This window comes from Phocoena sinus, chromosome 9 (genome assembly GCF_008692025.1).
Source record: "Phocoena sinus isolate mPhoSin1 chromosome 9, mPhoSin1.pri, whole genome shotgun sequence".
Classification (NCBI taxonomy): Eukaryota; Metazoa; Chordata; class Mammalia; order Artiodactyla; family Phocoenidae; genus Phocoena; species Phocoena sinus.
Genome location: NC_045771.1, coordinates 66,008,974 through 66,153,152, shown reverse-complemented (window position 1 = coordinate 66,153,152; position 144,179 = coordinate 66,008,974). Strand labels below are relative to the sequence as shown.

The following is a 144,179-nucleotide window of genomic DNA, read 5'->3' as shown; positions in this document are numbered from 1 at the left end:
GGATTACTATTTCCTAAGCAATGCAAAAAATATAAATTAAATCATAAAATATGTTAATTTCATATTTCTACATTATACGGTAAACAATAGGAATGTCTGCATAGAAATTGAAAGGGTTTATAAATAAAAGATTTTTACAAAAAAAGGGTGAGAGTTTGAAGGTTGGCTGTACCCTTCCAAGATTCATCCAGAGGGGAGAGCATGCTGGTCCATATTTGATATTTTTATTTTCAGTATCATATCTATCTAAACTTAGAAGACTGATGCATGACTTTTCATAACCTGGGCCATTTAACATATAAACCATTAATTCTTACTCTCATCTAACTTTCATCAAATCACCCTAAGATGATCATTTGGCTTTGCATGTACAGTAGTCTACTGGAAGACAATGAGCTAGAAAAAAAAAGTGAGTTAGTTTGGTTTATTTTTCTCATAAACTAATAAATCTGCATGTTCTGTTTTTCGTGTTGGACTCTTCTGAACCTCGCTAATGTGACATCAGCCCTGACCTACGTACTGACCTGGAGCTGATGAAAATCAAGCCCTTGACAGTCAGTTGTTAATTTGCTCCCAGTATATGCCTTATTTTATAACTCTCTTGCCTCATTTCTGACCCTTCACATTTCTGTAGAAATATATTTTAAACTTCTGAGAAGCACTGAAGGCTCAGCCTTGACTAAAATTGTAAATATACCTGTCTCCTGCAGGGCTCTGAAATCTGGTTACATGAGCAAAGAAAGCACATGAGTAGACTGATTCATGGTCAGGGTTTTGTAATCTCCTGCCATGAAAAGCCATGAAGATTGATGGTGTTGGTGAGACAGTGAAGTGTCCCACCAGGACATACAGCTATGAAGAAACTGACGAGGAGGGTTATAAACTGGAAGAATAAGAATAGATCAAGACCTCAGAAGTCTCATTGATATAAAAAACAAGTATCATGGCAGTTAGAGAGCTAGACAGCCATCAGACTAAGAAGCTGTGATTGCAGAATGCAGTGCTGGTCTGGCCCTCTTTTTGACTAGGTAGCTGGGAATGAACACGCTCATCTATCACCTTGCTGCCACTAAAGCTCCCATCTGTCTCTCTCTGTATATGCCTGGGTCTTCCTGACTACCAAAAATTGCTACTATGTGATATTTAAACTAGTGAGAAATTATCTTTAATTTTGCATGATACTTCATTTTGTCCTTATATTATGAATTTATTGTTACATATTATTCCTTGAATAATATGTGTGTAAAATTAAGCTTCTATAGTATAATATATGAATCATGCATTAGCATATGTCATTGTACTCCCAAGACACCCCAGCAGAAAGAAATCAACTGGAGATCTAGTTGAAAGATTGAAGCCTGTGATGGCAATATCACATTATAATCCTCACTTTACATGGAAAAAGCTAAGGCACAAAGAAATACCAAGTCATAAGATGTGTAGCTGAGAAAGTCAGAAAAAGTAAACTAGCAATATTCTCATTCAGTCAAAGATTTAGTGGTAAATGTTGATATTACAAAAGCTATATTTTGGCCAAGATGGCTCACTGGAAATAAAAGAATGGCTTAATCTGCATTCAGTAAGCACAGTTATTCTCCATCTATGAAATTACACTGGTCTCAAGGATCAGTTTAAATGCCACCTCCAATAAAAGCATTCCCAGATCTATCAGGATTCATACTTCCTTCTGAATACAGCAATGGAACTTGAAGCTACATTTTGGCTTGTACCTTGTATTAAAGTTAGTTGTTTACAACATCTGCCCCCAAATTAGAATATAAAATTGAAACAAAGATTTCTATCTTTACAAACACTATGTAGGGTTCTGCATATTTTAGGTTGAGCCATGTGAAATTCCTTTTATTCAAACCTTACAAAATGCAAACTTTAAATGGTTCAACGGTTTGAACCATTTGGCAAGCAATTGGTTGCCAAATTCTGGAAATTACAGATGCTCCTTTTTTGAAACTGTATCTAAAAGCTCAAATATCTAATTATATTTTTTTCTAAATTTGCTTACGTATCTGAGTTTAATTTTGTAAACTTAAGTATTTGGGGAGATAGACAGAGAGATAGATTGATATAGATATATACCTGATACCTAAATGATGCCAACATAAGAAAAGAGCATTGTAAAATATTCTGCTATTAAGATTACAGTGAACTCCTTAGACCACGAATTCATGCACGTTTGTAGGTTTATAAAGAAACTCAACACTTTCTTCCAGCTGGGCTTTCTCCTTCTTAACATATTTCATGATCTCCTATTTATAATATTATATATAAAGAGATTGTTTCTCTCTTAAATGAATTCATCTCATATATCTTAACATAAAACACACAGATTCCAAAGACTTAGACAAATTGACAAACTGGAATAATTCCAAATAAACACAAAAATCAGAAGCATTCATTAGAAAATCAGTAACTTCACTCACCATTTAAAACTTTGAGTTTTAATAAAAATGTTTATGGCAGTATGTCTCAGAAGATCTTTTCTGCAAAACCAAATGAGACTAAGCAAACAGATAGTTTATAAGGGAAACATTTAGCCTTTGCTTTACAAAAGAACTTGAAGTATATTTAAGTGTTACCCACCCGGGTTGCTAAGAAACAGAATTAATTTTCTAAAGGAGTGAAGTCAGAGTAGGAAAAAAGAGTGAAAGCAGGACCTCTAATGTTGTCTAAAACCTAGCAACAAAGCAATAACTCCCGAGCTCTTTTTTGAAAGGTTAGAAAATCAACATACTACAAAACTCAATACTCAGTAAATGTCAAGAGGAAAAAAGAGAGAAAATAATTCCACTCCAGTGCAGTTTTCCTGAATGTCTTGACAATTTATTTTTCATATTTGTTTAGTAATCTCTTTTGTAAGTCAATGTGAGTTGACATTTAATATAAACACAATTTGAAAAACAGTTTCAACTCTTTTATTACCTTGGGTTGAAGAAGGTTTGAGTTAATTTCCTTAATGTTCACTTTATAAGGCAAATGAAGATTACAAGTTCGTCTTCCTAACTTATGGCTTAACCTACTGATTTCTGCAAAATAATTTATGGAGAAAGCTTTCTATTTTTATTGATCAAATTCTACACTCACTGATAATATATATATCTTGGTGAGATTTAAAAAAAATAAACTTGTCATAGAAAATTTCAAATATGTACCAAAGTAGACAGAATTGTATAATGAAACTTCATGTAACCATCACCCGGCTAAAAAACTGATCAACTTATAGCTCAAATTGCTTTAAATATACCTCCAACTTAACTCCCTCCATTCCTCATATTATTTTGATGCATCATATCAACTTATCAGTAATTATTTTAGGATGTTTCCACTAAAAGATAAAAACACTTTTATTTTAAAAGTGTATGCATAGCACCACTATGACATGTAAAACAAGGAACATCAATTCATTGATATTGAATAGCCAGGCAAAATTCAAGTTTCTAATTATCTCACAAAAGTCAAATATTTTTGGTTTTGCTTTTTTCTTTACAGTTTGTTTGTGATTTGGGCTAGTTATTCACTCTCATTTGGTCCAAAAAATTCCCGTGACCTGAGCATTAACTTCTCTCTTCCTCATATTTTTCTAATGAGGCGTAAAATTTCCTGAACAAAGATCTCTAAGTCTGGAGTCTTTTGACTAGCTTAACTATTGTTTCGTCTGAAGTGAAAGTTCGCCACTGGGTGGCAGTGCATTACTTATAATTTTATCCCAGTTTGTAAACTGAGACTCGAAGATAAATTTGCCTGTACTGTTTTCCCCAATATTCAATTTCACTGTGTTTTTTCCTTGAGGAAATGACACTAGAGTTGGGTTTACTCAATTTCTTACAGTTTTGATATAAAATTAATCTATCTTTATGCTGATTGTATTTCTCTTTCTCTCTCTTTGCATAGAGATGCATATGATTCTTTCTCAAAAGTATATGTTCAAAGTGCCTTTTATATTTGGTTCACTACTATTGTTTGCGATGTCAAAATACATATGATGTGGCCACAGATTTAAAGAAAATTATAAATAATTGGCTAGAAAAAATACAAACCTATAGGAATACATCTCAAGACAGGTACTAAATGTCAAATGATCCATCCTGACAGTTACTCTCCTGGGAAGTTAATAAGGGGTAGGTCCTTGAAGTTTAAGAACCTCTCTGAAAATTTCTTAGAGCAACTAAGATCTAGTCTACTTCTTGACAACAACAAAGTTCTTAATAAAAAGGAGAGGAAGGGAAGATGATTTAGATGGGTGGACAGCATAAAAGCTACTTTAATTCTCTTTAATGCTTTCATGAATGCTTTTCAAGAAGTTTCTGTTAGGGAAATACTATTTCATGGTTAAGTGACTCAAGTTATATATAGAACCATCCAAAAATCTCCTCTTAAGTAGATACTTTGAGTGTATAATAAATTTTTACTGCACATGAATATGTGTGGGATGTGCAAGGATCTGTTGCTCAGCTTCCGCAAATTTAGGAAGGTACCCTGTTGTGGAAAATAAAAACCTCCACACTCTGACTTTTTTTTTTTTTTGCAGTATGCGGGCCTCTCACTGTCGCAGCCTCTCTCGCTGTGGAGCACAGGCTCAGCGGCCATGGCTCATGGGCCCAGCCGCTCCGCGGCACATGGGATCCTCCCAGACCAGGGCACGAACCCATGTCCCCTGCACCGGCAGGCAGACTCTTAACCACTGCGCCACCAGGGAAGCCCCACTCTGACTTTTACGTCTCCTGGTATTAAGGAATACGCACATTTTTTCTTTACTTTAATATAATTTTATTATCATCTCCAATATCTAGGTTTTTTTCTTTTAAAAATAACACATTAGATATTTGCCCTCTGGTCTTTGGAATTTTGGGTATCATAAAAAGTAACAAAGCATCATCTTATCTCTGCAAATTAGTATCCCTTATTTTTCTGTGCAGAGATGAGGGGAAGAAAATTAAAGCATGAGAGTGATCACCATTTAAAAGTGAAAAAGAAAATGTCCTATAGTGTTTTCCCTTCCTTTCCAGCTAATCTCTTAAGCTGAATTCCTTGGCTCCAGTTTGGGGAAACTTTTTATTATTGTCTCCTAAGGGTCAGTCACATAAGCTATCCCACACCACCTCTCACATCTTTGTTTACCTGAATTATGAGCCACACTTAATTTAAAGTAAGATTCTAGAAATTAGAAGAGAAGAGTTTTTATTTTTTATTACCCACCACTAAGAATTTAATAGCTTCTAGTTGGAAGGCATTGAATGTGCACATTTTTGGAAAAGCCACTTGAATAACGTATGTTTATACAAATGAATTAACTTAAAGTGTACTGTAGTAATAATCTTATCACGTAAATGTAGTTTGAAATACTCCATAAATTAACAAGAAAAATAGGTTTTCAATTATGTTCAGAATAAGAAAATAAGAATGAGGGAGTTTCTTGGGCAGAAGGAATAATATTAATGAATGCCATTATGTAGCTGAACAGTTTTGCTTCTGTTTTATCTCCTCCCTTATGAAAGGGAACAATTTCTACACTGAAAATAGCAAACATGAAGAGGAACAAATTGAAGCTTGAGTTAGATGAGGAGACAAGATACTATACTTATTTACACGAATTCAGGTCCATAAAACCATAGGAGTTACACTTCAGAACAATGAGAGAACTGGCAGTGGGAAATGAGGTGGTACCCTGTGAAACCTTGTCGAGAGGACAGAGTTATATGAGTGGATATTGGAGATTAGACACACTTGAGTTTCCCCTTGACACAAGGTGGGCCTCTTTGTGAGTGCCACCTAACATGCCACACAGTGTGGGTTAAGGAATGGATTTTACCGGGGTAACAGTTTTACAACCAAAGATCAGAAAAAAGGGGACTTGAGTTCTCAGATCTCCTAATATCCTCTAGGTGGGGAATGAGGAGTGGGGCACACAGTTGAACACACGGTAGATGAACATTCTGGGTGACAGGAACTCCTCCTGTTGCTCTCCTGTTTACAGTGCAAGTCTGAGAGCACCTTTATCAGTGGGGATGTGGGGAACAGAGTACACTGACTAACGAGTTAACTGCACACCAGCCTTACTGAGTTTGGATGCCAGCTGTTCACAGGAGTGTCTGGGAAAGCCAGCTGCTCAGCGTTTGGTGACTTTGGGGACCTGTGCAAAGTTCAATTCCTATATTTTGAGGAAAAAAGCTAACAATGCAGGGGGAAGCTGAGATTAGAAGCAACCCCTCTCATCAGAAGAGGGAAGACCTCCCTATTCTAGCTGTCTCATTGTCCAGGCAGATCAAGGTGAGCTGCCTGGAGCATCTTAGGAGAGTCATGCTTATTGCACTAGAGAACGTCAATAAATTCTACAATAGGTTTTCTAGCAGACAACTGGTGAGTACTCTAGGGAAGAGGGGCTTTCTTTTCACTATTAGAAATGGAGATCAATTCACCGTAGATTTATCTACAAAGCAGGGCTGTGTATGAATAAAATAGGCCTAATCATATGTGATGCTTTCACACTGTACATAAATTTGGCTGCTCTGCACTGAGCCAGAGACTGCCTGGGTCATTGTTATTGATGTTCATAGCTTGTCTGTTGATTTGTGCTGTTTTCTTTCCTTCCTCCCATGAGACTGCTCAGATTTACCATGGTTAGAGAACCGCTCCTTCAGTTATCCATGCTCAAGTCACACCAATTAAAACATGCCCCCTTGACAAGAGTGTGAGTGATGTTTCAAAGAAGACTTATCCATTCCACATTTACTCACCAGGTCAAGCACTACAGTGCACAACACTGTCCCACATCTAAAACCAGCGTTATCAGTGACCTCTCCTAAGGACCTAGGCAAAATGGCAAACATTGCCTTCTCACCTCTTTCTACCACACCCTTCAGCCTCTTGGTGCCTTCCTTCACTCCCATGTCACATACTGCTGTCCTTTTGTCATCCTCTGGTGGTTGTGAATTCTTGTTTTACCACTTCATTTAGTCTGTTGCCTTTTATAGCATTCTAAAATACATGTTTACTCTCTTTTGTGCCTAATAAAAATACTAACCCTGTTCATCATTTTTAAACTTAGTATACTTTACCTCTTTTCTCAAAGTACTCATAAAAAATTTTAGTTCTATTTGTCCAACTTCAAAACAGTAGAGAAATGGATTTAAGAATAATAAATAATCTACACGTCTTCCACAGAGTGGCAACTGAAAATTTTTCTTGACTTAATAAAATACTGACTAACTGATCTTTGCTGTGTGCCACTGTTCTAGGTGCTTTACACTTGTTAATACACTCAATCTCACAGCAACCTTTGGAAGTCAGTCCTTTTATTATCTCACTTGACAGATGAGGAAACAGAAGGAAAGAGTTTAGTGACTTGTTCAAGGTTATAGAGCTAATAAGCAATGGGGCCAGAATGAAAATCCACCCCATCTGGCCTCAGAGGCCTGGTTTTCAGCCTCTGCAGTACAATAACTCTAAATCAGTGGTTCACAAGGTGGGGTCCCGAGACCACTAGCATGAGTATCATTTGAGAATGTGTTAGAAATACTAATTCTCAGGCCCTACCCAAAAACCTATTGAGTCGGAAACTCTGGAGATGGGGTGCAGCAATCTGTGTTCTAACACACCCTCCAGGCGATTCTGACGTTCAAATTCAAATTTGAGAACCTCTGCTTTAGAGGTTACTGAGGGAACTGCTAGTACAGATTCTAAAACTTTTTTTATCTGCTTTTTCTTTATGTGATTTTAATGACTGAAATCAGAGAAACTTTAACACACTGCAGTGCATATGTTAGAACACTTGTCAACACTGATAGAGGTATAGAAAATTTTTAGAAAACTTAGCGTACATTTAAAAAGCAAAACCAGGAATTCCCTGACGGTCCAGTGGTTTGGACATCATGCTTTCACTGCCGAGTGTGGTTCAATCCCTGGTTGGGGAACTAAGATCCCGCAAGCCACACAGTGCGGCCAAAATAATAATAATAATAATAGTAAAAATAAATAAAAAGCAAAGCCAGAATCTATTAATGATTTTAAGATGATTTAAAGGAAAAAATTTTTACTTCTGTGAAACTAGGTATTGAAAAAACTATAGTGGACCATAATGGGGAAGTAAGATTTTTTTAAAGAGAGACATAAGCATAGACTTAGCAACTTTTAAAATTATGTATTAAAACATATTGCAAAAACTAAGGGTCTCTGAAAATGCAAACTTACATTTGAAAGAATCATAGCATAGAAAACTGGGTCCCATAAAGCTCCATCCTCTCCAATTCTCATAATTTTCCAGAGTACCATTTCCATTGTCTTTATCGTCTCTGTGAAAATATATACCCCTAGAGAAACTGGAAAACAATATTTGGCATAATAGTGAAAGAGCAGTTATTGATATAACCCGAGTTATGTACTTTAAGCATGAAATACTTTGTGCTCAGTGGATGTTGTATGGCAACTCTTGTTAAAATTTCCCAGAGTTATAACATTTAAATATTTTCTTTCATTCGTCTTTTATATATAGAAAGGGCTCTTAGACAGTGTCACAAGAAGGATTCCATTAATGACTCATTCCCCTCAATCAGAAGTATATAATTTGGGTATCATTTTTCATGTGTCAGGGATCCTCTGTTCTGAGGAATCTGTGACACAGAGAAGAGCCCTAGAAAAAAACTGCAACGTTGATATGATACACCTTTATTTCCCATTGGCCTTTTTCTCATTCCACCCTTTACTGGCTCTCATACTGAGATTCATCCCATCCAAGTCAAACATGCAGAGTTTATTTTTCAGAAGGCACCCCCTTATTGAAAATGACCTCCTCTCTTTACTCCATGGATCAGGGGTCAAGTAACTAATACATATTTAATCCCTGCTACAATCAGAATACCTCCTTTTGATAACAAATCAACATTTGGTGTCACTAGTAGTGTGCGTGGCACATTCATAACCCCAATCATAGAAAAACTACATTATGTCTCTTCATCCTGAGATTACTTATGTGAAACTTATTGGTAATTTCCCTATCTATCCCCTCAGTAAAATCCAGGAAGCTTGCCTTACAAAAGGGATGGAGTTCTTAATAAAAATTTGTAATTCTCATTCTTTTAGAAGTTTGGATGGATATGTGTGTGTATGTGGGAAGGAAGTTTTTAATTTTCAGAAGATTTACTATTTAAGCAGTGTCACACAGAAGAGGCACAAGATTTGGGGGCTTAACTAGTAAAAGTTTTCTCTGTAGTAACTTAACTCCAATGGCTAAAACTAAAACTTTTTACTAATGAATTAAATATAAATTCTGTAGTGTTGATAAGAGGAAGAGAAAGCTGTGTCTACTGAGGGAGAAGCCAGAAGAGACAGAATAAATACAGACGTCCTCAAATTCATTTTTAGGTTTGAATCAGCTGTGACGTGCCCAAGAACTGGAAACATGAACATTCTTACCTCTCAGTATTTACTTATTTACTGAATAAGTGTATATGTGGTCCTCTACAGTAAAAGATCTCATCCACCCATAACAAAGTCTTCCAGGATACAAAATTATCAAGAACACATTGGGAAAATAAGCCAAACTCCTATTTGCAGATTTCAAACTCCCAGTGACATGAAAAGTCTTTGTGGAATCTATGGGAATTCCTTGTCTTACCTGAGTCCTGAAAATGTCGAGTCCTGTATTTCTGCCGTAAACCTCTTTACCTCAGGCAGTTTCACCACACGACTAATTGGTCACAGGACTATTTCGCCATAAAAGATAAATAACTGGTTGACGGTTACATTACACTAGAAAAGGTAACCTATCAGTCTTTGCAAATTCTTAGGTGAGCTAATCCAAGCCTGGTTCTGTTAGGGTGAGTTATAACTTGTATGTTTTGTAATGGAAAATAATATTATTTAAATGCCATTAAAATTTCTCCTAAGAAAGACTTTATTTCGAAATGAATATATTTCTTAGGCTCCAATTAATATACTGTGATGCAGTGAGTCACAAACCTTGGTCCATAAAAAGTTGTATCAGAATTTTACAGGGTGGCTTATTATCCAGAATCTTGGGCTCCATCTCCAGAGACTATATTCAGCATGTCTAGGATAAGCCTGGGAATCTACAATTATAAAATGTTTCCCAGGTGACTTTGATGCACAATTAAGTTTAGGAAAAGAAATATGGAATTTAGATTTAGAAGGTGAGACTCAGGTCTAGATAATTCTAGACCAATTCTATTGTCTATTCTAGACCAATTCTATTGTCTCTTCAAGTGTAGATTTCTTCATCTTTAACACAGATGATAATATCCTCTATCAGGGTTGTGAGGATCCCTGAAATAATATACACAAAAAAAGGCAATTCTGGAATAGAAAATTACCTAACTACTGAAATACATTTTAAAGGCACTGATGCCTTTTTATACAGACTTTATGAAATCTTAGAATGCTTGCTATGCCACAGCCCCATTCCAAGGAATTCCTAGCCTGAAACCCATTCCAAGGAATTCCCAGCCCATAGCATCATTACAAAAGGTTCCCATGCCAACAGGCCTCATTCAGATTCCCATGCCAGAATTTTTCAAGGCATTAGTACCAATTTGCTTACTTATGTATAAATACTATTAATAATAAAAGATTTTCCTTTTTAAATTGTAAAGTTTTATTTCACCTTTTATGAGTTTCGTTTTGTTTGGGTGAGCTCCTTCCTTTTTTTCTTCAATAATGTAAACATTATTTTCAACTCTATAGTTCTTTTTGTTAATGAAGATACTGGTTAATTATAGAAAAGTGGTTAAAAACAAAGTTACAACCATAAAATAAAACATTATTAAGCTGTTAAAAAATGCAAATTTCTCACATGTAATTTAAATGCAAATGTAGTATAAAGTATATATACAGCAGGATCCTGATAATGTAATAAATTATACCCATCCCATACATATATATAGTTATATATGTCTATATGATGTATATTTCAAATCCTGAAAGAATGTATATGAAAATTTTACCTGTGATTGTAGCAGGTTCACTTCTAATATGTCTCTATTATCCCAATTTTTTTTTTTTTTTTTTCGCTGCACTGCATGGCTTGTGGAACCCGAGCCCTCAGCAGTGAAAGAAAGGAGTCCTAACCACTGAACCATCAGGGAATTCCCCTGTATTTTCCCAATTTTTTACATTGACTGTGTATTATTTTACAATTTTCAAAAAATTACTAAAATTATTTCTTGAATTTAAAAAAAATAGATGAGCATAGTAGAGGATATAAATGGCCAAATGATATCAGATCTCGCCATGTAAATATCTGCCACGATTCCCTGCGTAATTCAGGCACTAGCATAAATAAGACTTTCAGCTTGGCCTAGGAGACCAGGGGGTGTGGGCTCCCCCAGGATGATGCAAAAGCTTGTAAATCGGTTCTATAATCTGAGGAGTAGTTTCCAGTTACACAATTAGCCAAAACTCAAGATGTAAACATAGTAAATACCCATTTTCCCAGCAGAGAGGTTAGTCCCACCTGACCTATAACAAGTGAGACTGGTATAGCAATTTCCCTACCATATAAGAGTCAAGGGATACTAAAATGTAAATTGAGCACCTATGTGTACCTCATTTCAGACTGTTAGTAAACCAAGTATGAGATGAAATAGATAATAAATAATTTCACCCAATAATAGAATAATTCAGACATTTGTGAAATATTTTTTAATTGACTTTGTAGGGACATAACAGAGAAATGTCATAGGATGTCATAGGTAATAGGTTGAAGTCATTTCTTGTCATGACTTTCAGAATCTAAAATTGCCTGTAAAGAATACCGGAAAGGGACTTCTCTGGTGGCGCAGTGGTTAAGAATCTGCCTGCCAATGCAGGGAACACGGGTTCGAGCCCCGGTCCGGGAAAATCTCACATGCCCCGGAGCAACTAAGCCAGTGCGCCAAAACTACTGAGCCTGTGCTCTAGAGCCTGCGAGCCACAACTACTGAGCCTACATGCCACAACTACTGAAGCCCGCATGCCTAGAGCCCATGCTCCACGGCAAGAGAAGCCACCGCAGTGACAAGCCGCATACCGAAATGAAGAGCAGACCCTGGGCTTCCCTGGTGGCACAGTGGTTGGGAGTCCGCCTGCCGATGCGGGGGACAGGGGTTCGTGCCCCGGTCCGGGAGGATCCCACGTGCTGCAGAGCGGCTGGGCCCGTGGGCCATGGACGCTGGGCCTGCGTGTCCGGAGCCTGTGCTCTGCAACGGGAGAGGCCACAGCAATGAGAGGCCCGCGTACCGCAAAAAAAAAAGAAGAGTAGACCCTGCTCACTGCAACTAGAGAAAGCCCGCGCGCAGCAACGAAGACCCAACGCGGCCAAAAATAAATAAATAAATAAATTTATTAAAAAAATAAAGAATAATGGAAAGAAAACCAAACAGAGAGGGTACTGGCTTTAATGAGAGAAGAACCAGGTTTGAATTCCAATTATACCACTTGACTGTAGTTGAGTGGACTTAGGCATGTATAATGACCTCTCCAAACCTTAATTTCTCAACTGTAAACCTGAGATAATTCTACTGCCTACTTTACAAAGTGTTCTGAGAATGAAATAAAGAATTGTGTGTGGAAATATTTTGTAAAGTAAAAAAATTCACACATACATGTGCACATATTCACACACATATCTAGTTTTTTTTTCCCCACCCTGGCAACTTTTAATCCATTTAAACTACAATTTATTTACAATTAAAATGACTACCTAGCTTTTTATTTGTTTAAGAGCCAGTGAGGATTTCACAGATTCAAACAGATATCCTGAGATGTAAGATACTACAAAAAATATTTTCTTCCCCAAAGCAACAGAATTGAAGATTTTAAAAGAGCAGAATCAATTCAAATCTAGCAACAGATTTCAAAGCTTTTACTTTAGATCTTCAAGTCATTTGCTGCAGCCATACCTCAGACAATATTCCTAGTAGGAGGGAAGTTAAAACACCAGTTGAATGATTTCCTGCTGGGACTCCATTGTCAGCAACCTCCCTCACATCCTATTTTGGTATGACTTTCACACTTCAGGGGGTTGAAAAATGTTTCTTCAACTCGTAAAAAAATGGAGACCCTACATTGTGTATTTATATGCCAGCTCTATTTGCACCTTATCATTTACCAACCTGAACTAGTAACTAAAATCAAAAGCAAAATAAGACTTTAATCTGTGTATCTAGCAAAATAAAACTTTAATCGGTATATCTGAGTACATTGCCCTGACATACACACACTTTCAACATATAATTTGCATTTTCAAATAATTACACTAATGACTCTCCTTGGAAAATAGTTATGTGCAATCAAATAGCCAAATTATTATACTGTTTCAAGTCTTAGACTAAATCAATGTGATGTTGCTCATCTAAACCAGAAGATTCTCAATGACCTGGGAAGACAGATAACAGAATTACTTTGGTCAGCCAAGTGAAGTCTTAGTATTTTTTTCCGATTTCTAACACAACTGGCACTCCAATGCAAGTACTAGTTATCTATATGTGTTACTGTCATAATATTTTTAAGTACACAAGTCCTGGAAAAAGAGATATCTTATCCATCCAACATCAAAATTAGTGCTTCCAGGGGAGAGAGAGAGCACACAAAACACATAAATAAACAAAAACAAAACACAAGTCCATTGAAACCATGACAAGGCAGTACAAAATGTTTTACATTGATCCTCCTCTTCATTGATTCTTTCTGAGGCAGAGAAGTCTCCTGATTGGTTGTTGGAACTTAGAATTACTCAAGATAATTATAACCGAATGGCCAGAGGGATATATGCTGCCATTATGTCCTTCACCACAAAGAAGCACTGACTCCCATAAGGAATACTGAATGTCATATTTGCCATGAAGGCAGCAAAATAAGAAATAAAGAAGCAAAAGAATGTTATCACTGATCTTAATGTATTAATATGGGCTTCAGTGCTGGCGTTTCTAAAACCAAGAGGTTCATTTTGCATCTGCTAAGCGTGCTTATAGAGAGAAATGAATAACATAACAGTTCACCTCACAGATATGGCCAGAGGAAATATTAATGCCAAGTTGACAAGAAGCACTTCATTAATCTGCTTTGTCTTGAGTTTAGTCCTCTTTAGCATGGCATCCCTGAGGACATCAATATCCACATTTTTAGGGTAATCCACCTTGACACACAGAGTTGCAATGCTCACGGAGGTCAGCAGGCTTCCCAGAAGCAGTCAAGGCATTAACTTTGAGATCCTGAATTTCAGCCAAAGAAAACAGTACTGGGTGAAGTGTGTTATCTTGAGGCAGTAAAATACAGAGAGACAGGTGGCAAACCAGAGACTGACAGAGCTGAAAAACATCCCAAAAAAATCGTCGCTGTACCATAAATTTTTACTCTATAAAAGAGTGGAAAGAACGTGAGAAAAACTTTACCATTAACACTATCTGCAAACCAAATCTAGACATCCCTATGCATATGAAAAGGAGATGCATTGCTGTTAGCTTTCTGCTTTTGACCAATTCATTGCAGTTGATGATTATAAGAAATCCATTTACTGTAATCCCTGTGATAAATTCTGCTGACATGAGGATAACATGAAGACGAGCTGACAAAGAGGAGGCCATGTTTCCTACCATAAATCTTACCTTTTCCTTGTGGATGGTGTCAAATACCTCCTCCATCTGATGTTGCAGATAGAAACATACAGCACTGAGAAATCTGACCTTCTGCCAACTTCTGGATCGTAAGTAGAGTCTAGCACTAGACTTTTTCTTTAAGGAAGAAAAACTGAGGGAGTACTTTTTTAATCTGGTGCCCTGAATTTGAAACTGAGGGAATGCAAATCCAAAGATCTGAATAATGGTTAAGTCTTCCAATTACATCCCAGTAAAAACTGCCATATTGGCATTATTCAGTTCTCACGCTTACTCAATTATGCCAAACATCTGATTATAAATATTTTTTATTTAGGTTAACACTATTTCCTTTGTCTCTTGTTTTTTCCTAAGGACAAATGCCACATTCTTGGGACAGACAGCTATTTCTTATTATTGGCACAAGTATCCAGTCTCAGATGTGACTGTTTCTTTTTTTCCCTCATAATAATCACTCCAAGACACTTTGAATGAATCCTTCCTGATCCTCTACCCCCACCCCAGCCCCACAAAAGACAATTTTTTTCTTCAGACTTGAAAATCATTTCCTGGGACCTAACTTTTTTTTAAAATTTATTTATTTTTGGCTGCGTTGGGTCTTCATTGCTGTGTGAGGGCTTTTCTCTAATTGTGGCAGCAGGGGCTACTCTTCGTTGCGGTGCGCAGACTTCTCACTGCGGAGGATTCTCTTGTTGCGGAGCACAGGCTCTAGGCACACGGGCTTCAGGAGTTGTAGCACACAGGCTCAGTAGTTGTGGCTCACGGGCTCTAGAGCACAGGCTCAGTAGTTCTGGCACACGGGCTTAGTTGCTCCGCGGCATGTGGGATCTTCTCGGACCAGGGCTCGAACCCGTGTCCCCTGCATTGGCAGGCGGATTCTTAACCACTGCGCCACGAGGTAAGCCCCTGCAACCTAACTTGGTATAATAATCCTTCATTACCCTAAATGATCTCTCATATTTTCAGTCTTCTTGGTAAAATTCTGACCTAAGGGTCAGCAAACCCCAGTGATAAAAGTAGTACATATTCAATCCACATGCTTACATCAAGTCTGCTCATGCTGAAGAATAACCCTTCAAAAGGTAGATGGTACAGAAACTTCAAACCACAAACAGAGGGTGTAATTACATAGGCGTTAAAATGATTTTCCTCCCTTTATTGCAAAGAGATGTTCATATAACCTTGCCGAAAATTAGTTACATCACATGTAAGGTGTAAATAAATCATTACTACTTCATAACTAATATATGGTGCTCAAACTGTTTAGTTCAGTGGCTAGGTCATACTAGGCACTCAACACATGGTAACTACTAATTAATACTATTAAATGTCTTATTTTATTTACCTCAGCAAGAAAATATTGATTCTGTTAATATTTTCGATAAGACAGTTGAAATGTTTTCAATAAGAAATAAGATTATAAAAGTATAGAAAATAGAAAAGCAAAGAACTGGACTTGCCACCCACTGTCCACACCATTCATGGTTTTTAAAGCCTACTAGCCCATGAAAGCACATGTCAGCGCCACCTGTGTAGCGTTCCCCTGCTACCATCAGGTGACCTTCCCACCCATTTTCTATACATCACAGATATCCAAGATTTATCCCATCTCTATCTCTCCTAAAATGCTTGTTTTGTGACCTCTACATCAGTTTGCCTTTGGTGCCTGGACTTGCCATCTTCCTTGTCTACAAACCATGACTTTGTCCAGTGAATGGTATTTGCCTTGCCCCATCGCCTCTAGGGTCTATTCCCAATTCTAGGTACAGGTGAAGAAGCTTCATCTCAATTCCAGACTCTAGACAAGTGTCATGTTCCTGGGGTGAAGGAGAAGAAATGGGATTTGTACAGTATACAGCTTAGTGTCCTAAATTACCTCTCTGAGACTGGGTTATATTTATTGAGTGATGGCATTTAAAAGGATATGATAACTGGATTGTTATTATATCTGACTGCATCTGGATGTCATGGGACTAAGGCAGCAGGCAGCAAATAAAACTTAATAGTAAGAATTCAGTAAATATTGTTACTGAATTTTTATGGAAAATGAGACACAACTCAGTTCTGGAAAGATACAGAATTTCTTAGGATTCATAAAAACCTTATTGGTAGAAGAAGTGTATCAGATTCCATCACAAAAATCCCCATTTTATAGAGAAGGATATTTTGGAATCCTAAAGACTAAGTGACTTATTCAAGGTTTACATGAGTAAAAACTGGCAGAACTTGTATAGATCATTTCAATTTTCTGATCTTACATTTCCTCATAAGCAAAACAAGTGAAGAGGAAAAAATGAATTATCTACAATTTTGAGTTTGTCAACATTTTCACTCATCTTCTGCCAAAATCTTGAAAGTTTCTTCCAAAACCTTGAATTAGTTGAGCTGCCTTTGCATGAGCTTTGTCCCATGTAGGACACAGGATAAGATTTCTTGATCCACTGATTAATATATTGGATTAATATCCTGTTTTTGAGACAATTGTTCTCAACTTCTCCCACCCCAGCTGAGTCATAATGTTTATTATAATTCTACTTTGAAGGTCTTTCCATGTGCAAATTATAATTTGTGTCTCAATCAGTGAATGAGGAGGTAGAGGGGAGCTCAGTTTCTCAAAGAGACTGCGTAATTGAGGACTTCACTATCTCCTTACCACATCACTAAAATTCAGCTTTCATTGTACCATGGAGCAGTTTAAACCAACAGGAAATTAAGGATGCAACACTTCTGAAAATTGTATAAAGCTGCAAAATGTAAATAACTGCTCTGAACTGGCTGAATATGACATATATGTATCCAAGAAAATAGAAGAGAGGCAAATTTGGGAAAGGGACATTTTAATTTTTTCATTGCAATTGAGTAAATGTTAAATTACATAACAGAAGCAGACCAAAGAAGAAAGGCTTATAGTCCAAGAGTCAGAGAGAAGTAATTAGAATGGTGTACTAATAAAAGTAAGACACATGCCTTCTATCTCCATCCTGAAATGGACTGTAGCCCACCTTCAGATGTATAACATTCCTTGTAACATGCACGTAATCAGGAAAAGTAGCTCACAGCAGAAAATGTGGAAATAAAAACAAATGTATTCCCCCAAACTGAGATATTATAAAATAATTTATAAGTAAGTGGGGTGTAATTAAATAATACACTTTTACCAAAATACCGAGTTCAAAAAGCTCATTTAATTTCTTAAAATTTTCTAATATTTTTAGAAGATAGAATTATCTCTATTGTAGAGATAGGAAAATATGTCTTGAGGTGTTAGATAACTTACCTAAATTTAACCAGACAATGCATGACAAAGGTAGAAATATGTTTTGATCTCCATATACACAAACTGATACACTTCAGACACACTTAGTCACACTTTCTACATAGCTGAGCAATTTCTTATTCTGAAATATAAAAAGAATACAACTCTAAATCATAGTTCAGAACACACATAATAACAATTAAAAAAATCATGAAAGCCTGATACTATTTAGCCAATTTTGAAGACCAAATTGTTTCAATACATTTAAGTAAACATTTACAGTGTTTAGACATTTTGACAGTGATCTGTGCCTTCTTCAGTGTTTTTTTTTCCAATATCCATTTTTTTCAATATCTATTTCACACACAAAGTGATCCTATTCCAACACAAGACCCCTCTATACCTTTATATTTCTGGAGGCACTGTGGACTCAAAATGAAAATAGGTAGCAATTTGTTGGAGAATGATATATTTGTTACTATTTTCCTGATCTTTCCAAGGATAAATTCTTAAAAGGAAAGATTTATAGCAGCTAGAAACCAATCAGCAATGAGTTAAAACTCCAACACCATCATTTATCTTCTTTAGCTTTACTATGACAGCTCAGGCTGTCCATGATACAAGATCAATTTCTGTCCTTTGGGTTTTTTTTTTTTTCATGTCCTTTGTTTATGAGAGATATCAAAAGCTTAATCAAACAATATTTTTCCTTGTCTGAGATCTAGCTGATGCTACCTTGAGACAACATTTGTAGAAAATAAAAAGCTCTGTGCTCAATTTTAGTGATACTGACATTTCAGAAGAACTCCTAATGAATTGAACTGGCGATATACGAACCTTTCAGAAGATCATATGAAGCAATCCATCCACAGTGAACAAAAGAGTAGCACAAACTTTCCTTGATTTACATATGGATGTGATCATGTGGGCCGTCTGTGCTAACTCAGAGAAAAAACAGAAAAACAGATTATGTTCAAAGCAGCATGTGTAAATTGAGCTTTACCCTAAAAGGTATCCACATATAAAAATGTCAACACTACTAAGAGACATTATTTCTTCTGAACCCAAAATATCAACCTAGTGTATGTATGACTGTGACATCCAAAAACTAGTGAAAATAATAGAAATGTTTCCTCTTCTAAGATTACATGCATAGTACATTTGTGTGTGTGTGTGTACAGTAACATGTGTACTTACATTCTGCTGATTCTGCCCTTTGGAAATGTAACATAGATTCTAGGAAACAGGTTAACCAGCTGATTCTAAAGTTTGAATACTGGATTTTTGGAATTGAATTTTTCATTTGGACTAGATATGTGTTACTTCTTTTAAGTGCATATATTCTGATTCTCTAACATTTGGCTATCACTGGTAACAGGTAGAGGAAAATGAGGGGGAAATTCTTGACAGAGTTTATGTATTAATGCTAGAGCAGTTCTGTCTCTAAGTGAAGAGGAGTATATGTCCATTCACTGTAAATCTTGCAAATTAACATGCAATGACCAGTCAATGGTTAGCAGTAGCCAATAAATATGACAAATTATAAAGTGAGCCTATTTTTCCTAGGAAGTTTAAGAATATCTGTTAAAAAGGTAACTCAATATGACCATGGATTCTATAAAAGTGAAAGCAGAGTCTATGGTGAGTGTCTCGTTCTCTATCATTTGTATTAATTATATGGTCGTTGGCATCTTAAATATTATCCCTGTTGTCACATCTGTATCTTTGCAAAGGTCTGCATCAAATCATCACATTTTGGATTAAGGTTAACATCACATTTAGCTTGAGAAATAAGAATCTAAACCTATGATATCCTTTATGCAGTTCAGCAGGTATCAGCATGTGAACTCACCAGATTTCCAGTGTACTCTGGGCTCCATCTGTAGATGATGTATTAAAAGGCATCAAGACAGATGAAAACGTAAATCGCGGGCTTCCCTGGTGGCGCAGTGGTTGAGAATACGCCTGCCGATGCAGGGGACACGGGTTCATGCCACGGTCCAGGAAGATCCCACATGCCGCAGAGCGGCTAGGTCCGTGAGCCATGGCCGCTGGGCCTGCGCATCCAGAGCCTGTGCTCTGCGACGGGAGAGGCCACAACAGTGAGAGGCCCACGTACCGCAAAAAGGTGTTAATTATGAATACAAGACTGGCTTCTAGGGAATACCTTTTCAAATCAGTTTTTTCCATAGCAAATCATCTAGACACAATGATGTCCACTATTTGATTATAAAAAAACAAACAAAACAGCTTTTTGGTGTCATATAATGTAGATTCAGAACATTTATCATGTTCAACAGTGTGACACAGTGGACTTACTGCTCCCCCAGTTAATGGGGTATCTTGATTGTTTTTTTCTGGTTAACTAACATATTATTGATCTATTGTGAACTTCACTTAAAAATCAGAATACTTATTGTATGTTTTTGTTTATAAGAAATCTCATTTTCATATTTCTTGTATATTTTTAAAAGAAAACTTTCTAGTTTTTTTTACAGAAAACATATTTTCTTACCATTTAGATTTTTGCGGTCATAATCCATCGTCAAAATACAGATATTTTTATAATTAATTATTGTATTGTTCTTCTTTCATAACTAATACAATAACATTATTTTAACTTTTATCATTAGTAACTAGGTCATAAAATATCTAAATCTGTGAAGTAATAAAAGAGATTACTAATTAAGTAATACTTGAAATTGCTTAAATGGCATATTTCTAAAGATAAAATCATGTACTATGGTTTTTAATCCCATTTATCTAGTCTTCATTTTGTTATCAAGATATTTTGTATATACAGAATGACACATATTTACATGGGGGAGGGGTTGTAGTTCCTGCTGTGTCTGCTTAGACATTAAATCACCGCAGTGTAGGTAAATGCAGATTTTGTTTTATGTAAATAAGTGAGATGGTGAGTCTTTTTACTAATACATATTTACATGTATTATCCAGATTTTCACTGGTGACAGTAAAACTTAATAGCCATGGTGCTTTACGGAAATGTACTTTGAAAAGTTAAAAATACCATATAAACATAGGGAAGCATTATTATAGATGAGTTAACTATTATTATTATTGTTTGCCCTCATAATATAAATCTGTAATCATAATTTAAATCCATTATTAAATTTACTAGTCCAATAAGCTGAAATACTGAAATAATCTTTGGTATGGAAAGAGATCTCCTTAGCTGAGCAAATATTCATGAAGATATATGGATGCTTTGTGCCACACACCTCTACGTCTATGAAGAGTTAACAACTTTGGGTGAGGGAGGAATTTCAGGACACCAGCTTTTGGTAAAATAAAACACAACTTTCCAAGCAGAGGTGGATTTATCAAGAAGCTAATGAAGCAGAAGCTTCAGAGCCTCTTATTACCACTGGCCAAGGCCTTGTAAGGGACCATAGCCAAATATTTTTTTGTAATATTTGCAAAAGTAAAATATTTTATCTGAAATTTGCTAAGACTGCTCTCTCTTCACTTTGTTTTCTTTGTACTTTCCTCACGTTAAGTGGGACTGGAATGACTGCAGCAATTTGTGAGATTTGTCTAAAAGGAAGTTGAGTTGGTGATACATTGAGATTAAGTTTCATATGATACACTTATGTGGTTCACAGTCTCTTACTTGGATGGTTACATAATATTATTATATAATAGTTAGAGACATAGCTGTCTCTGTGCAGGAATGGCTTTCGACCAGCCATCCTACCAATTCGGCTGGGTGTCATTGTTACGGGTCCAAGCTCCTACTGCTTCCTACATGACAGGCCAGTAAATAGAGTTGCTGGGGCAAGGAATAGTAACTTTATTTGGAAAGCTTGCAGACCAAGAAGATGGTAGACAGGTGTCCCAAAGAACCATCTTACCCAGTTAGAATTAAGGCTTCTCTTATGCTAAAAAAGGAGGAGGTGTGGCTGGTTGTTGCAAAGTTCTTGTTGCCAGAATCCTTTGCTCCTGCAGCTGTCCATGTAGGTTTGGTCACAATGTTCCTGTGAAACACCAATAAGACAATTGGTATTTTCTGTTCTGCAACTTTTTATCTCTATGAATGGACAAGCGTTATACCTTTAAAGGTCAGAGCCTTGAGAATAGGCTATCATGCATACTTCAGGTTATAGGCAACATTGTTTTACAGAGGTGCAGAGCCAGCATGACTAAGCACAGGCAACAGAGCACAAGGGTTAGACCTAAAATAATAGATCCAATACGGAGTCTGGTTTGCTCTTCTCTGTTACATCATGTCACAAAGATGTTAGCACCTGAGTCAGAAGCATATTATTTTATAAACATGTCCAACAACATCTTACACTAGAAGTATAGAAATGGAGAAAGACTTGGTCTAAAAATAAACATATTCAAAAGCTAGTCTGTAAAAATTTGTCCTAGCCTTATAGCCTATAAACAAAGGAAACAACAACCCTAAAACTTTACATGATAGCACTAGTTGTAAACAGTGAATCTGAAAGAAATTTTTCTAAATTATTATTAATAATAAAACATTTCAAGCAACTGTGCTAAAAGACTGAATTATCTTCCTAGTTTCTTTTTAAAGTGGTATAGTATTGCTTTATGTGAGGAGGCACTCAAAGACTATGCAGCCAAAAAATGTAGGAAAATGTATTTTAGAAGTGAGGCAATTATTAATAAAAGTATGCATTTTGTTTGCATTTTGTGATGCTTATGGTATTTGCCAGCTTTTTAAAATTTGTAATATGTTGTAATTTCTCTTTCTAAATAATTCTCACTTTTGTATCTGATTTTGTGTGCCTAATTTTGTATTTTTTTAAATAAAAAGGGCCCAGATTATATAAACTGTAGGCCTCATAAAACCTGTTTCTGCCCCTTGAGAATTTTACAAGGAAAGACTCCAAAAGGGGAATCTTTAGGAAATAGTGGTCCAACAACCTTTTTTTTTGTGGCTTTCTAACTTCATTCCTGATGCTATCACCATAATCAGCCTCTGGGGAGATAGGTTTCTTTCTCTTTGTTTAAATCCCTTTAAATTTCCCTTCCCAACCCTCAAAAAGAAAGTTTGCATCAAAAATGTTACAGTTAGTCATCTTTGTATGGCAGGATTATGGGTAGTTTTTAAAATATATATTCTTTTGGCATTGCTTACATTCATTTTCTACATTGAAAAGTACTGCTTTTATTTAAGAAACTGAAGTTGCAATTTTCAAGAATTTGGCTCAAGCACAGATAAAATAAAAACTATCTTTGTTCTCATAAGCACGGTTCGACTGATATTAATTTACACGATCGAATATTTACTACATGCCAGGCCCTAGAATTAACTAACTAATTCATTAAAATTTTAATTTCAAATGCATGAAAAAATAAAAAGAAGCGACCTCCCATGGGGACCCAGCCTGAGGAGCAGGGGCAGGAGATCTGAGACTAGGGCGGCGTGAAAGCCGTGTGGATAAAAGCTCTTGGTATTGCAGCCAGGAGTCAGTGCTGTGCCTCTGACGTGGGAGAGCCAACTTTAGGACACTGGTCCAAAAGAGACCTCCCAGCTCCACGTAATATCAAACAGCAAAAATCTCCCAGAGATCTCCATCTCAACACCAACACCCAGCTTCACTCAACGACCAGAAAGCTTCAGGGTTGGACACCTTATGCCAAACAACTAGCAAGACAGGAACACAACCCCACCCATTAGCAGAGAGGCTGCCTAAAATCATAATAAGGCCAACAGACACCCCAAAACACACCACCAGATGTGGACCTGCCCACCAGAAAGACATGATCCAGCCTCATCTACCAGAACACAGGCACTTGTCCCCTCCACCAGGAAGCCTACACAACCCACTGAACCAACCTTAGCCACTGGGGACAGACACCAAAAACAGCAGGAACTATGAACCTGCAGCCTGAGAAAAGGAGACTCCAAACACAGTAAGATAAGCAAAATGAGAAGACAGAAAAACACACAGCAGATGAAGGAGCAAGATAAAAACCCACCAGACCTAATAAATGAAGAGGAAATAGGCAGTCTACCTGAAAAAGAATTCAGAATAATGATAGTAAAGATGATCCAAAATCTTGCAAATAGAATAGAGAAAATGCAAGAAACATTTAACAAGGACCTAGAAGAACTAAAGACCAAACAGTGATGAACAACACAATAAATGAAATTAAAAATACTCTAGAAGGGATCAATAGCAGAATAACTGAGGCAGAAGAATGGATAAGTGACCTGGAAGATAAAATAGTGGAAATAACTACTGCAGAGCAGAATAAAGAAAAAAGAATGAAAAGAACTGAGGACAGTCTCAGAGACCTCTGGGACAACATTAAACACACCAACATTCAAATTATAGGAGTTCCAGAAGAAGAAGAGAAAAAGGAAGGGACTGAAAAAATATTTGAAGAGATTATAGCTGAAAACTTCCCTAATATGGCAAAGAAAATAGTTAATCAAGTCCAGAAAGCACAGAGAGTCTCATACAGGATAAATCCAAGGAGAAACACGCCAAGACACATATTAATCAAATTATCAAAAATTAAATACAAAGAAAACATATTAAAAGCAGCAAGGGAAAAACAACAAGTAACACACAAGGGAAAACCCATAAGGTTAACCCCTGATCTTTCAGCAGAAACTCTGCAAGCCAGAAGGGAGTGGCAGGACATATTTAAAGTGATGAAGGAGAAAAACCTACAACCAAGATTACTCTACCCAGCAAGGATCTCATTCACATTGGAGGGAGAAATTAAAAGCTTTACAGACAAGGAAAAGCTAAGAGAATTCAGCACCACCAAACCAGGTTTACAACAAATGCTAAGGGAACTTCTCTAGGCAAGAAACACAAGAGAAGGGAAACACATACAATAACAAACCCAAAACAATTAAGAAAATGGGAATAGGAGCATACATATTGATAACTACCTTAAATGTAAATGGATTAAATGCTCCAATCAAAAGACACAAACTGGCTGAATGGATACAAAAACAAGACCTATATATATGCTGTCTACAAGAGACCCACTTCAGACCTAGGGACACATACAGACTGAAAGTGAGGGGATGGAAAAAGATATTCCATGCAAATGGAAATTAAAAGAAAGCTGGAGTAGCAATTCTCATATAAGACAAAATAGACTTTAAAATAGACTATTACAAGAGACAAAGAAGGACACTACATAATGATCAAGGGATCAATCCAAGAAGAAGATATAACAATTATAAATATTTATGCACCCAACATAGTAGCATCTCAATATATAAGGCAAATGCTAACAGCCATAAAAGGGGAAATCGACAGTAACACACTCATAGTAGCGGAATTTAACACCCCACTTTCACCAAAGGACAGATCATCCAAAATGAAAATAAATAAGGAAGTTCAAGCTTTAAATGATACATTAAACAAGATGGACTTAATTGATATTTATAGGACATTCCATCGAAAAACAACAGAATACACATTCTTCTCAAGTGCTCATGAAACATTCTCCAGGATAGATCATATCTTGGGTCACAAATCAAGCCTTGGTAAATTTAAGAAAATTGAAATTGTATCAAGTATCTTTTCCGACCACAACGCTAGGAGACTAGATATCAATCACAGGAAGAGATCTATAAAAAATACAAACACATGGAGGGTAAACAATAGAATACTTAATAACAAAGTGATCACTGAAGAAATCAAAGAGGAAATAAAAAAAATACCTAGAAACAAATGACAATGGAGACACGATGACCCAAAACCTATGGAATGCAGCAAAAGCAGTTCTAAGAGGGAAGTTTATAGCAATACAATCCTACCTTAAGAAACAGGAAACATCTCAAATAAACACCCAATCTTGCACCTAAAGCAATTAGAGAAAGAAGAAGAAAAAACCCCGAAGTTAGCAGAAGGAAAGAAATCATATAGGTCAGATCAGAAATAAATGAAAAAGAAATGAAGGAAATGACAGCAAAGATCAATAAAACTAAAAGCTGGTTCTTTGAGAAGATAAACAAAATTGATAAACCATTAGCCAGACTCATCAAGAAAAAAAGGGAGAAGACGCAAATCAACAGAATTAGAAATGTAAAAGAAGTAACAACTGACACTACAGAAATAAAAAAGATCATGAGAGATTACTACAAGCAACTCTGTGCCAATAAAATGCACAACCTGGAATAAATGGACAAATTCTTAGAAATGCATAACCTTCCAAGACTGAATCAGGAAAAAATAGAAAATATGAACAGACCAATCAAAAGCACTGAAATGGAAACTGTGATTAAAAATCTTCCAACAAACAAAAGCCCAGGACCAGATGGCTTCACAGGCTAATTCTATCAAACATTTAGAGAAGAGGTAACACCTATCCTTCTCAAACTCTTCCAAAATATAGCAGAGGGAGGAACACTCCCAAACTCATTCTACGAGGCCACAATCACCCTGATACCAAAACCAGACAAAGATGTCACAAAGAAAGAAAAGTACAGGCCAATATCACTGATGAACATAGATGCAAAAATCCTCAACAAAATACCAGCAAACAGAATCCAACAGCACATTAAAAGGATCATACACCATGATCAAGTGGGGTTTATTCCAGGAATGCAAGGATTCTTGAATATATGCAAATCAATCAACATGATACACCATAGTAACAAACTGAAGGAGAAAAACCATATGATCATCTCAATAGATGCAGAGAAAGCTTTTGACAAAATTCAACACCCATTTATGATAAAAACCCTGCAAAAGTAGGCATAGAAGGAACTTTCCTCAACATAATAAAGGCCATATATGACAAACCCACAGCGAACATTGTCCTCAATGGTGAAAAACTGAAACCATTTCCACTAAGATCAGGAACAAGACAAGGTTGTCCACTCTCACCACCCTTATTCAATATAGTTTTGGAAGTTTTAGCCACAGCAATCAGAGAAGAAAAGGAAATAAAAGGAATCCAAATCGGAAAAGAAGAAGTAAAGCTGTCACTTTGCAGATGATGTGATACTATACATAGAGAATCTTAAAGATGCTACCAGAAAACTACTAGAGCTAATCAATGAATTTGGTAAAGTAGCAGGATATAAAATTAATGCACAGAAATCTCTGGCATTCCTATACACTAATGATGAAAAAACTGAACGTGAAATCAAGAAAACACTCCCATTTACCACTGCAACAAAAAGAATAAAATATCTAGGAGAAAACCTACATAAGGAGACAAAAGACCTGTATGCAGAAAATTATAAGACACTGATGAAAGAAATTAAAGATGTTACAAATAGATGGAGAGATATACCATGTTCTTGGATTGGAAGAATCAACATTGTGAAAATGACTCTACTACCCAAAGCAATCTACAGATTCAATGCAATCCCTATCAAACTACCACTGGCATTTTTCACAGAACTAGAACAAAAAATTTCACAATTTGTATGGAAACACAAAGGACCCCAAATAGCCAAAGCAATCTTGAGAACGAAAAACAGAGCTGGAGCAATCAGCTCCCTGACTTTAGACTATGCTACAAAGCCACAGTAATCCAGACAGTATGGTACTGGCACAAAAACAGAAATATAGATCAATGGAAAAGGATAGAAAGCCCAGAGATAAACACACACACATATGGTCACCTTATCTTTGATAAAGGAGGCAGGAATGTACAGTGGAGAAAGGACAGCCTCTTCAATAAGTGGTGCTGGGAAAACTGGACAGCTACATGTAAAAGTATGAGATTGTAACAATCCCTAACACCATACACAGATATAAGATCAAAATAGATTAAAGACCTAAATGTAAGGCCAGAAACTCTCAAAGTCTTAGAGGAAAACATAGGCAGAACACTCTATGACATATATCACAGCAAGATCCTTTTTGACCTACCTCCTAGAGAAATGGAAGTAAAAACAAAAATAAACAAATGGGACCTGATGAAACTTCAAAGCTTTTGCACAGCAAAGGAAACCATAAACAAGACCAAAAGACAACCCTCAGAATGGGAGAAAATATTTGCAAATGAAGCAACTGACAATGGATTAATTTCCAAAATTTATAAGCAGCTCGTGCAGCTCAATAACAAAAAAACAAACAACCCAATCCAAAAATGAAGACCTAAATAGACATTTCTCCAAAGAAGACCTAAATAGACATTTCTCCAAAGAAGATATACAGACTGCCAACAAACACATGAAAGAATGCTCAACATCATTAATCATTAGAGAAATGCAAATCAAAACTACAATGACATATCATCTCACACCAGTCAGAATGGCCATCAACAAAAAATCTAGAAACAATAAATGCTGGAGAGGGTGTGGAGAAAAGGGAACACTCTTGCACTGCTGGTGGGAATGTGAATTGGTTCAGCCACTATGGAGAACAGTATGGAGGTTCCTTAAAAAACTACAAATAGAACTACCATATGACCCAGCAATCCCACTACTGGGCATATACCCTGAGAAAACCAACATTCAAAAAGAGTCATGTACCAAAATGTTCATTGTAGCTCAATTTACAATAGCCTGGAGTAGGAAACAACCTAAGTGCCCATCGTTGGATGAATGGATAAAGAAGATGTGGCACATATATACAATGGAATATTACTCAGCCATGAAAAGAAACGAAATTGAGCTATTTGTAATGAGGTTGATGGACCTAGAGTCTGACATACAGAGTGAAGTAAGTCAGAAAGAGAGACACAAATACCGTATGCTAACACATACATGGAATTTAAGAAAAAAATATGTCATGAAGAACCTAGGGGTAGGACAGGAATAAAGACACAGACCTACTGGAGAACGGACTTGAGGATATGGGGAGGGGGAAGGGTGAGCTGTGACAGGGCGGGAGAGAGGCATGGACATATATACACTAACAAACGTGGGGTAGATAGCTGGTGGGAAGCGGCCGCATGGCACAGGGAGATCAGCTCGGTGCTTTGTGACCGCCTGGAGGGGTGGGATAGGGAGGGTGGGAGGGAGGGAGGCGCAAGAGGGAAGAGATATGGGAACATGTGTGTATGTATGACTGATTCACTTTGTTATAGAGCAGAAACTGACACACCATTGTAAAGCAATTATACCCCAATAAAGATGTTAAAAAAAAAAAAAGTGTCAGGTACCAAAATGTTCATTGCAGCTCTATTTACAATAGCCTGGAGATGGAAGCAACCTAAGTGTCCATCATCAGATGAATGGATAAAGAAGATGTGGCACATATATACAATGGAATATTACTCAGCCATAAAAAGAAACAAAATTGAGTTATTTGTAGTGAGGTGGATGGACCTAGAGTCTGTCATACACAGTGAAGTAAGTCAGAAAGAGAAAGACAAATTCTGTATGCTAACACATATATATGGAATTTAAGAAAAAAAAATGTCATGAAGAACCTAGGGGTAAGACAGAAATAAAGACACAGACCTACTGGAGAACGGACTTGAGGATATGGGAAGGGGGAAGGGTGAGCTGTGACAAAGTGAGATAGGCATGGACATATATACACTACCAAATGTAAGTAAGGTAGATAGCTAGTGGGAAGCAGCCGCATAGCACAGGGAGATAAGGGTTTGTGACCACCTAGAGGGGTGGGATAGGGAGGGTGGGAGGGAGGGAGACGCAAGAGGGAAGAGATATGGGGATATATGTGTATGTATAACTGATTCACTTTGCTATAAAGCAGAAACTAACACACCATTGTAAAGCAATTATACTCCAATAAAGATGTTAAAAAATAAAAAGAAGCTGAGCAAAAATCATGTGATATGCGCTAAATATTTAATCTTACAGAGCATTGTTTTCTGAGGGAAACAGCTTATTCCTTGTAAATTGTCTTGCATGTCTTATCCTGTTTCAGCAATCTGTGGAGAGACATTTGAGCAATTACCTCAGGATTCCTCCTTCCCCTCTTCCTTCTTTGGTCTCTTCTTGTCCACACAGACCTCCTGTGGAGAGATGTAAGGGGTAATTGGGGTTAAAGGCTATTGCGTACTAAATGTTTGTGCCTCCATTTCTTATGTTGAAATCCTACCCCCAATGTGGTGGTTTAGAAGGTGGGGCCTTTGGGAGGTAGTCAGGTCTAGATTAGGCCATGAAGCTGGGGTCCTCATTAGGAGATTAATGCCCTTAAAGGAAGAGACAGCAGAGTTTGCTTTCTCTTTCTTTGCCACGTTAGGACACATCAAGAAGTCCCTCTACAAACCAGGATGAAAGCCCTCACCAGACACTGAATCTGCTGGTACCTTGATCATGGACTTCTCAGGCTCTAGAACTGTCAGAAACACATGTTTGTTGTTGAAGCCACCAAGTCTATGGTATTTTGTTAGAACATCTTGAGCAAACGAAGACACAAAGCCCCATCTCCAGGGGAGCGCTGCAGAGCTCATACTCCTCCAAGTTTCCACAAGTTTCCAGACACAAAAGAACCATCTCCTCACACCACCTCTTTCTCTTATTTTCTCCCTTCATCTTGAACAATGGTTATCTTCCCACAGGGAGATAATTCCCATTCACATGTAGGAAGCACTTCACTCTCTGTTGGTGAGAAGACCCCTTGAAGAGAGAGCTTCTCTTTGTTCTTTGTGAAGGACATGAGTTGGTAAAGCTACTAGGTTTCAAACTGAGCCTTTGTAAGGCTGCCCTGCCCGGCTTTCAAGCTTTTAGGAAAGGAGATTTTTGCTACCGAGAGAGGAACTTGCCTTCCAAAAGGAAACTAGAAAGAGGAAGAGTGTGCCAGGCTGAGTCATTGATAGGAAACTGAAAAGGGCTGGAGCATTCAAAAGGATGAATAAGAACTTCTGAGTTATTTATTATGAAACGTGCAATACAGGGCCCCTCTTTTGACTCCTGGGTGAGACTATTAAGAAAAAATCTTTGGCTTGATGTACAGGCTTGAAGCCTCTGCATTCTTTAGGAAAGGAGGTTTGAACAAGAGCTGAGACCTGCATTCCACGGATAAAGGAGCTAGAGGACAGCAGGAGAGCTGACATCTAGGTCACAATAAATTCCGGTGAAAAAATGAATGATAAAAATCAAGAAATATATGGAGTAGTTCAATAAAACTGCAAGGAAGTATACAGAGATGTAGGTAGAATATGAAGATGACTGATTTATTGTAGAATGGATATGGAATTTATGGCCCAAAATTCATGGATTTGAGAGCTCTTTACGTTGTTTGCTTGTGGTATATCCTTGACAAGTAACTTCAATTTTCCAAGTCTCTGTTTTCTTATCTGTAAAATGGGGGTACCAATTTGAACAACTTCTCTGAATAGTTTCTTGGTAAGAATTTTTAATAAATGGTGTGAAAGTGCATTATTAGAATACTTGGAACCCTTATGTACATGGCCACTCTAGTCTACGATTACAAAATACGGTGGTATTTATTTATATTATACTATAGCACTAAACCCCACTAGTCCAACTAGTAAAGTTAGCTCTAAGCTTCTTCCTAGCTTTTTAAGTTTTCCAGGCTATTGCCTCATGTGTATCCAAGATTCACAGCTATCCTTCTATGGGGACACCACTGATGCTTTCTCAGGCCTTGGTACAGGGAAGACACTGTGCGCTCTTATTTCACACAGTACAACTGAGAATAGGCTGTGACTTTTAACACTTAGGATTTGTTGAAGTGTCGAGTTAAAATAAAAGCATAACTTCTAGGGCAACTTGCAGTTTGCATTAGAGTCTGTTAAACTCATTAAACAAAGAGGTGATTAGACTGAGGCGGCTCAAATGCCATGGCAGCCGATGTAAGCAAACCAAAAATAGAAGCCTGTTAATGCCTCAAGATTACAAAATGAAAACCCAAGGACAACCAAGCACACACAGCTTAGGCTTTAAGCGATTGCCAATCAATAATTTCCTTGCTTTGCTTCCCCCTTTTCTCCATAAGAATTTCTCCCAGAGCTCTTATCCATAGAGCACTCCTAACCACTGCCGGTTTGGCACTGCCTAAATCCAATCAATTTTTGCTCAAACTCGTAAAATTTTTAATATACCTCAGTAAGTCTTTTAACAAGTCATTCCGAAGCAGGCCTAGCTCTTGGCCATTCTCTACAAGAGAGAAGCCAGTTCATCCATTACTGAATGCTTCAGGCATTTTCTTACCTTACAGTCTGGGCCCAACTACCTATGCTCTAAGGAGACAGCAGCTTCTCACCTCCCAATGCTAAGGCCTTTCTCATTTCCTGTCCTACTCTTAAATCCTTCCTGGGTTTCTTGACAGTGAAAACATATCCTTTCCCTTTAGGTGGGTGCTTTCACCACAAGGAAGAGTCCAGTCCTGTGCACTGGTGAAGACTGTCCAAGTATTTGATGATACATTTATCTAAGTTTGGCTTATTGTGTACACATACACACACACACACACACACACACACAAAACTAATGCAGTACAAACAGTCCAGCCCACATTGTGTGCTGTTCTATTCGAAGTTCAGTCCTTTCCTGGTTACAATTTTTCCTCTAGTCTGCTGAGCTGGAGGGAAAATGATCCCTGATAGGCTGTGAGCAAAATACACAGCTAAGATTATCTCCCAGGAGAAAAATGATTGTTTTCAGGATATGGCCTGTCATTGCACTGATTTAACATGTGTTTCTTGGTGTGAAACATCTGCTTTGGGCTATTTCACTGCATTATGATTCACTAGGAACAATGAGAAAGTAATAACTCCTAATTAAAGGCCCTACCAAAGGAATCCACTGCAGAATAAAAGAGCATTTGCCTGAAAGACAAAGCACTGTCTCTATCCAAGGAGGCAGGATCTGTCTGTAAAATTTCCCCAAAGGAACTTTTTCCAGCTACAGAAAAATATTTAGGTGCCATTCTCTGCTCACCTTGTGACATATTGTATAACAATTGGCTACTATAATTTAAGAAGATAAAGAGATAAAATGACAGAAAATGCATTTAATACATATAACAAATATATGATTCAACATAAAGTGTATCTTAGAATTTAACTAATCATGCGTTTTTATAATTTATAGAATAAACAATAGAATAAATAAGTTGTTTACACTACCAACACCAAAATGTCAAACATGTTGGAATTTTGTGTGCATATTTAGTAAGCAATGTATAATAACTTTTTTTACTATTAGATTAATTAGTGTGCATTATTCTTGAACATGTCTAGATTAAAATCTGAGTAAAAAATTTTAGCCCAAAATAATTTTAATGCTTAATATCCTTATTTGCAAATAGTTAGAAATTTCATTTCCATATATACTGGCCAATGACTTAGTAGGGTTTTCTGCTTGTAATAACATCTTATGTCATTTCAAACACAGTACAGTATAATCCTTTTAAATTTCTTCATGCTAAGGACTAAGCACAACCATTAAATTATAAAAACTTGAAGTAGTTCTTAACCGAAATAATGATAGAGCATTTTTAAATCAAACACTACATCCATATGACTCATACGATGATACAGGAGTATGTAACCATTAAAATGAGGATATACAGTTTCTTCTATTAAAACTAAAATAATAATATATCATAAAAATAAAAAAGTTGCTACAGGAATAGTAGCTTTGCTGAGCTAAATGTAAGTAATTAGTCACACAGAAAAAAATTTGGAAGGATGTACAATAAATTTTTTCTTCATACATTCAGTTTTCTACTTTAAATATCTGTTACTTCAACCTTAAAATATAGCTTTCTAGAAGAGCTATATTTTCTTAAAGGAAAAATAAAAAAGCAAAAATGAATAAAATGTAAAATCAAACTGGAGAATCAGAAAAACGTTTTTAGGTGTTCATTATAAACATGTAAGTCTAATGAATATGGTTTTAAATTACAGATTGCTTAATTATTGATTGAGTCTTTAATTCTCAGAGAGCGTTACTTTGTTTAAAGGATATTGAGGCCACATTATCTTCCTCATATTTTATTCTTGGATCCAAAAAATTTGCCTTCTGATACCTCTATCTAAAACTAGCAGCAGTTTTACTTCCTTTATAGTTAAATAAAATAAAATTATTGATTTTATTCGTTAATTATCTGTTTCCTCTAATAGAATGTAAGTTTCATGAGGTCTAGAACCTGGTCTTGTTCACCCCAACACTTCAGTTTCATGCATGGTTTACAGCAGGCATCAATGAGAAAACTGATAAACTCTGACTCAAAAATTTTGCATTCAGATTAGCTTGCTTTGGGCCCTCAAATATTTCCTGTTGGTGTTTTGCACTGAGCTATTGATGTTTTCATCTCACTGTTACTATGAATCCTGTTGCTAATTTTAAAGGTAAATACATGTTCATAGCTTAGATACACGAAACCTTATATTAGTCACTGTGTGTGTTCACATTATTCTTGGTTTTGTTTTATTTTCTATCTTTATGGTATTTTGAACTCAATATATTTATCTTTTCATGTTGTCTTATATTTATTTACAAGGATGCTTCAAATTCTTTTGAAAATGAGAAAGGTGGAGAAGGAAGAGTGGAAGAACACAAAGAAGAGCATACATTTGATATGCATTGATGATAATTAGAGTGACTCTATAATTTATCACCCAAACCATGGCATTTTTTGAGAGCGAAATAGAAAGTCTATAATAATCACATCAAACAAGACAGCCATCTCCTGCAAAACAGGAAGTCTCTCTAATTGCAATAATTTTGTGATTTGGCAAGACAAAGGAAATTGTTAATACAAAAATAATAATGAGTCAAGAAATATTTGCTTCTCTGGTCCAGCCTCGCCTTTGGGACAATGACAGAGAGCATGGCCCTCCATTCTCTAACTCATGGTCTCTGTGCACAAAGCATCACCCTTTTTCTACTCCCTGCTCACGTGCAGTATTTTTTGCATGGAATACAGAAGTTCAAGGGTATCACGGTACCCACAAGTGATATTTATCCACTAAATTCTCCTGTGAACTTGTGCAATTAAAGCAAAAGCTGGAAGTTTCTCAATATATTCCAGCTTTCTGTCTCAGAATTCTCCTGGAGGCAATGAACACAGAGCAGACTATGTACTAAAAATCTAAGCAGATAAAAGACAAAATATTGGAAGAAAGAGAAAGAAGATGGAATAATATTTCAAAATATTATTCCACCAAGCATCTCACAACGTTTGGTTGTTGTGAGACGTCTCACAATAGGTCCATTCCAGCCTATTTTCCTCCTTCATATCTTTGCACGAGTAGTCTCCCCTGTGTGTGGGCTTCGTCACCACGCTCTGTCCAGAGAACCCCTTCTTAGAGTGCAGAGTAACCTTTCCCAGCCTCACAAGCAGCTCCAACATCCATCCCTTAGGTTCCCACAGCACTTTTTTCTCTGGTTTGAATGTCTTGCACGTCTCCCAGTTTAGACTCCTGGCTTCATTTTACATTTCTTACTTTCAGTTTTCCTTTGTCCCAATTCTTTCTCTCAAAAAAAAAATTATGACATGAATTTGTTTACCACTAAAGGGGCAATATACATGTATTTTAACAGTTTGAGGTCTATAAAAAAAATTGAAGTGCCCTTCCCTACTCCAATCCCAACCCCTTAAGATTCCAAGTATAACAATTTGGTAAGTATCCTTACAGACATTTTACCAAGCTAATACCAACATTTCAAAATACAGACACATTTTTATTTACAATATTTGCATACATATACTGCAAATGTATAAACACATATATATATATATATACATATACATATACCTATGTATACAGGCATACCTCATTTTATTGTATTTTTTACAAATTGAAGGCTTGTGGCAACTCTGTACCCAGCAACTATTTTTCTAACAGAATCTGCTGAATTCGTGTCTCTGTGTCACATTTTGGTAATTCTCACAATATTTCAAACTCTTTCATTATTGCTATATTTGTTATGGTGATCTGTGATGTTATTTTTTTCAATAAATTTATTTATTTTATTATTTTTTATTTTTTGGCTGCGTTGGGTCTTCATTGCTGCACACAATCTTTCTCTAGTTGTGGTGAACGGGGGCTACCCTTCGCTGCGGTGCGCAGGCTTCTCACTGTGGTGCCTTCTCTTGTTGCGGAGCATGGGCTCTAGGTGCGCGGGCTTCAGTAGTTGTGGCACGTGGGCTCAGCAGTTGTGGCTCATGGGCTCAGTAGAACGCAGGCTCAGTAGTTGTGGTGCACGGGCTTAGTTGCTCCGCGGCATGTGGGATCTTCCCGGACAAGGGCTCGAACCCGTGTCCCCTGCATTGGCAGGTGGATTCTTAACCACTACGCCACCAGGGAAGTCGCTGTGGTCAGTGATCTTTGATGTTATTGTTGTAATTGTTTTAGGGCCCCATGAATAGTGCCTGTATAAGATGGCAAACATCATACATAAATGCTGTATATGTTCTGATGGCTCACTGATCAGCTGTTCCACCATCTCTCTCCCTCTCCTCTGGCCTCCCTATTCCCGGAGACACAACAATATTGAAATTAGGCCAATTATTAACCCAACAGTGGCCTCTAAGTGTTCAAGTGAAAGGAATAGTCACATGTCTCTCATTTTAAGTCAAAAGCTAGAAATGATTGAGCTTAGTGAGAAAGGCATGTCAAAAGCCAAAAGCGAGGTCTCTTGTGCCAAACAGTTAGCCAAGTTGTGAGTGCAAGGAAAAGTTTTTAAAGGAAATTAAAAGTACTACTTCAGTGAGCACACAAATAAGAAAGTGAGATAGCCTTGTTGCTGATATGGAGAAAGTTTCAGTGGTCTGAATAGAAGATTAAACCAGCCACAACACTCCCTTAAGCAAAAGCCTAATCCAGAGTAAGGCCCTAACTCCCCAATTTTATGAAGACTGAGAGAGGTGAGGAAGCCACAGAAGAAAAGTTAGAAGCTCATAGAGGTTGGTTCATGAAGTTTAAGAAAAGCCATCTCTAAAGCAAGTTATCAGGAAGATCTAGCTAAGATAATTAATGAAGGGGGCTATACTCATCAACAGATTTTCAACGTAGACAAAACAACCTTCTGTTGGAAGAAGATACCATCTAGGACTTTCATAGTTAGAGAGGAGGTCAATGCATGGCTTCAAAGCTTCAAAGGACAGGCTAACTCTCTTATTAGGGACTAATACAGCTGGTGACTTTGAGTTGAAGCCAGTGCTCATTTACCATTCTGAAAATCTTTGGGCTCTTAAGAATTATGCTGAATATACTCTGTGCTCTCTAAATGGAACAACAACAGGTGACAGGACATCTAATTACAACATGGCTTACTGAATATTTTAAGCCTACTGTTGAGAACTATTGCTCAGGAAAAAAAAGATTCCTTTCAAAATATTACTGCTCATTGACAGTGCACCCGACCACCCAAGAGCTCTGACGGAGATGTACAATGAGATGAATGTTGTTTTCACACCTGCTAAGACGTGCAGTTCATGCATCTCTGCAGTCCATGGATCAAGGAGTCATTTGGACTTTTAAGCCCTACTATCTAAGAAATACATTTTGTAAGGCTATAGCTGCTGTAGATTGTAATTCCTCTGATGGATCTGGGCAAAGTTGAAAACCTTCTAGAAAGGATTCACCATTCTAAATGCCATTAAGAACATTCATGATACATAGGAATTCTAAGTCTCTCTTGCTATTTCTACCACATTTGCAGTCAATTTCCTCCACTGAAATCTTGAACCCCTCAAAGTCATCCATGAGCGTTGGAATCAACTTCTTCCAAATTCCTGTTAATGTAGATATTCCAAATTTTCACCGTAAGGTGTTTCTAAAATCTGCTTCCTTTTAAGCATTCCTACTGTGACCATAAATTTTATTGGGGAAATTTATAAAGATCTTCACATACTAAATGTGAGAGAGAACATATGAGCTCTTTTAGTGGAATGGGATGAGAAACAACTTGGACTTGTCCATTGTAGAAATTTTGATTATTTCTTTTATTGAAGTAATGCCAATTATGACTTTGATTTATATTTATGGTCTTTTTATTGTGGTGATTTTAAAACATAAACCAAAATTCTTCGACTCTCTTCCCATGACAGTGCAGGGGGTTAGTGCCCCCTCTCTTGAATCTGGGTAGGATTTTGGTTGATTCCACCAATAGAATACAGTAAAAGTAAGGCTATATGACTTCTGAACTAGGTCAAAAAGTCCATTCGAGTTCTACCTGGTTCTCTTGGGATGCTTTCTCTGGGAAAAGCCAGCCAATATGTAAGAAGGTTGCCTACTCTATTCTACCATGTTGAAACAAAAGAACATTACAGGAAATCGTTATATGCTGAGGAATCAAGTATAATGTAAAAAGGGGGATATGAAAAAGTAAGTGAATAAAAACAGAATATGTTAATAGTGGTTGCCTCTGGCTGTTGGGATTATTAGCCATATTTTCTAGCTTTTAATATTATATTGGACTTTGCAAAATATTTATTAAAAGTATGTATTTCCATTATTATCAAAACAAATAAGCCAATAAAGGAAGGGGAAAATGAATCATACTGTTCTAGGTAAACTTAAACTTTAATATCATTTGTTACTTAAAAATGCTTTCATTCATTGTTCTCAAAATAAATAGATATTGACTAAAAATAAAGCAAAATTTAAAAGACTGGGGATAGATGAACTAATTATATTTATTATTTCTATCTAAAGAATAGACAGAGATTAAAATTATTTATTGAAAAAATAGCCTCTCTATGGGGGTTACTGGCTAAATGAAATATTTTTAAATGAATGAGGGATTGACGATATCTAAGTAATATAATAATCAAAGGTGTTTTAGAGCGTGTCAGAATTAAAAGTATGACGAAATAAGCCATATGGCATAAAATAAGTCATAGTAGATTATATAAGAAGCAGATACAAGGTCTATAAGTAAACATGTTCCATCTTTTAAAAAATATATATTTACAGGTGTGAACTGACACCTGCACACATACAAATACACAAACATAAACCTATTTTCTTCTTACTGTGTTCCACCTAATTGAAATTTTCTCAAACTCCATTGTATGCTTTTTCTTCAGGAATAATTCATTTTAGTTTTATGATATAAGCAATACTAATACATAATTTCATTAAATGATGAAATTAAATTACTGCTGTTCAAATTTTATATGCAAACCAGTGAGAGAGGATATTATTGCATTAGGTATTTCTTAGTAAAATAATTGGCAGTGTCAAGTCATGTATCAGAAACAAGAGTCTAATGTTGATTTAATCAAATAAAATAATGTTAATAGTTTGTTCTTCCAAACAGTGTTAAGAAAGGGGAAGGACCTTGGTGGAATTATTTTGTTGTTACTGCTGTTGCTTATAATGTTGGACCCTGTTATTACAGAGCCTCATTACTGCTTCTAGTGTGAAAGGAATTGGAAGAAATTTAGGAAATAATTTTAATAGATAATCAAATTTCCCAAAGTCCTTTAGTATGTTGATGATGAAGGGGGAGTAGAATCCTAGGATCCCATAATCTCAGTAAGTGAATATTGACTGAATAAATGATTAAAATGGATAATTTGACCAATATAAACATCGAGTATGTGCCCACTATTAGCAAAGACACTATAGCAGATATAAACAGTTTCTATTTGAACCAGATATGAAATTTTAATAGCATAAAATGCTTTGTCCCTCTCTCTTCCTTTAGAAGAAAACAATGTTCATCACCATGTATTACTGGTTTCCTTAAACGTCGTCATTATCCTTGATCTTCATCTTTAGTAAACTATTCTTTCTTCTACCTGGCTGCTTCACTCTCTAGTTTGTGTGGATTATTTATTATGGGAAGATTTTTATGTTTGTAATTTCTTTGGGGGATTAGGAAAAAAGGATAAGCATCAAGTTTCATTATAGACTGCATCTATAATTGAAATAAATCAGTAGTAACAATAGGGCCACTTGAGACCTAGATATACAAAAATTTAATTCCATAAATTACTAACAAGCAGTTTTGCCAATAATGTTGCTTTTTTTAAGTTTTTTTTAAAATTTATTTTTGGCTGTGTTGGGTCTTCTTTGCTGTGCGTGGGTTTTCTCTAGCTGCGGTGAGCAGGGGCTACTCTTCGTTGCAGTGCGCAGGCTTCTCATTGCGGTGGCTTCTCTTGTTGCAGAGCATGGGCTCTAGGCACACGGGCTTCAGTAGTTGTGGCTCGCAGGCTCTAGAGCGCAGGCTCAGTAGTTGTGGCTCACAGGCTTAGTTGCTCCGCAGCACGTGGGATCTTCCCAGACCAGGGCTCAAACCTGTGTCCCCTGCATTGGCAGGCTGATTCTTAATCACTGCGCCACCAGGGAAGCCCGCCAGTAATATTGTTACTGAATTAAACGGAAACAGCTCCTGACTTTTGGTGTAACAATTCTGTGGAGTATGCCTTGATGAAGAGTAGCTTCCTGCTTTTATGGTGGAACAGACCTTGGGAACATGAAAAGAAAACTGATCCTCAGGGACTGAGTGGCACAGTTGCACTGAACATGACATTTATTTGGATTACGCATAAAGACCCAACTCAAAATTTGGACCTTCCACTTGAACTATATAGTAAAGCACTGAAGTAGTTATAACAATGGTCAAGGAGGGATCAATAACTGCTTTTTCACCAGTCAAGTTCAAAAAGAAAGCCTGGACCACACAAGTGCATTGACTTCAGTGAAAGAAGTGTAAAATTAGGGAAATGGGCTGCTGATACCACAAGCTCCTTCTTTCTTAACTGCACCCAAAATATACCTACACCTGTACCTATACCTGTATCTACACCCATATATATAACAGCTATATCTATACCAAATATCTGTCTACCATCTGTCTACCTATCTTTTTTTTTCTTTTTGTGAGCCTAATATTAAAAATACTCCTTGGGACTTCCCTCGTGGCACAGTGGTTAAGAATCCATCTGCCAATGCAGGGAACACGGTTTCAACTCCTGGTCCAGGAAGATCCCACATGCAGCGAAGCACTAAGCCCGTGGGCCACAACTACTGAGCCTGCGATCTAGAACCCATGCACAACAACTACTGAGCCCGCGTGCCTAGAGCCTGTGCTCCACAACAAGAGAGGCCACTATAATGAGAAGCCTGCATACTGCAACGAAGAGTAGCCCCCGCTCGCCACAACTAGGGAAAGCCCGTGCACAGCAACGAAGACCTAACACAGCCAAAAATAAGTCAAATAAATAAGGTTTTTTTTAAAAAAAAAGAATACTCCTAACTTCTGTCCATGGCCCTATAGACAGAAGATGTAACTAATATTTTATTAGAAATTAGTGAGTATTTCAGGAAGATTGATATGGAATAAGTGATAAAAACTTGTGTCAAGGAAAAAAGATGTTGCCAAAACCAAATGGAAACAACTTCACAGTTTTGCTCAGTGACCACCAAACAGCACGACAGCCTCTACAAAGAATAAGCTGGAAAGAGTTAGACAAGGCTTTGTAGGTGACTCTGGAGATACTGAGTAATTAAGACAGAAAAAATACTCACTTCAAGGAGTTCCTAGTTTAATAGATTGTATTCTATTCACCTTAGTATTTCTGTAAAATGAGAATTTACACAGTTATTCATGTAAAGGCCAAAATACACGTTAGAATAAGTCGTTTTAACTTCTCTGATCAATTCTATCTGTGCACAGACCATTTTCTTCCTTATTTTAGGGGATTGCTGACACCTATGGATAAGAATAGAGTATTACAGCTTGCATCGAGACAGCCCAATATCCACCGGTAACACAGTAGTGAATGTCAGATGTAGCTTGAGTTTCATACATTTTAATTCAGGTTAATTCAGTTCAAACAACATTTATCATCAATATTAAACACTTAATTAAGCACTGGACATTCAGAGATATATAAACAAGGCTTTGATCCTCAAGGAGCTTATAGTCTAGTAGGTGATGTAAACCTAGAAACAGATATAATTTCAAGACTATGAGGTAAAAGAAAATGTACTACAGGGCAAGAGCAGAGTTCAGCTTTAATAATGTATAAATGTGGAGCAGGAAGTGTGAGACTGGAGGCTGAGGTAAGTTTGCTAGAGGTGATGTATTAGCTAACTCATAGGGAAGACGAAGAGTTAACCAGAAAAACAGAAGAGAGGATGGGTATATGAAGGCCATAGGTAATCTCTAAACTCCCTGACAATTTTGCAGGTAAGATGTCTTTTTCTGGCTGCACTGGGTAGATTTGCTCAGTTAATGAGATTTCATCGATAGGCAGTACGAGAAATAATAATACTAAAAATAACAAAAGTTTCCCCACTTGAGCACATTCTACACACCAGTTATGCTAAAGCTTCACATGCATTGTTTGTTTCATCCACACAAAAACTTCATGAGGCAAATATTATTATCCCCATTTTACAGATGTCAAAACAGGTAAGACAAGTTAAATAAATTGCCCAGAGTTACCTAGCTGGTTAGTGACAGGACTAGTTTGCAGAACAAGTCATTCTGATTCCAGGTCTCTTAACCACTGTGCTGAACTGCCTTACATTGTTCCTCCTTTAGTATAATGCAGTAGCTCTCAAAACAATGGGAACCTGGCAGCAACTCACCCCCTACCCAGCTGACTTTCCATGTCTTGAATTCAAACTCTCCAAAGGTAAGGACATGATGGGTTTAGAGAATGAGCTCTATCTTGGAGCCTCCTGCTATGGATTGATTTGACCGGCCCCCACCCACCCTCAGGGCCCCTGCCCCCAATTCATATGCTGAAGACCTAAGTCCCATTGTGACTATATCTGGAGACAGGGTCTTTAGGAAGTAATTCAGGTTAAAAGAGGTCAGAAGGAGACTTACAGATGACTACTGTCCTCACACGGTGGAATGAGAGCGATCTCTCCTCCTCTTGTTAGAAGGCCACAGTCCAATCAGATTAGGGCCCCACCCTTATGACCTGCAAGATAGTTACAGTACCAGGACACAGTTAGAGAGCACTAATTTGTAAAATCTGTCCCCCATCCCTGCACCAGCCCCACTCATAGTCTGTCCTGGTTGCCAGGCACTTGTTTGAAGTAAAACACTTGCAGGGTTCCAGGCAAGCACTTGTAACCTGCAAGCTAACTTCCACAGTAGAGCTGTAATGCCCTTTGGAATCAGAGAGGGCCTCCTGGAGGCCAAATAAATGAACTTCCAGCCAGTCCTGTAGCAGCTGTGCAGTGCTCTGATGGTGTTGTCTGAATTATGGGCACAACAAGGCTCAAGTCTGTTTGGATTTCCCTATGAAATTCTAGTATGAACTGCTTTGATTGTGTTTAACATAAAAAGCCAATTTACTTCAAGGAGGGAAAAGGCTAGGAAAAGATTTTCTGTTTGAGTTAAAGAATATCAGGGCATCAGTGAGAAGATTAGACTGATTGCAAAAGACTCTAAAGTCCTCGAATCACCTGCAGTGGAGCCCAGCCCTCTGAAGTTACAAACTCTGTGTTTGGTAGCACTTAGTAGAGCTGTGAACAGGTCCCTGAGGGATACAATAAGTCTTGGCAGAGAACAGAAAAGAGAGCTACAAAAAATTTCATTTAATGGCATGAGGATCGTCTATCTCTAAAGGCAGTCACAATCACTTAAAGAGGCATCAAAATCCCTACAATTCAAAGTGACTGAGTCCAAAAATAACTTAAAGTCGTCTCAGAAGCATAAAGAACTATGTCACAGGGGAATAATGGTTTTGATGCAAATGCTCAACGCGAGAAAGCTTAAAGAAGATGCTGAACGGCAGAAAGAATGTGGAAACTAAAGGAACAACAACAAAATGCTTGACAACTTCGACACACAATGGGAACTCATTGTAAATGATAGAGAGAGCAGTTAAAATCTCTGACTGAAACTTTCCTGAATATAAGTGTTCCGCATCTCATTAGAGATGATTACAATGATGATGGCAATTTGGAAACAGAGGGAAAAAAAGTGATTCAGAAGAATGAGACCAAGATAATCAGTCAGAAATGGATTTGAAGAAGCTTAAATACTTCTTTAAACAGACTTAAAAGAGAAAAAAAAGTGATATTTTAAAAGTTATGTGAAGCCAATCAAATGAGTAAAACAATTCAAATTAAAAGTCTCAAACTGAGAGAGCATCTTTACAGTGTGAAAATGCATATTTTGAACATGATATTCAAAAGCCTCAGCTGAGACTTCAAAAACTGTCTAAACTACATCATGAATATGAAACACAGCATCAATTAACGAGGGAATTTATAACTTAAAATGGAATAGAATACACAGAGGGGAAGGCAATGTGAAGAGGAAGGCAGAGATAGGAATGATGTGGCCACAAGCCAAAGAATGCTGGCAGCCTTCAGAAGCTGGAAGACACAAGGAAGGAATCCTCCCCTGGAGCCTCCAGAGGGTGTGAGTCCCTGCCAACTCTTTGATTTTAACCCAGAGAATTGATTTCTGACTTCTGACTTCCAGAACTGTGATGGAATAAATTTGTTGGTTAAAAAAAAAGGAGACGAAGAGAGTACAAACTTCCCAAAGTTTATGAAAACATCAGCATTACACATTGACACCTACAGTAAGATAGCCAAAATGTGGAGAAAGAATTGGAAAGCACCACTTCTTTCTATCACATAGGATTTTCTCCTATGACAAAAAACCTGAAGTTGCTTGGCAGCTCTGTTAACTGAAAGTTCAATGAGCTAAGGAAAGAAAATGATCAAAACAGGGAAAAGTGGGCAGAATCAGAGTTTAGAATCCAGCCTTTGCCAAAAGACCCTTTTGCACCTGCTATTCCACTTGCAGCTCAGGGCAGCTGCAGAGAGGGTCAGGGCATTCCCTGCATCCTCAGGTCCCCAGGGGAGGAGAGGGATATGAGGGCACAGGGATCCAGGGTGATGTGCAGGTTTGATTCAGCTGTAGAGGAGCCAACTCCCGCATGTCCATACGCACAGCAGAAGATCTGATGTGTTTTCCTCTCTTTAAAGAAATTTTGATTGATATTTTTCTAGTGTAACTGCTGCCCTTTAACTGATGATGCATTTTCCCTTATTAAAGTTTTATAGCTCCTAAGAGAGTAGTTCCAGAATACAGATGGCTGAAATATAACTCTTACTAATACATTATTTTCATTTCTTTGGACCTCCCAGAATTCAATTGTGTAAGTACTGTATTTTAAATGAATAAATTAGTCCATGACTACTTCAGCCATAATTGAAGCTTGATATGATCAGTTGGAGATATTTGAAACATTAAAGTCTACTTCTATACACTATCAAGTATACTAAGAAATCTGTACAAATAACCTAATATTTACTTTAGTAATTGATGATTGGTTTTGAAAATAACAGAAAACATGCATGAAAATACCAAAACAACAACAAACCCCTGGCAAAACTTATTAGTGTTTTTATTCTTCATTCTCTTTAGGAATTTTTCTCATTTTTTGGATATACTTAATCTTTTGTAGATGAGTCCAATATAATTTAGTTGAGTTCCTTCCATAGCCCCAGTTAAACCTACTATTAAGATTTTTATTGGTTTAATAATAATTTTATAGATTATCATAGGGAAAGTTGACTTTTTTTAACGATGCCTCATATCCACAGAAAAACATACATGAATATTTAATTAAACTCTCTTTTAAATATTCAGTAGAGTTTCCTTCTTTCACATGCTGCACATTTATTTGGTTTTTAGGCTATTTAACCTGCCAATAATTATGCAAATATAATATATTAAGGTGTTATTCTTTGTTTCCTTCATTTTTTCCCTCCTTTCTTTCCTACAATTAGCCTCTTTGTATAACCTCTGAGAGAATGGTAAAACAGGAAGATAACAGAAATTTGTTCCATATGTTCTAGCTTTTTATTTTGAAAAGCTTAAACCTTGGAGGAGAGAGAGAATTTGCAGACTGAATGAAATACCTTTGGGAGAAAGATGACAAGAACAGTATGTTCCCCTTCCCCTGTCACCACGTCAAACACAAAGACACATGGCCATGCCCCAACCAGACTACTCTAGATTTGGAAAAGGGAGAAGAGAGAGGTAGGGACAGAGTCTTTAAAGGAGTGGCTATAGGGCAGATCTAGGCAGAAAGACCAGGATCAGCCTTGAAGAAAGTTTTCAGTGCTCTAAATATGGCTGTGAAGCAGCAGCAAGCTGAGAGGACTTGAGGATGCATGACAAGCAAGGCAATGTCCGTTGCAGAGGATAAGCAGAAGGGCAGGGCCCCCATCCTGACAAAGCCTTGCCACGCTGCAGGGCCCCCAGTACCTTGACAGTACCAGGGTTATAACACAAGAAGCAAGCACTCTTCTGTCTTCCAAAAAACCCTTGTGTCAAATACACACAAACACACACACACACACACACACACATGAACATTAATAACCATTTTGTTATATTGATGATATGTTTCCTCATTATGCCCCACATCATTTTGTGGACTTATTAAAAATTAGGGCACACCACATCCCTCACTTTGTCATTTCAGGTGAGAAATAATACATTGACACTTCAGTTGCTGCTCTTTATTTCTACTGAATTCTGTGAGCTACTCAAAATGTATAGAGCTATGCATATTATCTCAGAATTTGCCATTTATTTGTTCCATATTTTACTAAATTTGGCATGTATTTTTCAAAGGCTGATATTTAGGAACAAGGTTATTTGTGGCTTAGATTTTTTAAATTTTTGTGAACTTTTTAATGTCACATATAACACACATACATAAACATGAATAAACCAGAGTTACACAGTGATCTGTGATATGAGTACAAAGTGATCTTCCAGTTACAGCGCCTTAGTCAAGAGAAGGAGTATTAACAGCAAGTTCTCCTCAACCTCCTCACTCCTCGAACAGCTGGAAAGCTTAACCACAAATAAGGTTTGGGTTTATGGGTATAAAAACAACAATATGGCTGTTTCCAATTCTTTCTTCTTACTCCTTTCAAAATAACATTATTTCCACACACTAAACGTACCCTCTTTGTGCACAGTTCTGAGAGTTTTCATAAACATAATCAGTGTGCACCTACCTCTATAAGGAAAATATAGAGCAGATGTCTCACCCCAAAATGAACTTATTTATCCATTTGAAATCAACAAATATAACATTGCCAACCCCTGGCAGCTACTTATTTGTTCTCTGGGCAGATAGTATTGCCTTGTAATAATTCATATAAATGGAATCAAAGAGTATATAGTCATTTAAGTCCGTCTACTTTCATGTATTATAATGCAACTGAGACTAACCCTTAGAAAAATGCCATATTTGCTTTACAGCTCTAGTGCTGCCTGTTCAGCAACATTTTTTTCCAAACACAGCCTGCCAGTGCTGCTTATTTACAAGAAATAAATCATTTTTAATGTTGGGAAGAAACATATAAAGTTTATTAAAATACAGCTTGCCAATCACTACGTGAGTATAAATGAAGATTAATGGTTGCAACAATAAGGGGGCATAGAGAGCTATGCATGTGACACCCTGGAGATGACTTACTTTTCTTGGCATGGAATTTATAACTTCTGTATCACTGGATATATTTCAGCTGAATCATTAAGATGCTCTTTGCAGTAAGAAATAAGGGGAAAGACAGTTTAGGCAAAAGAAACTGAGAATAAAGGTATGGCCATGTGGAAACATGTGGTACATTTTGATGTCACAGTGCAATACAGTGTAATTACAGAAAACGATGTGCATCAATCTCAATTTCCTAATCCAAATACAAGACCCCCCCATCATCTGATATTCTGCAGTCTAGATATAATAACACTGAGTTATGTCATGCTAAGCAAGTGTAACTGGAATAGATTATACTGTCTTCAAAAAAAATGCTAGACATATTTTTGAGAATATGATTAATTAGTGAGTATTTCATTGACCAGATAGACAATTAGAGCCAAATGGCTACAACTGTATATCAACTTAGGTTGTATCTTTTGTTTTTTAAATATTTGAGGGGAAAAATGAAAGGACAAAGCAGTTTTTAAAAGTAGGTTATTTTGGCACCTTCATGTATCAAAGCCACGTCTACCAGCTGGGGGTGCAGAAGCTACTCTGTCTTCTGAGACCAATAATGAGCCTAACTCGCTCATGAACCTAGTGAATAACTATATCCATTCAGACCCTTGACCTAGCTTTCCTCGTCAGCATAACTCATACTTTTACTGGATTCAGTTTAATCAAGCAAGTACTTTTTGAGTGTCAACAGTGTCTGTTACTGAGCCATCTTCTGCAAACATGTTGATCCAGACAATCTTTACCTTCAAGGACCTCACAATTTGGTGAGGTAGGCAGTTAGGGAAGTGGGGAACTTCCATATGATGGGTAAATGTCCATCAACAGTTGAAAGGATAAAGAAGATGTGGTGTATATATATATATACACAATGGAATATTACTCAGACATAAAAAAGAATGAAATAATGTCATTTGCAGCAACATGGATGGACCGAGATTACCATATTAAGTCAGACAGAGAAAGACTAATACCATATGATATCACTTATATGTGGAATCTAAAAAAGTGATACAAATGAACTTATTTACAAAACAGAAATAGACTCGCAAACATAGAAAACAAACTTACGGTTACCAAAGGGGATAGCGGGGAGTGGGGAGATAAATTAGGAGTTTGGGATTAACATGTACATACTACTACATGTAAAGTAGATAAAGGACCTACTGTACGGCACAGGGAACTATATTCAATATCTTCTAACAACCTAGAATGTAAAAGAATCTGAAAAAGAAAACATACATATATATGTGTGTGTGTGTGTGTATATATATATATATATATATATATGAATCACTTTGTTGTACACCTGAAACTAACACATTATAAATTAACTATACACCAATTTAAAAAAATACAAAAAAAAAAAAGAGCTGTGAGAATGTTAAGTACATGGAGCTATAGGAATCCTCGGTCTGTCAAGAAAACATTGGAAAAAGTGATGTCTCAGCTGAAAGCCAAGCCTGAGTAGGTGATAGTCAGGTAAAAGATAAGGAACAGAAAGCCTTCAGGCCAGGGATCTATCATATGAAAGAAATGAATCAGAGCCTGGTCACATCAGAGAATTGTGAGCTGTTGTGTGAGAGTGGAGGTGTGCATTCTTGTGGAAGAAGAGGCTAAGTGAGGATGGAGGGGGGCCACTCCGAAGACTCTTGTAGCTTATCTTTTGAACATGGGGCCTCATGCAAAGGATGGGGATGAATTGATAGATTTACATAGACATGTGGGCAAAAATGAAAACAAAATAGTTATTGTCCATAAACTAGGTGAGAAGTGATGGCTATCTGCCCATGTAGCATCAGGAGGGAAGGAAGAAAATGAATGGAATTGAGGGAAGTTAAAGGAGCAGACAGGTCTGGGGGACTGCCTAGCTGTGGGAGGTGCAGTGGAGGGAAGTGAGGATGACCTGCAGGCTTTCAGCTGAGAGGAAATGAGGGAATTATTCCTGAGACAGAAAATCATGGAAAAGAATTTTGAAAAGTAAGGGTGTGGATGGTGCAGATACGCAGAGTTGGCATCCTGGGATGTGGAGACCACAGGCTAGCTATTCAATCGGCATTTGGTTTTACGGGCATGGAGTCAGGAGAGAGATTCTGTTGAGGGAACTCTGGAAACATCATCATACAGTGGTTACTGGTGCCACGTGTTTGAAAAGTGTCTCAGGCTGCTCTTTTCATTTCCGAAATGTTGTGAAAGCTGCAGGGAAAGAGGAATGTTGCTGCTACACTAACCGTCTACTCCCTCCTCCTACCTTTCCTCACTGAGACGTAAGGCGGCAGGAGCATCTTCTGAGAAGCACCCTCTTCGTGGACAATCCAACAGGAACCAATAGAGGTTGAAGAATCCGTCTGCAGGGATAATCAGGGACGGTGCTCCTGCCAACTGAACCATACCTGGCTTCCTCTACTGAAAGTACATCTCTGAAGTTTCTAAAACTACCAAGTCTTCCCGCAAAACAATTACACTAAGAGAAGGGCGCGGAGCCACTCTACCGGTGAGCGCTGGCGCTAGGTGCAAGCGGCCGGCGGGATGCGGGAACTGGAAACGCCGCGAGAGGGAGCGGGCGCGACGGCGCAGCTTTCGGACCCGCCGGTCGGGGTCGCAGACAGGAGGGGCAGCGCACAGGCTGACATCGCTGTTCAAGAAGAGGGCTGGCTGAGACATGAGCGAAGACCCGTGACCAAACTTAACTTGTAGCAGGAACAGACAGGGAAGCCCGGGACGGCCCCATCCTTCCCGTCCCCGCGGCTTGGACTCCCTGAGGTCTTTGGGGCCAGGACACCGGCTGGTGCTCCTAGCCACGAGGAAGGTCAGAGAGGTAGGGGGATGCCGCTGGGTGTGGAGGTGGGAGGCTCTATCTGTCAGAAGGTAAGCGGAGTGTAGCTGAGCATCTTAATGTACGGCTGGAGCTTGTGACTGACCCTGACCGACGGCCACCCTGTCTCGCTCCGGCCTTTGCAGTGGTCACTTTTCTTCCAGTGGTTTTAGTTTTCCTTCGCGTACTGGCAGTTGTCTTCTCCCCGAGGAGAGGGAGGTCTTGTATTTTTGCTGCTGATGTCCTGCTCCTTAAAATTCCCTCACTAATCTGTATGTAACTTCTAGAGCCTGCCAGGCATTCTAGCGGCAAGGAAATTCTAATTAGCAAAAAGGATAATCAGACACTGATTCTGTTCCAATTCCTTTTGCTACTGTAAATTAGATCTCTTTTGAGGGAAGACCCTCCCGCCCCCAACTCCTTTAATCTAGGCAAAGAAAACATAGCTAATACACAGTGCAATTAAAACAAGGACAGTGTTCATTAGTCGTTCCTAGTTATTGCTCATTATTCGTATAGACAGGAATATCAAAGTAAAAGAGTCGACAGATTCAAAACATTAGTAAGTCACAGGGATGAATGTGGCCATCAGTTAGAGATTCTTGGACCCCTCTCTATTTAGATAGTCATTGAGTTATTGAGCCTCACTTTATACATCAAGAAATTAATTATCTGAACTATTAAATAACTTGCCCAAAGACATACAGCTTTTAAAATCAGATTCCAATTTTGAATCAAAGTTGGTCTAATCCAGTAATGTTTATTCTTTTTTTCATATCACAAAATTCACATGTGTGCACAAAATTTAATTTCCTGAAACCTAAAGTATCAGGAAATCCAGGAGTTTAAGTACACTAAAGCCTTTGGTTTTTCTTTTAATGTTCTAAGCATTATTTGAGGTCTGAAAGGGCTGCTAACAGATGAATCATTCATGAAGAAAAGCTGCTGAAAATTTCAAAAATGTTGACAGTAATTTTCATGTGCAGTATTCATAAAAGTTTGAGAATCTTCTACAGATTGACTTCAAAATTTGTCATCCCAATTTTATACAAACAAATCTTCAAGAGGTTTTACTTTACTTCACCTAATATCAAATGAAATGCATTGACATTTTTGAGGCAATTCATTTTTAAAAAATCATGGCTTAAAGTATTATAACAATTTTGCCAATAAAATTTCAAAATTGAGTCATGGAAAAAACAAGAGACCTAATTTTTGATCAAAATATTTCTGAGAGATTTTTATTTCAGAGAAAAATAAACACAAGCCAAGAACACACATGATATACAAATTTACTTTCCCTCCTAAAGCAAGTTTGTTTAGAAAACAATATGGAAATTTCTTTAAAAATGAAACACAGGCTTATAATATGACCCAGCAACTCCATTCCTAGAACTCTATCCAAAATAACGAGCATACGTGTACACCCAAAGACTTACACTCAAATGTTAATGGCAGCATTATTCACAACGACCAAAAAGTGGAAACAACCCAAAATGTCCATCAACTGAAGAATGTATAAACAAAATATAGTATATCCATACAACAGAATATTGCCAATAAAAAGGAATAAGGATTGGAGCAGCTAAAGCCCAAGGGGTGCAAAGACTTAGCCGAGGTCACACAGAGGGTTAGCAATGGGACAAGATTTGAAGTATCTTGCTTTGCAGTCAAGGGTCTGTTTATGACATCATGCTGCCCTCTAGGAGAATGTGACTTATAAGCAAATAGGAAATGTTTTAGGATGTCAGAAACCTGGATATGGGTGAAAGGCCAAGGATAGTTTCAAGGAGGGCATGGAATGATGTGAAATGGGATTTAAATGGGTGGAGAGCAGAGGGCAATGTAGCTCGAGGGGGATGCCCTATACCTGCCCAGAATGTGCCAAACCTGGCATTTCAGTATCAGGAAAAGAAGTAAGCAGATTCTTGTGGTGAAAAATTGCTACAGCAGTAAAATTAAATCCCCTTTCCGGAAGAAATGGAAACCTTTGTAAGAGATGAGAAATCTAAACCTTTGTGCCCTAGCTTAACTGATTTAAGAAACCAACAGCTCCTTGCAAGGTTGAAGAGAAGAGGAAAATACTTGGCTTGCCTCCCCACTTAAAGAAAGAGTATTTCCTGCTGGCAGCTACAAACATTTATAAAGCACCCTGAGGGGTTCATCCCCAGTAGGGCAGCAAGGGCAGATACAGTCCCCCAAAGCCGGGAGGGGCCAGGTTCAGCTTCCCCCAGAGCCTTACCTATTCACCAATGGCTGACAGGACCACAACAGACCTGAGTCACCCTTGCTAATCATGTTCAGTTCATTGGCCCATAACAAATCTCCCTCAGCCGGAATGGGATGCAGCCTCTAAAACAATTGCACAGGGAACTCCACTCAGTACTCTGTAATGGCCTGTATGGGAAAAGAACCTAAAAAAGATTGGATATATGTGTATGTATAACTGATTCACTTTGCTGTACACCTAAAACTAACACAACATTGTAAATCAACTATACTCCAATAAAAATTAAAAACAACAACAACAACAATGCAGGCAAAGACAGCAGCTAATATGGAGAAGCATTTATACAATGAGTTTGGATGAAAAGTATAGAACCCAACAGCAAAGTAAAATATACATAAGGAGGAATTAAGATTGGAAAGAAAAACGAACACCATTGTGTCCAGTTGGTAAGATTATGAGTGCTTTTATAAATCTTTTAAAATAATCTTCATTATAATTACATGTGATTTAAATAACAAATGCATTTTATAATACTTTAAAAAATAAATAAATAAGGGTAAGAAAAAGGAATAAGGTACTAATAAAGCTACAATACAGATAAACTCAAAAAGTGAAAGAAACCAGTCACAAAAGAACATATATGATCCATTTATGTGGAATATCCAAAAAAAACAAATATGTAGAGACAGAAAGATTAGTTGTTGCTTGAGATTGAAGATGGAGAAAGACTATAAATTGGCATGAGGTTTATCTTTAGAGTGACAGAAATGTTCTAAAATTAGATTGTTGTAATGTTTGTACAGACCTGTAAATATGTTAGTATTCACTGAATTATACACAGGTCAGTTCTTTGTTATGTAAATTACATCTCAATAAAGCTATTTTTTAAAATGACTTTACAACTTGTAAAAATATGGCTTATTTCAAATTGGACTAGAGTGGGTGTTTGGGACAGTTGGACAAAAATGAAATATCTGACATCTATTAGATTGTTTTGTAAATCTAACCATTTCATAAATAATGGAATTACTGCTCCAATATTACCAAGCATTCCTTCTAGAGTTAAAGAATTTAACTAATTATATATTACAAGTTAGAATTTTGAGGATCAAAATGCTTTGAGATTTAGAAAAGGATGACAACATAAATCATATAAACAAAAACAGAAATGTCACATAGCTCTACCACCAGCTACAACGTTTTATTTAAGGCTTCCAGAAGAACCTAAATAACATTTAAGTATAATCATGACACTAGCCAGACATTTCAATTATAAAGGTATTGTATAATATATACTTCAGATGCAAACATTATTGCTTACGTATATGGATGGCTGTTGAAAGGGAAAATATACACCTTTTCCAACTCCATTCAAAGGAATTTTAGTATTCCAATCTTATTTTTAAACCACATTGTGAAAGATAGTAAGTTGAAACAAGTTCATTTTTGTATGAAAATTATGATTTTTAAAAGTTGCTTTTATCTTCGTGCACCAGAAACTAGCATAGTATTGTAGGTCAATTATACTTCAAACAAACAAACAAACACACAGACTCTTAGAAAAAGAGATTAGATTTGTGGTTACTGGAGGTGGGGGTGGGGGGATTAGGAATTGGATGAACGTAGTCAAAAATACAAACTTCCAGGAACTTTCCTGGCGGTCCAGTGGTTAAGACTCCATGCTCCCAATACAGGGGGCACGGGTTCGATCCCTGGTCGGGGAATGAAGATCCCACATGCTGCATGGCCAAAACTAATAAAATAAAATAAAACAAAAAAACCCCCAAATTTTCAGTTATAGAATACGTAAGTACTAAGTACTAGGGATGTAATGTACACCATGATAAATATAATTAACACTGCTATATGTTATGTATGGAAGTTACTAAGAGAGTAAATCCTAAGAGTTCTCAAAACAAGGAAAAAAAATTTTTTTCTTTTATTTTGTATCTATGTGAGATGAGGCACGTTCACTAAACTTATTATGATAATCATATCATGATGTATGTAAATCACATAACTATGCCATATACCTTAAACTTATTCAGTGCTGTATGTCAACTATATTTCAATAAAACTGGAAGAAAAATAATTTTAAAAGTTGTTTTTATTGTACAAAAATAACAAAATCTTTGAAAAGTAGTAATTCCTCAGTCTTCTGTAAAATATACTGATCTACAAGATAGAAAAACTGCTTAGGCAGTAAAACATGGTCACCGTGTTACAATCTATGTGATTTTGCATGGTTGATTGATATGTAATCAGGTTGTCACCTCTATATGGATTTATGTCAAAAGTAAGCTCAGTCAGGGGTTGAACCATTTCTACTCTGCTGAACATTTTCAAGAAACCTCCTTAAGGCCAATGACATTGAGATATGTTGAAATAAAGGGCTTTCTTTCTAGCCGATGAGTGAAAGATACATTCTTTTTATTTTATCTGATTTTATTTTACTTTTTAAATGTAAGAATAGTTGATTTACAATATTAGTTTCAGCTATGCACCAAGTGATTCAGTATTTGTATAGACTATACTCCATTTAAAGTTATTATAAAATAATGGCTATATTTCCCTGTGCTGAACAATATATCTTTGTTGCTTATTTATTTTATACATAGTAGTTTGTATCTCTTAATCCCCTGTTCCTGTTTTGTCCCTCTCCCCTTCCTTCTCCCCACTGGTAACCACTAGTTTGTTCTCTTTATCTGAGTCTGTTTCTGTTCTGCTATATTCATTTATTTTTTTTGATTCCACATATATTTAACAGTGATAACACAGTATGTTTTATTTTTTAAATTCCACATACATTTAAAAGTGATAACATACAGTATTTGTCTTTCTCATGACTTATTTCATGAGACTTATTTCACTTATGACATTTCACTAAGCATATTACCCTCTAGGTCACCCATGTTGTTGCAAATGGCAGAATTTCATTCTATTTTTTGGCTGAGTAATATTCAATTATATATATAATTATATATATATACATGCACCACATCTTCTTTATCCATTTATCTGTTGATGGACACTTAGGTCGCTTCCATATCTTGGCAATTGTAAATAATGCTGCTGTGAACATTGCGGTGAATGTACCTTTTCAAAGTAGTGTTTTTGTTTTCTTCAGATGTATACCCAGGAGTGGAATTGCTGGCTCATATTGTTGCTCTATTTTTAGTTTTTTGAGGAACCTCCATACTGTTTTCCATAGTGACTGCACCAATTTACATTCCCACCAACAGGATTCCCTTTTCTTCATATCCTTAGCAACACTTGTTATTTGCAGACTTTTTGATGATAGACATTCTGACAGGCGTGAGGTGATATCTCATTATGGGTTTGATTTGCATTTCTCTGATGATTAGTGATGTTGAGCATCTTTTCATGTGTCTTTTGCCCACCTGTATATTGTCTCTGGAAAAATTTTAATCGGATTATTTGGTCTTTTGATATTGAGTTATACGAGCTGTTTATATATTTTGCATATTAACCCCTTATCCATCATATCATTTGCAGATATTTTCTCCCATTCAGTAGGTTGTCTTTTCATTTTGCCAATGGTTTCCTTTGCTGTGCAAAAGCTTTTAAGTAGGTCCCATTTGTTTATTTTGCCTTTGTTTATTTTGCCTTAGGAGACAGATCCAAAAAAATATTACCATGATTTATGTTAAAGAGTGTTCTGCCTATGTTCTCTTCTAGGAGTTTTATGGTTTCAGGTCTTACATTTAGGTCTCTAATCCACTTTGAATTTATTTTTGTATATGGTGTGAGAAAATGTACTAATTTCATTCTTTTACATGTACCCTCTATTCTGTTTCATTGATCTTTGTGTCTGTTTTTGTGCCAGTACCATGGTGTTTTGATGACTGTAGCTTTGTAGTATAGTCTAAGGTCAAAGAGGCATGATACCTCCAGCTTTGTTCTTTTTTCTCAAGATTGCTTTGGCTCATTCTTTTTATTTTTTTCTATTTTGACTAAGTATACATAACATAAATTTACCATTTTAACCATTTTAAGTGTACAGTTCAGTCGCAATAAGTATATTCACATTGGTCTGCAACCATCACCACCATCCACCTCCAGAACTTTTTCATCTTCCCAAACTGAAACTCTGTTCTCATTCAACAATAACTCCCCATTGTCCTCTTCCCCCAGTCCCTGGCATCCACCATTCTACTTTCTGTCTCTGTGAACTTGACTACTATAGGTACCTCATATAAGTGGAATCATACAGTATCTGTCCTTTTCTGATTGGTTTCTTTCACATATCTTCAAGCTTCATCCATGTTTGTATCAGAATTTCCTTTTTAAAGCTGAATAATATTGCATTGTATCTATATACCACACTTTGCTTACCATTCATCCATAGTGGACAGTTGTGTTTCATCCATGTTTTAGCTGCTGTGAATAATGCTTCTATGAACATGGATGTAGAAAGATTCTTTTTTTTTTTAAGATTTAATTTTATTTATTTTTGGCTGTGTTGGGTCTTCTTTGCTGTGCACGGGCTTTCTCTAGTTGTGGCAAGCAGGGGCTACTCTTTGCTGCATTGTGTGGGCCTCTCCTTGCAGTGGCTTCTCTTGTTGCAGAGCACAGGGTCTAGGCATGTGGGCTTCAGTAGTTGCAGCACATGGGCTCAGTAGTTGTGGCTCGTGGGCTCTAGAGCGCAGGCTCAGTAGTTGTGGCGCACAGGCTTAGTTGCTCTGTGGCATGTGGGATCTTCCCGGACTAGGGATCAAACCCGTGTCCCCTTCATTGGCAGGCAGATTCCCATCCACTGCACCACCAGGGAAGTCCCAAAAGATTGATTCTTAAAACAAGCATTCATGCCAAGCATGCAGCTCCCCTCTCTCAGCTTATTTACATTATTTCATAGAGACATGCCACAATAAACATTATAAAATTCACAGTTAATGGATGCTTTCAGTGAATTTTCTTTAATATATCAAGTGTCTAGCTGACTCCTCATTAAGAAAAAGGAATTTACTACTGTTGGGGGCAAAATGTCTGTCCCATTTAGTGTCTCTGTCTGGGAGCAATGGCCTCCTGAATGTAAACTCACTGCCAAAGTCAAAACATTAATTTGTGAAGCTCAAGAACTGATTTGATGACACTGTTCTCTTCCCCAATGCCATTTCTATCAAACCTCCTCTCCCCCTGCCTAAAAAAAAAAAAAAAAAAGATATATCCAGGTGAGACCCAGACTCTCTCATTTAGTAAAATATATACGGGCCAAGGAATTCATATATTATATAAACGTGTGTTTCTCAGTAAGGTTACTCCAAATTATCCTGAGCACTGTAAGAGGATAACACTGAGAAATGATGAACCGTTCTATAATAACAAAAGGACAAGTACAGTTATGTGGTATTGCACCTTGGTTTTATTATCTGTAAACTATTATGTATACTCATGGTAGCTACCCTATGCCAGACACTACCTAAATGCTCTCTCTCCAGACCCCTCCTCCTCCACACCACCCCCACCCCACACATACATATACTATTGTTTCCTTTTCTTAAAACAGCCAGTCTTATGAATCCATTTCTTTTTTTTAAAATTTTACTTATTATTTATTTATTTATTTAATCTATTTTTTGCTGCATCGGGTCCTGCTGTGGCACGCAGGATCTTTGTTGAGGCGTGCGGGATCTTTCGTTGCGGCAGGTGGGCTTCTCTCTAGTTGTGGCACCTGGGCTCCAGGGCACATGGGCTCTGTAATTTGCAGCACACAGGCTCTGTAATTTGCAGCACACAGGCTCTGTAGTTGAGGCGCTCAAGCTCAGTAGTTGTGGCGAGCAGGCTTAGTTGCCCCGCAGCATGTGGGATATTAGTTCCCTGACCAGGGATCGAACCGTGTCCCCTTCATTGTAAGGTGGATTCTTTACCACTGGACCACCAGGGAAATGCCATACACTATTGTTTCTTAAACTCTACGGGGTAGGTATTATTACCATCATTCCCATGGCACAAAAAAAAGAAGTTCAGAATGCCATCCAAGGTGACACAGTCAGTAAATAGGTAGCAAATCTAGGATTAGAACCCAGGTGCCCTAACCTCAGGATTTGTGCACTTAATCACTGTGTCTTTCTATCCCCTGAATTTGGGGGATTTACTCATATAAGTTCAGCATAATTTTGCAAATGAACCTGAGAAGAGCTGAGTTATTTCCTTTTTCAAGGAAATTATCCTTTGAAATTTTCTCCTGATTAGTGTTTCCTTTCACTCAAGTTATACTGTACTTGGCTTCATTTTATATTCCACACAGACATTCTGTATTATTTCTCTCTCAGTGGTATTTACTGCATTTTACACGTACCACTGGTATTTATAATTAGAGTACCATGCCTCCATTCTTTATCCTGCTTTTCAAAAATTAAAGTTTTAAAAATTTGAACATTATACCAAATTTTGATGAATCTCACTACATAATGTACGTTAAAACATTATTTTTATTACTTTTTGTTTTTCCCACAGTCCTGTAACTAATTTTTATTCAGTATATTCTTGCAGACTCAAGCCAGTTTAGATGAATTTACTACTGAGATCTGAAAAACAATTAAGTTGTTTTCAGGTTTTTTTTCCATCTTAACTCACTTACATGGAGGAAAATCTGTTCTCTGTTACAAGTCTATTGTAAACTCATAAACTGGTATTCATCAACCAAAACTGAAGGGGAAAATGAGACATATTATACTTTACATTGTATGCTCAGTGTTTGCTGGAAGTTAGGCAAGTGATGTTGTCCTCCAGGAAAGTATAAAAGTTGATTGCATTTCTACAGATATTGCTGGACAATAAATTTACAAAAAAGCCTGATGTTATTTAATCCTGATTATAACCATTACTTTATTTCTGGTGATTTCACAAATAGACTGAGAAAATTTGATGTTTATTTTTCTGTCCCAGTTTTATTAGGGCTTTGATAAGCTGAAACAAAAGATGGAGGCTAAAAAATCTCTGGGTTTTCAACCTGCTCACATTAAATTGTTCTTCCACGATTAGGCTTTAAGATGAAACTCATCTTCCACACCCACCAAAAACTTATGTTTCAGTTTTTTCCTGGAAGATTGGACACCTTTTCTGCATCTAAAAGGGGGCTAAACACAAGTTTTGCACAGCACAAAGAAATTTTTTCCAAGATGGACTAATACTCATACGTTTGGAAACAGTTTTTAAACTTTTAAATGGTAATTTATTTCAAACAAACTATAAACAATTTTTAAAAGAACTTTTTTTATACATTTGGGCACCTGCTGCCTTTATCACCATACATAGTCCATGCTTTAATTGTCCAAATCTATAAATGGAACTGTGGCCTGAACCCTGATGCTCACCAGGACTCCAGGACTACCATCTGTTGAACAGTGTCTTCTTTCCCCTCAGGTACAGGCTCTAAGGGTGAAGTCTCAGGTGATGGATAAAAGGACTCAAGAACTGAGAATACCAGAGAAAAACTAGAAGAGTGAGGTTTCGTTTAACGATGTAAAAAGATGAAGAATCGGTTAAGAAGAAGAAGAAGAAAAGGCCCCTTCCCTCTGCAGAGGCAACCACACATCTGAAGACAACTGTGGATTGGAAACCATCCCCAGGGCAACCCTGGGAGTCATGTAACCATGTGTTGAAAACTCCTGAGTCACTGGGTCACCACTGGACAACGAGAGAGCTCTGGGAACCTTCAGCAAATACATGATGACTGTGTCCACGTATTTGGAAAATGTCTAAACGCCCTCCAGTTCACTTCTGAAAAACCTGCCATATAGATAGAGGAAAAGAGCTACTACTGTTGCAGCAGTAATCTCTACTTCCTCCTTCCATCGTTCACACTGAGGCCGAAAGTGGCAGGTGCAACTTCTGAGAAGCACCTGTGGAGGCAAATGAGCAACCCTGATTACCAGGTGAAGAGTCCATCTGCAGGTATGATCAGGGGCCCTCTCCCTGCCAATAGAACCTTGCAAGCCTCCTTTTATTGGAGGTCCATCAGAACAGTTTCTAGGAATACCAAGTTTTCCTAAAGCATTTGTTAGAACAGCGAGACGCGGGATGCCCTTACATCCTGGGAGGCTTCCCCGAGAATGTGCGACTGCTGTTGACAACCAGGGTGGTGAAGCCACAGCCAGAACACGCAGGGCGCACGGCGGTCTCAGGGACAGTTGGGCGTGGCTTTCCGGCGGGTGGGCGGGGTTTGGGAGGGAGGAGCCACCAGGCTCGCTGGGTTATCCCTGGAAAAGACCAGCGCGCCCCACAGCAAGGACGCGCGGCAACCCTGAAAGGCGAGCAGGAACGGACTGAGTTCTGTGATAGGAGGACAGAGAGGCTGCTGTGGCATCCTCCTGCCCGCACCCTTGGCCAGGGATCAGCGACGCCTTCGTCCCACCTGCGGCAGTAGCGATGCTTGACGGAGTCCGGGTGCTGACGCTGGCATTGATGCTCCTGGCCGCCGGGAAAGGTCGGCCAGGTAGGGCGCTGGCGTTAAGGCAGCGCAGGGGCGCCACCTGGGCCTTTGGAGGAAGGAGGCTAACTTCCCGGATGACACGTGGAGCGTGCCTGTGCATCTTTATGGCCGCATCTAATACTTGTCCCATACCAACCTCCTCCCTGTCCTACCGCCTTCTTTGAAATGGTCACTTTACAGCCTTGGCACTCTTCAGTTTTCCTTTGTGCACAGGCGACTGCTGCCTCCTATTTTTCTGCTATTAAGACCCTCAGTCACTTTTTTGTTCCATTGTTTCCTGCTGATATCCGCTCCTTAAGGTCCCTTTATTACCATAAGAAACTTTTGCTGGATCTTCCAGGCATCCTAGCGACAACTGGATCTGAAATATCCGAAAGGAGTTCAGTTCCAAACTGCACGATTTCTGCACCACTCCCTCCCGACCCCCGGAAATAATAAATTGATTAGCATTTTACCCCTACAATAATTCATTAAGTTTTGTGTATGATATCTTAAGTTTTGTGTATATCTCTTAGAATCAGTTTTGCTACTGTAAAAGAGATCTCTGAGGAGCGAGTAGCTCCCCTCCCACTTCAATCCACGACGAAGAACACATGGTTGAAAACGCTGTAAAGTTAAAACAATATTCCTTAGCCCTTCCTGATTGTTTTGTGTTCACACGCATAGGAACATTAAATGAAAGGTGACTTGCTCTTATAAGTTTCCTTATGTTTTTCAGAAATAAATCTGATCTGTGTAAAACTACCCACAGCTTTAAAAAAGAGATTGTGTGCAACATTTATAAGTGTTCAGGATATAATTTTATCATCTTGTTGATCTTAATCTAGTTTGCTAAGGTAAGTTTGCTCTGTAAAAGAGGAAGGGAGAGCATCACTCACCCTTAAAACTGTACAAAGAATATTAGAACACAATTATTTCCTAAAATGATAGACCTCAACAAGCTAGCATTGATCTGTGCCATCTTTGGTTGCTTACACATTAACTAGATCTTCATGAAGAACTTTTCAAAACATACATGTAATAATATATCATATGTACTTACAACACTTAGACGATATGTTTCCAGAAAAATGACCAATATTTATAAAGGAATTTACTTCAGTGTTTACTACAGATCACATAACGACTTCTTGCCCTATATAATCTCTCTACTAAAGCCTTGTAATCTCTCTAATAAAGGTGAATATTAACCAGTGCCATGTTCTAAGCTCCTATTGTGGTAAAGTTGATAATAAAGTTTATGCTAAACTTCTTTATGTTAACGTAGTAGAGATAAAAGTGGAGACAAATGGAGCATACTAGATTTTTTCAAATAGCTTTATTAAGATATAGTTCATATATCATACAAATCATTCATTTACAGTGTACAGTGGTTTCTTACAGGCCACAGTGATCTATGGGTTTATGTATATTCAAAAATATGTGCAACCATTACTATAGTCAATATTAGAACATTTTTATCACCTTGAAAAGAAACACCATACTCTAGCTATCCTCCCCTTATACCCTCCTTCAACTATAAGCAATCACTAATCTACTTTCTGGTCTACAGATTTACCTATTCAGGATATTTTATCTAAATGGAATCACATGACAAATTGTCTTTTGTGACTGACTTCTTTCATTTAGCATAATGTTTTCCAGGTTCCTCATGTTCTAACACGTATCAGTACTTCCTCTCTTTTTGTGATGGAATAATATTCCATTATAAGTACATACCACGTTTTGTATATAAATCGATCAGTTGGTGAACATTTGGATTGTTTTTACCTTATGGCTATTGTAAATAATGCTGCTGTAAACATCTGGGTATAAGTTTTTGTATGGACACATTTTCATTTCTTTTAGAAATACACCTAGGAGTGGAGTTATTGAATCATAGGGTAACTCTGTGTTTAACCATTTCAGGAATAGCCAGACTGTTTTCCAAAGTGGCTGCACTCCTGCAGCAGTGTACGAGGGTTTTAATTTATCCACAGCCTCGTCAGTGCTTGTTATTATCTGGAAAAAAGTTTTTTTATCTGAAATTTTGATTCTAGCCATTCTAGTGGGTGTGAAGTGACATCTCATTGTGGTTTGATTTGCATTTCTCTGGCGGTCAATGATGTCAGCAATTTTTCATGTGTTTATTGAACATTTACATATCTTCTTTGGAGAAATACCTATGCAAATACCTTGCCAATTTTTTAATCGGGTCATTGGCCTTTTTGTTATTGAGTTGTATGTGTTATTTGTATAGTCTAAATACAATTATCTTAGCAGACATGTGGATTTGCAGTTATTTTCTCCCATTCTGTGGGTTGTCTTTTCACTTCCTTGGTAATGTCCTTTGAAGCATGGAAGTTGCTAATTTTGATGAAGTCCAGTTTGCCTATCTTTTGTTGCTTGTGCTTTGCTGTCATATCTTGAACTCCATTGCCAAATCTACAGTCATGAAGATTTACCCCAATATTTTTCCTAAGTCTTTTAGTTTTAGTTCTTGTATTTTGGTCTCCGATCCATTTTGAATTAACTTTGTATATGGTATAACCAAAGGGTCCAATTTCATTATTTTGCACGTGGATATCCAGTTTTGTTGAAAAGACTGTCATTTCCCCATTGACTGATCTGGGCACCCGTCTCAAAAATCAGTTAAAAACCATAAGTACATGGGTTTATTTCTGGAGCGTCAATTTTATTCACCAATCTATGTCTCTCCTCATGCCACCACTAAACTTTCTTGATTACTGTAGCTCTATAGTAAATTTTGAAATGAGAAAATGTGAGTCCTCCTGTTTTGTTCTTCTTTTTCAAGATTAGTTTAGCTATTCTGGTCCCCTGAAATTCCATATGAATTTTACAATTAGTTTGTCATTCTTTACAAAAGAGTCAGCTAGTATTCTGTTAGGAGCTGTGATGAATCTGCATGTAAATCTGGGGAGTATTGCCAACTTAACAACATTAAATTTTCAGATCCACAAACATGGATGAATTTCCATTTAAATACTTAGGTCTTTAATTTCTTTCAACAATGTTTGTTATATTCAGAATATAAGTTTTGTGCTTTTGTAAATTTATCCCTAAGTATTTGTTCTTTTGAAACTATCATAAATGGAATTGTTTTCTTAATTTCCTACCTAGTCTATTTACTGCACATGTTTAAGAATATAATTAAACACCCTAAGGCCCATAAAACTTTGGGCAACTCCCAGTTTCTTCATTTGTGAAATAGAAAAGGTAATAACCTTGCCGGCTTATTTTAACACAGCAAATGTAGAAAGCATCTACTATGTGTAGGCATTATTCTAAGCACTTTAAAATACATTACTCACATTAAATTTAATTCTCACAATACCCACAGGATAAGTATTATTATTACCCTATTTTACAAGTAAGAAAACTGAGTCACATATATGCTAGGCCATTTACCCAAAGTCACATACTATTAAGTAGCAGAGCCAGACTTTGAACACATGCAAGGTGGCTTCAGATTCTAACATCCTTAACTATTGGGCTATCTCTACTGCCCCTAGTGAATGAAATAGCATATGTTCACACAAAAATTTGTTCATTAAGGTCCACTTCAGCATTATTCATAATAAGCAAAAAGTGGAAACAACCCAAATGCCCATCAAATGATGAATGGGTAAACAAAATGTGTTATATCCAGTGGAATACTATTTGGCCGTAAGTAGGAATGAAGTACTGTAACATGGATGAAACTTGAAAACATAGTAAAGCCAGAGACAAAATGCCACATATTATATAATTGCTTTTATATAAAATGTCTAGAGTAGGTAAATCCATAGAGACAAAAAAATTAGTGGTTGCCAGTGGCTGGAGGTAGAGGGGAATGGGCAGGAGTGACTGCTAATGATACAGGTGTCTTTTTGGGGTGATGAAAATGTTCTAAAATTGATTGTGGTATACAACTTTGTGAATATACAAAAAGAAAAAAAAAAACACCCCATACTGAATTCTACATTTAGAAATGGTAAATTTTATGGTATGTGAATTTTAAAAAAAGAATAAAATCACATTTTGCATCTTGATTTTATATCCTAAAGCCTTGCTGAACTTGTTCACTAGTGTTAATATTTTGTGTTTTTAGTGGATTTCTTAGGATTTTTACATAAAAAATTAGGTCATCTGTGAATAAAGATAGTTTTACTTCTTTCTTTCCAATCTGGATATCTTTATTTATTTATATTGCCTAGTTGTCCTGGTTACAACCTCAAGTACAGTGTTGATAGAAGTGGTGAGAGTGGATATCCTTGTCTTGTTCCTGATCTTATGAGAAAGCATCTAGTCTTTCTCCATCAGGTATGTTGTGGCTACGGGGTTTTTTGTAGATTTCCTTTATTGGGGTGAGCAAATGCCCTTCTTCTGTTCCTAGTTTTTTATCATAATGTGTTAATTTTTTTCAAGTGATTTTTCTGTGTCTATTGAGAAGCACATATGGATTTTGTTTTTTATTCTGTTAATATGGTATATTACCTTAATTCATTTTTGGATGTTGAATCAACCTTGCATGCCTAGGATAAATCCTACTTGGTCATGGTTTATAAATCTTTGTCTGTATTTCTGGATTTGATTTGCTAGTATTTTGCTGAGGACTTTTGTGTCTATATTCAAAAGATACATTGGTTCATAGGCTTTTTTTCCCTGCAATATCATTTTCTGGCTTTGGTATCAGGGTAATACTGGGCTGATAGAATGAGTCTGGAAGTATTCCATCTTTTTCTATTTTTTGGAAATGTTTGTGAAGAATTGGTATTATTCTTTAAATGTTAGGTAGAATTGAACATTGATGCCATCTAGACCTGGCCTTTTCTTTTTGGATGTTTCTTTCTTTTTTTTTTTTTTTACTGATTCAGTCTTTTCACATGATATAAATCTATTTGGATTGCTTACTTTTTCTTGAATCAGTTTTGTACTTTGTCTTTTTAGGAATTTCTCAATTTTATATAAGTTATCTAATGTACTGACATGCAACTGTAATAGTATTCCTTAATAAGATCTGTAGTAGTGTGCCCTGTTTCATTTTGATTCTAGTAAATGAGTCTTCTCTCTTTTTTTCTCAGCAAACCTAGAAGTATGTCACCTTTGTTGATTTTTTTCAAAGAAGCAGCTTTTGGTTTCATTGATTTTTCTCTACTGTTTTTCTATTCTCAATTTCATTAATGTCTTCTTTAGTCTTTAAAATTTCTTACCTTCTTCCTTTAGATTTAGTATGTTCTTCTTTTTCCAGCCTTCAGGCGAAAGATTAGTTCATTATATTGGGATCTTTTTCTTTTTTAATATAGGCATATATATCTATAATTTTCCTCCAAACACTACTTTAGCAGCATCCTATAAATTTTGGTGTGTTGCATCTTTCTTTTAATCCTTTTCAATGTATTTTCTCATTTCTATTTTCATTTCTTTGACCTCTTGCTTTTCTAGGTTGTTTAATTTCCACGTATTTGTAAGTTTCTTAAATTTCTTTCTGCTACTGATTTATATATTCATTCTATTGCAGTCAGAGAACATACTTTGTATAATTTTTATCTTTTCAAATTTATTGAGGTTTGTCTTATGGTCTAATGTATTGTCCATCCTGGAAAATGTTCCATGTGCACTCCAGAAGAATTTATATTCTGCTGTTGTTGGGTAGAGTGTTCTATAGATGTCCATTAAGTCAAGTTGGTTTACAGTGTGTTGTTCTGGCTCTGTTTCCTTGATGATTTTCTGCCCATTTTTCTATTCATGTTGAAAGTGGAGTATTGAAGTCCCCAACTATTACTCTTGAAGTATGTATTTTTTTTCCCTTTGTTTCTCTCAGATTTTGCTTCATGTATTTTTGTGCTGTGTTATTAGGTGTATATCTTCCTCATGGATTGAAACTTTTATTGTTATAAAATGTCTCTCTTTGCCTCTAGTAACATTTTTTTTATTTTAAGATATTTTTGTCTGATATTAGTACAGCCAGTGCAGTTTTCTTGTGGTTACTGTTTGCATAATGTTATTGTCCATCCTTTTACTTTCAGTCTATTTGTATTCTTTTCAAGAGCATTCATCCTTTAATATATAAAGGATGACAAAGTAAAGAGACTTAGCAAGTCCATCACTCTCTATTTGACCTTGCTTTTCAGCCTTTTGTGTTGTTGCAGAATCCATAATACAATTTTGAATATTAGAAGCTTAATGATTAACTTTTTATTTCTCACTGAATTTGGAGCTAAAAGGTATTTTTTCTCTTTTCCACAACTTTGGGGAAGTTATACAATTTTTTAAAATTCACAGATATTTGAAATTCCCATAGAGCAATATACCAAAGGTTTTATAATTATAAACTCAGATATTATGAAGTGCCTGTCTTTAGGCATTAAGCATATTCATCTCTTAAAAATACAATAATTTATTTAGTTTCTTAACATATTTGTCTGTCACCCAATTATGAATCTTAAAGCATACTAGTCTTAGCCAGTGTATTAACCAATGTATTAATCTAATACAGGTTACTTATACCTACAAACAAAACTAGAAAACTATTTGCATATTGTATCATTATGTATCTATTATTTATAACTTGACACTTTTTCCCAAAGTATCTGAAATGCAAATATTGCAGATTCTATTATATACTACCTAGCTTCTTTAAATCCTATTGAGAAAAAGACAGAATAAATAGAAATGTAAATGTTAATGTATATGTACTTTTGTTTTGAGGGAAAAAATTTTTATTGGACATCTGCTAGAAAGCTTTGCACATCATTCATGTCATGAAATTGACTGATGAGTGAAATGGGCTTGTAGAGTTATTCTTTTAGTACTTCAGGAGCTAGGCCCCCAGATTCCCAAATGGGAGCCCAAACCTGCCATAGTTAACTATATCCTCCCTTCTAGAGTTAAGGTTGTAATGAGATTTTTAAGAGTGTGGCTTATTCATTGCTAGTAAGATTTAAATTTTTCTACAGAGACCTTGAACATTTAATGAGTGACAAGTCGAGTTGGAGGGAAAAATTGTGAAATAAATGATACAAAATATGAGCTATTATTAATTATACAAATTAAGAATTTTCCTCTAAAATTAATATTAAATAAAAAAATTTAATTTCTGTTTAAATATTACACAGTTCTTAGTATTGTTGATGTCACACTGTGATTGCTTCTACATTTATGACATCTTTAGCTTTGGATTAGAAAACAGTTATTCAAAGCAGCAAAATCAGAGGAAATGTGAGAACTTCAGAAGTGCTTAGCAAGGAGAAATACTGCACAGAATAAAGATGGAGTTATTGACTTTTTTCCCAAGACAAAATTCTGTTGTAGGATAAGATCAGAGAAAATATCTCAATAATTTATACAAACCTCACTAGTAATCTCTTTTAAAACATTTTCCTTAGTTTCTAACAATGTGCAATCTTCTGATATTGACAGGGGGTTAGAATTATTTCAAAATTAAATGAAATGATAGCACATCCTCTGACTTCTACCCACATACATTTTATAAAATGTTCATCTAGTGTTGACAAATTGAGATTGTCAAAGTCACTAGAGCCTTTTGGGACATTTATAACTGGTGAAACTAGAGATAAAAGGAAGAAGAACCTTTTGTGGTCATTCCTAAAATCTTTTACTAAAAAAAATTCTTTAGGGAGATCTTTTATCTTGCAAAACAGTACCTTTTTTACAGTTTAATTGCTGTAACTACAAACAAAATAAAAAGCAAAAACCTATAAAGACAATTTTATAAGCTACATTTGTGAGACTGACATGCAAATTATTATCTCTAGTTTATTGTACTCCTTATTAATTTGTTTGGAAACTGATTTTTGTTCGTAAACTGTGTAACTTAAAATTATGTAATAAACATTTGAGAGTTTTGTTCAGTTAGATAGATTTTTTTCCATAGTGAGGTACTTTAGTAATGATTAAATTTTTCTTTCCCATTTCTATTTCAAAGATATTATCTTTACTATAGTGTTTTCCTTGAACAAATACAATATCTAATATTGGGAGATTTTCTGCCTATTGTGTCAATAAGACACTCCAAATAAGGACAGTTCCATGTGTTTCTTAATATTAGAGAGACAACAGCCTCAAACAGGAGCTATATTTCCAGGATAACTTTTTATTGCCTCCTCTTCTCTTCTCTCTTCTTGCTGGGAAGAGGTACTTTATGTTCTCTCTCTGCGGATTTGACAGAAAAAAGGTATCTTCCAGGCCAACTACTGCTCAGAAAATGACTTTCCTAAAAAGTCTACAGAACTAGCTCTTTCTCCATGTTTTTTTTCTTGTTTTTCCTTCAAAACTGTTCCCCTCTACCCCATTCATTTTCCTATGCTTAGAAATGAAAATGAACTTCACTACTTTTATATTTTAAAATAAGAAAAAATGTGAAAACTTTATATTTTTTCCTGCAGTAAAAAAATGCAGGAAACTTCACTAGGAGGGCATTTTACAAAAATTATATTAGCATTAAAAGTTTGGTTTAGTTTGTTGCATTCCAGGACCTGGCAGAGATGGGATTTGGGGGGGCACATGGCTACTGTGGCAGAAAGCAGGTCATGGAGGGTCAGTAATTGCATTCAAATCTGGAGCATCACTCTCAAGAGGAGTCCTTGTAAGGCCTATGCCTTCTGATGGTAGGAATAAACAAATCCTGACTCAACAGCAATCAGCAATTTTGCCTGTCCAAATTAAACGAAAATAAAGTCCTTGAAGCTCAAATACCTCAAAAATACATTCTAAAGAGTCTGTTGATTGGCTTATTTTATTTATGGAAAGTGCATATTGTCATCTTTGTTTTACTAAGAGATCATGACATTTCAGATGGCCTTTACGTGCACTTGTAGGTTTATTTGCTCTGTTTTTGTTTCAGTAGTCAGTTTTAATCGAGGGCTGAACTATGTCAATGAAGAAAATACATAATATCATCTGTCTTTCCATTCTAGCTCAGGAGTGCTCTCCTGGGGGACACCAGTTTCTTCAGAGCCCTTATAGAAGTGTCCATTTTGACTCCCTGCGCCTCCAGCAATTAGCCATTCAAGACCTGATATGTCACCGCTCCCTTTCTCCCTGATGGTATCGATTTCTCCTCTTTGACAGACCTGCTAAGATGCCAACCAAATGTGTTGAGGTATCAACTCACTAATGTGAACTACACGTGCTTTTTCTTAAGTATTTTTTCATATAAGGACTGAATCTTGTTAAAACCAATTTATTTCTCACGCTGCAATATTATTTTAATTTTGCATCAAGATTAAGTTAATCAAAGGGAGTATTCCAAGGTTCTCTATTCTGACAATAATAGTAATAGTTAATGTAATGTTCAACAGTCCACCAAGTGTTTTAACTTACAATATCTTATAGAAGACAGTCTATCATCGTGATTTCCACCATATAATACAGAAAACATATTTTTAGGCATAACACACCTAGAGTCACCTGGATAGCAGGTCAGACAGCCAAGTTTTGATCACAGGCTGTCACTCTCCAGGGCTCAGGTACTTAACCTCAGTAACTTTCAAACAGTAAAATACTGCATATTTTAAGTGCTTCAGTTCTTGTCTGCTTAATAGAAGGATTATGTCTTAATAGAAGGCTCATTTTCCTTATCGATACCCACATTTTAAAAATTATGCAGAAGGGCTTCCCTGGTGGCACAGTGGTTGAGAGTCCGCCTGCCGATGCAGGGGACACAGGTTTGTGCCCCGGTCCGGGAAGATGCCTGCGCGTCTGGAGCCTGTGCTCCGCAATGGGAGAGGCCACAACAGTGAAAGGCCCGCGTACCGCAAAAAAAAAAAAAAACCTAAAAAACAACTCCCTTCAAAACATGTTCGAAACAAGTTTTACATTAAACAAAGTTTATGCCATGTCTTAAGAAAAATATGCTTATAATTTGACAAAATGGGGTGAAAACACTGTCAAAAATCTCACTCCAGGGGCGAAAGGGGTAAGACACATCTACAAATATTTTTTTTAATGTTACAAAAGAACTTATTTACAAAACAGAAATAGACCCACAGACATAGAAAACAAACTTATGGTTACCAATGGGGAAAGGAGGGAGATAAATTAGGAGTTTGGGACTGACATATACACAGTACTATATATAAAATAGATAACTAACAAGGACCTACTGTACAGCACAGGGATCTATACTCAATATTTTATAATAACCTATAAGGGAAAAGAATCTGGAAAAGAATATATTTATAGATGTATAACTGAATCACTTTGCTGTATGCCTGAAACTAACACAACATTGTGAATCAACTATACTTCCATTTAAAAAATAAATAAAAAATAAAATACCACATATCAATGATTGAAATTGTTCTCAATTGATAGAAGGATTTGGAAAGAGTTGTCAACTTTAGGATACTGAGTCTTCCAATCCATTAATACAGTATGCTCCTCTACTTATTCAGATTTTCTTTAACATTGTTCATGAAGTTTCATAATTTTCACCTTAAAGGTGTTTTATACCTTTTAATTTATTCCTATTTGTATTTTTATTGGCACTATTGTAAATACTATTTTTTTAAAAATTTGCTTCCTAACTGGTACTACTGTATAGAATTATAGTTGATTTTACATTGATTTTTGTACCTAGCAAACTTGCTAAATTCCCTATAATTCTCTATATATTCTTTTGCATTTTCAACAGAGCCAATCTTATCATCAGAGAATAATAAAAGTTTATTTCTTCCTTTCAATCCTTATAAATTAAAAATTATTCTCACCTTACTATATTGGTTAGGGTTTCCAGGAAAACGTTGAATAGAAGTGATTATAGCTATACACATGGCAGTTTTTGTTTAGCACTACAAAAGACTGCTGTCTTTTTCAAATCCCAGTGTCCGTAAGAAACTGTGGAAAGTTTTTTGTGTACTTACTACAACCCACTCAGGGATATATGGGATATTGTGCAGAAGGCAAGAAAACATGTGTAATACACATGAACTGCTAGTGATGGAACTCTGTGTGTTGGTGTGTTTGTGCCATCCTCTGGATGGGATGTATGGAGCTAATGCAAATCTCAGTAAGAGATTTGGTTTGCTATTATTGCTAAAACGAGGCTAAATTTCTGGTTTAAATTGGCCAGATTTGTTCAGGGTTTTTTGCCAAGATGTTCAAATCCTCAAAAATATTTGTTAATGTGAAAGTATCAACAGTTAATATCAGCAGTGATAATGTATAGTGATACCATTTATCTACTAATAACACTCAATAAGAAGGACACTTCTCCTTTGTTGTATTCTTCCTCAAAGTCATAATCCCAGTCTAATCATGATCAAATTCATATAAACCCAAATTGAGAAACATTCTACAAAATATGTGAATAGTACTATTCAAAAGTGTCAAAATCATGGAAAACCATGAAAGAGTAAGAAATTGTCAAATATTGGAGAGGACTAAGGAAACATGAGTAATACATTATGAAGATATCCTGGATTGGATAACTGAAACAGAAAAGAACATTCATGGAAAACTGATAAAAACTGAACAGAGTCTTCAGTTTATTTAAGAGTAGAGTCCTAAAGTCAATTTCTTAGTTTTTTTTTTTTTTTTTTTTTTTTTTTGCTGTACACAGGCCCCCCACTGTCGTGGCCCCTCCCGTTGTGGAGCACAGGCTCCAAGCGCGCAGGCTCAGCGGCCATGGCTCACAGGCCCAGCTGCTCCACGGCATGTGGGATCCTCCCGGACTGGGGCACGAACCCGTGTCCCCTGCATCGGCAGGCGGATTCTCAACCATTGCGCCACCAGGGAAGCCCCAGAATTGATCAAACTTTTAATAACTGTGTTGCTTTTATTAATGAATGGAGGTAAGAAAGTAACATTTTCGTTTGTTATTGTATTAATATTTGACTTAACATGAGTGGTGGGTGACTCAACGCTCTGCTTTTTTTGCAACACGTTACTGAGAAAAAATTGTTCTTGTCCAAATTACTATTCTTTTCTGTTTTCCATCTGGAAGGATTTTACCAGGAAAAAGCATGTCTGACACAATGCCAGTTTCTCTGCCATCACCTAGAAAACAATCCTATTGTAGCTGCTCAATGGACACTACTTCATTGTATCCATCTTCTAATCATCTGGAAAGTGTTTCTCAATCAGAGATTGTTTCAGCTTGCAGAGACCCCAAACATGTCAAATTCACTTCCTTGATAAGAGCTAGATGTCACCTCTGAATATATTAATTCAGAAGCTCCTGTCAGAGGAATAAACAAGCATACATCTCGAGAAAAAAATAATTTGGATTTCTTTCCTCAAGAAAAAAAGCATGTGAATCGAACCAATCTGGACTTAAATTTACAAAAACATCCTGGGAATGAAAAACAAGATGCATCAAAAACTTTGGACAAGGGGAGACATACACAGGACCAGGGTAATCACAGCCAAGAAACAAGGTGGGATCGACAAAACAGATGGAAACAGCAAAACTTCAGTGAGTTTCTTCCTTTGTTTGCTTTTCAAAGTCTCAGCCAAAATGACCTAGAAGAGATTACTTAACTTTTTCCCCGAGGACCATACTGAGGATGTCCACCAAGAGTTTGTCCCCATGTGGCCCACACCATCTGGCCACACCGAATACAGCACATCAGCACTATGTCAGCACACTCTTGCCAACTCCAGCATAGGAATGCACTGTCTTGCCTTTCTTGGGTGCGATAGAGATGTGTTTTAAGGATGTTCTCCTAAAAGATGATCTTAGCTGGGCAGAAAGTGTGGCCCTTTTAGAAAATGAATGTGAAAAGAGGATTCTGGAAGAGGGGAAATATAACAGAGAAGAATACAGCCAGTCAATTAAGGACATTTTCTTGTCATTAAAATTCCCCAATTTATGCAGTGGCCATGGGCAGTGTATGGAATGGGGGTGTGCATGCTCCCCAGGCTTTAGTTCCTATGATTGCAGTGATTCACACGGTAAGTAAATACACTCCAACTTTGATCTTGTGTATGTTATTTAATTATGAAACCTTTGTTCTTTTTTACCTTCAGTATCCTAACAGGCTTTATTCAGATTATATATGGAAAAGAACTCAAATTATATTAATCAATATGTTAATAATATTCCAAAACAGTCTCATCTTAGAATAAAAGCTGAAGTACTTATAATGGCCTATAAGACACAACGTGATCAGGCACACAATATCTCTTGAGACTCACCCCCTACTACTATCACCCTCACTCATTCCACTCCACCCACTTTGGTTTCTGTGCTGTTCCTTACAATGCCAGTTCTCTTGACCTCAGGGCCTTTGCACATAGCTGATCCCTCTACTTGCAGAGGATAATCATTCTTCTAGAACTCAAACTTAATATTTTTAAAGCACTGTTTATATTTTGCTAATTTTACTAATATGCTTAACTTTTTTCTCTAACCTATCTAAATGGTACAAATTATTTTGTCCCAATATATTAGAGAAAGACATTTCAAAAAGTCAATTTGATTCTCTTAACTATTAAACCAGTAACTCCTGATTTTGCTCCTACCACCACCAATCTGCCCTTTTCCATCTCAGTAAATGCAAACTTCATTCCTCTAATTGTTCACATTAAAAACGTGTGGTCACTTTGACTTTTGTTTTTATATCAAGCCTCATGTTTGATCCATTAGCAGCAAATCCAACTCTAGCTTCAAAGAATTTCATATCTTTCCCTGCTATCAACTTAGTCCAAGCCACTATTCTCTCTCCCTGGATTATTATAGATTCTCTCAAAGTTTATTCTTCATGCAGCAGCTAAAGTGATTCCTTTGAAATGTAAGTCAGATCGTATTACTCCCCTGCTTAAATCCCTCTGTTAGCTCTTCATCTCCTTCAGCATAAAATTGGCAGGCCCTACTATGGCCTAGAAGATTCTATGTAGTCTGAGACTCCTCTCTCACTGAATTCATCTACCACTGTCTCCATAGGTCATTACTTTCCAGAGTTCTCTAGTGGTTGCTTTGCTGTTCCTCAAAAAAGGCCAAGCCTGCTTCTACCTTGGGACATTTGCACTTGCTGCTCCCTCTCACTGGCACATTCTACCACATATCCTCATGACTGACTTCCTTCTCTTCTCTATTCAAATATCATATTATCATAGAATCCTTCCATCGTCATTCTAAATAGTTTTTCTCACACAACCCCATGGCCTTTATCTCCCTTAATATAGTTAATATACTTTTTCTCCATTACCTAAAAAACACTTATGTGATATACTTTATATTTATTTTTTCATTGGTTTATTTTTTTGTCCTCCCATATTAGAATGTAAGTTACATGAAGGCAGGGACTATTTTGTTCATTATATATCTCCAATATTTGGAATAACACCAGAAAAACAGAAGTTGCTCAGTAAACATTTGTTGAATATATGAAAGAATAATAAGTGTTTTTTAAATTTTTCATAAATATTTTAGGGTTCTGAATACATGTAACAGGATTTTTATATCCTATTGCTATTAAAGTTATATTCACTTGGATTTTGCCACTACTTAGACAAAGGACTCAATTGTTTTTATACTGCATTCATCTATTTTGACCACCAGATCTTGCTCATAGAGATAATGAATGATCTTACCAAGACCAGAACCACAGAAACAACCATATGAAGGTCAGTTAACTCTGACTGATAAAAGAAATTTTTTCTCCTATGACTGAGAAGTACACCTAAGATTATGGTAGCATGTAGGATAGCAATAATACACAAAAATATAAACAATACTGGGACAACAGCATGCACAAATTTTGATAATTCTTTTCTAAAACAAATTAAAAAAAGAATTTTAATACATCACATTGCTAAGTACACTATATTATTACAAAAGCACTTTTTCTATAACCTATCTCTATGACATAAAGCAAAATGGTAAAACCAAAACATAGGCCACGGTAGGAGTAATTTGGTAGTACTCGTACTTATTTGGTATCAAATATTATTAAAAAATTAATTAAACCTGTATAGTTAGGCACTGGTAGTATCTGTAATGCTATTTCTATTGAGTTGAATAGTAGGTAACACTTCTTTTAATACCAGATCACTCTTAACATGTAATAGTTTAATTAATGTACTAAATATTATTGGGGGTAGAATTTAAAATATTAGTTTATATACACATTTAATTTTGGCCTTGAAAAATAATTAGTTTTTTTTCTGGAATTAAAGCAAATATGTCCTATTTTAAAATCATTTTATCCAAAGACAAGGTTCCTGAAATTATAGAACTTGAGAATGCTGGATTGTGTAATATTCAAAAATATAACTGTATGATGGTGAGAGTTTTTGGTCAAGGCTTCAAAGAATCACCTTCAATTAAATGTGAAGTTACTAAACTGAAGGTATGTTAATTATAATGTTGAAAACAATTAAGTTTATGAGTTATTCAGATTAATTTTCTTAGATTAATTTGGAGTATCAATTAGCAACATAATCCCAAAGGATGTCATATCCTCAGAGAGCTGAACAGGAAAATTATTAAGTTGCTTAACCTTAAATCTTCCCTATTTGCCAACTCTATTAAACTGTTTTATATAATTTTTATTGAGGTATTGACTCACTATTTAAGCCATAATCAGAAATTAAAATAATATGAAACTTGATATATAAGCTTCTGTATTTACTGAAATGTAAAAACACAAAGAATGGAGGTCATTTTTATCTAAGACTCTGCATGAATTATAGGATTTAGAGATAGGAACAATTCCCTTTTACAAACCAAAAAGTTCGGACAAATTGTGCTCATCCTTTATATTTCCTTTACTGTGGATTTCATATGGGAGAATTACCAAAAAAAAAAAAAAAACTGTTTTTCTTTCTTGAGACCACCAAAGACAGACATGATCACTCAGTATGAACATTGGTGTATCAAATTACACTTTTTTTTTAACATCTTTATTGGAGTATAATTGCTTTACAATGGTGTGTTAGTTTCTGCTTTATAACAAAGTGAATCAGCTATACATATACATATATCCCCATATCTCTTCCCTCTTGCGTCTCCCTCCCACCCTCCCTACCCCACGCCTCTAGGTGGTCACAAAGCACAGAGCTGATCTCCCTGTGCTATGCGGCTGCTTCCCATTAGCTATCAGTTTTACATTTGATAGTGTATATAAGTCCATGCCACTCTCCCACTTTGTCACAGCTTACCCTTCCCCCTCCCCGTGTCCTCAAGTCCATTCTCTAGTAGGTCTGTGTCTTTATTCCCGTCCTGCTCCTAGGTTCTTCATGAACATTTAAAAAAATTTTTAGATTCCATACGGTATTTTTCTCTTTCTGACTTACTTCATTCTGTATGACAGACTCTAGGTCCATCCACCTCACTACAAATAACTCAATTTCGTTTCTTTTTATGGCTGAGTAATGTTCCATTGTATATATGTGCCACATCTTCTTTATCCATTCATCTGTCTTGGACACTTAGGTTGCTTCCATGTCCTGGCTATTGTAAATACAGCCGCAATGAACATTTTGTACACCTTATTTTTGATGATTATTTATATGGTCTTCCTTTTCTTTATTTAAGTGGAATTTTATTTTAAGGAAAGCACTTTGAATTTACAAAGTACTTATTACATGGACAAGATAAAAACTTAAAACAGAAAATCATATTTTGGCATTGTTTTTACCTTTTCTCTAAATTGATTCTGAGATTGAGAATTTAAGGAGGAAATAACTTTTGTTTGTGTCTTTATCAAATAGTTATACACAAGAATTATGTTTATTTCCTGATTTTATGAGCAGAGCCTTTCTAAATGAGCCATGAAATATTCTAACCCCAATGAAATAAGACACATAATAGAAAGTGTAATATATATGTATTATTTCATTCACTTCAAAGTCGCTCAAGAGAGTTGTCATTACATTGTTCTTGGCAGAATAAACCATATGACATCACACTATAATTAAGCGATTTGACAAGAGAGAATTTTATAGGTTTATATTTTCTTGGAAAGTACATTTTATTCTTACTTTCAGATATATATTTTCCTGTGATATTTTTTCTCATACTACTTCCCTCCTCCAAATAGCTTATCAATAAAGAGTACACTCTGGAATTCATTAACACTATACAGAACTATAGAAAGGAAGAAAATATATTCACTAGCCAAAACAATCTTACATATTTTCTTTCTCACCCTGTTTAGAATGTTTGTGTATTTTATTTGTAATACAATTAGGTTTTTTTTAATATTTATATTCCATTTTGAATTTCCTTCACACTCTGGTTGATTTTAGTTTTATACTTATTTGGAAGGTATGTGAAATATTATCATGGTTCTAACACTTGATGCCATACAACAGGTATACAACACAGAGAAATGTCACTATCTTCTCATCCCTACCTCCCTCTTCCCATTACCCCTTCTTTCCATCCTGTTCCCATCCATCCCCTGAAGGTATCCACTCTCATTACTTTCTAGTTTTTCCTTACTGTGTGTCTTTTGCACAAAGGAGACGGTAAATTCCTTCTTTTTTTATATGAATACTAGCACATTACATATGTTCTTTTCTACTTTTGCAGTAATAACTTTAGACAAGTTTTTAGCCAGAGAGCCAACCACCCAACCATTTCCTTCACTCTCCCCCAAAGCTGCTAGGACTTTACAGAATCCAATTTTTAAACAACTTACTTATAGGATTAAATCCAAGTTGTTATCCTAGAAACAAATGGCCCTTCATGATCCAGCTCTTGTCTGTTTTTGGAGGCTTGAACTTCAAGCATGTGCTCTAGGAAAATCCCATGCTATTTCATGCATCGCTGTCTTTTCACATGGCGTTCACTCCAACCTTGCTAACTCGCACTCACTCTGTTTCTGCTCCCAGTGTCCAAATGGCAGTCTCCTTTTTTACTTTCAAGAGAAGTGCTGTCTTCTTTTTCAAAGCCTTCGTGACTGTGCTGGTTAGACTTAGTGGCTTCTTTCTCTCTCATTATTATTTGAATCTTGGTTATAGCAATAAGAAAATGTTTTATTGTTTGTCTTTTCCTCTGTGATCTCTTTTCATCAGAATATCCTCAGTACCTATAGATATTCCCAAAATATTGATGAATGGAAAAGAAATAGAACCTTGTTTAGTCCTCATTTGGGGTAGGCTCTCCACACAGAGGGGTGGAAATAACCCCTAAATTCCCAGTCATTGCCTGAAGTCTTGTTCCTACACACAAAACCAAGAGACCCTGTATCCATCTAAGTGTCGACATCATGACTACCCTGAGACATTGTTGTCATTCCCCTCTGCTAGAAGGGAACCACTGATATATCTGCTAGACCAGACTGTATACACTCCCTTAAATATGGAGATTTGTTCTGGGGCTCACTCTTTCAGCCACATAGTTTCTACTAGCCACAAACTAGTGTGTTCTTGCCTTCCATTCTTTTTCCTGCTGACCTACAATATTGAAGCATCAGCACACTTACTATTTCCGAGCCACAGAAAGAATTACACAGTCATAAATTTTTTAAAAATCTGAATCTAAATTTTGGTAATAAGATACATCTTTTTAGTTTTCTGTGTAGTTATCAGTACCCAGAACATTATCCTTGCTTTTCTTCTTTAGACAACAATGCATTTCAATACTGAAAAATAGTACTCAAAGTTTAAATATGATATGCCATTGAGTTATTAAATAGGGTGAACTGGTTAGAATTTATTTAGTTTAAGTTACATAGATTCAATTGAACTAGCTTGAGCAAAAATGATATTTATTATGAGGATAATGCATTTTTCACAGAATCAGGATAGAGTATGACTGCTGAATTCTCAGGAAAAAAAAGCTTAAACTTGGGACTTGAACACCACGAAGACTCAGTTTGTCTGCATATGTGTGTGTGTGTGTGTATGTGTGTGTATCTGTCACGGTTCTGCTTTTCTCTGTTTGTGGGCTTCATTTTTCCCTTTCACTAGATATTAGCTTTCTCCACATAGTGAAAAATGTGGGCATCAACAGCTCCATAACTTTTTATTAAATAAATTGACTTATTTTATTTATTTTTGTCTGTGTTGGGTCTTCGTTGCCGTGCATGGGCTTTCTCTAGTTGCCGCGAGTGGGGACTACTCTTCATTGCGGTACGTGGGTTTCTTGTTGCGGTGGCTTCTCTTGCTGCAGAGTATGGGCTCTAGGCGCGCGGGCTTCAGTAGTTGTGGCACGCAGACTCAGTAGTGGTGGCTCGCGGGCTCTAGGGCGCAGGCTCAGTAGTTGTGGCGCATGGACTTCGTTGCTTCGTGGCATGAGGGATCTTCCCGGACCAGGGCTCGAACCTGTGTCCCCTGCACTGGCAGGCGGATTCTTAACCACTGCGCCACCAGGGAAGCCCAGTGCTTTAGTTTTATAACAGTTTAATTCTGATCTGTTTTTCATGTATACATTTACAGTTGAAACACAGTTTTTAAATGAATTTACTACACATACTGTGGTTCTCACAAGGTCTGACAACAGTGTAACTAAGGAAGAAGATGGTAAAAATGCCAATCAGGGGCTTCCCTGGTGGCGCAGTGGTTGAGAGTCCATCTGCCGATGCAGGGGACAGGGTTCGTGCCCCGGTCCGGGAAGATCCCACATGCTGCGGAGCGGCTAGGCCCGTGAGCCATGGCCGCTGAGCCTGCGCATCCGGAGCCTGTGCTCCGCAACGGGAAAGGCCACAACAGTGAGAGGCCCACGTACCGCAAAAAAAAATATATGCCGATCAGAGGGAGAGGAATGTTAGGCCAACAAATGGAAATGCCTCTAGTAAGTAATGGTCTTAGTTAAACTCTAATGACAAGTAATACCTCTCATTTGTTTTCCAGAAGATTACCGTATTTACTCGTCAGGAATTTTTACTTTCAAATAGTTCACCTAAGATTATATAATGCAGTTTACAAATTATTCTTTTTCTTGCTAATCTTTTGAATCCTCTGGCTTATATTCTAGAAAAGTGATTCACGTTGTGTAATGAGCAAATTATATCATTATTTAAGGTGATTTCAGAGAAGCTTATGGTTGGAAGTGACCATTTCAAACTTACATTCTATAAATCCCTGGTCATTCATCATCTACTCAAACTCTAAACGTATGAGAAGCTCATTATTTCATAAGGCCTTTCCTTCTTCATAGTGTTTTCTTTATAACTCTTTGTTTTATTCAATAATACTCTATTACTGTCTTCATAACAATCTTCCACATTTCTCATTACCTTTCTTTATGCCTTTGCATATTGTAATATCAGCTGTTTATCTTGCAAGATATCATTGCATTTGTTCATTCTGCAAGGTGTTGTTGATTATTGCAATATAGGAAAGCTATCTTGATTGTAATGTTATTCATGCATCTGGTTGCCTTACTAAATACTCTTATTTACACTATTTTTTTATAGTTGATTCTCTTCTTGATTTTATACGTAAAACATAATATTTTTTGCAAATACTGAGTTTGTCTCTCATTTACTTTCTTATAGTAACTAAGATTTAGTCTGTATTTATGATGTGCCAGCATTAGGAAAATATTTTTAATATATTATTTCATTCGATCCTCATAATAGATAGCTATATATAGTAACTCTTCTTATTTCCATTTTACAGATGAGTAAACAGAGGCACCTATGGGTTAAGCAATCTGTTCAGATTTACAGAGTTTGTAAATTACAGAGGCAAGACTTGAACCTGAGCAATCTAATGGACCTGTTCCAGCTCTCAAACTTAGGCTGTGATTATAGTGGCTGAGACCTCCAGTTCAAAGTGTGTAGGGATTGTAATAGCTTTGTTTCTTAATGGTTTCAATGGGAATTCTTCTCATGTTTCACCAGTGAATATGATATCACTGTAGGTTTCTGCTAGAATTTTCCTTTCACTGATTGCTTTCTCAGAATTCTCTCTAGTTTTAAGTCATGAGTGGGTTTTACATTTTATCAAATGCTCTTTCAGATCAATTATTACTTGCTACAATTTCTGTTAATGTTTCCATGGATTAACTTTCTCAGAATGTTTTTAACAAAAAAAATTGATGTATCAAATTACTTTTTAACATTATTTTATATTATTTTCTTCACTAATATCTTGATATAATTATGTTAGTTGAGATATAAGTCTATTTCATCCTGATGTGATTATATATTACACTGCTGCACTTGATCTGATTTAAATGAAATACTAGTATTTCATTTTAAATTTTTATGTATTTTCATAAATAATATTGGCTATAAGATTATGCCACTCTGACAAAATGTTTATGTTTCATCTCTTTGTGTGTGTTGCAATAGTTTTGTAAAATATTCTTTCCTTGAAATTTGGTTAATATTTTTCCATTAGATAAGCTGTCCTGGCATTATTTTAGGAAGTTATTTTAGATTATTTTTCTATTTCTTTCAAAGTAATTTTTCTATCACCTACTCTATCTCTTCTTCAGTCAACTTAATCATTTATATTTTGCAAAAAAATCATTTGTCTCATTGAGATTTCAAATTCTTAGTTTAAAATTATATGTAGTATTCTTATATAAGTTAAAATTCTTTTCATATATATAGCTTTTTCTGTTTTCTCATCTTCAAAGTAGTTTAGTTATATCTTTCCATTGTTTTTTTTCTGGATAGAACTTGCCAAGGGTTATCTATTTAATTGTTTTTTTCAAATAATCATTGAAATTTGCTTTTCTGTTAAGTATCTGTTTGTAACTTTTCTTTGACTTTTTGTTGATTTGTAAGGGTACTTTACATATTCTGGCCACTGATCCTTTACATAATGTGTACTTGAAATTATCTTTTTTATCTCTATGGCTTGCCTTATCTATGTTGTCTTTTTATGCAGAAATATTAAAATTTTATGTAGTCAATATACTGCTTAATATTCTGTGTTATCTTGTATATCCAAATAGATTATATAAGTTCCTAGAAGGCAGGAAGTATGTGATAACTTCTTATTGCTGCACGAATCTTAGTATAGTGTTTATACAAGTAACAGACATTAAATGAGGGAATGAATTACCTAATGTTAAATACTGTGGGTAGAGCAGAGCATTAACAGATGTTATTGACTAACATTTCTTTTTCTTTTTTGGTTGTTTAGACATAAATTTGCAACAACTATCAACAGAACATTCACTAATTGATGCAAGCTCTATCCACAGTTCTGCAACTATGAAAAAGTTCTTGGATACAATTGACATCTCACACTTCTCATTAAAATGAGTCACAACTCGAATGAATCATTCAAAGAAGGCTATTTCCCATCAGATATCAGATTTTGAACATGTGGATCATACCCCCAGTACAAACCTCAGTCTGGAGGAGTTGGAAGTTCCTACAAACAACCATAGTTCTTTAAGCATTAACCTGAATAGTTCCCATGGCGAAGTAAAGGATGTTATCCAGGGCAGGATCCATCCAAACAGAGGCAGGAGGATATAATTCTCAAACTATGGTCTCCCCAAGGTTACACACAGCATAAGGATGGGTGTGCATCATCACTTACTAGAGCCATCGCTATTTTGCCAGAAAAGCCTGGATTGACCAAAATATTAAGTTGTGCTGAATCCCCTTGCTTTCTTGGTGTTTCCTGTGTGCCAATCAAAGATGGGCACTTCCAATGTGGATGCTGCCCCTTTGGATATTACGGAGATGGTATCAAATGCAGAGGTAGTATGAAAACTCTTCAAAACTTACAAAGAAAAGAAAACTATCCAGTTCACGTTTAAGTACTTAAGAAGATTTGCTCTTCTATTGATTAATTTTTGTTTACTCTATTTAGTTCACTAACTTCTATTCATTTTATTTGTGCATATTCTCTTCACATTTCAAAAAAATAATATTGATGTTTCTTAATTTTTTTCATAGTTAATATTAAATAGCATTACAACTATATAATACATTATAAATATATGTATTAAGTATCTACTGTGTTTTAGGGCCTTTGGAAAAGATTTTGTATCAATTATGTCATATAATCCACAAGGACCCCACATACTGGGCATTATTTTTCCCATTATACAGAAGAGAAAGCAGAGCCTCCCAGGGCTAACTGACTTTCCTGGCAATAAGCAGCTAGATATAAAATAATGGTGTGAATAACACTGTGGTTTGGGTTCTTTTCAGCTCACAGAGGGTATTTAGCACTTTAAATTACTAATTCTGGCATATTTGCTTATTTGTATAAACTAGGTTTCTCTGTAATTCCTCCAGCACTTGAGAATAAAACAAGTTAGGCATCACTTTAATTTTGAAAGGAGTGTTTACTTCTTTTCATAATCATCAGCATTGTTTTCTTTGATACAAATCAAATTTCTGGCTTAGAAGCTACTTTTTGTTGTTGATATTGTTCTGTTGTTATTGTTTTGTTTGTGTTTTGATTTGTTTGAGACCAACTTAAGCAACAAAGCTGTTGGAGTATTCCTTTGTTCTCAGTTACCTAGAGGAACTTCATTTTTTCTTTCTTCTGTAGGAATAATGATAATAACCTTCAATTCTTACATGTTTATAGTATAAAACTCCTTATTATTAGCAAATAAAACAGAAAAAAACCTCATGCATTTCAGTTACCTCAGGAAGTGTTAAATGACTAATAGTTAGAATATGTCAGGTTGTTAGAGAAGCTTAAGAAATACAAACCTATAAGCTTATGATGTGGTCCTGGCATCTTGCTGTTTTACGTTCTGATTATCCCTGCCATTCACCAACATTTACCTAATTGGTATCTGAAACTTCATTGCTCTCTGAAAGACTAATTCCATTTATGGTTAGCAGCCATCTCCAACATCAGGTTTTGCTATGGGAGTAATTTCCTCATATGGTATGTTTTTCTTACCCTATTAATCATTTATCTCAGTCATTCTAGTAGTAAAACAAATATGAGGGGAAAAAATAATTTTATGGATGTATGCAGTCGTTACTGTTTAATAGCAATGTCCAAAATTTTCAATTTCAGAGAATTTTACTTTTATTATACAATTAAGCTTACGGGCAATGTGTACATACTGTATCTATAATTCAGCCTTTTCCCTTGATTTCTGCAGCCATTTGTAGGCATCCATGTGGAAAAAACAGGGAGTGTGTTGCCCCAAACATATGTGAATGTAAACCTGGTTATGCTGGTTCTAACTGCCAAACCGGTAGGTACAGCACTCATTAGTTTGCATGGATAATTGATATTTCTAAACCATGAGCTTTATTCTATACAGCTATATGTCATCCTGATTGCAGAAACCATGGAGAATGTATTAAGCCTAACATTTGTGAATGCCCCCAGACATGGTGGAGCTACCTGTGATGAAGGTGATAATTCAAATTAAAAATCAAATAATAAAGCCAAAATAATTCAATCTTTTCTTTAAAAACTTTTTAAAGATAATTCACATTTACTGTGTACATATTAATATACACTTATTAATGCTGGTGAGGGAATCCAGGTTTGTTAATATTTATTAAAAATAATTTATTGAAGATTTTAAAAACTTAAATTTACAAAATCAGAGGGCCAAAGAGCAGTAGCTCACTCATCCTGGGTAAAAGTATCTTCAGAAATATTTTTTTGTTATATTTTTAGTTATATGGTACCATATCCCTAACAAATATTTTAGCTTCAAACAAAGGACACATGCTTATTGAATAACTTGTCAAGCATGGTTCCAAGAAACTCTTAAATACCAAATAATTAGAAGATATCAGGTAGTAGGAAGAAACCTAAAAAATGATTTTTAAACACATGTCTATAGCCATATAATTTTATTGCCTTGGTTGAAATCTTAAGTGGAGAGTTTAGGAAATGGCATTCCTAAAATAGATAATATTTTAAGGAAACAAATTTGTTATTTTTTAAATAATATTTTAAAAGAATATATTTTAGTAGATTGTAGATGTATAATTATTATAAACTGAGAGCGATGTTAAATGTCTTCGTGACAAGGCAAGGCACAAATTAACAAATTACAGTAAACGGAGTGAACTAACAGAAACATTCAATATTAATTGCATATGAAAATAATTATAGGAATATAACTATCTGTAGGGCAGGAATGCCTAAGTCCAAGTCTCAATTTTCAGAAGAAACCTAAGATTGTATATTTCCATCCAGTTAACCAAAAGTTTTATAAACCAAAACATGCTGATGATTTATAGGTGTTTTTAGAGTGTGAACTCACAGTCAATCCCACAGAACTAAATTTCATGCTAAAATAGAACTGAGTGTACTATAAATTGCTCTTACCAGTAGGTTTTATGGTGGCTGTGCTTCATAAATATAAACTGACTTTTTCTTAATTAAGAGCTGACTTAACATAATCTGTGTCTGCAGAACACTGCAGACCACCTTGTCAACATGGTGGGACCTGCTTGGCTGGAAATCTCTGCACTTGTCCTTATGGTTTTGTAGGACCAAGGTGTGAAACAAGTAAGCAAAGCTCTCTTGCACTCTAATATAACTGCTCCTTTGAATAGCTGATTGCTTTAATGCTAACTGAGATAAACCCAAACGCTAAGCAAAAAATATACCTTCTTCCTGATCTACTATGACGATTACCATTCTGCCTACCAGTGGGAGCACTGGGTGTTAGTACTAAGATAAAGAAGCTTGTTCTTAGAAACAACTGTTTTCTTGACCCTATCCATAACCACTTCTTTGAGATAACAAGAATTCTAATTTGTTCACTTGTATATAAATTTATCTCATTTAATTTATGTCTATGATTACTTTCATCAGTAACTAATAATTTTCCCAAATAGCTAAATCTTGTTTACCATTCATCTGAGTGGGTTTCTACTTTCCCCATGTCTATTAACAACAACAAAAATAACTGAACGTGAAAATTGGAAACCATTTAAAGCCAAAATATAAATTGTTTTTATCTCTCTCTGATCTTATTCATTAGATGATGTGATTGGCAGTTATGAGCAACTAGGTCATAGCCAATAATATGACCAATTCCAAGCCTAATTTACCCTTCTTTTATTTCTTTCCTGTGATCTTAGTAGTTTGTAACAGGCACTGTGAAAATGAAGGCAAATGCCTTACACCAGATGTTTGCCAGTGCAAGCCTGGCTGGTATGGACCCACCTGTAACACAGGTAAAATCAGAAATATTTTCAATAAACATGTCGTTTAAAAGAAATTTTAAATTCATCAGTGTCCTAAGGACTTGCACCCAAAAACATAAAACTAGACTGACAAAGTTTTTATTTCAGACAGATTTTTAAAACCCGATGTCTCATCTTCATTCTTTTTCTTCTTGTATTAGCCCATAGAGTGTATTCCAGCTTTACTGCTATCCAACCCAATCAATACTTTGTTTTTTGGCCTTTATTTTTTTTCCCTCATCCGCTTGCCTTATAGCGGAGAGAATCATATCTGTGTTGCATATTCAGGTCTCTTTCAAGTTTTTTATCACAACATACACATTCTATTTCATTAAACATTCAAGCAATTCTGAGTTAAGTGGACACCATAACATTATTCTATTTATTTCTCACAGTATCAGGCTTAATTCTTTGGCAGTGGTGTTTGCAATTATCTATGTTTAATTTAATCCATTATGATCTAATGACTTTTCTCAACATATATTTAATTAAATGTTCATAGCTTGACAACTGTGTATGAAGCATGATGCAAGGGGGAACAATTTCATGTTTGTCCCAATTTCAAGTAGCATATCAGTGAAGGAGACATGGGATACAATTATAAAAAAGACTATGATACAAGTTGTGTTATAAGTGATGTAATAAATGCACAGCTCCTTGGAAGCAGAGAAAAGAGAAATTAATTCTGGCAAGTGCAGTTAGGAAGAAAATTGTGTAGACTTTGGAGAATTGGCAAAATCTGCATTGAAAAATGGAATTGGGGGTGACTTTCAAAGTGAAACAAATGTAAAGAAGCAAAAACAAAGCATGTTTTCGAAGTGTGCTAGGACTTAAATGCAGTGTTCCTATTTGAATTGGGAAGGTGACTTGAAGAGCTACACAGGGCTGCATGAAGTTGAGCAGATTACAGACTATCCTGTTTGTGCTGTTGAATTGCCTTCTCCTAACTTCCAATCATTTTTCCAGCTTACCGAGGGCATTCTGAATTCTAATCAAAGCCTCCACATTCTTAGCTTGGTAATATCTGTAAACTTAATGAACAAACTTTCAAAGCTATTATCCAGTTATTTCTCTTCTCTTACGTTTGGCAAAGTCTAAGTAACTATGGGTTTTACTGGCAGTGAAAATAAAATATTTCATTATGCACCATTTTGTACTTCAGTACAGCTTTCATTTTTTTAAATAACAAAACGTTTAAGGTCTTTCTTCCTCCTGCTGTTCATTAGCTTTGTGTGACCCGGTTTGCCTCAATGGTGGTTCCTGTAATAAGCCAAACACTTGCCTCTGTCCAAATGGATTCTTTGGTGCACAGTGTCAGAATGGTAATTACTCTTTCTTTATAAATAAAAAGGCAAAGGGAAAGTCAGACACAAACAGAGCTCTGGTTAAGCACAAGACAAGTTTCAAAGGGAAGATGCTATTTATTTACTCTAATTCTTCTGCTGTTGCAGTTTTGGTCACCAAATGACCAGTTCACAGAAATATATGAGTTATTATGTAAAATGTTTATTTATTCAACATATGTTAGGCTCACGACCTTGGCACATTTGTAGGACCAAGATGTGAAACAAAAAGCAAAGTTCTCTTGCAGTCTTTCATGTGAAATGATGTAATTTTTGTTGCCTTCTCAGCAAAAATTTTTGATTTACTGTCAATCTAATGTCCACTGTTATCTCATGATCTCTCATGCTTTAGTTTCATTAAACACTTATGAAGAGCCACCTATGCACAGCACTGTGCAAGGTGATATGGGGACATAAAGATGTACCATTTTCCCCCCTCATGGCCTGTTATTTTAACACTTTCCTTCATAGAGTTAATGCTACAAGTTTTTTCAGAATAATGGGCATGACCTGAAGTTGAACACATAGGCATGAAATAATGTCAATAAAAGAAATTTTAAATGTATCTTCTGCATCTTCATATTTTTGAGTGTATGCAAATATAGAGTAGATTTTTAGTATAAAACGTGCCAGAATATGTCATAATTTAACTCCTAAAATATATATTTTCTTTGTCTTGTTACAGTTTGATTTGCACTCCTATTTTTTTAACTTGGAGGTTAGCTAGGATTCTGAGATTGAAATTAATGTGGAGAAGAAACCATCATTCTAATACTAGAAATTTGAGCACACAAATGAGTTTTTCTAGTTCAGATTTCTGTTAAGAAACTAGGTTATGAAAATGGAAAGTTAAGACTAAATTAAGGCAAATCTTGAAAACTAGGAGACTTACTAAATGCACGTTTAAGAGTTTTAGGTAGGGTTTTGAGTGGAGAATATAAGGAGGTAAATAAAAAGCATGTCTATCACGCTATTTGCAGTAGACGTAAGATATAGTAAGAAAAGTTCTGTAAAATGTATATGCCAATGATATAACTGGGTAAAGCAGGGGCTCTAAATTACTAAATTGAACTAAAAATTATCTAATGAACATATGTCATGTTATAGTTTTTGGAATTAGCAGTCTCTACAATTTCCTAGTGGCATGGATATCAGAAATTTACTTATAGTCTCCAGGCCTCAGACTTCTTTACTTTCAAGTTTGAACTAGACCGTTGCTGTCAAGTGCAAATGACACATACAGTGGACCACCTGCAAGTACAGTCAGCACATGGCTAGCTACCATTAAGTAATGGTATTATTGTCATAAGGCATGTTACAGAAAGTGCAGAAGAAATGAAAACATGCATGATCTTTATTTTTATTAGATCACATCCCCTTGTGAGGGACTGAAGGGAAGGGAAGATGGTATACACATGGAAAGCCAGTGAATAAAATTAGGCAGAATATGGTTAAAAGTAATATGAGGAGTATATTCTGTGTATTCTATAGGATTTCAAAAGAGGAAGATAGACACTGAGCTGGAAACATCATGAAAGGTTAAACTACTCTATTAATAAGCAAGACTTAAAATGTGTGGCTGGAGAGATGATTAAATATATCTTTCAGTTTCCTTCATCCTTTAAATGCCATGAACCCATTCCACAGAAAGTGAGGCCAGATTACTTGGCTCATTTTGGAGTTTGGTGGAAGATCCATCTGAGGCCTGGAGAATCTCATGAATATATACATGAAAGTGGGTTTTCTCCTAAACCTCCTTTTCTTAAAATGTGATTGCGGTGGGCATGACCGAGCCCAAGTTTATGTCATTTCTCTATATTACTTTAATTATATATACTTTTCTGTATACATGTAGTATTTATCTCTACACTCAAGTTTTGTAGAGTAGATGAGTATTGATTATAACAAGGCTATGCATTACAAAAGGGTCTTTTATTCTTTTCAAGTTTTAAATTTCTAACCACAGGCATTTCCCATGGTGCTTTTGTAATGGAAAGAATACACCTTTCTTAATAAATAGAAATAATTTTAAATTGTATAAAGATTAGGAAGCAGAAAATGTAAGAGCATTTCTCCATAATAAAAAGTACCAATAAAAATGCCAGAGAAAGTAAACTCAACATTAACCAGAAAAGGCTCAGTCTAAAATAGTGGAAATTATCCATTTGCTGAAACATTCAGTTAATATTGTTTTTATACGTTAAGTACTTCATTATTTTCACTTATAAATCTATTTGAAATCAGTTGAAGTTTTCTTAGTGTTTGGAAATTTAAAAAGCAGCTATTAAAGATGGATCTAATTCAATTCAAATGGGGAGACTGTCTACCAAGGCCCTATTACCAAAACCAGTTAGTTTGACATTCACTTTTAAAACACAAACTAAAATCCACTTAATCATCATTTAAGGAAAATTAAATTTAAAAATGTATAGGCAGGTTTGCCTATGTATTATTGTTTTTTAAATAACTGCATTTAATTGTCATATCAGTAAGAAATATGAAGCAATAAAAATCCTCTCATAAAAGATTATAAACATTAACTTCTGAACTCCATGGAACAGAATCATATACATAGAAGATACTAGTACAGTGTATTCAGGATTATCCAATAAATATTCCTGACAAAACCAAAGATTTATTGTTAAAAAGATTTTTCGCCAGGCATTCACAGGAATAAGTCACATATAAAGCTCTGCCTTCGTGACCTGAGTAGGTATCCAAAAGTTAACTTCAAAGTTTTTTCTAAACATCATGTGACCAATGTTGAGTTTTTCTAATTTCCACAGGAACAGATATTCTTATTTTGAGCTTGGTTTTGACTTATTTTCTTGGTTTTTCCCAGGTCATTTCACTCTATATGCACTCTAATACTGAAGGCTCCACTGGTTATGAACAACACATTTCATAATTCACCAATACATTTCAAATTGTGCTAACCCACTAGCAACTTACAGCTATAAGCATTGTATTTTATGACTTAGAAAGGATGGTTTTAATGACTTGCAGTGGTGATCTTTTATTTTAATAACACATTTCTCTGCCTTATGTCCCCATAGATATAAGCACATGATGCAATATGTAATACATAATAATTGAATACGTGATATTCACAGATTGCTGTCATGTGTTCCTTTAGCTATCTGTCACCCTCCCTGTAAGAATGGTGGGTCACTGCATGAGAAATAACGTGTGTGCCTGTCCTCAAGGATACACTGGTAGGAGATGCCAAAAAAGTAAGACACTACTAAATGTGTTTGCCAACTACATGTAAAGCAAACATATTAAACAGCAAAACTATTGATATCTAAGAACTGATATTTCATCCTTTTACCTTAAGGTATCTGTGATCTCATATGCATTAATGGAGGAAAGTGCGTGGGACCAAGTGTTTGCTCTTGTCCTTCTGGCTGGACAGGGAAACAGTGCAACACACGTAAGAGAAATACTCTTAAAATGCTGAAGTCTACATGGGAACATAAAGCAGAATTTCAGACAAAGAGCATTTTCCTTGTTTTCTGTTTCCTTGTTTTTATTTTTTTTATTTGTTCCTACTTTAGAATATATCTTTTCGAAAGAGAAAGGGTAAAATGCCAAGTCCTCTGAACTCATCCTTTCAGGTTAGTGGAGGTAGAGGATATCCTGTATTTTCCGGTCTGTTCAGTACAGTTGCCAGGATAAATGACAAGTCTTTAAGTCCTGGTCTCTCAGTCTTAAGTAGGAGTCAGGGGAAGGTTTTTAAAAAATTACTCATTCCTTGGTCCCATCTCAGACCAATTCAGAACCTCCTGAGATGGGGTACCACTGCTTTTGAGATGATGGCAGCTCTCCTCATTCAAATGTTTCATTTTTTTTCTTTTTATAAATTATTATTTAAAATTAGCAGCTATTATAACATATTGGCGAAAGTGTAAAATGAGAAGCAACATAAATGTCTAACAATTGGGGAAAAGCTTTAAGGGAAAAGATCCTTTAATCATTGATTTTTAACTGTTTCTCTTTTTTTAATGAAAATTTTTATGGTTTATGATAGGATTTGACTAGTAAATTAAATTATTAACTTGTTTATTTCTCTACTTGCAGCTATCTGCTTTCAGAAATGTAAAAATGGTGGTGAGTGTATTGCTCCTAGCATATGCCATTGTCCTACGACATCGGAAGGAGCACAGTGTCAAATACATAAGGCTACAGAATTTGCTTTCTAATCTATGTTCTGAATTTGAATCTATTATAATTATCAAACAAAGTATAGCTTTAGGAGAAATATATAGGGTAAAATAAGTCCCAGCATGCTGATCCATTAAAAAGAGAGTTCTAGAAATAAAAGGATATCATCTATTTCTATACTCATTTAAAAAAAGAAAGTATGGTGTATTATGTTAATATTTTGTGTGACATAGATAACTCCAAATTACGATCTGTGGGTTGCCAGTGAAGTTCTCTTAGGTAGACTGAAGAAGGTTTTTTTTTTATTTTAAAAGATCTTTCTTTTTCCTCCAGTTTTATTGCAATATAATTGACATTCTGCACTGTATAAGTTTAAGGTATACAGCATAACGATTTGACTTACATAAATCATGAAATAATTACAATAAGTTTAGTGAATATCCATCACATAATACAGCTACAACATTAAAGAAACAGAAAAAAATGTTTTTTCCTTGTGATGAGAACTTTTACTTTCTTAAAACTTTCATATATAATGTATAGCAGTGTTAATTATATTTATTGTGTTGTATGTTACATCCCTAGTACTTATTTAGCTTATAACTAGAAGTTTGTATCTTTCGACTATTTTCATCCAAGGGGGAATTGGATAAAGAAGGTTTTAATATAAGTTTAAATGTTTTTCCATATTATAAGGTAGGTATATATCATGGAAATTATGGAAAATATGAAAAAGTTTTTAAAAATTAATCACTCTAAATTCCACCACCCAGAACTAGTTTCTGCCTTGATTTTAGCATTTTAGTTATTTTTGCTAAGTTTTAGTCATAAATTTTTACATAGATGGGATCACAGGGTATAAAGGAAAATCAAATTTAATGCAATTATGAAATTTATGAAAACTTGAAATAACATGTTAAAATATTAACAAAGATTAATAATTCAATGGGAAAAATGGAAAGTCTCCTCAAAATATTTTCAAATGCTCAATAATTACATAATATCAAAACTGGTGATCCAAGTGTATTGTAAACTGAAATAGCACAATTGTAAAATGATTGTACCTTTTTACTAGAAATACCTGCTCTGCTTTCCATGTATCAGAGATTCTGCATATAATTTTTATGACTCTTAGACTTTATTAGTAACTGCAATTATAATTTACACATTTCTCATCCTAGGAAAATATTTTCAAAGAATTCATTAAGTACTAGTACTTACGTAAGAATTATGTGCTCAAAAATATATAATTCTCATTGAAAGTTAGATGGAATAAAATGCTAGAAAAAAGAACTAGCAACCTCAGTTTGAGCTACTCATTCTGAAGAGAGTTTGTATGGAACATGAGAGAGAATGATAAGATGCTAAAAGCACATTAATGTGGAAATATGCTCCAGTAATTGTGGATTAAGGTACTCTGAGCACAGCCTGAAGATGTGCACCCTGTTTTTGCACCTTGCACCTTTATGTGAATTTTTTGAAGTCCCCTTCCTCAAAATGCTTTACTTCCATCTGTCTGGAAACAGTCTAAATATTGATGATGTTATTTATACAAGATGTCTTACTGCCATCTTCTGGAAAACTGTTGTAATAAATATTTGAATCTATGATGTCTGTGATATGAACAGTGCTTCCTTAGCTGTGGAACCTTGTGCATTACATAACCTGCTCAGCCATACACAATAGCTCTGGTGAAAACATACCTTTCAATGTTGCATTTATATTAAAGGGAATATTATTCTTGAATTATGCAAGCTTCCAATACGAGCTCTTGAAACAGATACCTCTCCCATGAAAAATAGCTGTATTGTATATAATTTTATATTCCTATTTTTAGTCAATATTACTTAAAAGCATTTCCATGTCCTTAAAGATGTAATTTTAAATGATATGTTAAATTCCATAATATAAATACTATAATTCATTTGACTTTCCTCTCATATTGAACATTTCTGTTATTTACAAATTGTTACTATTATAAGCATTTTTCTCTGTAGGTGGGTAGAAAGAAAGAAAGAAAGAAAGAAAGAAAGAAAGAAAGAAAGAAAGAAAGAAAGAAAAGACAAAAGATAAACAGATACAGGTATTTAAAAATTGCATAGGGAGAGATTTTAAAGAAGAAATTTCTAGTACAGGTAGCGTGAAGATCTTTAGGAAGCTTCCAATAGAGTTGTTGCACATTAAACTTCCATTGATAGTATATAAAATTGTCTGTTTTTCCATACATTGGTCAGTACTGAATTGTCCCTTTTAAATTTTTGCTAAAAAAATTTTCATTAAAAAGCAAATTATGAGTGCTATCATATATTACTGATTTGAATCTTCTCTCTATAGAAAACAAAAAGATGTATTTTAAATACTTTAAAATGCAGCCAATGAAAATTTTGTTTGCTTTAATAATATCTTTATAAAATACTGAAACTGCTGTGTTGAGTTTCGGGGTGGTCGTGGTCCAGTGGTTAAGACTTCCTTCACCTTCCAGTGAAGGGGATGCAGGTTCCATCCCTGGTCAGGGAGCTAAGATCCCACGTCTTGTGGCCACAAAACCAAAACATAAAACAGAAACAATATTGTAACAAATTCAATAAAGACTTTAAAAATGGTCCACATCAAAAAAAAAATCTTAAAAAAAAACACAATTATATGCTATTTAGCACTTCAAAAAACCCAAGGGTCATGAATATCAAAGTATGCTGGAGTATTATATTTTGAAAAATGATAAGGAATTTTCTTCCCGAAGCAAGATACTGAATCAGTCTGGCTTAGAGGCAAAGTGGATGTATATATATGTTTTTCTTCTAGCACTGGTGTTCATCCTGGAAGGATATGTCCCCCATTTTGAAAAAAAGATTATAATAGTACTATGGTTTGAAAACTAGGAAACAAAAGTTATTGACTATTTGATCAGCTATTGTTGAGAAAAATAAATATAAAAGTTTGAGTTACCTGGGTTTGAAGGCAGCCTAAATATAATTTTTTTAAATTTTATTTGAGATTTTTATGGCACAGAAAACCCTATGACCTCAAAAGCTTTTAACTCCACTTTGACAGACTAAACTAGGTTACTTCTCTATATTCTATTTTTACGCATTTCTTTACTGCCTGAATCCTTCCTCATGTGATTAATAGCAGATCATCCTCATCCCCATTAATGTTGCTTCTGAGACTGCATCTGGAACCATATTAAGGAAAGAAGAACAGAAGGTCATGGGGAAGGAGAAGGAAAACAGAACAAAAAGACTAGCCCAAGGACCACAAGTCCTGCTTTACTATAACCTGCTCTCCCAAGTTCTTATGGATTGCTAGAATTTCAATACAAGAGACCAAGAATTACTGGCTAGAAACAAAAGACACAAATAAAGAGTAAATGGGGAAGGATGGTGCTAAAGAGGGTGGGTTGATGAACAGCTTTGAGAGGTTTCATAACTTGCTGCCTAGCTGCTAAATGTACTTACCATATCCCTGCCACTTGTTTGCTCTGTGACCTTGGGCAAGGTACGCCACCCTGACCCTTAATTTTTTTCATCTGTAATATGGAGCTAATAGTAACACCTATCATGGGGTTGTTGTAAGGATTAAATATGTTAATATATGTGAAGTACCTAGAACAGTGCCTGGTATGTAGAAAATACTATTTAAGTTCGTTGGTAGTTGCATTGAATAGAGGAATAGAGAGAGGTGGAGAAGGACAAGGATGGGCAAAGAGACTTGAGAGAAATGTTGCAATGTGTTATGAATATCAAAAGTCGTTTCCTGAAGGATATAAAAAATTTTATTTGGTTTAATGGAGCATGGATGTTTCTTGAATGTAACTCTGCCAAGATGGAGTCATGTAGTATCCAAGCTCCATTCAGTCACAACTGTTTTGACATTTAAATATGATCTTGATTAGATCTCAGTTTTATGAAAGCAGTACTTAGTCTCTAGTGGCAAACACAGAACCTGAAAGAGCTTTATGTATCATGTCAGGGGGAAGGAAGTAGCAAATAATGAGTCAGAGTTAACTGGTTTTTTAATATTCTTTGAAACTTGATTTCCCTCTTCCTACTACAGATAAAACACCATTGAGTAATATCAAGTATAAGAATGGAAATTTTTATTCAGAAAAAATTGAAGTTAACTACTTGAAGTTTATTTGAACATCATTTTTAAAGCTATTTTAAAGGCTGAAGAAACGAATAAATACAGACTGGTCTTAGTTGTTAGAGAAAAGCAAAGAAGAAATCCAGATAATCAAAAATTTACTTTGAAATGTGATTTGATATTTACATATTGAAATGACGTTTCTGATATTCCTGACATTCACAATATTTAATAAACTGAACATTTTCCCAATCCTTACTGTGATGGTGTTTTTATTATCATGGATCAGTCAGCATAACAGAAGCCATTTGATGTATCCAGATATAAAGTGTTAACGCGGAATTAGGGACTCTCAGGACTGTTGGAAGAGCTGGGGTAGAGATGGGGGAGGATAGGGTAGAGGTCAGAAAGCAGCTGCTGAAGGTCAGAGACTGAGAATGAAGATGTCAGCCTGTTTCCAAGCACCCAGCTGCAAACACCTTTGAAAAAATAATGGCTTCCTATTCATTTCCATCTTCTAACTCTCTAGAAAGTTTTTTTCATTGGTGAGCTCTAACCCAGAACCACACAAAGAAGGGGATTCTGGAAAATGTAGACCCTAGCCTTAGAAGGAAGTGACAGTGGTGCCAAAGGGACGAAAGTGAGCTAACACAAGACATAATAAAAGTTCTGCATCTTATTGCTTTGGACCGTATTCCAGAGATAAAGCTATTACTTTTCACTGATAAAACATCATATTTAGTTTCATGTTTATTTTTCACCTCTACTCTTTCTGCTGCTCTGACCTGTACCATTTCTGGACAGAGGGGAAGAAATAATGTAACTGGGTGTTTTAAAAGACTTACTTAGTCATTGTTTTTACGTGAAAATGTCTTTTATTTATCTGTTCTTTCAGTACCTTGATCTGTTTTGGTGCAGAAGCAAGAGAGAAACTATCACAAAATCAAATCCTTCTATAAATATCAAAAGAGAATTGGATGCTTAATAAAAGAACATTTAAATGACATGATTGTTGAGGAAGTGGGAATGTCAACAGGGAATATACAAATAATTGAAAGATCTGTCTCAGAGATGAAAATAATTACACGTTAACTAGTTATAAAACTTCCTTTTCTCTACTGTCTTATATTTGACCTCAAACTTTTCATTATCTTTTTCAAAAAACATTTTAATTTGAACATGCCTATTTTAAATCATGTAAGTTTACAAAACTCATTTTGTTCTTTTAAGTGGAAAGACTAAGCATTTCTAAGCCATGTCTAAAATTATAAGATAAAGTAAGACATTATTAGAATAAAATTATTGCTAACTTTGATAAGAATCTTTTTAAGTAATAGCATTCAATGTCACAATTAAAGAGATTTTATCATTTCATATTTGCTGAAAGGTAGTTTTAAAGAATCATTTAAGAGAATATAACATGTTTTACTATGTTTTATTTTATTACCAAAAATACAGAAATATAAATACAAAATAAACCTTTGATAATTAGTGTATGCTTAAATTTTTAAGCTGCTGTGAAAATATGAATACTAGAAAGAAAAAAGTACTCTAGATAAAAGTGAATTTTTTTAAAGTTAATAATTAGAATTGAAATTCCTACAAAAATAGTTAAATGAAATAGCTATAATTTTTAAACTGTTTCTGCCTCCTTTGCTGAGTATACAACATTGCAATTTTATTAGCAGCTTTACTAAGTTGATCTTCAGTGTACACTTTTTATGGTTAAAATGTTATAACAGCTCAAGGATTTATTCTGAAATGTCTAAACCAATACTTTAAAATCTTCATAAATATTTCCTAGATCCACACCAAGAATCCCAAGTTACAATTAAAATATTAATCAGTAGACTATGCATTTATAATAGATTTAATGGACCTGAATATGCTAATAATGAAGAAATGTTATGGTTTACAGTTTACATATTTTATATAAAAGCACTCCTTATGAAAGTTAATGACTCGTGCAAATGGAAGTAGTGTTTTAGAAATATAATGTGAGTTTTGAAAAACAAGTAATTTGATAAATTTATGAAGAAATTTAATTTTTTCTTACTTCTTGGTTATATTTTCACATCTATTAACTTGAACATTTTTTAAACCAAAATCTATTTGGAAAATATTTTGAAGATAATGAGTGTTCAAGATTTTAAGCAAAAGTACTTTAAAATGTGTAACTTTCAATGTTTACCTTATAAGTCATTTTCCATAAAAGAATTCAGGTCTTAAACCTTGTTTAATATGCCTGACTATTCTGTGTTTATTCATGTTAACATTTAAATGAAATGTTTGAGTTATCAAATATTCTTATTCTTTCTTTGGCCCTCTAGTGTTGGGAAGACCTAGGTTTTAATTCAACCCCAAATCTTCACTCCACCTCTTCCCAGTTATAGGGACTTGCAAAGAGAGATTTACCTTCCTCTATATTTAATTCCTTCATTTGTAAGATAGGAATAAATAATATTTACTTCAGAGGATTACTGGGTAATTTTAAATTTAAAATGAGATAATTATAAATAATTTTTCACAATGACTGTCATCTAATAAATGCCCAGTGCATGGGTTTTATTATATGTTTTTTGTTGCTAAAAATGAATATGTGGAACCAGCTGAGGAAAAGATGACAGGTAGACTTCCCCTATTTTATTATTATTTTTTATTTTACTTCCTCAATAATTACTGTATATTGGTGTTTCTTGTTCCCTGATTAAAGAAAGAATTTACTTTTAAAAAGCACTGATTAAACAATATGTACATTAAAAGCAAGATAAAATAAATGAGTGCAAATTTTAAATCAACTCTGGCAAACAGTTATTCAGAACCAGCCTAAAAAGGCTAAAAGTGTCAGGCATATAAATGACTAAAATTTGTGAGCTCCATGTGTGCCAAGCTGATTCTAAGTGGTTTGCCAGGGTTAAGCTGATAACACCTCCTATTTACTCCTTAAATAGCAACTATGGATGTTCCGTGAGAATAAAAGAAAGGGCAAACAAACTAGATGACATTTAAATTTATATATTTTTTGTAAGGACAGTCTTGTCCATCATTGTGAAAACAATTTCAAACTCAGCTGTAAAGTTTTAAAAATTGTTTCTACTGCCAGATGAAATTAGCAGAGTTTTGCCTGCAGATGGTGCTAGATCCTCAGTTCCCAGGTAACACGCAAGAAGTGCAAAATGACCATTTAGTAAGAGAGCACATTAAATATTTAATGCAAACGACATTTTTCAAAAATAAACTGCTTCACTAACACAACAGTCTTTCTTGTGAGCCTAGAAGTCTTCCTTACACCTAGTGATTAATCAATAATTACAGCCACTTGGCTGACTGCAGTTAACAATTCCCATTGTGCTAGTAAGGGATGAGTTGCATTTGAAGATTTGGTGACTTAATCTCTATGAGATTTAAATTGCTGTGAGAAGTATTAAGGTAAGCAGAAAACCTTTTGTTTTTCATACAAACATTAAACTTGGAAAATTCTAGCAATTAAAATAGCCAGTACTTTCAGATATTTCAAAATTATACCTCTTTTTTTTTTCCTGTTACTGACAAATAATCATAAGTGAAGGATAATGGATATTCTCCTTCTTGGAACCATAATTTTATCTGATGTAAGTAGGGTCCCCCCAGTTATATGTCTTACATATGACAATACCTGGAAAGTCATTGACTTGAGACACTAGGAACTTGAGAAAAGTATTAAGGATTACTGAACACAATCATTATAGTGAGAATAATTCCACTTTATTTCCCAATTCCCTCAGGTAGACAGAAATATAAATAGACCAAACATACATAGATTCTGATATCAAACTTAAACCTTGCTCACCAAGGAATTGTCCTTGCTAGTGTGGCCAAGAGATACTGCTATGGTCTAATTTAGATTCTCATTCTAAGATCTCAGGATCTTCATTTGCATTTCCTTTACTGCTTTGGTTCAGTGTTGCCTGAGCTGGGATGCTCCTCTCGGTTGAGGGCTCTGATTCTGAATCAAAGGAAATTCTTAGGATTTGCTTTTCCATGGCTCCAAGTTGTGTTTTTAGCCACCAAGACCTGTCATTCATTTCTAGGCAAGATCTTGATGATGCCTCCTATGTTACTTTATTGAGCAGGCAGCTGCAGGATGCCTCATCCCCCTACTCTGACCTCTTCATGGCCACATCAGTGTCCTCTGCTGGTGCATTCTCACTGATGATTTGCAATTTCTGAGGACCAGGAAATAAACAGGACTTTTTTTTTTTTTCCTTTCAAATCCTTTCTTGTGACAATAGTCAATTCTTTCTTTGGACTTGACCTGAAACCTATCTCCCCACAGCAAAGATTCAAGACATTTTCAGTGTAATGCCATCAACATACCCTGCCTGCGGTGTTACAAAGTGAAATAAATAAAGCATCAGAGATGCTGTGTAGAGTGTGACCACTTCATTTCCTACACAGCAGCCTACAAAGAAGAGTAGAATGGTTCAACCCAAGAAAAAAATCACAAGGCAGCAGCAGAGCTTGGTGAAAAATGTGGGCACCTTCTCAGAGAAAATGCATCATGTCTCACACGAGTGACAAAAATATTTTGAAAAATATTTTAGTTTTCTTTTTCTCCCCATAAAAGAAGAAACAGCTGTAGGAAATGGAAACTGACCTTACCAGAACGTAAAACCTGAACTGCTCATTTTGAGGGTTGGCATACAGCTGTGTGCTGGGCTCTGAAGAGCAGAAGTGGAATTCTTCTAGAGCCATATGGTTGAATCAAGAAGGGCAAAGGGTTAGAGCAGACAGAAGGCAGTTTACAGGTAATGACAAAGTCCTGAAGCATAATATATTCTAAAATGCTTCCAGTCTTAGATTCACATTAAAAAGGAGGAGGCTGCCAAGAAATACACTAATGTGTTTTTCTCCTGAGAGAACAAAGATCCCCAAAGCACTACCTGTCAGCTCTGCTTAGGTGACCTTACCTTCCAGTCACTGTTAAACCGAAGAATTAAGAGAGAATCCTATTTCTAATTGTTTTGAACATCATGATAGTCTTCCAAATGAATACCTACTGAGTTACCACTAAAACACAAAAATCCTTTATTAACCCATATAGGCAGACTGATTACAGGCTCTGCCAATCTGTATTACTAAGCACTAACTAACCTATTGAGACAACTTGCTAGAAAGAGAGTTGTTTCATTCCCCATCCCTCAGGGAAAACGAAACTGACAAGCATGGTTGAAACCAAGATGGATAAACAGTTTGTAGCTTCTGATAGAATTCTCCTGCTGAAAATACATATGTGAGATTTTAACTAATTAGGCCTCAAGCTCTTTGCAAAAGCCACATTGCAATTAATTAAGATGCTACTCATTATTTTTCAAAACACAAATTCTTTATCATAATTTACAAAACTGTCAGAGAAAACACATTCACACTACCATATTATAGTTTTTATGCTAAAAGAGATAAAATATTTAAGATGAACTTTGTTATTTTTAAGCTGTTCATTTCAGTTGAACTTCGCATACTACTATGAACACTTTAGTTAACATGTAATTATAATTGAATTAACTGAAAATTAAAATCAAAAGTTGTAACCTTTCATTGAGACCCAAATTTAAAGAATTATCACATCCACTATTAAAAGCAGTGCTATGAGGGACTTCCCTGGTGGTACAGTGTTTAAGAAACCACCTGCCAATGCAGGGGACATAGGTTCAAGCCCTGGTCCGGGAAGATCCCACATGCCATGGAGCAACTAAGCCTGTGCACCACAACTACTGAGCCTGCGCTCTAAAGCCCGCAAGCCACAACTACTGAGCCTGCATGCCACAACTACTGAGGCTGCATGCCACAACTACCGAAGCCTGTGCACCTAGAGCCCATGTTCCACAACAAGAGAAGCCACCACAACAAGAATCCTGTGCACGGCATCAAAGAGTAGCCCCCGCTCGCCGCAACTAGAGAAAGCCCGCGCACTGCAACAAAGACCCAACACAGCCAAAAATAAACAAATAAATAATTTTTTTTTAGAAAAAGAGCAGTGGTATGAAAGGGGACCTGTCAGTGGAAATCTTGAAAGATACAATTAAGAGAACACATAAAAATTTTAAATAATAACCTCTGATATATTACTCTTTTAATAATTTATTTTAATTAGTAGAATAATAATTCCACTGCCAAAAATGTTTATTGGGCAGTTTCTAATACTAAAAAATAAATAATAAAATATTTTAAGTGAGCATCAATAGGAAAAGAATTATTATACATCCAGCTATGAAATTTCTATAGACCATATAAAAGAGTAAGTCATGCAGAACTTTATATCTTTTAAAGATGGCTATGTTATATTAAATGAAAAATATGAAAAGGCAAAATTTTAGACAATAATTATACTACACTCTCATTTTAAAATGTGTATGTGTTTTCATGCACATATGTTTTTAATAATAGAAAATTTCTATAAAGACAGATATCAAATTTTAAAAATTGGTTACCTTAGGGAAGTATGATCAAGAGCTGAGGGGTGATATATGTAGATTTTAATTATTACTTCTTATATATATTTGTATTGCTTAAAATTTTTATAGTGATCTTAAATTATTTTTGTAATGTATACTTTTGCAGAATCTTCAGTTAGCCTCAAACAATGCAGCTCTCTTGAAATACCAAGTAAGAGACATTCAGAATAATATATATGAATTGAAAATCAAAGAACCACTGCATAGTTTATCTTAACTGAAAAGGAGCAATAAAAATTAATTAAAAATTTAATATGTTATTTGTAGAAAATTTTAGTTGCAGTACTTATACTCTTTTCACAGTAAAAGATTTTCCTGATTATTGCATATGTATTTAAGTTGGAAACTGTTGTATTTAAATTAAGGAGAATGGTTTACAGTCCCATGAGAGTTTTCATAAGATTAAAACTAATTGCTCAGAATTTTCATCTGAGGCCAAACTGGACAGGTAATCAGTCATAAGCTAATGTTATTAGCTTGATTCATGTGATCAAACTCTATTTCTGATAATACGAGGCAAGGGGGTGGGCAGGAAAGAAATATGCTACATATAAAAATGATGGAACCAAGTTCTTCTGTTTGCATTAGTTCTAACATTTAGAGGTCACATTTACAGCAAAGACTTGAGTTTACTACCTGAATAATTCAAGCAAAAAGCTCACATTTGCCTAAATTCATGGGAGCAAAAAACCACAAAATATTTTTTCTATTTATAAGTTTGTAGAGTGCCTTTTATGTGAAAATTTTGGAGGCTTATGTGAATTAACTATAGTTTAAAATGAATTAATGAACATTTTACTTTAAAGATAGAATTAAAATACACTATCCAATGTATATATATAATCTGAGGTATGGAGGAATGAAGCAAACTTCCCCAAAGACTCATAAATTAGATAAAATGCAATGGTTAATTTTCAGTAGAATCTAAACTTATCAAGGGTCAGTCTTGACTAGGTACAGATTTGTTTTGTTTCAGAAAATGACCACTATCTTTCTTTTTGAAAAAAATATGTGATATTTGATACATACAAAAGAAAATGGCACTATATCTCTAAAGTTATAAAGCGTACCAAAATGGACACATACAATTCAATCATTCAATTCAGAAATATGCCAATGCCAACACAGTTGCACCACTTTCTATGCTCCTCTTATAATCCTGCTTCTCCCCACTCCAAACTACTGTCCTGTATTTTGTGTTTATAACCCGCGCTAGACAACCTCTAAGATGGTCCCCAATAACCACCACATCCTGATATTCACACCCTTATGAAATCCCCTTCTTTTGAGGGTGGGCTGAACTTAGTGATTCACTTCTAACAAATAGAGTATGACAGAAGGAATGGCTGTCTCTTCTAAAATTAGGTTATAAAGTAACTAGCTTCTCTCCCTACTCCCCCTTCTCTCTTTCCTCCCACTCTCCTTCTCATTCTGCCTCTCTTAGTCTTTGAGGAAGGCCAGTTACCTTCCTATCAGTTTACCCATGAGAAGGCTTATACAGCAAAGAACTGAGGGAGGCCAACAGCCAGGAAGAACTGAGGCCCTTAGTCCAACAACCCAGGAGGAACTGAATCTGGATAAAAACTACGAGTGATTTTGGAGTGGATCATCCCCAAGTCAAGCCTTGAGATGAGACCATCATCCTGACTGAAACCTCAAAAGACACCATGAGCCAGAGCGCTCAGTTAAACCATACCTGAATTCCTGACCCGCAGGAAATGTGATATAAAATCATGTTTTTTTGAGCCACTATGTTTTAGAATAATTTGTTAGTCAGCAGCAGATAACAAATGTATTATCCTTGCCTTTAAAAAGTTTTGATAAAGAGCACAGAGTGTATTAATTTCTGTTAAATCAAACTTTTAAATTGTGTTGTTCAATTCTTCATCTTGCGAATTTTTCACCTGCTTAATCTTCTAATAATTTAGAAAACTATTGAAATCTTTTTATCATTTCTTTTATTTGTCTAGTTCTCCCTGTAGTTTTATCAAATTTCCCTTTATATACTTGAGGCCATTAAAAGTTTCTAGTATACTAAGCCTTTTATTAGGTGGATAGACTCTGGGGGCAAATTGCCTTCTGGATTTCAATCCTAATCTTATTCCTTACTATCTGTCTGATTTTAAGCAAATTATTTAACCTCCATCCCTCCATTTCTTCACCTAAAAAATGGAAACATAAATACTCCCTACCTGTTGGATTTAAATGAGGTTTAAACAAGTTAATACTTACATGCATACAACAGTAGTTGATATACAGCTATTGGTAAATCACCATATGTTCTGACTTCTTTATCCCTAATAATGCTTTTTGGTTAACAGTTACTGAAGGCTACTTAAAAATTATTTTGAAAACTACCCCATCTTTTTAACAATTTTTCCTGAAAAAAATATATTTTCCTGACTAATCTTTTTCTACTGTAACCTTCAGTGTTTCTGTCTCCTTAGGTTTTATGTGTGCTTCTGGAATTCAATGTAAGGCTGATTTTTTTTTTTTTAAATACAACCAGTCATTCTGCCTTTCAACTGTAAAGAATTAAGTGTATCGTGAATTATAAATATTTTGACTTATTTCTAGCAGTTTGGGTTTTGCTAGTTCCACTTTTGCTATTTTTTCTCCATTCATGCTTTCTCTTGGATTGACTGAAATGCTATATTTGTTTGGTTCTTGGTACGTCTTTTCTCTTTAACTGGCTTAAGAATATTATATATTATATTTTAATCTTTATGATTACTGTCTTCGAGATTCTCAACTGATGAACAGAATATGTCACTCTTCACTCTTATTTCAAAACATATAACTTTTTCAACAGTTTGATTCCTGTCAACCTCCTTCAAAGCTACATGCTATTGTTTAATTTTATCTTCTTTTATACTCTAATTTAAAAATTATTACTATTACTTTATAAAGACAACATTTGATTAAATTTAGTTAAATGTTTACCAATTCGCTTTCCATTCTTTCTTGCTGCTTAACCTTCTTTTTCAAATCAATTTTTTCCTCCTAAAGTATGTTCATTCTGAAGTTCCTATAGTGAATTTCTATTGATGGTAAATATTCTGTTTTTATCTTAAAGTATTATTATGATTCCCTCATACATGAAAACAGTTTTGCTGGATACTTAATTCTAGCTTTATAGTTATTTTCTTTCTATACATTTAGGCTATTATTTCACTGTTCTTAAAATTTTTGTTACCAACCTAATTGTTATTACTCTTTTATTCTGGTTCTTTTCCAGAGAGCAATTCTCTTTTTATTTGTTCTGTAGTTTGACTACAAGGTATCTGATTGTCAGTTTATTTTTAATTTATACTGTTCAATAATTATTGTGTTTCTTGTAGCTATGGATTCATCCTATACCTACTCATAAGGTTGTTTCAAGGATTAACTTAATGAAAGTCAAGTGCTGTGAACAATAACCTGCACATAGTAGATACTATGTATGTGTTTTCTATTGTTATTGAATAATGATTCCTTTTATTATCTTCTCCTTTAATATTTCCCCCTCCCCCCCATTATTTGTATTCTTTCCTCTAGGACACCCATTAGGAATAGAAAACACTTTTCCATTCCAATCTTCATGTCAGTTAACTAATCTTTCCTATTTTCCAAATCCTTGTTTCTCTATGCTACTCAGTAATTTCCTCAGACCTACCTCTAAATCACTAATTATCTTTTAAGTATTGTCTAATCTGCTATTTAATCCATCTCTGCCTGACTCTGTGCCCTGCATTTGATCTTTACAGTGTCCCACCTAGGCTCCCTGCCCTATAGTTTCTGATGGAGCCAGGACAAGGGGAGTCATCAGCAGCAGATCTAAGTTCAAGAGGAGGGAGATGTCAGGGTATTTAGTCCCCCCTTGTCTCCCTGTGTTATCATAACACTTGCATTTTAAGAGAGTTAACATTTTACTTCGTTGTGAAGGTGGCATTTATTCTTGATATATGAAAGACACAAAAACACAAAGGGTGTTTTTTTCTGAAAGCCTGAATCGCATTCTTCAGAATCATGACCATTCCCAAATGAACCAGGAAAAACAAATCATTTTTGCATCACCTGAATATTGCCATGCCCATCATCACTGAGTGTTTTATGTGAAATTGCTTCAAGAATGTTAAAGATAAATAAGCAAATCCTTTTCCACTGTAAATAAGAGAGGCAGACCAATCCTCTTTAGATGTAGCACATCTGCTAACAGAATGGGAATTGTTGAAAGACGATGGAGAATCTGATTACAAGAAAGAAAAAAGAAGTTTAGAGATTTGGCATAATGTGACCTAAAGCTTTCAGAAAAGGAAAAAATAAAGACTGCCAAAAAGTGAATTTATGAGCTAACATTTTTTTTCTTCTGACATAAAAGATGGATGATAATCATAAAAATGCTTTGCTACTTTTCTATATATCTTATTACTTATTTACATGCAATTACTACAATATTAATGACATACATAAGGTAGAAAGATTGTGAGTTAACTTCTAAATTTAAGAAGGAAGAACAGAATTTTTAAAATTAAGGAAACTAACTACATACTGTACACAAAAACTACTGCATTAGACAAACCTTCTTCACCCCCATCTATATTTTACAAATATTCCCTGACCACCTAAATTTAATAAGCCTGAGAATGGGCACTGCTATAGTCCAGGCTTTTTTAGTTTCCCTGCAAAGTTCAATGAAGCATGTGTATATCATTTCCAGAGCATCTTTCCTCATCCTCAATACCCCTATTTTGAGTTAGTAGCAGGAAATCTTAACCAACTCCTCAGTTCCGTCCAATGATCATTTTACTAATCCTAACCTGTACTATGACATAGTCTTGCCAAGGTTCTTGAGATGATAAATAACTAGGTCAGTTTGGCCACTCCAAAGCACTGCTAACCATTCTTGAGCTTCCCAAGACCAAAAACCATCCAGAGCTCACTCTTGAGCTTTCCACCTAACCTAACTATGCTTTTAACCATGCTATAATGACAGAAATAAAATAGTAATGAACACTAGGATGACAACTGTTTGCCTTGATATGCATGCATCTAGTTATTAGGTCAAGGATATTTTATTGCCTATGTAAAGGAAATTAACTATCATATTTCAGCGCATATAAAACATAGTTCAACTACTAAAGTATAAAACATGTAAATCAGAAAAAAAAATCTTATGAGATCTGGCCTCTCACAATTCAAGAGGCTAAGAAGCACTGGTGTTCATGCTTTGGAGTTGGCAAATTAAGCTTGTCTCAGAAGTGTTAGATTTATCTAAAGAGAAACCCTAAATTCGAGGAAAGCATCAGTGTATTTCTTTTTAAAAGATGACATTTAAATGAAGGTTTCCTTCAAACCAACAAAGATGTACATTGTATGTCTTGAAAGTGCTGAAGACATGGCAAATATGAATATTTCTAAAACCAAACCCAATTTATTCTAATTTTATATAACTTGATAGAGTAAAACATCAAAGAGGAAATGTGAAACAGCACTCTGTGTTGCTGAAAGTTAGACAGGGAAAACAATGAACAAATGTACCTGTCTCGAAAAATGTATAAGTGGACTCAGCAAACTAGATAGTTTTTATCAATTATTAAGGATGCATGTGATGGGAATTTTTCAGAATACTTTCCTTCTCCCCTCTGCCTTATAGCTTTAAAGGTTCTTTGTTCCTTTGATTTATTGTCCTGTTTCTGCATTCCAGCCCCAGAGTCATAGTTAAGGGGACAGCTAAAATTAAGGGACTAAGGAGTAGTCTGTCAATCTTTGCCCCTTGGGTGGAAGGCTGCTATAAAGCAAATGAAAAATGAAGCATCATTAAGAATAAATTGTAGGTTTTGAGTATGTTCCTTTATTCTCAAAATGGGTTTTCTTTTTTGAGAATCGTCTCTTTCCATTTGAATTGGCTTGTATTATAAGCTGATTGTGGCATTCTGTTTTCCTCTGAGTCTGCCCAGATGTTCCTTCCATTTAGAGGAAAAAAAAATTCTACTTCTAATACAAAGTTCTGTATTTTTAAGTCCCATCTGATGAGTTAGGTTTCAAAGTCCTAGTAAATTTTTCAGAAACTTAAGACTTTTTTTGTTTTAATCTGCATTTTGCTTTCTAATTTGAAAAGAGCTTTTACTGACTTTTTAAATTTTTTTTAATTTGTTTTTAAAGTTTTCTCATGTTTTGCCAATCAGCTAAGTTTTACATTTCAAAGCAGCATCTTCATGTAAAAGTCATAATCTATCATTCAGTTTTGAAATATATCAATAGCTTTATTTTCACTTTTTGTTACCACTGATTATTATTACAGATGGATAAGTTTCTTTGGAATTACATTTAATTTGTAAATACAGAAAACTGTATATAAATATAAATTAAATATCACAGTGAGCTGAGGAAATGAAGAGTACACATTTATAATTATGCATGGAAGGGAAGAGATAAAACCTAATCTTTCAACATCATTTTTAAAAGCAACTTTGATTAAAATGCTCATTACATAATAATTCTAAGGTAAATCAAAACAATGGAGTTAATGCATATATTTATTAAAACACTCAAAAGAAAATAAAACCAAAAGGAACAATTTGTCTATCACACATGATGTATTTCTCACCTATTTTCATTTGAGGGAAAAAAATGTTGGCAAAATCATGGCATGGGTAGAAGAGAAGTTAGGTTTTATTAACAAGTAGCTTGAAAAACAGAGTGTTAGGAAAGAATTTCTCAGGCCAGTTATTATAGGAACGTCATTGTTATCAAAGTCAAGAATTTGCAGAAGCCATTTCACCTATGTCTCAATATCCAAATGTAGGAGAAAGGAAACATCTTCAAGTAAGCCCTAGAAACTGATGGAAGGCTAATGCCCAGACTCCTGACATAGCAGGAAGGACTGTACAGGGTATGTCAACAAGAAAAAGAGAATAATGAAGACTCTCCAATAGCCCAGGCACCCTGACACAGTATGCCATCCTCCAGATCTTGTCCAAACAGCCAGGCTGTCCTCTTTCCTCTCCAGGTTTATCTCCCTTTCCCCCATCCTCCTAGGCTGAACTACTTGCAGTTGAATTACTGAAAAACCACTGACCAACTTTTATTAACACTTTTAGTTTGGGCTCAAGCTTTATTTCCTTAATAGTATTCTCCTGGCTCCTTCAGGCAGCTTGAGTATCTGCACTCCTAGAGCCTTGTGCATATTTTAACTGTCTCTGATGTCATACTCTATTATAAGCTCCTAGCACCAATCATCATGCTGGTGTACAGGAGGTGATCAGAAAATGTCAGGTGGATTCATGAAGGAATCCAACAGAGCATTTTAGTTCTACTTAAACTATAGATTGATACAAGATTTTTTAAATTAACACTTTTTTAAAAATAGATCTTTATTGGAGTATAATTGCTTCACAATACTGGGTTAGTTTCTGTTGCACAACAAAACAAATCAGCCATATGCATACACAAGTCCCCATATCCCCTCCCTCTGGAGCCTCCCTCCCATCCTCCCTATCCCACCCCTCTAGGTCACTGCAAAGCAGCAAGCAGATCTCACTGTGCTATGCTGCTGCTTCCCACCAGCAAACTTTTTTACATTTGGTAGTGTATATATGTCGATGCTACTCTCACTTCACCCCAGCTTCGCCCTCCCACCCCATGTCCTCAAGTCCAGCTTTTGACAAAATTCAACACCCATTTATGATAAAAACTCTCCAGAAAATGGGCACAGAGGGAACCTACCTCAACATAATAAAGGCCATATATGACAAACCCACAGCCAACATCATCCTCAATGGTGAAAAACTGAAAGCATTTCCACTAAGATCAGGAACAAGACAAGGATGTCCACTCTCACGACTCTTATTCAACATAGTTTTGGAAGTCCTAACCACAGTAATCAGAGAAGAAAAATAAATAAAAGGAATACAAATTAGAAAAGAAGAAGTAAAACAGTCACTGTTTGCTGATGACCTGATACTATACATAGAAAATCCTAAAGATGCCACCAGAAAACTACTAGAACTAATCAATGAATTTGGTAAAGCTGCAGGATCCAAAATTAATGCACAGAAATCTCTGGCATTCCTATACACCAACAACAAAAAATCAGAAAGAGAAATTAAGGAAACACTCCCATTTACCACTGCAACAAAAAGAATAAAATACCTAGGAATAAACCTGCCTAAGGAGGTGAAAAACTTGTACTCAGAACACTGTAAAACACTGATGAAAGAAATCAATGATGACCTAAACAGATGGAGAAATTAACACTTTTTAATAAATACTGTTATTATGATAAATCGATGCTTATCTTTAGAGTATCACATTCTTTTTTAGAAAACATATTATGATACATAAAAACTAGCTGTAATTTTTACAAGAAAAAGTATAAGTGATTCCAATGTTAACTTTTACTCATTCAAATGCTGTTACAGATTTTAGAAAGATGCAGGATTCTCAGTTACCCTGTGCAAATTGTTGGCTTATTAGTTTTCATCACACTGAAATTTAACAAGCGTGTAGGATTTTTGTCGCAAAGGCTCTGAGGCCAAATTACAGGTCACTTTATAAGAATTGTGTTCTCACCGTAACTTGGAAATATTTCTTAAAGGGAACATTGTTTAAATTCCAGAAATTTCTAGATACAAAATGTCATCTATCCATCAGAAAAACTAAATGCTGTTTCTAGGTTCTGAATTACCCAAGAGTGGACAATTGCAAAGGGAAGCTACAAAAATTTTCATGTGTATAAAGTTGAGTCTATATTTGGAGAGAAAATGATTACTTTATATCTTCATAATGGGTGATACAGAGTTAAGAGTGTTATCCTAGCCATATTTATTGACATGTGATCTTTTGTTTCACATTATTTTGGCTTATGCTTATCATCATCACAAATTTTACATTTTAGTGTGGTTATCCACTGGTATTTTTTAGAACTTTTTCAGTGCCAAGATGGAAAGAAATGTCATACAGTAGATTTACAGGAGGTGAAGGTCTCTTTAAATACTTTTGAGCTGTTCCACTATGCACTGATTTAAGAATTGGATGATCTAAAGCTGTTATTTTCTTCTTTCCATAACTTGAGGGCAATTTACACCAACCAACAAACTCCACAATCTTTATATCATACCCCATATCTCACAAGTGCTAGTAATATTATATAAGCCCATGCATCACTTTCCACCTGAATGTCATCCCAATTCACCACAGGTGAAGGTCTTAGTGATACTACAGCATCCTAGGCACTATCACATTCTATTTGTCACCAGAAATGAGACCCTGTTGGCATTTAATTTCACTCCCCCCCAACCCCAATTAGACCCTAAAACAAGGATTTGAGTGCAAGCAGTGTATTGGAAGATGAGCCCAGGTAGCACACGTAGTATAGTGGAAAAATGAGACAAGAGAAGCAAAGTCGACTAAGAAAATTTACTATTGTGGTCACCTGGAGACTGATCTAACACAGAGTAGTCTCACAGTTCAAACTTATTCAATGAAAACCTGAGGGGGCAGTGGTATTTATCTACAAATTCCCACTAGTCATTGTTTGAAGAATGTTATGGGGGGATGAGAGGTGGGCACTAGTTCCCTTGCATTCCAATCTGCATGGGCAAAGTGGAGAAGCCAGAAAAATTCTTCTGGCAAAGAGATGGACATGCTGATGATTAGAAGAAGGGCTTATGTATCATGGTAGTTCTAGAAGCAAGCTCGAGGAGCAGCCAGTAATAGCACTTCTTGACTTATATAACCCCAAAATATCAAGAGCATGTGTCAAGAAGGCTGATGTCAGCTGCAATGGTGGAAAAATCATTGATCTGTTACTCAGTTTCTAGACCTAAGCCATTTCTGATTCCCAACTGAAAGGGACAGTGGGTACCATTAAGGAAGGACCCTGTAACACCACAGCAGGTATAGCAGGTATTCCCCCAGTCTGCCCCAGAGGGATCCATGATATGTATCTATATAGCTGCACATGGAAGAAAGTGGAAAACAGGTTCTTCAAGGACTGTTAGATACAGGGTTGAGCTGTAATTGATGCTGAGGACACTTCTTATGGCATAGGAGGTACAGCAGAGAGCATATGACCACGGACCCCTCTCGTCCTACTATATACTTTATCACCCAAAAGCTCCCAAGTTAATAAAATTTTTAATGGCCTCTTAAATGCCCAGCTGAGTCTTCAGTCTGAGGATCATATTCTGAGAGGTTGGGGGTTGGGATGCTGTTCTTCAAGATTCAGTATATACTTTAAACCAAAAGCCATTATATGGTTATATTTTCTCAAAAGCTAGAATATATAGGGCTGGATCCAAGGTATGGGAATAGGGGTAGACTCTCTCATCATCACTCCTACTAAACCACTTGGGGAATGTTTGCTCAACTCTCCCACAGCTTTAGGTTCCACTGGATTAGAGGCACTGGTTTGGGAAGGGGTATGGGATGGAATGCTTCTATCAAGGGACACAGCAAGTGTTTGTTACTAAACCTACAGCTGTGGTTGCCACCTGGACATTTTGGTACCAAATGACAAGCAGGCAAAGAGAAAGTTACTATACTGGGAAGAGTAATGAGACCTAATTATCATAAAGAGATAAGGTTGCTACTAGTAACAGAGGCAGGGAACAATGTGTCTGAAACTTAGATGGTTCTGTTGGATGTCTCTTTCTGCTTCAACATCTCCAGTGGTAACTGTGAATGGACAATAAGCCATGCACAATCAGTCATCACACTGGTAAGGAAAAAACTCACAACTGTGATGCTAGATTGATATAAAGAATTTTAAGATACTGAGAAAAAAATAAGTTTCTAAATTCAATTGAAATTTAAAGAAATTTAATTGTTATCCTTATTACTTTTCAGTATCATTATTATTATGGAATATGATTTTTTAAATTAGAAAATGGGTTATGGATAATGTACAACTAAAATGAGATAAAGGTGTATATACAAATCCACTTTCCTTTAATACCAGAACTTGTTTGAAAAGTTACAGCGTAAGAGTCTTTAATTGAAAAGTGAGAAGTTTAAGCTGTTTGTTAGAGAACATCTATTTCTAATTTCAAAGGTTATTAAAATCAATTGAGGAACTCTGTTTCCCTATATCCTTTCATTCCACTTCATAGCACTCATATTGAACCCCACAGGGCTTGGACAATCACAGCAAGTTGGTTATTATGCAGCAACATTTTAAAGTCTGTTGGCTTACTATGTAGCCATTAAGAAGTTTAATTTTTTTCTAAAGTAATTTTCATATTTCTGATTAAACCTTCCCATGAATTTATTTTTGTGGGACAGGTCAGAAATGTATGATAAAGTAAACTAAGCCTAAGATGAAACCTCATTTAAACCATTATTTTATATTTTATTTTAACACATTTAACTAATTTTCTCCTGTGTGATGCAGTAATTTTTTTTAGATATTCACTTATGTTTTGCTTCCACTGTTATGCTGGCTACCTTTTGCGTGTCTCTGCAGATACCTTCTCCATCTTTTTCCACCCTGTTCTGTGCCCCAGGGTGCTGAACCCAGGAGGCATCAATGATTCCCTTGCAAACAGGCTTAGGCTTCAGCCAATGAAACAAAGCCAGGAGATGAGAGTGAGTAGGGAGAGTCACGTAAAGATATTCATTCTTTCATATTTCATGTGACATCACCTCTGGTTGTTTGTGGTCTGCTGACACACCACCTTTTCTATAAACTTCCTTCTCCAGGATCTGATCATTGTTACCTCCCCTGGCCTCTTTCAACCTAGGTCCAGTAACCGTCACTCTGATTGTTAGTTGCACGGACATAGCGTATCACCCCTTGATTTTTCTAAACCATGCTCTCCCCATCGTAAAGAGTCATTTTACTAAACTCTCCTTCTTGGCCAAGTTGAACCCACATGTGTGTCTTACCAGGACCCTGACTGATGTAATTACTGTAAGTATATTTCTCTTCCCTACAACAAAAATCTAGAAAAGTTATAAAGCCAATAATTGCTTTTGAATTCATAACTTATAATTACTGCACTTAACTCCCTTAGGCACAGACTCCTTCACTTACAAATCCAAGATGGATGACTGAAGTTTTTCCTTTACAAACAATATACTTTTTTTCCTACTTTCTCACATCATTTTTATGGTCAATTTACCTTGAGCTCCTTTTTTGTGTTTCTCTCCTCCCATCCTCTACTTCCTCCAAGTGAACCAAGGATCTATACATACTGTATTTTCTCATTACATCAGCCCTCTCTCCAGCTAAAGCCTAGAATGACAAACTCTTTCAGTCTGGAAAAATCTTAAGCAGTCTTCAAGTCGTACCTTTAACCAGTGCTCAAATGAACATGATCAGTTTATCTACTGGACGTTTTACCAAGTTATCTGACTTAATATCCTCAATTAATGTCTATTTTCCGTCTGGTTTGCTACTTTTCTTGAATGATGAATGGTAGCACAATCCTTATCAAACTAGAAACTGTGTTCATCCTCAACTTCTCAATTTTTTCTTTCTCTGACATTTAATAATAATGGTTATTAAAATGATAGCACCAAGCATGTATTGATTACCCTTTATATCGAGGCTCTAAAATCAGTATGCCACTTAAGTTATTTTATGTAACATTTACAATAACAGCTAATATTTATTAGGAAATTATATTTATCAGATACCACACTAAGAGTTTAATTTGTATTAGTTCAATCTTCATAACATCATTTTGATGTTAAATATTATCTCCATTTTTCCCAGGTGATACTGAAGCACAGTGAGTTACATAATTTCCTAAAGTTAACACAGATCATAGCTGGCATAACTTGAATGCAGGTAGTTTGAATTCAAAAATCATGCTATTAACCACCACACCACATTTTCTTTTTTCTAACTCTGTATGGGAGAAATATTATCCAATTTCACCAATGAGAGAATTGATTTCCAAAGATACTTAATTAACTTGCCCGAGATTATACAACTAGTCAGAGGGGAACATAGGTGCAACATACAATTCTTCTTCCAAAATTCCCGGAAACATAACTTTCATTAAAATTTGCTCGTAGGTCCTCCAGAAATTTTTTTTTCTAAAATGTCCCACAAACATCACTATTTGAACAAATTTGAATGAAAAAATAATATTTAAGGGCTATTTTTTAAATAAAAACTGTGTGTACAACTTATGTTCCCCAGATACCATAAGCACCATGATTTTACAGCTAGGAAGAGGAGCAGCAAGGATTACAACTTAGTCTGTTTCACAGCAAAGCCCAGCTCTTTTACCTATTTTATGTTATTAACAAATCGTATAGAAAATAACTCTTTAAATTTCCCCTATTTCCTCTCCATTTCGATAGCACTATTGCCTCACGATTTCTCTCTTGAATTACCCCGGTAACATCATAATTGTTCTTCCTTCTTCCTTCCTCATCTCTCCCGACTCACCACCCACACTATTTTTTAAACGGTTTTTCTATAATCAAAATTCAATTGTAGGGAGAGAATATTTGTATAGCATATATCTGATAGGGGACTAGTATCCAAAATATATGAAGAACCCTTACAACTCAACAATTAAAAGATAAATGACCCAACTAAAGCATGGACATAAGATTGGAAGAGATACTTTTCCAAAGATGATGTAAAAACAGCCAAGAAGCACATGAAATGATGATCAATATCATTAGTTATTCTGAAAATGCAAATCAAAACCACAAGGAGACACCACTTTCCACCCACTGAGATGTCTGTAATCAAGAGGATGGACAATAACAAGTGTCAGCGATAATGTGGAAATATAGGAATTTTCATGCATTGCTGGTGGGGATGAAAAATGGTGCCGATACTTTGGAAAGAGTTTCATTTTTTCAATAATTAAACCTAGAGTTATATTACCCAGCTATGCCGCTTTTCAGTAAAGACGCAAAAGAATTGAAAATATATACTCACAAAAAACTGTACACAGATGTTCACAGCAGCATTCATAATAGTCGAAAGCTAGAAACAACCCGAATGTCCATCAATTAATAAATGGACAGACAAAATGTAATACATGCATAAAATGGAATATTATTCAGCTTTAAGAGGAATGAAGTACAACACGAATGAACCTTGAAAACACTATTCTCAGTGAAATAAGTCATTCGCAAACAGACACATATTGTACAATTCTATTTCTATGAAATGTCCAGAAAAAGCAAATCCATAGAGCCAGAAAGTAGATTAGTGCTTGCCAGGGGCCAAGGGGAGGGAAGAACTGGAAGTGAATGTTAATGGATATGAGGTTTCTTTTGGGCCAAGCCTTTTACTATAACTATTATAATATGTTAGATTATATTACATATACTATATTAGTCAAAATAGACTTAGCAATGCTGTAGGAAAGAACCACAGTAAAATCTAAGTAGCCTAACACAATCAAAAGTTAATTTCTCGGGGCTTCCCTGGTGGCGCAGTGGTTGAGAGTCCGCCTGCCGAGGCAGGGGACATGGGTTCGCGTCCCGGTCCGGGAAGATCCCACATGCCGCGGAGCGGTTAGGCTCGTGAGCTATGGCCGCTGAGCCTGCGCGTCCGGAGCCTGTGCTCTGCAGCGGGTGAGGCCACAACAGTGAGAGGCCCGCGTACCGCAAAAAAAAAAAAAAAAAAAAAGTTAATTTCTCATTAATGCTGCAAGAAAGATCTCATATTTAGTATCATTTACTAGAGAGAGTTCAACTCAATCAAACCACTGGTGAAATGTTAGCTGTATCAAACAGAGAGTAAAAGGAAAGACAGAACTGTTTTAACGATCCTTCCATTGATAGCATCCTCAGTAAAATACATATTTACAATATAGGCTATATTTTTGCCATTTGTTTTTTTCTTGTTAAAAAAATTCTTTAACAGATAAATTTCCTTAAAGCCCTGAAAATTCATTGCTCTTTAATGACCTATAACGGCTTTTGTTTTCCTCATTTAAAGATGTTTTTATGCCTAATTAAAGATAAAACAAGCATCTCTCATGCAGTTAATTTTCATAACATTTTATGACCACAAGAAATAAAATTAAATTTTGTAGTCAACAGCCTAATTTCTGTGGTTTAGTAATAAAATTTTAGCTGTAATGGAAATATGTAGGGATTTACCTTATAAATAATCAAATGATCAAAATAATTTATAAGGACATAAAATAATTTAAGGACATTATTTTTTAACATAAAGAAATTCATATTTTGTTACTCTTATATATACCTAGTCAGTTAAGACATTACTTGTTAAGCTTCAAAAGTATTCAAAAGTCCTCAGCAGTAGCTCAAATTTCAAATTTGCTATATTTCAAAAAAATTTTAATTATATAATGAGACAGATTTTGAAGATAAGCAATACATTCTTAACAGTAGCATCAGTTTCTTGGGTAGACAAAATATGGATTGGCCTATATGATACAGCTTGAGAATGCTTCTTCAAGGACACTCCTACTTGCTACTCTGTCTTAAATTCCAATTAAAGATTCAGTCACTCAAATATTTTTTGATTATGTACCACACTTTGTTCAAAGACTTGAGAATTCAACAGAGAACAAAAATGAAGACCTTGTCCATTTTCCTGAAACCTTAGTCATTCATTATCACCTTGATAAGGTTTGCCATATATATTCATTCTGCCTATACTATTATTATTATTATTTTTTTTTTTTTTTGCGGTACGCGGGCCTCTCACTGTTGTGTCCTCTCCTGTTGCGGAGCACAGGCTCCGGACGCGCAGGCTCAGCGGCCATGGCTCACGGGCCCAGCTGCTCCGCGGCATGTGGGATCTTCCCAGACCGGGGCACGAACCTGTGTCCCCTGCATCGGCAGGTGGACTCTCAACCACTGCACCACCAGGGAAGCCCTCTGCCTATACTATTATTAACTCAATAATTTTCTTTAAAGTGATTTATTTTGCTTACATCTATAAAAGAAAGAAATCAGTTCAATACATTTTAAACAGGTAGCATTTGCTCTTAATAGACTGTAATTGTAAGGAAATTAATACAAGGAAAACAAAACAACTTTATTAATTAATAGATTCCATTTGGTAATGGCTATGACCCTGATGATTCTGAACTTGCGGAATGCTCTCTCCTTATTTAAAGGGGGAAATCAGAAACTGTTTGAGAAGTCTTAAAGGCTACAAAAAAACCTGGAACTTTTCACATAATCAGAATAATCACTGAGTGATTTATTTTTTAATACGATGTCTCAACACTCAAATTATCATCACTTTGGAGAACAATTTAATCTCCACTAAAGTGGGTTCCTTGGCTCTATGGATTTGTCCTCCTGTGAAATCATTTTCTTAAATACAAAATATTCTGTTTAGATTACTTGTATTGTGAAAGTAACTCTGTATTTTAAGTGACCTCATAGGATAGGAAGTCTTCTGAGGTATTAAGACTCTTGAGTAGATTATAATGGAAGAGACCCACTGTGCTCAGGCCTCAAACCTCTGAGATTCTAATAAATGGGAAAAGTGGAAACAGTTCAAAAGTAAGGAGAAGGCAGATTTAACCTTCTTCACAACTTTGCCTTTGAAATCAGCTAGAAAGTCAAGATAGGGCAAATAGTAATTCTCATTTTCAATTTATAAAATGGTTTAGTTCAGTGAGTAATTAATAAATTCTTAAATAATTAATATATTCCCAAATTAAACTTCACTTTAATTACTTAACTGAGGTGTAACAAATATTACACCTGTGTGTTGTAAGTTTATTATCTCATTTGAGAAAACAATAAGTCCAAGCTGAAATTATTATTAAGGGGAAAAAAAACTGGCATTGGTGTGCTGGACAGTCTTTGTTTGCCCAACTAGAGATTACTCCTTATTTATTATCTCCACCCTACTCTGTATTCTGGAAGACTGAACTTGTGTGGATTACATTAGCAAGTTCCCTTGTCCTCTGACATTCTATTCAATTGGGTAAGCCCCAGAAGGAGGTTAGAGGAAAGGAGGAAAATGAAGTCTGAATGTGGTTTTTCTTCGACTTCCTTCCTGTGGGGTGAAATGGGTTGGCAAGCCCCTTGACTAAAGATCTCCACTCCTGTCAAGGAATTCCTCTCAAAACAGACCTTTCTGTCTTTTTGCTCCTTCTGTTCTAAGGGTGGTATTAGTGCCATGATTCACTAGTCTCAAGGTACAGCACTACTTCTTGTGGTTTCCCTATTCTTTGTCCACATAGTTTTAAAAAACAGTCATTTTATTAAACACTCCTCAAAACACCCAATTTGAATTTATCACTTTTTTTTCCTCCTAGGCCCCTGACTACCTCAAACAGTCATTTATCTTCTCAAGAACTTTGATGGTTTGGGGCCAACTATTCACCACATAGAATTAATCTTTAATAAGAAGACCTAGTTCTTTTTTTTGTTTGTTTGTTTTTTGGCCATGCCACCTGGCATGTGGGATCTTAGTTGCCCAGACAGGGATCAAACCCGCGCCCCCTGCATTGGAAGCGTGGAGTCTTAACCACTGGACTACCACGGAAGTCCCAAGAAGACCTAGTTTTAAAATGACATTTTCTTGTATTATTTTATATTTCAGAGGAAACATTCTGTGTTATTATTTAACATTTGAGTTCTTGTCCTCTATTCCATTACATCTTACAGTCTTTAGGGAGAAAAAGGTTGTAGACTAAAATGCAAAATTTCAAAAATAGCTAAAATGTTATATTATCTGATTGAAAATACATATTAAAATAAAAATATGTTTTCTTTTGTAAGAGATACGTTTTTAAATTTTAATGACTGGTTTTGGCTACCGTGGAGTAGCTAGGAACAGATTTGAACTCCTATTGTGAATACAATAAAAACTGGAAAAAATTCTAAATTTAAAAAACAACAATTTTTAGGCACTGAAAAGCTACCAGCCAGGGCTATCTATGACCCTTGAGAGAAGTGAGGAAGATGAGGTGAGCCCTGCACTCACTGGCTTTTTCACTGAGGCATTTTCCAAACTGTTGTTAGCCAGGAAAATAGAGCCCAATCAGAGAGTACAGTCTCACTGAGTGAAGAAAACAAAGATCAGAGTTCAGGATTACATAGTCAGTGGGATTTGAGGATCAGAATACTAAAGAGAAAGAGGCCAACACAAGGAGGCCAAAAATATGCATTAAAATTTCCCTCTGGGACTTCCCGGGTGGCACAGTGGTTAAGAATCCACCTGCCAATGCAGGCCACAGAGGTTTTTTTTTTTTTTTTTTTAAACATCTTTATTGGGGTATAATTGCTTTACAATGGTGTGTTAGTTTCTGCTTTACAACAAAGTGAATCAGCTATACATATACATATGTTCCCATATGTCTTCCCTCTTGCGTCTCCCTCCCTCCCACTCTCCCCATCCCACCCTTCCAGGCTGTCACAAAGCACCGAGCTAATATCCCTGTGCCTTGCGGCTGCTTCCCCCCAGCTATCTACCTTACTACGTTTGTTAGTATGTATATGTCCATGACTCTCTCTCGCCCTGTCAAAACTCACCCTTCCCCCTCCCCATATCCTTAAGTCCGTTCTCCAGTAGGTCTGCGTCTTTATTCCTATCTTACCCCTAGGTTTTTCATGACATTTTTTTCCCTTAAATTCCATATATATGTGTTAGCATACGGTATTTGTCTTTTTCTTTCTGACTTACTTCACTCTGTATGACAGATTCTAGGTCTATCCATCTCATTACAAATAGCTCAATTTCATTTCTTTTTAAGGCTGAGTAATATTCCATTGTGTATATGTGCCACATCTTCTTTATCCATTCATCCGATGATGGGCGCTTAGGTTGTTTCCATGTCCTGGCTATTGTAAATAGAGCTGCAATGAACATTTTGGTACGTGACTCTTTTGGAATTTTGGTTTTCTCAGGGTATATGCCAAGTAGTGGGATTGCTGGGTCATATGGTAATTCTATTTGTAGTTTTTTAAGGAACCTCCATACTGTTCTCCACAGTGGCTGAACCAATTCACATTCCCACCAGCAGTGCAAGAGTGTCCCCTTTTCTCCACACCCTCTCCAGCATTTATTGTTTCTAGATTTTTTGATGATGGCCATTCTCACTGGTGTGAGATGATATCTCATTGTAGTTTTGATTTGCATTTCTCTAATGATTAATGATGTTGAGCATTCTTTCATGTGTTTGTTGGCATTCTGTATATCTTCTCTGGAGAAATGTCTATTTAGGTCTTCTGCCCATTTTTGGATGGGGTTGTTTGTTTTTTTGTTATTGAGCTGCATGAGCTGCTTGTAAATTTTGGAGATTAATCCTTTGTCAGTTGCTTCATTTGCAAATGTTTTCTCCCATTCTGAGGGTTGTCTTTTGGTCTTGGTTATGGTTTCCTTTGCTGTGCAAAAGCTTTGAAGTTTCATTAGGTCCCATTTGTTTATTTTTGTTTTTATTTCCATTACTCTAGGAGGTGGGTCAGAAAGGATCTTGCTGTGATTTATGTCATAGAGTGTTCTTCCTATGTTTTCTTCTAAGAGTTTGATAGTTTCTGGCCTTACATTTAGGTCTTTAATCCATTTTGAGCTTATTTTTGTGTATGGTGTTAGGGAGTGATCTAATCTCATACTTTTACATGTACCTGTCCAGTTTTCCCAGCACCATTTATTGAAGAGGCTGTCCTTTCTCCACTGTACATTCCTGCCTCCTTTATCAAAGATAAGGTGTCCATATGTGCGTGGGTTTATCTCTGGGCTTTCTATCCTGTTCCACTGATCTATCTTTCTGTTTTTGGCCACAGAGGTTTGAGCCCTGGTCCGGGAAGATCTCACATGCTGCAGAGCAACTAAGCCTGTGCACCACAACTACTGAGCCTGTGCTCTAGAGCGTGCAAGCTGCAACTACAGAGCCAGCGTGCCACAACTACTGAAGCCTGCATGCCTAGAGCCTGTGCTCCGCAGCAAGAGAAGCCACTGCAATGAGACGCCCACGCACCACAATGACAAGTAGCCCCGCTCGCCGCAAGTAGATAAAGCCCGTGCACAGCAACAAAGACCCAATGCAGCCAAAAATAAATAAATAAATTTATTTAAAAAAATATATATACCTCTGGTCATTGGCCAATACATAAGGTTTGCATGTTTATTATGAAGCACTGGGAGATATACCAGAGAATAGCTGTTGGGATACTGAAAGGTTGATTAGAGATTTTAGAAGCTGCACAGACTGGATTTTGGGCCCACTAGAACAGAAAGTCCATCACAAACAGGGCTTTTAGTCTAGGAAGGTCAGCCTTACAAGTGAGGACAAAAAACCAGGAGTAAGAATATAACCAGCATAGATCAGGGCCACACGTCCTTAAATTAAGTCATTCAAAGTAGGTGCTGGTAATTTACTGCTTGCCAGAGCAAAATATGACAAAATCTAGAAGAGTATATAATATAATCAAGAACTCCCACATACAAGAATTCACACTGTTTAACGTAAAATTAAAAATTACTACACAAGCAAAAACAACAACAGAAACAACAGGTAATCACTTATATTCGAGATGTAAAATAGTCAATAGGTCCAGACCCAGATATAATTAAGGAAATGGAGTTGCAGAAAAAGACTTCAGAATTACTGTGAATAATATAATAAAGGGGGAGACAGACCTTCAACATGGCGGAAGAGTAAGCCATGGAGATCACCTTCCATCCCACAAATACATGAGAAATACATCTACATGTGGAACAACAACTACAGAACACCTACTGAACGCTGGCAGAAGACCTCAGACCTCCCAAAAGGCAAGAAACTCCCCACGTACCTGGGTAGGGCAAAAGAAAAAACTGAGACAAAAGAATAGGGACGGGACCTGCACCAGTGGGAGGGAGCTGTGAAGGAGGAAAGGTTTCCACACACTAAGAAGCCCCTTCATGGGTGGAGACTGCTGGGGGCAGGGGCGCGGAGATTCGGAGCCAGGGAGGAGAGCGCAGCAACAGGGGTGCAGAGGGCAAAGCGGAAAGATTCCCGCACAGATGATCGGTGCCGACCAGCACTCACCAGCCCGAGAGGCTTGTCTGCTCACCCGCTGGGGCAGGCAGGGCTGGGAGCTGAGGCTCGGGCTTTGGAGGTCGGATCCCAGGGAGATGACTGGGGTTGGCAGCGTGAAGACAGCCTGAAGGGGCTAGTGCACCACAGCTAGCCGGGAGGGAGTCCAGTTTTTAGTTGGAGTACAGTTTTTAGTGCCTGGTATCACTGGTGGATTTGTTTTTTGGTTTGGTTCCTCTCTTCATTCTTTTTTTCTTTTTTTTAAATTACTTTTAATTTTTTTAAAATTTTTAATTATTACATTTTAATACCTTTATTTTATTCTATTTTTTCTTTCTTTCTTTCTTTTTTTCTCCCTTTTATTCTGAGCCGTGTGGATGACAGGGTCTTGGTGCTCTGGCCAGGCATCAGGTCTATGCCTCTGAGGTGGGAGAGCCAAGTTCAGGACATTGGACCACCAGAGACCTCCCAGCTCCACGTAATATCAAATGGCAAAAATCTCCCAGAGACCTCCATCTCAATGCCAAGACCCAGCTCTGCTCAACGACCAGCAAACTACAGTGCTGGACACCCCATGCCAAACAACTAGCAAGACAGGAACACAGCCCCACCCACTAGCAGAAAGGCTGCCTAAAATAAGGTCACACATGACCTGCCCACCAGAAACACAACATCCAGCCTCATCCACCAGAACCCTACACCAGGAAGCCTATACAACCCACTGAACCAACCTTAGCCACCGGGGACAGACACCAAAAACAACGGGCACTACAACCCTGCAGCCTACGAAAAGGAGACCCCAAACACAGTAAGTTAAGCAAAATGAGAAGACAGAAATACACACAGCACATGAAGGAGCAAGATAAAAACCCACCAGACCAAACAAATGAAGAGGAAATAGGCAGTCTACCTAAAAAGGAATTCAGAATAATGATAGGAAAGATGATCCAAAATCTTGGAAACAGAATGGAGAAAATACAGGAATGTTTAACAAGGACCTAGAAGAACTAAAGAGCAAACAAACAATGAGGAACAACACAATAAATGAAATTAAAAATTGTCTAGAAGGAATCAATAGCAGAATAACTGAGGCAGAAGAATGGACAAGTGACTTGGAAGATAAAATAGCAGAAATAATTACCACAGAGCAGAATAAACAAAAAACAATGAAAAGAACTGAGGCCAGTCTCAGAGACCTCTGGGACAACATTAAACACACCAACATTCGAATTATAGGGGTCCCAGAAGAACAAGAGAAAAAGAAAGGGACTGAGAAAATATTTGAAGAGATTATAGTCGAAAATGTCCCTAATATGGGAAAGGAAATAGTTAATCAAGTCCCGGAAGCACAGAGAGTCCCATACAGGATAAATCCAAGGAGAAACATGCCAAGACACATATTAATCAAACTATCAAAAATTAAACACAAAGACAAAATATTAAAAGCAGCAAGGCAAAAACAACAAATAACATACAACGGAATCCGCATAAGGTTAACAGCTGATCTTTCAGCAAAACTCTGCAAGCCAGAAGGGAGTGGCAGGACGCATTTTAAGTGATGAAAGGGAAAAACCTACAACCAAGATTACTCTACCCAGCAAGGATCTCATTCAGATTCGACAGAGAAATTAAAACTTTACATAAAAGCAAAAGTTAAGAGAATTCAGCACCACCAAACCAGCTCTACAACAAATGCTAGAGGAACTTCTCTAGGCAGGAAACACAAGAGAAGGAAAGGACTTACAATAACAAACCCAAAACAATTAAGAAAATGGTAATAGGAACATACGTATCGATAATTACCTTAAATATAAATGGATTATATGCTACAACCAAAAGACATAGACTAGCTGAATGGATACATAAACAAGAACCATATATATGCTGTCTAAAAGAGACCCACTTCAGTCCTAGGGACACATACAGACTGAAAGTGAGGGGATGGAAAAAGATATTCCATGCAAATGGAAATCCAAAGAAAGCTGGAGTAGCAATTCTCATATCAGACAAAAGAGACTTTAAAATAAAGGCTATTACAAGAGACAAAGAAGGACACTACATAATGATCAAGGAATCAATCCACGAAGAAGATATAACAATTGTAAATATTTATGCACCCAACAGAGAAGCACCTCAACACATAAAGCAAATGCTAACAGCCATAAAAGGGGAAATCGACATTAACACATTCACAGTAGGGGACTTTAACACCCCACTTTCACCAATGGACAGATCATCCAAAATGAAAATAAATAAGGAAATTCAAGCTTTAAATGATACATTAAACAAGATGGACTTATTTGATATTTATAGGACATTCCATCCAAAAACAACAGAATGCACTTTCTTCTCAAGTGCTCATGGAACATTCTCCACGATAGATCATATGTTGGGTCACAAATCAAGCCTTAGTAAATTTACAAAAATTGAAATCGTATTAAGTATCTTTTCTGACCACAATGCTATAGGACTGGATATCAATTACAGGAAAAAAATCAGTAAAAAATACAAACACATGGAGGCTAAACAATACACTACTTAATAACCAAGAGATCACTGAAGAAATCAAACAGGAAATCAAAAAATACCTAGAAACAAATGACAATGAAAACACGATGACCCAAAACCTACGGGATGCAGCAAAAGCAGTTCTAAGAGGGAAGTTTATAGCAATACAAGCCTACCTCAAGAAACAAGAAAAATCTCAAATAAAGAACCTAACCTTACACCAAAAGAAATAGAGGAAGAACAAAAAACCCCAAAGTTAGCAGAAGGAAAGAAATCATAAAGAAAAGATCAGAAATAAATGAAAAAGAAATGAAGGTAACAATAGCAAAGATCAATAAAACTAAAAGCTGGTTCTTTGAGAAGATAAACAAAATTGATAAACCATTAGCCAGACTCCTCAAGAAAAAAAGGGAGAAGACTCAAATCAACAGAACTAGAAATAAAAAGGACAATAACAACTGATACTGCAGAAATACAAAGGATCATGAGAGATTACTACAAGCAACTCTATGCCAATAAAATGGACAACCTGGAAGAAATGGACAAATTCTTAGAAAAGCACAACCTTCCCAGAATGAACCAGGAAGAAGTAGAAAATATAAACAGACCAATCACAAGCACTGAAATTGAAACTGGGACTAAAAATCTTCCAACAAACAGAAGCCCAGGACCAGATGGCTTCACAGGCGAATTCTATCAAACATTTAGAGAAGAGCTAACACCTATCCTTCTCAAACTCCTCCAAAATATAGTAGAGGGAGGAACACTCCCAAACTCATTCTACAAGGTCACCATCACCCTGAAACCAAGACCAGACAAAGATGTCACAAATATGGGTTTCCCTGGTGGCACAGTGGTTGAGAGTTTACCTGCCGATGCAGGGGACACAGGTTCATGCCCCGGTCCGGGAAGATCCCACATGCCGCGGATCGGCTGGGCCAGTGAGCCATGGCCGCTGAGCCTGCGCGTCCGGAGCCTGTGCTCCGCAACAGGAGAGGCCACAACAGTGAGAGGCCCACGTACCCCAAAAAAACAAACAAACAAAAATCCTAATGGACATTTTAGGACAATGGAACAGCAAAATATAGTATCTGAATTAATAACTTATCGAATAATTTTAACAGCACACTGACTGGAGGAGAAGACAAGTTCAGTGAATGTAGAGATAAAACGTAAGTAAAACCCAGGAAAAGTGTGGGGACCCTCTGTAAGCCTGTGGACCTCAGAAGTCTCTCCTTCTCACACTAGTTTAGGCCTGCCTCCCACAGTTCATCAAAGTGACATTTAAGTGTCCCTACCAGTCTCTAGCTACAGCAGCTCCTGCTCCTGTAAGCAGAAAATCTATTTTATCTATGATTCTTTATATTTGCTTATCTCTCCAGATTTTGCATGGTGGTTTGCCCCATAACCTCAGTTCTCCAATAAGCCCAAGATAAGTCATTGATTTTCAGATTATTTTTCATGATTTTTCTTATGAGTGGTGACTTCTAATTTCCTTGCATGTCAGAGTTGAAACTGGAAATCTGCATACATTTTTAAATAAACTTTTTATTTTAGAATATTAATATACATTTTTCAGAATTTATCTCTTAATCCAAAACCAAAATGTCCCTAATACCAAATAAAGAGACATTTTTTAGAATGTCCCTGTTTCTCTTTCTTTCTTTCTTTTTTTTTTTTTTTTGACAGGTTCAGTCTCCTCCAAAGGAAATGCTATGTCTGTAATTGGTCCTTGCATGTGTCTCAACTGCAGCTTCATAGATGACAATCTTCTCAATAATGGCACTGGATCAATTGGATTACATATATTTATCTTTAAAAGAACCTGGACCTGTATTTTATACCACATACAAAATTATTCAGATATTGGTCATAGACTTATGTGAAAGCTAAACAACGAAGCCTCTACATAAATAAAAATAAAATACATCCATGCAGTAGCCATAAAAATACTGACATTTGTTAAAATTAATAACTGTTCAGTAAACTAAATTTTCAAGAGAATGAAAGGTAAGATAAAACTGAGAGAAAATAACCTCAATACATATGTATCAACAGAACATACAAAGAATTCCTATTAAATGAGAAAAAGAACATTCAATTGCTAATGGGTAAGATTTAAACAAAACTTCCTAAAAGAGAATATCAAAATAGACAATAAATATATAAAAAGATCCTCAAAATATCAGTTTTCAGAGGACTGCAAGATAAAACCACTCCATATCCACCAGAATAGCTAAAATGAAAAAGACCAAAAAAGGATGTGTGCGGGTCTGGACCAAACAGAAGTTTTACTGTTATCACCAATTTGGGAAAATATTTTCCTTTTCCTACAAATGCCATACATAATTATAATCCTTGACCTACCAATTCCTGCACAGTAATAAAAAACAACTTATTACTGATACACACAACATGTATGAATCTGACAAACTTAATGCTGAGTGAAATAAGCCAGACACAAAAGAGTACATGATGTATGAGCCTATTTACAGGAAGTTCAAAAAGAAACTAATATGGTGATAAAATCAGGATACTGGTATGTGTGTGGTGGGGATTACTGTCTGGGTAGGGACACGAGGGAATCTTCAGGGAGGTCTAGAATGTTTTATATCTTGATTAGGGTAGTGGTTACACGAGTGAATCAACACATACAATTTTATCAAGCTATATATTTAAGACCTGAGCACTTTATTTTGTGTAAGTTATATCTCTATTTTTTAAAAAGACATATTCTCCTCTCCCATCCAAATGAACTCAATATAAGGTTGAAATCTTTGCTCCTCACACAATCAACCTTTTGTCCTGCTGCGAGGACCAAACAGCAATGTTACGTTCAAAATATAAACATATTTTCCTTTAAAATTTGTTAATATATTTTTCATAATAATAATGTTAAGCTTCCTTTTGATTGTTCATGTTTTAAAAAACTGAATCAGCCTGCTGCCAAGTATATACAGAATCATCTAGTTCAATGTTTTTGTGAAATATTGAGTAGTGGGAATGTGACACTAATCAAAGATCTAAAGCAAACATATTTTTAGGGTTGAATGGACGTTTCTGCTGCATATTGTCTCTCAAGTAAATTGTCTAATTTGGGGGTCCCTTCATTGTCTAGTGACGATCCTTGAATTAAGAACAAAAGACTATACCTACCAGTTAACGCTTTATATATAGTTTTCCTTAGGTTTGCAGAATATTTGCTTAGTACTAGTCAGTCAATTCCAGTTAGACCATTTAGCAATAATGTAACAAACCAGGAATCTAGAGATATGGAACCGGGGAAAGTTTACACTAGTTTAACAGAAATATAATCTGTACGTAATATCAAGTATCTTTTGGGGCATTTGTATTAATGATGGATCAGCCATTTGGGAGTGATTATAGCAGAAAGCTCCTTGTATTAGGAATCTGGCATCAACACTATTTAATCATGGAGCACTGGCCGAAGCTCTGGGTCTCAACTTACTTCTAAATATAAAATAAAGGGTTATTTCTAAAGTTCTTCCACTCTATCGCCTAAGAGAAAGTCCCACAATAACTTTTTCATATACTATATTATGACTTTCTCCATACTAGTCACTTACATATGTGAACTTATTAGAAATTTAATCATTTTTTGCACTTTATATATAGATCAGTGCTTTGCTAACTATGAGAAAAAGAGAGCCATTTTGATATATGTGGCAGTACTACTTTAAGAAAACGTCATGGTATGCATTAGATCTCCATTCTCTCTCCCCTTTTCATTATGTAGCATGAAAATATTCTATATCTTGATTAACGTAGAGATTGACTACACTATGCTCATCGCTGCATACTGTACCTGATTACAGAAATACTCATCTGAATCATCTGAAAATATCTGAAAATACTCATCTTATTCATCTGTAATGTCCTCTCAATCCTATACCAAAAATTGTACCCAGGAAAGTTGGGAGGGCCTTGTTATATAATCAGGTCCAGCCCATCCAAATATAAAAGATACAATAAACAAGACAACAAACTGTTAAATATTTTCTACCTTTGTAAAAACAAATATACCTTTACAATATTTTTTTTAATGTGGTAAAGAAACAGTAAAATGCACAGCACAGTTTCAAAATTAATTTACTTTCTTGCCAAAAACACCGTGACGCAAAGGGGGTTGCAACTCCGTGGGGACGTTGCATTCTAGGGAAGAGCTCCCCGAGACTTAACCTCCAGAGAAACAACCTAGGACAAGAGACACCCTTGACTACTAGTGTGAACCTCTCTCTGACCTGAAGCTTCTCTTCCAAAACACAACCAAAAGGCTTCCTTGGTGGTGCAGTGGTTGAGAGTCCGCCTGCCGATGCAGGGGACTCGGGTTCGTGCCCGGTCCGGGAAGATCCCACATGCCGCGGAGCGGCTGGGCCCGTGAGCCATGGCCGCTGAGCCTGCGCGTCCGGAGCCTGTGCTCCACAGCAGGAGAGGCCACAACAGTGAGAGGCCCGCGTACCGCAAAAAAAAAAAAAAAAAAAACAAACCACAACCAAAGTGTAACCAGGGATATTAGGGCCAGAGCAAAGAGCCTCGACATCAGGTCACATTTGCCTACAGGCAAAAGACCTAGATACCTTTATTTTTAGGAAAATTTGACATGTGACCGTTATTCTCTCGCTAATATTTGGGCCAGGTATATTAAATTGTCTAGTGTCCTTTGTCTCCAAAAGGTAAGGCAAAAGGTGGTCACTAGGGATACAAAAAGTTAGAGCTGAGGCCTTGGGACCAGCAAACATACCTAAAAGTAGCTGGGGAGAAGTCCTGCTTCTCCACCCCGGGTTATGACAACACCCATACTTAGCAGGAAGCAGTTACAGTAAACAACCTGTGCCCATCAGCGCCCCTCAAGAATGAGGAGCAGGACAAAAGGCAGAGGAGGGATCTGTCACCGGCAAAGCCCATTAACAATTCCCAGGAAATAAAAACAGAATGTGGGCAATAAAGTCAAGTCTAACCTTTTTTTTCTCCTTTGGGCTTAGTCCGGTTTCATTTGCTCACAGGGGGCCGCATGCAGAGTCCACACACCCAGCCCTTCTGACCGGAGCTCCCAGGGCCGAGCGTTCTGCGCCTGACACCTCGGCTTGGCTGGCTGTGCGCAGAAGGGCCGCGCACGACCCCGCAGTTCAAGATGGCGGTGGTGGGCTGTGCGCAGACGCGCTGCACCGGCACTGCCGGCTGGAGCCGTGAGCAGTACGCCTGCGCCAACCCGCAAGAACTCCGCCCTCTCCCCCGCTGACAAGACCCGTAGAAAGGAGCCCTGCCACGGCCTGTCAGGCAGAGCATGTACTGGGAAAGTAGGAGGTCGTACCTCTCCATTCTTTGATCAAAGAATAAAGATTTCCTTTGATTCTGAACAAAAAAAACAGAAGGAAGGGAAGGAGGGAAGAAGATTTCTCTTTATGCCACCTGGTCCATGCCTGGAATTCTCTGCCCACTTGATGACCCCCAAGCCCTACCTCCAGGGCTCTTCTTTAAAAGTCTTGGAAGAAACCTGAGGCTGAGGCAAGGTTGTTGTTTTTTTTGGCTGCACCCCACCGATCGAACCTGTGCCCTCTGCAGTGGAAGCACTGAGTCTTAACCACTGGACTGTGAGACAAGGTTTTAATCGAGACTTTTCAGAATTTTCTTTGCTCTGCAACTGAATGTGATGATGGCAGGTCCAGCTGTTTCCAGCTGTCCCCACTCCACCATCCATTCCTTCTCCCTGTCTCTTCCCACCCCAATATCACTCCACACTTGAGGGGTCTGCAATGCCCACAGGCACCCTCACAACCAGGATCCATAGACATCTCTGCTAACAGCATTTCTTTACCCTTAGGGTCTAGGGAGGAAGACACCCACTGCAAGCAGGCCAACAGGAAGAGAGACTCCAGGAAAGAGCTCCCATGGGGATGAAGAGTGGGCTCAGCGCTCGTGGAACAGACAATCCAGAGTCCCAGTTACCATGGTATGGTCTAGAAGGCGGAACACAGTCTCTGGGTGGCCACATGCCCTTGGTCCTGTCAGAGTGACGTGGAAAATGGCACTGCTGAAGCACCTGCTGGGGTAGAGGCCCCTATTGTCCAAGTCCACTCCCAATACTACTGGGGTGACAAAATTTAGTATGTTCAACAGGGTGTAAGGATGTAAAAATATTAACTGTGTGCAAAATGTCAATGCTGTAAACAAAAAGCAGAACATTGGCAAGAATACTCAGTGAGTGGAAAATAATCCTACGACTGATGCTTATAGGCCATCACATCTGGTTCTAGGCAGAACATAAAGCATGTGGGTTTTGTATTAATGTCCTCCTACCTCTCCATGTCCCTTCTTCCCTCTCTCAGGATGAAGAACCTGTTCAAAACCTGGTACAGTGTTGTCCCACTCAGAATTACTCTCATCAAAGAGGTAACATTATTTTTACTTTCCTTCTCACCCCTGGAAACTCCCTTGGTCTTGAGGAAAATGATGTCAGCTAGGTGAAAGGGGAAAAGCAAGGACAATAAGAGCACTCTTCAGCAGAATCTTCTCAGAGGATTTTTTATAGATGAAACTCACTGGAAGAAATGAATCTTTCATTGGTGGAGATTGTGGTATTACACGCAAGTCTGTTGAAGACATTGTTTGGTCCGACGCATTCTATCTTTAGCTACCCCAGTTGAAATTAGGAACAATATCACAATCACAATGGTGCATTTTGGAAAATATGATGAAAATATACAGGGTTCTGAAGATATTTTTTTTTAACCTAGGAACATTAAAAGTATTATCACATTGCATAAATAATGCTGGTGGGCTTCCCTGGTGGCGCAGTGGTTGAGAATCTGCCTGCCAATGCAGGGGACACGGGTTCAAGCCCTGGTCTGGGAAGATCCCACATGCCGCGGAGCAGCTGGGCCCGTGAGCCACAACTACTGAGCCTGTGCGTGTGGAGCCTGTGCTCCGCAACGAGAGGCCACAACAGTGAGAGGCCCCCGCACTGCGATGAAGAGTGGCCCCTGCTTGCCACAACTAGAGAAAGCCCTCTCACAGAAACGAAGACCCAACACAGCCAAAAATAAATAAATAAATTTAAAAAAAAAAAAAAAAAAAAATAATGCTGGTGATGGAGGGGAAGATGGAAAGGCAGAACGGAAGATGTATGAAAATATACAATTTCTATTAAGAGATAAATTAAACAGAGTAAACATCATTATAATTTCTTCATAGTGAAAAAAACAACTAAAATATTAGCTGTCTCCTTCCTAAGGAAAAAAATAGCAAGTGTTTTTTCAAACTCTTTTTAGACATTTAAATCTTAAGGGTCTCTTCCAGATTTTCATTTTTCTACTTTACAACCTAGGAATGGCTTTTTAGAGGTACTGTTAAGGACTCCATTCTTTTTCACTAATATGAGATTATAATTATTTCATTGGAAATCACCACTATATATTATTTTATACTTACTTCTTCCATAATTTTGTTCATGTATTAGTCTCATACAATACCTACCTTACAGGCTATTATAAGATAAGAAATTGCCAAGAGAGATTTAATGTAGAAATAACAATGGTATATGGTGTCCCTACTTATTCATTTATGCTTACATAACTTTGGAGGTGCTCAAGGGTTCCACAAATATTGAGTCATTAAAGCTTAGTACTCCTGTGAGGTGCACTTGGCTATTATCATTATAGTTTATTATTATTCAGGCAAATCAAGTTTCCCTGGAGTGCTGAATGGCTCCTGCAGAAAACGTAGACTTTTTAGTGTTCTGTGTCTGAGAGTTCACATTACAGGTTTATAAAATTAGCTCATTTTTCCTAGGATTGTCTCTTGTGAGTTACTGGCCATTATCCACTTCAGGCAGCATAGTAGAAATAGGGCTCAACCAGCTTTTATTTATTTATTTTTAAAAATATTTACTTATTTAGGCTGTGCCAGATATTTGTTGCCACACGCGGGATCTTTAGTTGAGGCATGCATACAGGATCTAGTTCCCCGACCGGGGATTGAACTGAATTCTGACTCTACCTGGAGATAGTGTCACCCATGCTGTGCAGCCCAGGCCGCAGACCTGTTTTTAACCTTGTAGCCTAATTGTGTTTTATCAACAGGATGCCACAAAGGCCCATGAAAAAACCAAACTGAACTGGCTAGATCCAAGATAGTGGGCCAAGTAGGCTAAAGGTCATCACTTTCCTTGCCTTGATTTATCTCTGTGTCTCCATACCAACCCCTGAGAGCTGAAGGACATGCCCTGATTCATCTCTGTGTTTGTTTCAGCTGTACCTGTGTTTGGCAGAGATGCTTTGCAGCTATACTTTGAGAGATACATGCTTTCAGAGATATATAGTGGTAAACCGCCCTGAACTGGCTCTGATTTGACCACAGGAATACCCTGTGCAGAGGAAACCTGGAGCCTGGAAGACTGCAAATGCCCCAGATGCCCCCAGATGCCCCTGTGTTCCTGGTGAATTTAAGGTTCTTGCTTCGTTGCAAAAGAATTCGGAGATGAAGTGATAGGTAAGAAGTGGATTTATTTAGAGAGAAACACACTCCACAGACAGAGCGTGGGCCATCTCGGAAGGCAAGAGCCTTCAAAATATGGCGTGGTTAGTTTATATGGGCTGGGTAATTTCACAGGCTAATGAGTGAGAGGATTATTCCAATTATTTTGGGGAAGGGGCGGGGATTTCCAGGAACTGGGCCACCGCCCACTTTTTGACCTTTTATGGTTGGCCTCAGAACTGTCATGGCGCTCCGTGGATGTGTTATTTAGCATATGCTCATGTTTTACAATGAGTATATAATAAGGCTCAAGGTCTGCTGGAGGTCGAGTCTTCCACCATCTTGGACCCAGATGGTTCTAACCAGTCTTTCTCATGTACTATGGCTATATCTTTCTTTTAAAGGTTGTGCCCTGCTCCCTTCCTTCCCCTTCCTTCCTATCTCACCTGGAAATCTCCACCCTTTTCCTAGAGCCCTGATGACCTGTCTGCCTCTTACCCCTTAAAAGTCCCCCACTTTCATCCCTTTAGGGAGGAGGTGCTTTTAGAGCATGAGCTTCCCTTCTCCATTCGCTGGCCATTGAATAAAAGCCTGTTTTGCTTGCACCAAACTCAGTTTTGTTATTGGAAGTGTGAACCTGAGCAGAATAGAACTCCCTCACTGAGCCAGGAAGACTTCGGTTCAGCTAGGACTCCAAGAGAGGGACTGTCTAATTCAGTAACAACAGAATCAGATCCAACAGGTTAAGAGCTCAGTCCCATAAGACTGCCCCTACTTTAGACACCAACTGAAGTCCAGCCTGTCATCTGTACTTCTGACTCACTGGCTAAAAACTGGGATTCTCATGACCTCTTCCTTGAATTCAGTAATTTGCTAAAATGGCTCACAGAGCTCAGGGAAACATTTACTTATGTTTACCAGCTTATTATAGAGGATGTTATAAAGGATACAGATGAACAGCCTGATAAATTCATTCACTGGGTAAGGTCCAAAGGGTCCTGAGTGCAGGAGCTCTGGCCTGTGGAACTGAGGTTCGCCACCCTCCCAGCACGTGGATGCATTCACCAACCTGGAAGCTCTTCCAAACCTGTCTTTTGGGGGTTTTATGGACTCTTTATTACATAGACATTATTTATTAGATGACTGGCCACTGGTGATTGAACTCAATCTCTAGCCCCACTCCCCTCCCTAAAGGTCTCAAGGGTGGGGTTGAAAATTCCAACCCTCTAATCGCATAGTTGATTAGAGACAACTGGCCCCCATCCTTAGGGGCTTTTCAAAAATCACGTCATTAACATAAATTCTGGTGTGAGTGAAAGAGGCTTGTTATGAATAACAAAAGGCAGTTTTATTACTCATCACTTAGGAGATGTCAAGGGTTTTATAACCTCTGTGTCAATTATGCAATGAAGACCAAATATATCTTTCTTATTATAAATCACAATATCACAATGGGTGACAAGGAAATTATTGGTACATTTGCTAACATTTATTGAAAAATATACCATGGACCTCAATTATGCTATATTCATTCTAGAGACAAGGAAACTAAGGCTTTGAAAGGTTATATACTTGCAAAAGCACAGCTCCTTAAGGGGCAGAGCCAGTTCTAGACCTCTGGTCTTCTGACAGCTAGCCCAATACTCTAACTTCCATCCCTGAATTTCCCAAAGTGTGATACATTTGTTAACAGTGTCACAGGACTTAATTTTTCTCTCTATATAAATATATTTAAATTTAGTGATTATATAATTTTAAAACAATATGATTTCCCAATCAAACTGTGATATTATGGAAATTATTGCTTAGGAGAAGGCTAGAGTAGGTAGACTCTGTGGCTGGGGTCAGTGGTGTCAACGAAAAATTAATCACTCGATCTAAGAAAGAAGTGGAAAATTTTATCGCGGCCAAATTGAGGATTATAACTCAGGGATAGCATCTCAGAAAGCTCCGAGAAGTTTCTACCCATTAGAAGTCAAGGCACAGTTATATAAGTTTTTTGAGACAGAGGGCTGTACCTTAAATGATGTATTATTGACAGTTTTACAATCCTGATTTGATCTAAGCATCATTGTGGCCCCTTGTAAGATTAAGAAGGAATGTTATCTTTTAAGGAGTCCTCTTTGCTGGTGCCAGGAGAATGTTGCTCTTTATGGTTGAACTGGCATTTCTGCTGATGGGAGGTGTGGTTGATGCATAATGCATATACACAGTGCAAAGTAGGAGAGAGGAGGCCAAAGGGCAGAGAAAATTTTTTATGTTTACTTGTCTTGCCATAAAATACGAATTTTACTTCCACAGTGGGAATGATAATCGTGAAAGTGGTACATCAATGCCTAACGTTCAAGAGACCTACTGTGTACCATTTCATAGGCTTTGTTTAAAATGGGAGCTATATGGGCTTCCCTGGTGGTGCAGTGGTTGGGAGTCCGCCTGCCAGTGCGGGGGACGCAGGTTCGGGCCCCGGTCTGGGAGGATCCCACGTGCCGTGGAGCTGCTGCGCCCGTGGGCCATGGCGTCCAGAGCCTGTGCTCCGCGGTGGGAGTGGCCACGGCAGTGAGAGGCCCGCGTACCGCAAAAAAAAAATAATAAAAAAATAAAGTGGGAGCTATAGTGTAAAGGGGGGTACAGTTAGAATAAAAGGATAAAGAGGAGGGTGGTAACTCTAGTTTTTTTTTTCTTTGCTTATTTCCTGTTTTAAAAATATTATTTGTATAACTTACCATTTACCTTTTCCAGTGAAATTATATTAATGCCAAAAGTGGAATGGGAAATGATGAAAAGTGGCATTGCTTTGAAGATGATCTCCCTCTGGCAGGTTCTTTAAATGTGAGCCCCAATATATCTTTTTTTTTTAACTGACTTGTTTATTTATTTATTTTTGGCTGCATTTGGTCTTCGTTGCTGCCCGTGGGCTTTCACTAGTTGCGGTGAGCGGGGGGGTAATCTTTGTTGTGGTGCGCAGGCTTCTCATTGCGGTGGCTTCTCTTGTTGTGAAGCACAGGATCTAGGCGCACAGGCTTCAGTAGTTGTGGCACACGGGCTCAGTAGTTGTGGGTCGCGGGCTCTAGAGCGCAGGCTTCAGTAGTTGTGGCACATAGGCTTAGTTGCTCTGTGGAACATGGGATATTCCCGGACCAGGGCTTGAACCCATGTCTCCTGCATTGGATTCTTAACCACTGCACCACCAGGGAAGCCTGAGCCCCAGTATTTCTTACTCCAGGTTTTGGTGTTCACTTCTTGGGAAACCTTTGCAGAAGGTCTGCAGCATGATGGGCCTGGGTTTGGGGATTCACAAATGAACTCCCAAGGGACATTCCTAACCCAGCACCATGTTGAATGACCTTTGTTTCTCTTATTCCATCTCTAAAGTTCTTCCTTTCTTTATGTAGATACAAATTTTTGACCTATATCTTCTCTTTGAAGAAATTATTTTAACATTACTTGCAAGGCAGGTCCTATCAGCAACAAATTCCCTCAATGTTTGTTGAGAAAGTCTTTATTTCTTGTTCATCACCTTCAGTGTTGGTTTCTAATTCATGGTTACTTCATAGTCTGAAAGAGCTGCTAGAGCTCCTGTCATTTAGTCTGGGTTCAAGGCAACAGAAAAGAGGATGAGAGAGAACAGCATGCCCTTTTCCTTCAAAAACTAACCATGAGTCCCATATACAGTGCTTCCACTTACATATTATTGGCCTAGATTTAGTCATATGCCACATCTAGCCACAAGGCAGGCTGGTAAAGGTAGTCTTTTACTTGTTGGCAAGGGACCCACCTAAAACTCTAAAAAGAAGAGAATGGATATTCTGAGGCAACAAGTTGTCACCAACAGAGGAAGGAGTAACATTATCTTTCTGAGGAACTTTGCCATTAGAATCATGAGTCCCAATAGATAGATGACTAATGCATAAAGAAGCCATTCATACAAAGGGCAACTGACTTACTAGTCCTTTAGCTGCTTTGTACTTTGAGCACACATAAATCCAAACACTATAATCACCTCTATCGTGTCAGCACAATTCACCTGCATTACATTGTTTGTATATAATTCATAAATGACATATTTGTTTCAACAAGCTTACTCCATGTAGATTGGCTAAGCAATATCAACTTAATTTCCATAATCTTAAATTGTGTAGAAAGATACTTGCTCCATGAAATTCACTAATATGGGAAACAAAACATTAAACTGTCTTCATTTAGAAAATAGATTTTATAATAGGTATGTTTTATGTACTGTATTGCACTGAATAAAATAAAACTGATTGTAGAACCTAAGTGACATATTAAATATCTCTATGCAAAATTAACATAGACTGTATAGTACATTTGAATTTGCTCTCAAAATAATCACTAGCAATTATAAAGTTAAGTTTTAGTAATAATGTTGTTCCACTGAGACTAAAAAATATGTATGGTTGAAATGACATCTTTTTAATTTAATTTTTTTTTTTAAGCACTTCAGATATCTTTCTCTGGAACAATCCTGACTCCTACTGTGTGAGTATATTTCTTGTTTTAATTATATAATTGATGCTATTTAATTACAAAAAAAAGAACTATAAATAGTGTTGAGGAGGAAGAAATTTTCCTCTACCTATGCAGGTTCTTCTGGCTGGTCTAAGAATTAAATTGACATGAGACAGATTAACAGGAGAAAGTCAAACAAAGTTTAATAACATGTATACATAGGAGAGACCTAAAAGACTGAGTAACTCCCCAAAATGGTCAAAGCCTTCACCTTAAATACCATCCTCAACTAAAGATAGAAAAGGAAGTTGAGGGTAGGGAGAGTCAGCTATGGGAGGTTACCAGGAAAAGCACAGTAAACAGGGTAAGGCTTTTTTGCAGATTTAAGTCATTGCCTTCTCCTGGGACAAGAGTTTCTAGAAGTTTGGTGATCTTCCTCTTCCAGGCACAGAGAGGGAGACACCCTTACAAATGGAGGTTTCCCTTACAAATGTAAACAAATGTTTCTTTAAAAAGGGCAATACCTACTTGGTTTTCAGAGCCCCTCCCATGTCTGCTGTTTCTCAGAAAATGACCAGCTTGAAACAGCTAATACGCCGAAGAGACATTTTAGGGTGGTAAAATTCTGCTCCCCTACAGGATCCAGAGCAGGTCTTCACTGCATTAAGGGATGGCAGGATTCTACACTTCTTTTTTTTTTTTTTTTTTTTTTTGCGGTACGTGGGCCTCTCCCTGCTGTGGCCTCTCCCGCTGCGGAGCACAGGCTCCAGACGCGCAGGCTCAGCGGCCATGGTTCACGGGCCCAGCCGCTCCGCGGCATGTGGGATCTTCCCGGACCGGGGCATGAACCCGTGTCCCCTGCATCAGCAGGCGGACTCTCAACGACTGCGCCACCAGGGAAGCCCTACACTTCTAAGAGACTGCTTGCAACAGAACAACCAACTGCTTAGGAACTGAACATAGTGAGAAGTAAACTTTCATTGTGAAAAACTACTGATATACTGGGATTATTTGATATAGCAGTTAGCCTACTGTAACTTATAACTAACCTTCCCAGACCGGGGCACGAACCTGTGTCCCCTGCATCAGCAGGCGGACTCTCAACCACTGTGCTACCAGGGAAGCCCTCACATTGTTTATTTTAGTGAACAATATGAGGCACGAATTTAACCTTTTTTCCCCAAATGAATAATAAATCACTCTGACACCATTTATTAAATAGTATGTTTTTACCTACCAGTTTTAAAGGTAAAGGACCTCAAGGTAAAGGACTTTTATGAATCTGTATTCAGTTCCTAAAACCTATTTTTCTACTTCTGGGTCAATAATAGGCTGTTTTGATTTCTATAGTTTTAAAGTACAATCTAATATATGATCTAATAGCTTGTAAGGCAAACACACTTTCTGCTTATTTTTCAAAATTTTCTTGTCTAGTCTTGCCCATTTATTATTCCATCTGAGTTTTAGAGTTAGCTTGTCAAGTTCCATGACAATTTTTGTCAGGATTTTGATTAGGATAACACAGATGAATATATTTGTTATTTGTCCTAGTTAGAGTTCCAGTTAATTCTGGATACAGCCAACTGGCCTGGCTAAACACCTGCAGCTCAACTGGAATCCTATGAGAGTGAAGTGTCCAAAAACTTAAATAGGTAGTTTGTAAATCAAGTCAAAGTGGCACCCTGCTGTTGGGATTTGATCTACAGTTCTAGATAAACTAAATAAAAATGCTTACCACTTAGAGCAAGTGTCCGTGAATACTGTATTTCTACAACTGGAAAGTGAAAAGAGGATTTGAACAAAGCTACCAGCATTTAAAGTCATGTTGTTTCAAAAAGAATGTTTTAAGTGACTCATTCTATATATTCATTTTGAACTTCTTGTAAATCAGTATGTGTCTACACCCAGAATTGATATATAAGATGGTGGTCCTCAGAAATCATTTTTACCTTCACATTACTTAGAACTAAGATTATATATGTATTATTTATATAATAGCTATATCTCTGCCTTTAATAAATCATAAAATGATAAAAGCAGACCTAAGTTGAAACCCAGAGTTGACTTAAGGGAAAATATTAATAATACTATAGTCTATTCTAGTGAAAGTTTGGGAAATATGCCACATGCTTCCTGTCAGAGCTAATAGGATTAACAAAAAATATTATTTTGTTCATCATTTCCTTCAACTACAGGGCTTCCCAACATTTTCCCTCCATAGCATTCATAGAAAATGTTTGTTCAGTCCATTAGGACAAACTAACAAGAATGCTCACAGCTTGAGAGGGCAAGCAGCCCCAGGTCACCCGCTGCTAGAAGGCTGGCACACCTGTAACCAATCTGCAGTACACTAATTGGAAAGCTATGCTTAGACTCCCATGGTCTTCCTTAGGTATCCCATTCTCCCAGTCCCCCAAAATGCTATAGTTGTACTCCAACTCTATTCTCCACCACAGTACTGAACTGAACACTGAAGAACAGAGGAGGATGAAGTGCCCAAGAGATAAAGCGGGGAACCAGTTTATTCATAGCCACTAAACTGTCTGTTTTTGAAGTTGGAACTGTATTACTTTCATCTTTTTTATCCCCTTTAGTACCAAATGCAGTGCCTTATACATAGTTGTTGCTCAAAGTTTACTGGATTGAAACTTTCAGTACCCACCACTACATCATATTTAGTCTTGCAATTCTAAGTATCATACTTATGTCTTTAGATATACTTTTAAATATATGATAAAAATATTTTCCATAAGAAGGAGATTGTCATACTGTTAACACAATACATGTGCCTTTGATAAATCTTAAAATAATAAAAGCAGACCTATGTTAAAATCCAGAGTAACAGGCATCAAAAGCAATGCACTGCTTTCCTGACATTAATAAGTTATTTTTTGGTTGAAAGTTCAAGTCAAAATTAAAACACCAGTTGATCTAAGCTTCACTTTTCTTAATTGTAAAATGAAAAATAGCAATAATAGTATGACATCATAAGTCTGTAAAGATTTCATAAAATAATGCATAAAGAATGCTCATTAAGTGCTTGAAAGAAATAGCTCTTAACATTTTAGCTATTACTTTGATGATTGACTTTACTCCATTAAACACGTTGGCTCCTGAGATAACTTTTCAGTCTGTTATATGACACATATTTCTTAATAAATATTCAATAAATACAAACATTACAGAGTACCACTAATTAAAGAAAAAGTCTGTAAATGCATGGCTTTGTGTGTGAGCTGCACAATTTTCCCCTAATGTAAATAAATACACAATGTACTTTTTCCATTATTTTTCCTTCCATAAGAACCATAAGCTTTCTGTTTAAAATTCAAACAGTATCAAAATACAGACTATTTAAATGAATCACTGTGGTCTTCCATACAATCTTTTTCATACATTAAGCTGTCAGTTTGACATACAGTGGAAGAATGCATAGAGCCTGAGCTGACTTTTTAATACAACAGCAATGTTTTGGCCTCCTCTCTTTGAATCAAGTCACAGATGCCACTCTTGAAATTACTAATGGTATAGCAATGATGAAACACACAATATATATCTAAACAACATTTTCATACTGACTATTACAAATGAAAGACCCTGGAAATATTAAAACTTTTTTAGATTCTATAAAAATCTATGTTATTTCAAGATTTTCTTTCACTGGCAAATATTTGAGTTCTAAGTAATTTGAGTGGTAGGTGAATGAGTGCTGCAGCAGTTAATAAAATAGACAAGAATCCCTGTTCTCATTATAGGGATACAGACAATAAACAAATAAATCAGTAAATATGTATAGTATTTCACATAGTGACAGGTGCTATGGGAAAAATAAAAGGCATGGAAAAAAGAATGGGAATTCCATGGTTCAGGGGTGTTGAAAGCACTCTTATCTTTTTTAAACCAGGCAAAGGCTTATAAAATAGTCAGCTAGTATTTTAGGAAGGAAAAGATATTGGTTGAAGAAGGTAACGCTTTTAAAGTTACGTGTGATAAACAACATGAATATTCAAAACGTAATTTTAGAAAATTCCATATTGCTTAACTCAAAAAGCACAAAATTTATCCATAAGGACATAATTAAAATTAATATATAAACAAGTAATGGTGTAACTTTAAAATATTACAATTTATATGCGAACAAATAACATCTGGGATAAAAGACTTTATCCCAAATATAATATGAAAGTTTACATTTGAGTAAACACTCCCTATAAAAAAAATCTGACTTTAACCTCATTCTTAACTTTACATAGGTTTTTACAGGTACCATTTGTTTTTATTCTAAACAGTAGAAATAGTTATTTACAAATTATCAATAAGACAAAACAGTCAGTTTTATTTGGAATGTGTACCCTTTAAACTTTAAGAACTAAATATCTGGGGCTTCCCTGATGGCAGAGTGGTTACAAGTCCGCCTGCCAATGCAGGGGACGCGGGTTCGAGCCCTTGTGGCGGAGGATCCCACATGCCACGAACAACTAGGTCTGTGTGCCACAACTACCAAGCCTGCGCTCTGGAGCCTGCGAGCAACAACTACTGAGCCCGCGTGCCACAACTACTGAAGCCTGCATGCCTAGAGCCCGTGCTACGCAACAAGAGAAGCCTCCGCAATGAGAAGCCCACACACTGCAACAAAGAGTAGTCTCTCACTCGCCACAACTAGAGCAGCAGCAATGAACACCCAATGCAGCCAAAAATAAATTAAAAAAAAATAAAGTATAGAATCTAAAAAAAAAAGAACTAGGGCTTCCCTGGTGGCGCAGTTGTTGAGAGTCCGCCTGCCGATGCAGGGGACGCGGGTTCGTGCCCCGGTCCGGGAGGATCCCATATGCCGCGGAGCGGCTGGGCCCGTGAGCCATGGCCGCTGAGCCTGCGCGTCCGGAGCCTGTGCTCCACAACGGGAGAGGCCACAGCAGTGAGAGGCCCGCGTAACGCTAAAAAAGAAAAAAAAAAAAAAAAAAAAAAAAAAAAAAAAACTAAATATCTGAAGCAGATTTGGAATCAGAATTCTTCATAG

The 144,179-nt window shown here is 36.5% G+C and overlaps 1 protein-coding gene, 1 long non-coding RNA gene and 1 pseudogene across 2 annotated transcripts; 1 reads left to right on the top strand and 2 right to left on the bottom strand.

Annotated features, from left to right (window-relative positions):
• Window positions 1–13,679: 13,679 nt before the first annotated feature.
• LOC116759788 lies at window positions 13,680–14,588 on the bottom strand (annotated as a pseudogene).
• Window positions 14,589–21,754: 7,166 nt separating this feature from the next.
• On the bottom strand, window positions 21,755–30,405 carry LOC116759058. The gene is made up of 3 exons (XR_004351345.1): window positions 30,079–30,405; window positions 29,724–29,781; window positions 21,755–21,872 (listed from the first exon to the last, which is right to left on the bottom strand). It is a non-coding gene; the product is annotated as an uncharacterized LOC116759058 (long non-coding RNA).
• A 30,229-nt stretch (window positions 30,406–60,634) lies between these two features.
• On the top strand, window positions 60,635–92,237 carry VWDE (von Willebrand factor D and EGF domains). The gene is given in 24 exon segments (XM_032642579.1): window positions 60,635–60,692; window positions 69,617–69,842; window positions 70,118–70,181; window positions 71,464–71,602; window positions 71,783–71,862; window positions 72,435–72,493; window positions 72,646–72,837; window positions 72,839–73,178; window positions 73,180–73,334; window positions 73,336–73,595; window positions 75,858–75,994; window positions 77,895–77,913; window positions 80,031–80,133; window positions 80,348–80,385; window positions 84,637–84,732; window positions 84,802–84,862; window positions 84,864–84,895; window positions 85,914–86,009; window positions 86,588–86,683; window positions 87,919–88,014; window positions 91,172–91,200; window positions 91,202–91,268; window positions 91,373–91,468; window positions 92,116–92,237. Coding segments are annotated over 24 exon segments (2,661 nt in total).
• The last annotated feature ends 51,942 nt before the right edge of the window (window positions 92,238–144,179 follow it).